Below are 137,455 nucleotides of genomic sequence, written 5' to 3'. Positions count from 1 at the left end.
AGCAATATTCTTATATTCCTTCCTAGTCGTGTGTCCAAGTTTCCACTTCTTGTTAAGTTTCCTTTTTGTGCTTTAACTCACTGAACAGTTCCCTGCTAAGTCAAGCTGGCTTTTTACCATATTTGATAATCTTCCTGAGCACAGGGTGGTTCATTTCTGTGCCCTCAGCAAGGTTTCTTTAAAATGCAAACACATTGCCCTATATTTTTGGGACTGCCCCCTCAAACTGGCCTCCCAGGGGATCCTACCCATCAATTCCCTTAGCAAGTTGAAGTCTGCTTTTCTGAAGTCCAGAACCCATACTTTGATGCTCTCCTTCCTTTCCTCGGGATCCTGAACTCAATCGTTTTGTGGTCACTGCTGCTCAAGTTGCCATCCACTTCTACATCCCCCACTATTCTTCCCTGTTTCTGAGCAGCAGGCAAGAAGAGCATGGCTCCTAGTTGGCCTCTCCAAGCCTTGCACCAGGAAGTTATCCCCAACACTTTCCAAAAACTTCCTGGATTGCCTGTGCACTGCCATATTGCCCTCCCAACAGATATCAGGGGGAATGAAGTCCCCCATGAGAACCAGGGCCCGCGATCGGAAAACTTTTGCTAGCTGTTTAAAGAAAGCCTCATCCATCGCATCCTCCTGGTCTGGTGGTCTATAGCAGACCACCACCATGACATCACCCTTGTTGTGCTCCCCTCTGATCCTAACCCAGAGACTTTCAGCAGGCCTATCTCCAGTTTCATACTGGAGCTATGAGCAATCATCCGACTGTTTTGCATAAAGTGCAACTCCTCCTCCTCTTCTCCCCTGCTCATTCTTCATGAACAGTTTGTACCCATCCACGACCATGCTCCACTCATGCAAGCTCCCACCATGTCTCTGTTATTCCAATCACGTCATCGCTCCATAACTATGCGAGGACTTCCGATTCTTCCTGCTTGTTTCCCAGGCTCTGTGCATTTGTGTACAGACACCTGAGGTAAGTAGCCAATTGCCCTACTTTCTCAGGAAGAATAAGAAGACCTCTTCTGTTTCCCCCTCCTGCTTTTGCTTCCTCTACATCACCTGCTTCCCACTTACCTCAGGGCTTTAGTCTTCATCCCCTGGTGAATCTAGTTTAAAGCCTCCTTACTAGATTAGCAAGCCTGTCTGCAAAGATGCTCTACCTTCTTTTCATCATTTGGATCCTGTTTCTTCCTAGCAATCCTTCTTGGAACAGCATCCTATGGTTGAAGAAGGCAAAGCCCTGCTGGTGAACACCATCTGTGCAGCCACGCATCTATCTTCAGGATGCATTCAATCCTGCATGGGCCCATCCCCATGACTGTAAGGATTGGGGCGTGCACCAGCTGAGCCCCTGTCCCCTTCACCCTTGCACCCAGAGCTTTATTGCAAATTCAAAGGGCAGTGGTTTTCTTTCAAATTCATAGTGATTCATGCACTGTCACATGCCAGAAACAAACTCAGTCTGACTCTGACAGAATGGATGATCTGAGTAGTTTTTACTTCAGCACCACCAAGTAAGGTTATTATATAATGGAAGCAGCCTGAACTCTGGCATCAGAAGGTTCGATTAAGTTGCCCTGGAAGTGAAGTGAGTTATGACATTGCATTTTGCCACTGCACGGATAAATTAACCATTTATTGACACAATCATCATCATTATTATTAAACATTCGTATTGCAGGAGCTCCTAAAGGCCATTACCCAATTGTGCTAGGCAGTATACACGTATGATAAATGATCGTCCTTGCTCCAAGGAGCTTATAGTCTAGAAGACAAAGCTTTCTTTGACAGCATGAAAAATGCACACACCAGATAGATTGAGCTGGCTTTTGCCTGTAATGATCTGGGCTGAACAGCTAAGAAAGGAGAGGCTATACAGCAGACACACAACACCAGGGCTGAACCACTTTTAAATAGAGCCAAAGTCAAAGGAAATTCTATATAATAAAGTCTAGAGAAGTGGTTCCCAAATGGTAAGCTGTAGATGGCCAGGATAAATAGTCCTTGGGTCACATAAATAGTGTGTTCAATTACAGGTTAGATGATAAGGGTCTTCAAGAAATTTTGAGGGTCGACAATGGTCTATTGGTCCAAAGCTCAGAAACCACTTGTTCCTGAAAGCTACTTGTTGCAACTTGCTATTTTTTTCTAATGCCATAAAGATGAGAATTTCATAGCTGCCCAGGGATGTTCACTACTACTCAGTTGTCATGCAAAATAAATTGGTCATACCACACGTCTGAGCTAATGGCTAAGGCATTGCTACATATAAATTTGTGCCAGCTTAACTAGGCCTAACCTAACTGAGAGAGCCACACTGATTTAACTTTGCCTGTCTAGCTAAAGCAGTACAGATTTCCTGGCAAAAACTCTGTGGTGCTGGTTAGCCCTGTGTTTGCTTTAAACTGACAAAGCACCCTGGTTGACGGCTTATCCTGCCAAAAGGAGTTGTTCTGCTTAGTCTCATTCCCAAATGATCCGCATTATATCTGCAAAGGGGCTCTTAATGATATAAGTTGTGCCTACACAGAGGGGTTTGCTAGCATAGCTATGCTGGTTAGTGGTATGGTTATGTGCCCAGCTACATACTCTTAATGAATATACACACTTAATTATCAGGTATGCAAAAACAGTATACAAAGGAAAGTAAGGCTGAAAGGGACCTCAGGAGGTCATTTAATCCAACCACCTGCTCAAGGCATGATCATCCCTGACTAAACTATTCCAGTCCAGTGTTTGTCTAACCTGATCCTAAAAACCTGATACATGGCCTCTCTTGGTAGCCTATTCCAGTGCTTAAACATGCTCACAGTGACAAAGGTCTTTAAAATATTCAGCTTAAAATTTCCCCTGCTGTAATTTAAGACTATTGTTGCTTCTCCTATCCTCTACAGCCATGGAGAACAGTCTATCACTGTCCTCTTTATAAATACCCTTTAGGTATTTGAAGAATGTTATGAAATCCCCACTTAGTCTTCTCTTTTCCAGACTACAAAATCTGAAACATAAAACAGGATTCAGCTAAACTCCAGCAATCCCCTAGGCAGACATTTTCCTTTTGGTTTAAGATTGATTTATTTCAATTTAGCTTAAACTAATTCCTAGTTACCTTAAAGGGCCTTGTCACACATTACATTTAGGCTGTGTTAAACCATGGTGCTGTTGTGTCATTCACATAATTGAAGTTCCTAGATCTGCCTATTGCTCCACTTTAAATATAGATGCCAACCGATGAGCAAAGCAATTGAAGACCTTCAAGATAATTGTACCCACAGTTCAAGGTCTTGGCTCAGATTTGGCTTTTTAAAGAAGAGGTGGATATTATTCATTCAACCACCAAGGATCCACATGATGAGCACAGTTAAAAGTCACCTTCCTGGTCAGTGGGGTTTGCAGGAGAGAGCGCAAACAGCAAGAGAGAACGAGGCAGATCTGCTTGCAGACAGTCTGGGAGCAGCAGCAGAGAGCCTGGGTGTAAACCCAGGGTCTATCCACACTGGTTCCCTGAGGTGTGACTGCAGGTCGTGTAAATGCACCTTTAACTATTCTGTTCGGGCACTGAAAGTAGTACAACCCCAGCAGCATGGACCTCAGTGTGGAGTAGCTGTCCAGGCCTCCCAGTGGGTTTTGCCACCTGTAAAAATCCTGTGCTGCAATGGCTGAGGTATCGCCTTTATGTATCCGTGACCTCCACCTAGGTCTTTGGATTCAGTGCATCTCACAGAAAACTTTTGCAGTAGAGAGTCTGGAGGTGGGGGGGGAAGAAACCTATTAGTCAAGAGGCACACATATGTAAGACACCGGGGAAGAGGGCAAGAGATGAGTAAGCAAGTGACTCAGGCAGTTAAAAGCTTAAATCCTACTGCTTTTCACTGGGAACCAGGCTCCTAAGGACCAGAATCCACACGAGGTATTTGCATGTACCCTCCCCACTGACCATTGCAATATTTTACCCCTGGATGCCTGGTTACGAAGTGGGATTTTCAGTCCCACAATAGATATGTGCCCGGACTTTCCATACAGTGCACGAGGGGTCTAGGGAAAGGATGTTTCTGAAGTTTATCAGCCACCTCTGGTAACAAAGAGAGCGGCTTTGGGCACTTCAGCTGATCGGGCTGAAGGCCCAGCCGTAGGTGTCTCAGCCTACTTGCACTACTTTCAGCTGAGGATCCCCTGAGTCAAGCCAACCTGCTAAGTAGGAACCAAACCTGTCCGTTACTGACTCCTGCTGCTCTCAGGCATATTCCACATCATTTCGTGCCATCTGCTCTCTTTTGTGTAGGTACTGTACTTTACTACCTTTCATCTATTGATCGCCTTCTCCAGTCTTCCTGTTGTGGGACATGGCATGAAGATATTCTTGGATTATACCCATAGGATCATGCCGCACAGGTGAGATAGCATTTCCCTACCTGCAGTGGTACCTTTGGGAGTTCACTCGGAGCTAGAGCTCCAAGCAGGCTCTTAGTTACGGGGCACATCTGTATTTAGACAGCTCAGCAAATGCCATCTAGTGGAAACTTAAGTGCCCATGGGGTTGTGCAGTAGCTGAGTGGTGGCTTTGAAAGTATCCAAACTATGCACATAAATGGTTGACTTAGTGTGAAGACCATTGTGACAGTTACACCAGTATAAAATGGTCTGATATAACTGGCTGCTCCTGTACTGGTATAAATGGAGTAAAACCATTGTCACTTTCTGTTTAATCATGTTTGATTCAGAGTTAAATACCCCTCCCCTTAGCCCTTAGCTCAACCCATCCTTCCAAATAGAGTTTAAAAACATGATGCCTTAAAAATGGAAAGAAAGCTGAGAAAGAAATGAAGGTAAAAGGAGCCCCTGGAACAGAGGCAATGGGTTACTTTCATATGAGAATCATGCAGAGCCCCTGGCCTGGGGGCAATAGTGGGTCCCGGGTTAGAAGTCGGAGAGAGGGTAACAGATTGCTTCATGGCGTGGAAGATAAGGTGAGGTACAGAGAGGCATCTAAGTATCCTGGGTGGCTCCAACACTGTAGTACCAAAGGCACTTGTATCCTGGAGGATTTGGGGCTAAGTGACCATGGTCTGATAAGTATCCCATGGCAGATCAGCAAACTAAACCAAGATTTCCTAAGTGCTGCACTGGTGTCTAACCTTTGAACTATGCCTATGCTCAGAGCCCTCGGCAGGATGCGTGGGCTGGAAGCTTGCAAGGACACCCTGAAAGAGAACAGAAGGGCAAGTTGGTGGGGAGAAGCTGCCTCTGGGTGTACCACGAGCTTGGCCTACAGAAGCAACAAGAAGTTGAGAGTAGCATGGAGAGCTGCACATCCATCCCTATGGCTTCTGCCCCTAAGCCAGAAATGCAGGCTGCCTTGGAGGCACCCTCTGCTGCCACTGTCAAGCTTTATGTCTCTGGGGTGCCTGAGACTGGCAGCTGGGGTGTCCCTAGGGTGACTTCACAGCCTGGTTTCCAGGCATGGCCTGGGTTTGGAGCAGAAGCAGATGGACAAGGCATGCTTTTTCCTCTCCAGTGGAAGTACTATCAGTGATCCAGACATATCTGAAACCTGTGATCTGCTGGATGTTTGTGTTCTTGGGGCACATCTACATGAGACGTTTACTGTGGAGCTGCTGCAATAAATGTCTCAGTGTCTACACGTACAGCCCCATTAGGCCTCAGTAAGCTAGTAAACTCTGCAGCAGGGTAGTACCCGTAAATACAAGTACTCTCCTGCTGCAGAGGTTTTTTTACTTTGCATCAACACACATGTACATGCTGACCTGGCTGACTGGGGCATTATTAAGGTGATTTAGTGCAGGGGCTGCCTGCTGGCTAGCCCTGCACTGGAGCATCCTTGTGCCCCAGCCAGTCCTTCTGCAGCATGTAGAGCTGGGTCAGAGCAGCCCCAGGCCGGCAGGCTGACTCCCAGGCCCTGCTGCCAGCTGGGGCTGCTCTGATCTGGCTCCACATGCTGCGGTCCCAGGCGTGCATTCAAACCGCACACCCGGGAGCAACAAACTCCGGCATGATATGTGCTGGAGTTTATTGCTGAGAATTAATCAGATGTGTAGACGCACACTCTCTTTCTTATTTCCTGCCTTGGTAGTGTTTGCTTTTTTTCTTTTTCTTTTGCATGTTAAAATGTTGGGTATTTTTCTTCTACTTTTCTCCTTTACTCCCCCCAACTCCCCTTGCTCTGTAATCTGGACGAATATCTTTCTACACAGACAAGGCAGCCAACTCCACATTGGCAATCTGCTTTGATGCACTCGCCACATTAGCTGCCCTTAGCAAAGGTGTATAATGATAATGAATCTGTGCTGGGTTGTGGGAAGCCACCTGAATTTCCCCTCAGAATTGAAGAATGAATTTCAAGCTCAGGCCGTGGCTGGGGAGGATGTTTGCTTGTTTGTGGCCTTCTTACCATTGCATAACTTAAGAAATGATACCGAAAAGAAAAAATAAGAAGCAATATGCCAGTCAAGCCCATGTGATTCCCATAAAGGCTCTGAAAAAGTGAACTAGAAAGTCCAGTCTGACCAGGTAGCTTAAATTCAGCATTATTTTCTGGGTTTGGGGATGGGGAGAGCACATGGGAACATAAATGAACAAGAGAGACAACAGTATCTACCCCATACTAGTGCTCCAAACACATGAGTAGCTCTTGCACTCACTTTTGTCGGGCCAGGATGTGGTGGCAGAGCAGCAAAGGCATCTGGGTATGGCTCCAAGAGCATGGGTGCAAGCCTCTCTCTTGTCCTACGTCAGAGGCAGCCCCCTGCCCCTTGCCCCAAGTGTAAATGAGTACCTTGTTATTCATGAACAAGTGACAAAGGTGGCCAGAAATGATGCTGGCCATTCTGTTCTCCTATGTGCATTTGGCTACAGAGACTGGTGGCCTTTAATTAACCCAGCCTGATGAGCAGTTAGGCTTGAGTCAAAGATTTGATTTTGACTTATTGAGTTACTTGCACCTGATTTAAGGCATGAGAATTTCTGAGCAAGCAGTGCACCTATAGCTGATTAGTGAGGCTTATTAATAGCTCATCGATATGGAGAATAGGAGCAGGATGTCTGATAGCCTAGGCCAATTTTATCAACAATACAAGTCTGCTTAAGGGAAGCTAGAGTAAAATGAATGTTGTGCATTATGCCTGTACAAGTCCCCATTTAATGGCACCAATGAACAGTAGATGGCGCTCATGCTAGAGAATTAAGAGCCCTCAATTCAATTCCATTAAATACTTGACTTGAAATGTGATAATTACAGCCTGATGGAAAGAAAGAGAAAAGAGAGAAGCAAGGGGGTGGAGAGTTTACCATTTGCCCCATGCATTCAATGTATGTACTGCCATCAAATCTGTTACAGCCGTTTCCCTCCTCCCTTCCCCACTTGGCCTTGTACCCAGAAAAGTCAGGGAAATTAATTAAAGGATAAAGTCAATGCATATTATTTAAAGCACATTAATTAAATACCCAACTATTTGCACTCAGGTGCAAAGTGACCTCAGACAGGTGCAGCTTAATCTTCTTCACTTTACTTCTGAATGAATCCACTCCCTCCTTAATTCTAAATTAAAAGATAATGTGCTTTAATTTTCACTGACTGCAGAGCTTTAGCTGATCTGCCTTAGATTTCCTGAGAGTCCCCAGGCAGAGGAGCCCTAAGGCATGAAGTTAGCTAATAATTACATTATGTGACTCTTTTTCTTTGTTTCCCAAGGGAAGCTGTCCCCAGACCACTTATTGCTACCACACCCAGGACCACCCAACTCATCTTCAAACCCCCATTGTAACTATGCAATCAATATACTCTGGAAAAAAGTATGAATGCCTACAGCAAGGACCAGCTTGCTGTGAGCATGTTTGTCCAGATATACTGTTTCTTTGGCTGTGAGAAAGGATTTTGCATGTGAGTGGGGGGAACACACTAACAGATGTGCCCACACCCCTCCAATGCTGTCCTTCTCCTCTGCAAGCAAGCAGGGTCCTTCTCCCCCCACCAGCAAACAGGGTTTGGCATAGTCTAGAGGGGCTGACATTTTTGTGGAGAGATTCAAATATTTGCTTTCTGTCACTCCAAAAGTAGGTGTTTTTTGTAATGAATGAGCTACTTTAAAGGAGCAACTTAAATGAGTCCCTCATGCATAAATTAATTTCTGCCACAGTCAATGCAGTAAGACCTTGGGTAACTGTTAAGACCCAGATTCAAGAAGATCTTAAGCACAAGCTTACCTTTACACCTGGGGCCTAATGGGACTCACCCCTTGCTTATCGCTTTCAGAATCAGACCTTAAGGCATTGACCCTTCGTAGCATAACTGCAGTAGGTTGCACTTGTAGGCTAAGTAGAGACAGGTGAGCCCAAAGCTGAATCATAGATTCATAGATGTAAGGGGCTGGAAGGAACCTCACAAGATCATCGGGTCCAGTCTCCCTGCACTTGGCTCACCAAGGTCACGTAGAGCAGGAGAATGACATCTTTAGTCTTGCTTGAGATGCATCGGTAGACACATGCTAGTGTGTTTTATTCACTCTGCCAGCTACTGCATCACATTGGTGGCTCATGTTCAATCTGTGGTCTATCATGACCCCCAGGTCTCTTTCAGTTGTAGTGCTGGCAAGTGTAGTGATTCAGTCTTCACAGATTAGTTTAAGCTGCATAGACTGAACCAAAAAGCAAGTGAACAAACATTCATTTTTTATTCCAGAAATGCAGCCACATGCCTGCAGTAGCTCAGGCCAGAAGCCGGGAGGTGCTAGAGCGTGACTCCCTGCTCTGCTGTGGTAGAGAGCTTGGGTCAAGGCTAGCCTACCCACCCTGTGAGGGAGGTTTGCTAGGGACATGCAAAGCATCCTAGGATGCTGGGAGACTATGAGTTAACTTGAATCTGGAGGGGTTCAGGGACAGAAGTTCAATAAACTGGTTTAACCTACGTCAGTTAAATCTGATCCTACATCCATCCAGGTTTATCTTGAACTGGGTTAGGCCATTTTGCAAGCAGTTTATGTGCACTGAACTGCTGTGTTACAGATTTTGATCACTTATACTGGTTTATGAGTCATTTCTGTCCCTAACCATAAGCACAAAAGATGGAGTAATGAGCAGGACAGGATGATAAAATGCACCTGGTGATGTCACCAAGTCACCTACCAGAAGTAAAGGTAAAAGGAAGAATTATCCATTAGCATACAGAAATGGCCTTGTACTCATTCACTGGCCACTTGTTACCTTTTGTTCTTGAGTAAGTGAGTAAGGAGCCCGAGGCTTGAATCCACATGTTCATGCTCATAAATGACCTCTACTTTAGTTGGCGCTGGAAAAAAACTGGCTCTCACTGCTTTCCTTCCCTCTACCCCTGCCCAGCCCAGCCCAGAGGTAAAAAACTTACAAGATGAAGACTTATGCTAACTCAAGTTTCTTGTTCTATCCATGGAGGGAGCCCAAGTCCAACGTAAAGAGGCAGTATCTCTACGCTGGCACACAAAACAGCACTACCCCCGACCCTAACCCACACACACACACACACACATTCACAAAAAAAAAAAGACTAAAATAGCAGGTGTGACATCTGAAGCACCTTTGTATTTGAAAGCACCACGCACTTTAATCCACAGGGAATAGGTGAATGTAGCTCTAGGCAAAGATTCAGGAGAATTATTCTGGGGTCCTTTGGAGTCTGAAACATTTTGCTTTCATCGCATATACATGTGCCTACAAGAAATCCGTTCAGTCCAAAACATTGGGCAGGACTTATTTACACAGAATACTGTTTGTATACCTTTCTCTATTACTTTCAGTTACGGGGAAATTGCCTTCTTGTAACCAGTGCAGATGTATGAATAGCTGTATTATTTATTATTCTGAGCCCTAGATGTGTGTTTTCCTTTAGATCATATCTGCACAAATCAGAGTAATAATAGTCTCTTGGCTGACGGTGAACTGGCAAGGCTTAACTTCTGTAAATCATGGAACTTTTGAAGCAAGGTCCCATTTATTGCTTTTCTTTTCAAATCGGTGACAAGAAACTGACAGTCATGGTTGAAAGGCCTTCACTTTATCCAGGCTGAGTTCTTCTAAGGGCGGTCTGTTATTCTATCCTCCCTTTCCCCACCTGACATCAGTGAAAGGGTCCCTCTTGTTACGGCTCAGTGCCAAGCTTTTTTAAGAGTCAAGAGCCCCCTTATATATATATGTGTGTGTGCGTGTGTGTATTTGTTCTCCTCTATGTTTTTCATAAAAGCTATTGCACTTGCTTACATTTTATTTTACTGGTTCAATCTCTTCCACCAGAGCCTTTTCAACCACAACTGCTGTGTATAATTTATGGAGCGACGTTTTCTGATACTAAGACACCAACAACAGGCATAGAAAAACTTAAGCTGTATAGATAAATAGATTAAGTGGATTAAGTGCAGAAATGGAAAACATGCTGCTTCCCCTGGAAGGACCTTTAGTATGGACATTTGCAATCTTTCCAGTGAAGCCTGGTGGCAAATGATAAAATCCGAAGTTGGGCTCATTAACGTTCATTTTTATCCCATTGCTATTTTTCAGATTCAAAAAACCTCTCCAGAATCCAGTGTGATAAAGGTGCTGGCAGCAATTGAAAGAAAGATGAAAGCTAACATGAATTTAAAGAGATTGTTTTGTCAAATAGGTCATGACTTGCACTTTCAGCATCCAATTTATTTCCAAGTCTTGTGATGTTTGCTGTATGATTGTAGTACTGATCCCTGCCCTCCCCAGCTTGGCCAGTAATCTCCCATGAGACACAGTCGGTATCACTGCTACAACCACGAGGTGGGTATGGAGTTCACTGAAGAGACACTACAGTGGGTTCATCTGAAAGATGAGTTTTCTGACCGGAAAGTAGTTACTAGCAGTGTTCTCTTGAGGATTGGTCTTGGGACCTGTCCTGTTCAATGTTTTTACCACTGACCTTAGTACTGGACGTACATGTGTCCCCATGAAATTTGTAGAGGACACTAAGCTGGGGATTATTACCAAAACCCAAAATCTTATGCAGAAAGACTTGCATAATCTGGTGGCATAGAAGATTAGGAATGGATGAACTGCAGAGTTACATAGAGACCAATAAAGAGACCAATAACAAGGACTTCATCTATTCAGTTAGGTAAATAGCCTGAGACAACAGAGGAAGTGAGGGAACTGGGTATATTGGTCAACTGTAGAGTGCCATGAGCTACCAGACAACCCTAGGTTATGTTAAGTAGAAACAAGAAGGTACTAGTGTCCTTGTAACAGTTATTTATTTATTAGATGTATATGCTACCTTCCCAAGTATTAGTAAAATCCCATTTAAATAGTGTGCGCAGTTCCAGTCACCAGTGCTAAAAAATGATTAATTTAAACTGGAACAGGTTCAAAGTAGGGCCACTAAGGCAGTTAAAAGAATTAAGGCATTTTTTTATGAAAGAAAATGACAGGAGCGTGGCTTGTTTTGTTTTATAAAATGAAGACTAAATGGGGATATGCTTACCCTTTAAAAATATATTTATGGAGTGAATATTAGGGAATGGGATAAGCTTTCTGGGCTCAGAAAAACCAATTCTGATGTAAGCTCAAATGGCTACAAATTGGCTACAGATACATTTAGATTGGAAATCCAAAGAAGATTTTAATGATCGGGGGAGTGACATTTTTGGCATAGTCATAGATTCATAGATGTTCGGGTCGGAAGGGACCTCAACAGATCATCGAGTCTGACTCCCTGCCTAGGCAGGAAAGAGCGCTGGGGTTAGATGACCCCTGACAGATGCCTATCCAGCCTTCTCTTGAATATCCCCAAGAGAGAGGAGAGCACCACCTCCCTTGGAAGCCCATTCCAAATTTTGGCCACCCTTACCGTGAAGAAGTTTTTCCTGATATCTAGCCTAAATCTTCTCTCTGTCAGTTTGTGACCATTGTTCCTTGTCCCAAGAGGTGCCCTGGTGAATAGAGCATCTCTGATCCCTTGCTGTGTCCCCCTAATGAATTTGTAGGTGGCCACAAGATCACCTCTCGGCCTTCTCTTACGGAGGCTGAAAAGGTCCAGGTCCCTCAGTGTCTCGTCATAGGGCTCGTCCTGTAAGCCCCTAACCATACAAGTGGCCTCCTCTAGACCCTTTTGTATCTATCAACATCCTTCTTGACGTACAGCACCCAGAACTGGATGCAGTACTCCAACTGCAGTCTGACCAATGCCGCATAGAGGGGAAGTATCCCCTCCTTGGATCTATTTGTCATGCATCTGCTGACGCATGATAAAGTGAGGTTAGCTTTGCTGATGATTTCATCACACTAACAACTCGTGTTCATCTTGTAGTCCACTATGACTCCGAGATCCCTTTCCACTTGTGTGCTGCTGAGAGGGTCACTTTCCAGCCAGGAGGTGTCCTGGGTATTTTTTCACCCTAGGTGCAGCAGTCTGCACTTGTCCTTGTTGTACTGCATCCTGTTGTGTACTGCCCACTTCTCTACCCTGTCTATGTCTGCCTGCAATCATTCCCTATCCTCTGGAGTGTGCACTTCACCTGGAGTGGGTGTCCTGGTGGGGTTCCCAGTGGTGTGGGAGCCCCCAGGAAAGACCAGGCCAGTTACCACCTCAGTGGAAGGTGGGTCAGGTTGTCTCAATAACCCCTAGCCCCCACATCACTGTGGGTAGAAGTTGGGGCCAGGCATGGCTATGGCCACCTGAGCCTCCACTGGGAAGGGAAGCCCCATAGCCCCAGTGAGGGGGTAGATGTGGAACCGCAGTAAAGGGGGGCAGCCAGAGGGCTGGGAGCCCAGTATGTGTGTGTGCATTTGTGTAGTTGCCCCAGGAGGAGCCAGGGCAAGCTAAATACAACCAATTATGAAACAACAAGGCGTGGCAGGAAAATGAGGCGGGTTGTTAGCCCAGGAACAGGTGGGCGGGCCAATGGCAGACTGGCCCCAAGAAACCCCCCTGTTACAGCGAGGGTGAAGAACTTCGATCACTGACAAAACTGTGTAAGTTGATGGAAGAGTATGTATGATAGGACAGAGGTCCTGGTTCAGTAATCACTCAGTATATGCATATATATGGAGTCATGTATTTGGAATCTCCATGTTGGGGTCTAGAGGTAACCCTCACATAGTATGGAAAGTACTTGGTAATCCCATGCTTCAGGGCCTTTGCTGGTCATGAGTAGCATCATGGAAGGGATTATTTCTCCCCTCATGAATCTTGCTGGCTTCCTCTGAAGCACTGAGACACTGGCAACCACTAAATTAGGGGTTTAGAGAATGCTGTGCTAATACTTCCACCAGTACTTTGAAAATCCAGAGGTGTCTAGGTAGGGGGTCTTGCTTTTCTGCTCTAGGTTGTACTGGTTGGCAAATTTGGGGTCACAAAGCAATTTTCCCCTTAAGTCAAACTCCCATGAATTATGAGGCCTTTTGCCTTAATAGCATCAGGCTGGGTCCTCCTCCTAGAACCCCCTGCGCCCAAAATAGCCAACTACTTACCTTCCATTGCACTGGTGGGGCATCAGCAGTGCCCTTGTCTCCCTAATTTTTACATGCATGTTACAGAGCATTTCAGATTATGTACCTTGTATTTGTGTGGGGGTTCAAAGTGGTGATTTGAGGGATTTCTTGGGTCAGTGATTGCCTGCAGGTGAAGGGGAGTAGACTTCATGGCCCAGGAGGTCCTTTCCAGTTTTTGATTCCTATACTTGAAGCCTTGCAGAAATGGCCAGCATGCAGAGATTATTGACAGCACAAGAATTTAATTTTAGTTATAACAAGCAACTCAAAATCTGAATCCAAAGAATACTACATTTGGAGCCTTGAACCCATCTAGGATTATAAACATTTAGGCAAAAGTAGTGGAAGGGCTAATGGGAAATCTTTTTACAGACTTATACCAAATAATCTTTGAGAAAGTTTAACAGTCTCTGGTAAGGCTGTGTGAGGTCCTATCAATTAATAAGACCATTAATATAGCAGCTAACTCATAGCCCATTCTTCTAGGCTGCTGCATGGGAAAAGCAGAACATAACTTAATCAGCTCTAATCACTCTGCCCGACCTTGTGCCTGACTTCAGACCTTCTCTCCTTATTCTGCCCTGGAATCTTGTCTAAATTATGGCAGTCTCCGTGGGCAGCTCATGGACTGCAAAGTAATCCAGAATCGACATCACACAGCCCATTCAGGTCTTGTCCTTGACAAGCCCCTCTCTACCCTATACTGCCCCAGTTTGTGACGAGTGTCCCCAAAGGGTAGCTCAGAAGCCGTGTTTCACAGAGCACACCCCAGGGAACTGCCCCCATAGCAGAACCAGAGTTTGTGTTGAATTTTCTGTGTCGTGTCAAAAAAGGACAAAACAGGCCTTGTTGCAGTGAGGATCTCATGCTGTCACCATAAACACCAGTTGTATCCTTGACCAAATATTTAGGGATTGCCTAGATTAGCCTCCACACACAGAGATAACTGTCAGGCTAAAGGCTCTAATGAAGACAAACTATGAATTTAGGTATCGTATGCAAATAAGCGACCCGTTTCTGTAGGTCTTTCCCATGCAGGTTGGCATTGGAAGGCCTGAGCTTGACATTCATCCACAGACAAATTTCTGCCTGCTTTTAGCCATGCCCTGTCAGAGACACGAGTGTTGACTAAATGCAAAACTGAACTGGTAACTGAAGCACAGCTGATTTAGGGAAGACACATACTACTTTCCTTTTCTATTAATTTTCAGCTATCCATATATGTGCTTCTGTAAGACTCCTCCCAAGTAAGGAGTATAGGATATGGGGTGGACCATTTTGGCCCATTAAGTCTAGTCCCATGAATTTACAAGCAACCCTTTTCTGAAAAGGATTCACACCTTTTCCACACCAGAGTCACTTTGTAATCCCCACAACCTGCCCCAAGAGATAAGGGCATAACCAATTCCTTTTTTCCCCAGTTATTCATCCAGATCCCTTCAATAACACCCCTTCAGAAGAGATTTTTGTCTCCAGCTTTAAAGACACAGGCCCACACAGGTAATGGCCAAGCTTGCTCTGCAGCTCGGAGTTAGCTTTTCAAGTGCTTCCTGAACTGCAGTTACTAACCCCACACCTGCTATATTAGGATCCTTGTTCGCTCTGAGAAACTTGATGCCACTTCTTTTTTAAGTGTTGCCAAAAGCTGTTATGCATCTCATGAAATGACAAGATGATTTGGTCTTGATCTGGAAAAGGAGCTGCTTTTGTTTGTCCTGTGAATTCTTTCGGTCAGGATGTTTAGACAGGTCCAAGCCACCAGATTTCGAAACGGCTGTTTGCTAGATAAATCTCAAATAAATGTTTCCATCCTGGAACAAACATGAGGGTAGTGTCCAGACTAGACCTTGCAAATGTGTTAACTACCTTGAGTTAACTGGCAACCAATTCAGAGGTAAAAACTCTTATGCAGACCTATCCTCTGAGGCCGCTGTTTATAATAAGGCTTTCAGTTACAGACTGACCTGTGAACATAATTAAAATATGCCACATTCTTGACTTTCAAACACACTTCTGGAAATTGGCCAATGCAAAGCACAAACTCAGATTTTGTTCACCAAGATTTGGAAAGACCGTCAGACAATGCACCACTTCTTTCATTAACAGTTGACTGTAAAAATGTCTATCCTGCATAAAATGTGCAAAGGTAGGAGGCATGCAGCTCAGCAAAGCTGTGCTAATAAGGACATGAAAGCATTTGAGGAAAATATATAAAAGGCTCCATGTGAATGATTTTACAAAATGACCATGTTTTGGTTTGTGCTGGGATTTCTAACAAATAATGTCCATAACTTCTATATTTCATGCTTAAACATTTTCCCTTTTTATACGGTTAAAACTTACGTTAGTCTCTCCAATAAATATTACATCTGACCCAAAAAACATTTTAGAAATGGGACCAAAGAGATGGTTCTGGGACATGTTAATAATAAAACCCATCAAGATCTGGGATTCATTTTAATTATTTTTAAGCAAATTCCAAGGGGGGCACAAGATGGCGCTATTATTCTCTCTTTGAGTATGTCCCAGGCCCTCTCAGCGCCTACAGACATTAATGTGCCACTGAATAAATTTCCAAGCCCAAGGCTTCAAAACCCAAATCAGAGCCTCCCAAATCATGAAATTGTCTTTAAAAAAATCCCACAATATATATTTTTTAAATAATACTTTTTGGCTTCGTTTTTCTTTTGCTTTCTGCATGAAATGAAGCAACCTTCATTTTTAAATACCTTTTGGCCACGTTTTCAAGCTTTTCTACATCACCACAGAAGTAGAAACTCGCTGTTTTGCAATGGAAGCTGAGATCCGCATTATTAGATGATGCCAGGAGTCAGATTTTATAACACTAAATAGAACAAGATGTACAATAAAACGGTCAGCCCAAAAACAATACAAAATTGGCTTCAAACCACATCATAGCCAATACCATGAAACCCATTGTATCTGCAGGATGCTAATCAGTTCGTTAGTTTTGTAATGATCCAGGTATTTGGCAGAGCTAGTTCTCCGTTCTGTGCCGTTGCTTATACCTTGCTTTTCTCATGTGGTAGCTGGGTAGAGAATGAGGCCCCCTGATTTGCACATTTGTGTCTCTGAGTAACAGATCTCTTACTAGACTGATGAACTTTGCTTGGCCTTAGCAAACATTTCTTAACAAGGAAACAAGCCTGAGGGTGCATGGAAAGCTGATGGGAGCCAGGAAAGGTAGATGATATATGATAGCGGGCAAGCAAATCTGATATATCATGTAGTATTGAGAACCAAATGATCCAGAATAGAGGTCACAAAGCCTACCCTGTAGGTCAGGATTGAGCATTTATTTCAGCTGGAGGGCCTCATAACAAGTTTTGGTGAGCTGAGGGCCACAAGGATAGCTCTGCCCCTTGACAGGCGCTCTGCCCCTTGGCAGGTCCCCCACCCTGATTGCCATTTTGGTATTGCAACTCCTGTCCCTAACCCCTGACCTTTGCCACCAGAAGCCCCTCCTCTTGCCCCTGGACGTACTCTATTTTGGGAGAGGTGGTTGCTGTCTTGGAACTGGAAAAAAACCAAATCATATACTAAAAATGAAACATCTACTATAACATATTTTAATTTAATTTTAAAAAACTTGTCCTGATTTATGTGTGTTTGCATAGTATATATAGAGGTGCTTGCATAATGGCTCCAAATAAAGTCTTACTTTTGTATGGTGTGTGTTGGGGTGTGTGGTTGGGGGCGTGGGTATGTGTGTGTGTGGGTGGGTGGGTATGAGGTTTGTGGGGGTGTTGGGTGTGTGTGTGGGTGTGTTTGGGTATGGTGGAGTGTGGGGTGTGCATGTGGTGGTACCTTCCACACCCCCCCCCCCCATGGCGCACTGCCTCCACCACTGGTGGTGGCAGCAACAGCAGCAGGTGGCGGGCCCTTTGGTCACTCATGGCCCGTGGCAGTCAGAGCCACCAGTGGCGTGTGGCTCCAGCTGACTCCTGGGAGCTGCATGTGGCAGCAGAGAGTGGGACCAGGCTGGCTCAGCTGCATCGCCTGGGGCTCCCCATGGCTCACATGCCGTTCCTGGGACTCAGCTGGAGCTGTGTGTCCCGAAGGAGAGCCCCCGAATGGACCTGGCAGCCTGGCCCCATTCTCTGCTGCCATGTGCAGTTTCTTGGACTTGCCTGAGGCACCAAGAAGTGGGGCCAAGCTGACCCAGCTCCATCATGTGGGGCTCCCTGACACTTCTGGAGCAGCATGTGGCAGCAGGAAGAGCTATCAGGCCACCAGCTCCATTGTATGAGGCTCCCAGGTGAGTTGTGGGAGCTGTACATGAGCTGTGGGGAGCCCCATGCAGTGAAGCGAGGCTAGCCCTATGCTCCCACCAGCCTGGGCCTCGCATTACTGCCAGTCCAGGCTTCATGCTCCCACCATACTGCCCCAGCCCCATGCTCCTAGCACAGGCTCTGCACTCCTGCCAGCTTCAAAGCCAGTCCTGTTCTCTCGCCCAGCTGCAGCTCCAGCCCAGACGTGCATGCTGTCTGGGCCCAGGGCTGGGGCCCTCCCATGGGCAAGAGTAGGTGTGCAGTGTACTGTCCCGTGGGAGTGGGTGGGTTCAGTCTCATGTGGAGCACAGCAGGGGCAGCTCTGGGCCTGGTTGGATACAGTTAACTGGTGAGCACACACCCGCAGACCGAATAAAATCACCCGATGGGTTAGATCCAGCCCACAGGATATATTTGGCCTGCCCCCGCTGTAGGCCTTGGACAGTTCATGTCCTGGAGTTCTAACAATAGGTTCAAGTTAATCAAGCCAGATCTGAACTTCCCAAAGTTTGGCAATATTCTGGTCATGAACTTTTGGTATACACTTATCTGATTTGTTTGGTGTGCTCCAGACCTGTTCCTTTTCTTACTGGTGCTAGTTCAGTTTGAAACCTGTGCAGATCCTAGCCAATAAACTTTACCCACCTTCTTTCTTACTTTGGTTATTGTTACAGAGTTGGTCGTGATTTATTAAAAAGACAGGGTCTGACTCCCCACTACCTCGCACCCTATGTAGTGATTTGCACCTTCATAAAAGGGCTGACCGAAACCCCATGGTGGTCTCTGATGAGATGCTCTGAACTAAGAGAAAAGTGGATGTAAAATGCTACATTGGTAGGAGAGGAGGATTCTGATTTGGTCGCATTTTGTACAGGAGTGAGTACACAAAGTACATATTTAAATACTCTTTGCAACAGAGTTTTCTTTATAATGTGGGGTGTTGGAAGCAGCAAGATGAGCCTTGAAGAGGAACATGACACTTCTCGAATTCAAAGAACAGGGACAAGTGAGTTTTTAATTGCCACATAAAGCATTTCTTCTCTTCCAGCCTGCCAGCTGTATGACTACTGAAGGTTATTCTTCTGAAGAACTTAAAACCCTTACACTTGCTACATCTCTCTGTAAAACAGAATTCTTCTCCCAGACCTGCATGGTGGTTATCATCTTTGATTTTTGGCTCTTTTCCAAAGGCGAAATCCCCACTATTGTCCAAGGAAGTCCAAGCCTAGCATGGGGATCTGGGAGCAGAATTTTCCCTGTGAGCTCATTGTCCGATGCAGGGAGTCGGTCAGCTTGGAAAGCAGGTATTTATTTAGATTAGAAGAGCCTGCAGTTGTGGAGGAATAGTAATGCCAGGGATGTTCATCTCCACACAAAGTAACTAAAGGTGCATTAAGAAAGTGCACAGACAATGCAGTTCATATATGACAATGTCATTATATAGCACATGCCTAGGACAGGGTTCCAGCCTCTGCTCCAGCGACTATGTATTGTTTTAAACTAAACTATCATTGCACAAAATATTTAAAGAGTCCTTAAAGCAGAGACTGGGCAGGCTTTGGATGGTGTCCTATCACTGGACGAATGATTCCTGTTCGCTCCTACTGTCTCTGATTTGGTGATTCCCAAATTACTCCTTGCAAAGTGAAACAGTTTCAACAGGGGAGACTGAGAAACTCCGGCCCCAGAATAACTTTCAGCATGATTTTTACAACATGCTCCCTTCAGGAGGTAGGTGATGAGGTGATTTGAATCCCCTGAATCTTCAAATCCTGGGTGAGCCTTCAGCCTCTAAGTTGTTGGAGGAAGAGGAGGACAACTGATTTTGTGGACAGCTGAAGCCATGCTGTGAAAGTGCCTACCAGGTGGGGCCCTGCAGGCCAGAGAGGCAAAGAAACACCGAGTTTGCTTGAATCTTGACAAGGCTTGGGCATGAGTTGGAGCCTGACCTCCGTGAAGGCACGGGTCCTTTAAGCAGCTTGTACAAATGTATCCATGTTGGTTGGACAGAACCAGCTATGAACAGTTGCTTGGGGGCAGGAAGTTGTCTCCCAGTTATGACTCTCCTTTAGTTGATGGATAAACTAATGAACCCATTCCTGGAAAGCTGACTATGACTCCTCTGCAAGTAGCACAACCTCCTCAGCACCCAGGCATTTTTCATAGATTTCACAGACATTTGGGCTGGAAGGGACCTCGGAAGATCATCGAGTCCACCCCCCTGCCCAAGAGGCAGGAAGTCAGTGGGGGTCATAGGATCCCAGCAAGATAAACATCCAAATTTCTCTTGAAGGCGTTCAAAGTGAGTGCTTGAACCGCCTCTGGCAGCAGTCTATTCCAGACCTTGGGGGCTCGGACAGTAAAGAAGTTCTTCCTTATGGCCAGCCTGAAATGGTCATGGAGGAGTTTGTGACCATTTGACCTGGTCATCCCTTGGGGCGCTCTGGTGAACAGACGTTCCCCTAGGTCCTGATGAGCACCCCTGATAAACTTTTGGCCAGTCCAAGAGCAGATCATTAAGCACCAAAGTACCTGAAGTGGTGAAAAGGGAGGCATGTAGGGATTTGGGCAACTTCCAGAGTTTGGAGACAACTGGGAGCACTGGCAATGTGTAGCAGATGCACGTGGGTGCATGTGCACCCCATGAGATCAGCTGTGAACTCCCTGGAAGTGCCAGCTGTGAAACTGGAAGCGCACTTCTGGTTTCGCCACTGGCTCAGTGATTGGCTGCTGGATGCCCCCCCACCCATTGGTGATCGGTTGCTGAGGGCCCCTCCTCCCCCCATCAGTGATTTGGTGCCCCCCCAGACTCGGGAAGCACCAGTTGCCCATGACTGGGAGAGGGTTATGAAGATTGCAATTTTCTACTTTGGTGCCCTGAGTGAAAGCTAGTTAGGATTAGTGCCTAAGTCCTTCAGTGGATCTAACTCTGAGCCCCTTTTCTTTCCTGAGGGATCTCAAAGTATCTTATGATTGAGAAACATTTACACACACACACACAAAAGGTTATATGGGAGTCACTTCAGGGGTGACTGAAATCAAATGCTGTCTGGGCTAAAGTGCAATGCTTAGTCACGCTGACTCAAAACTTCTCTGAATTTCAAAAGTAACGTTACTAAATGGGAAGCCTTCGCCAAGGTTGCTACAATAGCCCTGTGAGGTGGAGAGACACAAAATACTGCGTCTACCTGCTGGCCATTTTCGTATTACCGCAATGATCTTCAGAGGAAGTTATTCATTTAAAAAATGACAAACTACCTAACTGAAATGTAGTTATTATTTCAATACTGGGTATGTGGAACATCTAAGTTAAACAGTTGTCAATCTAGTCAGTAATTACTTTTACCAGAACCAAGGATTATCTTCGTAGGGCCTGATCCTGTGTTCTTGATGCACTCAGGGATCGATCCGACTCCCACTCGAGTCAATGAAAATGTTGCCCCTGACTTCAGTGGGATTAGAATTAGGAAACTCAGATACCCGGGGCCATGTTCTTGACCGATGCGATGCATTGAATAAAGTGACTTTTTATCAGTTAAAAACTTGACTTCCAGCAGGAATTTTGAATAGGGGAGAAATTAAGAATTAGGCCTTAAAATGGTAGTTGTTATAAATTATTGAAGGAATAAATGATGAATGAATAAATGAATGTAAAAGAAATGATTATAAATAATTTTCTTGCCCATTATTTATTAAAGCATGGAAGTTAGTTTTCAATGGTGACAATTTGTTCGGTTCACGCTTTACAGTGGATAATTGTAGCGCTCTGTTCCCTTAAGAAATAATCCAAAATTCTGACTTGTGTGCCATTGCTTGCATCAATTAACAGTACAATCAATTTGTTATGAAAATGTAAACATGAATAGCCTGAGGGGCCTTATAATGCAAAACTTTAATTTAAATACCTCTCACTTTCCCTTCAAGTACAAGGAAGGTCCCTTTTATTTTTCATTTGCTTTTACAATAACTGTTTCATCCTCACATTAAAAGGTTAATTGAATTTAACCTAGAGCATTTTAAGTGGGATAATTTTCAGTCAACATATTCCGAAATAACCTAATGCAAAATGATTCAGCCTGCCCTTAAACCAGTGAATTCATCTCATAAACCACATGTTTCCAAACAACAGACCTGAAGACGAATGCTTTGCATTCAAAAGCTTGCCCAACTTTATCCCAAATACACGGTCAGTCCAATAAAAGATATCAACCCCAAAAAAAGGAAATCCTTGCCTCTGACAAACAACAGGGACACATTTCACTTTAACAGTTGTTTTGTTGTTTTTGCTAAGATCCCAGTATGGATGAGAGAGACACTGGATGCTATTGACTGTTATTATAAACTTATTTGCAAATGTGTTGGAAGGGACTTGAAAGCACATCCCCGACAGGTAACCAAGAGTGGTCCCAGAACACATGATACCTCTCTGAATCAAAAATCCTTCCCGGTTTGTTACCCAGTTCCTGACAGTATGTGCCACACACGAGTTTCCCTGCATGTCGTGTAGGTGGCAGAGAGATGGTTCATGTTCTAGTGGAGGAATAAAGTGGAGGCATTTGAACTCAGATCAGAGGTCCAAGTACATCCTGTGCTGGGTCTCGGTGCACAAATAAGCACACTTTCTTCAGCAAGGGATATATGAGGGTTTTTTACCAAATCATGTTGATAAGTTAATATAGCTAAGATAATACTTTTTTCCAGATTTCTTTTGTCTGTCACCCACTAGAGGATAAAATCTTGTTCACCTTCCCAGGATTTCCTCTGAGACAGCCCATGTAAGAAAGGCAAGACAGGATTTGGTAAGGCCTGTATGCATGGTGGATTACCATCATCCACAGTTACCATGGGAGTTTTGCATCAAAGGAGTTGCAGGCTCATTTGGACTTTGTCTAAATGGGTCCATGAGGAATTCTTGTGAAGAAGGCACTATATTCCAGCCTTTCTCATATAGCCCCCTAGAGACAGAAGTTACACCCATATCGGTGTAAGCGATAAGAAACCAGTTCCAGTCTGTAACACAACAGCAGTTCAGTGCGTATGAAGTGTTTCCAAAATGGCTCAGACCAGTTTAAGATAAACTTGGATGGATGTTATATCAGATTGAACTGATTTAGTTTAAATTGGTTCATTGAACTTCTGTCCAGCTTTAAGTTAACTCACAGTCTCCCAGTATCCCAGGATGCTTTGCACCTCCTCCACAGGCACCCCCCCACACAAGGTGGGCAGGCTAGCATTGGCGAGCCCAAGCTGTCAGCTCCAGCCAAGCAAGGAGGCGTTCTCTAGCACCCCCTGGCGTCTGGCCTGAGGCACTGCAGGCAGGTGGCTTGGTTTCTGGAAGAGCATGTCTGTTCACTTGCTTATCGATTCAATCTACACATGGAGATTAACCGGCCAAGACTGAATCAATTCAGGCTCAGGAGTTTTTACTGTCTGTACTAGCTTCCTGTGACCCCTTCTCCGAATGTTCACACATTGCTGTGCTCAAGTGCTATGTACAGAGACGAATTCCAAAGCTAGAAACTTGAACCTGGAATGGTTCCCTACTGGAAACCCATTGCCCTCCTCCCCATCCCATCTAGAAGCAGCCTTGTTATTGCTGGGTTGCTCTTGGAGTTGCTTCTGGCAGCTAGAATAAGAAGTAATCCCTTTCGCCGCCTATTAGGATTCACTGAGATTACACAGGACACAACTCAGTACTTGGCCAAATCAGTGCTTTGCTCGTGTCAGGATTGAAGGATCAGGTCCAACCCTGGGAAAAAAATATGTGGTGGCCCTGCATCTTTAGGCACAGCGTCCCTTTCCACGAAGTATTAATTCCCAGCAGTGCCACATCCTGGTTTGCCCACAGAGTGGGTAAGATTGCAACCCTGCCAATCAGGATTCCAAGGAGGACTTTCCATTACTTCCTAGGCAATTTTTAATTCGATCAAAGGGAGATTAACACAATGTCATAATCCTGGATGAATAGTATGTGTGCAGCCTTCGGACCGGAGGACCGTTCTTGCCAAAATCCAACGGCTTCGGCTTTTTGAACTTCTTTAACACCACATTCCTCTTCTGGGAGGGCAAAGCAGCTCCGCTTTGATGGAGGGACACTAGTTCTGGGTTCCTGAATAGCTCAGGACTGCCTCGGGGCACCCCTTGCCCTGCAGGCTGGGGACCCGTGTGCCAGTGCCCTCAGGACCCGAGGCTTTGCTCCTGGGGCTGTCTGTGGTCTGGGGTGCTGGCAGATAGCATTTGCCTGGGTATCACGATTCAGTCCGGGCTGGGTCACAAGGCAGGGCAGAGTTTCCTCAAATTGGCCCGGCAGAAAAACCCAGCGGAGGGGTGCAGAGAAGGGCCCCTTGCCCCCCTCCTCCTCCTCCTCTCCCTTCCCGCGCCGGGTGAACGCTAGGGGCTCTCTCCTTCTGAGTTTTCAGAAACTTTTCCCGACTCTCTTTCTTTTTTTCTGTCCACTGGAAAGAAAAAAAAAAAATGTGGAGTTAATTATCCTGTGTCAGATGCAGGAAGGGGGCTGTACTTGGAGATCCCAGCAGAGCCAAAGTGACTTCGGAGTTGTGTGTGCGTGTTTTTTTTCTGGAAGGGGTGGAAAGCACCTCGGGAAATAAAAAGTGCGGGGCCGAGGCCGGGGCTCGCACAGCGGCGGTGGCAGCGGCAGGCGCAGCCCCCAGCCCGGGGAAGCCCGAGTGCCCCCTTCCTCCCTGCTCCCATCGCTGGCTTTGATTTTGATTATTATTATTATTATTATTATTATTGCTCGTTTGTTTTGCAAGGACTTGTCTCGTTTTTTGCGGGGAAAAAACCAAGCCAACTTTCTCTCTCCTCCCTTCCTCCCCCCACCTCCTCCTCCTCCCTGGGACGAGCCGCCTATGCGAGCCCCGAGCCCGCAGGCAGCGAGCGGCAGCGCTTGACCCGGGCGCTCCGAGCGGCTCCGCGCGCGCCGCGCCGCGCAGGCAGCACCCGCACCCGCACCGCAACCGGGACCGGGACCGGCTCGGCCCGGGCACGCCGCAGGATGCAGAACTACAAGTACGACAAAGCCATCGCTCCGGAGAGCAAGAACGGCGGCAGCCCGGCCCTCAACAACAACCCGGCCAAGGGCAGCAGCAAGAAAGTGCTGCTCATCTTCCTCGACCTCTTCTGCCTCTTCATGGGTGAGCACCTCCCCCGACTTCCAGCTCTTTTCTTCTCTTCCCCACACACAGCCCGCTCACCTTCCCCCCCCACCACCCCACGCTTTGCTAACTTTGCCTCCGTGCCTTTTGCTCCGCTGCCCAGGATCCCCCCCTCCGGGGCATGGCTGCGGATCAATTCTTTTGCAAGAGCTATTTTGGTTCTGTCTTGCTCTTAGGCAAGCCAGTGTGTGTTTGCAAAGTGCCTGCCCGGGTTGAAAAGTTTTGCAGAGGAGGAAAAAAAAAGAAAAAGAGTGCATTGTAAAGTTTTAGGGAGTTTTGTTTTTTTTTTTGTCTTGCTCGTAGGCAACCCAGCGTCTGTTTGCAAAGTGCCTGCCCGGGTTGAAAAGTTTTGCAGAGGAGGAAAAAAAAGAAAAGAAAAGAAAGAGTGCATTGCAAAGATTTTTAGTGGGGTTTTTTTGTTGCTGTTTTTTTTTTTTTTTGCTGGAGGAACAGCTTTGTCCTGCATGTGTGCAAATGGGATGGCTTTGCTGCAAAAGTAGGAGCCTGGTGGTGAAGTAGCTGCCCGAGGCCACTGGGGCACTGGAAGTGGCTTGATTTGCCTGTGACACAGTGAGCGCCACACAGAAATGTGGTGCAAGGCAAAGTTGTGCTGGTGCCCATCCAAGCAAAATGGATGTCCCCGCAGGCAGGAGAGCTCCTGAGTGTTAACACAGCATCTGTCCCCCTTGCTGGCTGTCCTGAAAAAGCCATATTTGGGGGCGGGGGTTGAGTTAAGATTTGCTTCTGCACACACCGTGGTCCGCTAGGTGCCATCCCCAGAACTGGTTGTGCTGGGAAAGTGTGGTGGGTTCTCTCTCCAAGGCCAGAACTGCAGGTGGAAAAAAAGCAAAATTGTTTGCATTTGGAAGATACTGTGTAATTTGTGCCAACAGGTTGTCCGTGCCTTAGGTTTTAGTGGTTTTGGAGGACAGCGTGAGTGCAAATCTGTCACCAAGGAAAAGGAGGGGGAAAGTCCTGGTGGACTCAGCGCTGGACAGAAGTGGATATTGTGGCAGGTCCATGTAGGAGGTTCAAAAGTGAGATATGTCACATTGCTAAAAAAAAATACCAAGGAAACAATCTTGCATCCTCAGTTAAGGCCCTCAGTTCTGAAAGCCTTTTGAAATAGGTCAGGTTAAGCAAGCTTAAGATGAAATTCCAGATTTTAGCTACCAAGCCTGTTTAGATAACAAAGTGGTGGGGGTTTTGGAGAGCACATACTTATGAACAAGCAAGTCCCTTCTCCTGCTGTATCAGAACAGATCTGTGGCATGAACAAACCTGGGGATAGATTTACAGGTGGTGTAAGCTGGCACTGACCGCAGCGGGGTTACGCCACTCTTCAGCCCAGGATCTCACCAAATGATCAAGATGATGATCAATACCTTTTATCAACCAGTCTCCAGTTCAGCAAGCTGATAGGCAGTAAAGCATGTTGGAAATCATTCACAGGAGGAAAAGCAGTTTCACAATATCTCAGGGTCTAATAGATGGACAGAAAGTCCCATGAAAACACATCCATCCCCTGCCCAGCGCACTCGGCTGAGGTTGGGAGATGCTGTGTCAAGCCCTTGCAGTTCAGAGACACGGTTTCATGTAGTGAAAGCTGTCTCTGGTACTTTATTATGTATCATATGATGATTAACACTTACTAAAAGGATTCAGAACAGGCTGCTTAATCTCCAGCAGGCTTTGCTGAATGCTCATTTTCCCTTGCTGTGTACTTGTAGAAACACAGAAGTGTGTGATAACCGCCTATTAGCAGTAACTTTCCCCTGACTCCTCAGACGAACCCAATAGCCCAGGCATGTGCATGTTGGTGGTTATGATGGTGAGTCTCTCCTCAAGACTGTTTGGGCCAGATCCTACATCCATTAGGACCAGGGTACATTCTGCTTCGGTGGGGCAGGCTCTTCTGTGGTCTGCTGTTTGTGGGGGAGGTCTCTTTTGCTGTCTTAGACATGTGTGTGATGCTGAAAAGTAACAGCAGTAGCTTTTCGGATAGACACATTGACAGAGGAGTGAAGGAGCAATGTATGTTTGATGTTTCTGACAGCGGTTCTCTAAAAAAGAGGTGTATAATAATGCATACATTTATATGTCCAGCCCAGCTGAAGGGCAACAAAACAGTCTTTTTTCTTTTTTTTTTTTTAGTAATTTATCTCAAAATGGTGTGTTGCAGGACATTATACTGACCAAAAATAAATTTAAAAAAAGCAAGAGGAGAAAGACAAGGGATATGTCTGTAAACAGTATCCAGGGGGCACTGTGGTCTAATGAATCAAACGTGAGTCTGGGGGTCAAAGACCTGAGTTCCAATCCAGGTTCCAGCACAGATTAGCTGTATATCCTCAGGGAAGTAATTTAACCCTTCTTTGCGTTGTGTCTGCACAGTATGCATCACCTATGCTCACCTCTGTTAGCTCCAAAGACATAGGTGCAAGCAAGTAGGTCCAGTTCATGAAACTTAAAAGTTTTTACCAACTAAGGAAACGATGGGCATTTTAAGTTACTTTTGGTGTTTGGGATGCATCTACACTAGAGCCTTCTATCACCTTTCTCCTCCCCTTACCAAGGTACAAGCATCGCACTGTAGTGATTTGTAGAATAAAAAATAGCATGGCAACGTTGGATATTTAATTGACAGATGCATTTAGAAAAAGTCAGCTGGCTTCCAACAAAGAATTGAATAACACCACAGCATGCAGTTTTAATATTCCTGACACCACTATCTTTAAGATGATTGTTCCTGCTTAGAGCACACTGTTTTAGGACTGTCAGTTTGATTTAATTTTTACGTAGTGTATCGATCATCTGGTCTGTATTACTAGGCACTAATACATTGGGAAGAGAGAGAGATAGTCTTCTCTTTATATTCTCACAGGAATACAAGCCAGTGCAGAAAGCTTTATCTTCTTGTATCTGGAAAAAATATAATACTTGATATGCACTATATAAAAGTGATATATGTAGAAACATATAAGTACCTTGACTTGCCTCACTTATTTAAGCGGAAGGTTAAATTCTCAGTGCAAGGCATCTGAAGGGTAGATCTGTCAAATCTTTATTCTGGCACTCCTGGTTTGAGTAAGTTTTACTCAAACGAGTCAAGGGCTGCGGGCTAATGTTCTGCATTGAAAGGAATTGACTGACGTAAATTATTGCACTTGAGATAGGGTGGGTAAATAATGCCTAACCTCTGATATAGATCAGAGTGGTGAATAACACGATACAGTATAACTGCTTATGCCACATTGTATTATAGGTAGATATCAGGAAGTGGTTTTTTGGGGGGTGGAGGGTTGGCATAGTTAAGAAGCATCTGTTAGTGAGGGCACAGATTAGGTAGCTGAAGGTAGTAGGAGTCTGATCCTGGCCTAATTATGTTCAGATACCTAGACATGGTGGGACATAATAAGGGAATCCTATAACCCACGAAGTGTGTGTGTGGAAGGTCTTTTCAAATAGGTGTGAACCAATCGTCATGTCAGACTTGCTGGGTTATTTTGTGGCACAGCTGCCAGGTGTGAATGCAGTAGGAAAAGTCAGAAGTGATTAAGTTCAAGGGAAGGAACTTTTCTGCCACCAGCTGGCAGAAGAAAAGTTGCTTCCCTTTTAATGTAAACTGTGCTGGGGGAAGGACCCTAGTGAAATGTTGCACTGTTAAAACAAAAGTAATTCCTGAGAACCACAGTCAACACAAGGCTCAGTTTGATAGTGGTACTTGGGGGTAGGCCAGATCTCGACTGGTACAAACTGTCATCTTCCAGTGAATTCACTGAGACTCTGCTGGGTTATTTCAGCTGAGAATCTAACCTATTGCCTTGGGAGGAAGACAAGTCTCTTTTGTGCTTTTTTTGATGTGGAGGTAATTCAGAGAACTAAACATTAACTTTCGTTTTCAGCTTCCTAGGAGGGTACGTGTATTTCTGCCACACCTGTTCCTTGAATCTGATGTGAAACAGTGTTTCCTAGCAGCTATAGAATAGAATTAAAACTATTCTTCACTATGTGATTAATTTTCCAGAAATTAGTCCATCTCCACAGATTTTCTTTGTTGAAATAGATACTGGCAATCAGATTTCCATAGGGAGCACACTACCAACATGTGCAAGATTATCTTAAATTGATGTTTGCCTAGAAATAAACCTTTTGTTTGGAGAAAGGCAACTTCACTGATTTCTGACTTTCTCACACCCTTAATTGTGTGTGAATAGTTAAGGAGACCCACCTTCTTACCTCTCATTAAGGGAAATATTTATCTTGATGGGGAAAGAATGGTAGATGCATAAGAGAATGAGTCACATCTTCATTACTTAAGCACCCCTAGGGCAATAAGGTCACTGAAAAGCAGGCAGAAATGGAGCCATTGACCAGCTGTCAGCTGCATGACAAGCTGAATAGGTTAGACTATTGGATGAAGATGTGCAGAGCAAGTCCTGGTCCTACATATCCCCTCCATTGTGGTCAGAGTGTCAACACCTTTAAAATGACAAATCCCAAATGAAATGTATTGGCTGCACGGGGCATCTCGTATCCGAGTAGATTAAGCCTTACACGGGCAACACTTACGTCCCTCCCAAAAATGACCCTGAGCTTTGTAACCGACACCGTGCCGCCTCCAGAAATGTCACGTCCATATGTCATTCAGAAATAGCATCTGGCACAGCTGGCATTTGAGCCAGATCACCTGAAAAAAATGCTCGCTCTCTGCTTCCCTCACTCTCTGGAGGGGGGATGAGACTTTTTCTCAATTGTCTAATTTAGAGAATAAGAGGATTTCTCTTAAATTGCTGGGACAGCGAGCCAGCCAGCCAGCCTTATAAGAGTCCGTGCTAACCCTGGCTGCTAGTTATATCCATCAGGAGCCCATATGCCTGGAAATCCAGTTTCGTGGTTCTGCCTGAGTGGGACAGAGTGTCCACAAGTGCTTCAGCTACACCGGTCAGTGGGAGCAAGCCAGACTTCAACAAGCAGGGCAGGAAAGGTTTGCAGAAAGCAAGTCAGACCTGCTGTTGTCGGGAGTGTCTAGCTCCACCTGCATATACTTTTAGGCTCTGCCCCATCACACTGTCCTTCGTCTTTGCTGCGAGTCTTCATACACCTCCCCCGTGCACGCAGCAGCCTTGGGCAGCAGAATCGCACAGCGAAAGGAGAGAGCTGGTGCTACCGCAGGCTCAGACCCTGAACGGGGAGACAGCTCTCAGCTTGCCACAAATGTGGTATATGAAAACTGTCCTTAGTTATGGCAGGAAGGATGATAAGAGTAATGCAGCATGGAGAGGGGTGCTGTGCAGGACAGGGTGCAGACCCAGTGAGCGTCCATACATGCATCCCTGGGGACCAGACTCAGGACCTTTGGGATTGACTCCGCTCTCTCTATGCCAGATTAAAACGCGCAGTGGCTTGCAGAGCGAAGGCAAGCAGACAGCTGGAACAGATCAGCTGGTAATATTTGACTGCTGTACAACTGACTCCTCCCATGGTAAAGTCCTTGGCTAAGTAGGCCGGTATCTAACCTGATATTCCACTTTGGACTAAGCTGGACCTGTTGCACATTGCACTGGAGAGGTGCAGTGTATGGAGAGCCAGGCCAGCAGTCCAGACAAGCCTCCTTTCCTGCCTCAGCCTGCCCAGGTCATCTCCTCTGGAGCAAAGTTACCTTTCCCAGACCCTGTAGTGGGCCTTCAAGGAAAATGCCTCACCGGTGAGGAGTCTGGGTTCAATGACTCCTCAAAGACCCTTGTTTTTCAGCTGTCAGGACCCCTGCATCAGGAGAGCAATAGCCAGTGACAGGTACTTCGCTGACATGTGCAAAAAAAAGGACCTGTTTTGGGGGGGGGGAAGGATGATAGGATGGGTTTGGCTCTTTAATAATATTTTTGCAGCTCATTCAAGTGCAGCAACTTCCCCAAAGTTCCCAAGATTGGATACATTTCATCTGACCTATCTGGCAGGGAGACTCATCGAAGTCAAAATTAGTGGACTCTTCAAATTGACAGATGGCTTTTAACACTGGACACTTAGCAATCGCTGTATTCTCTCATAGCCTTAATTGACAGGACTTTTTATTCTTTTTGTCTACACTTAATTTTCTCTCGAACTCCTGTCAGGGAAAGTGTACAAAGCAGCCAATTGCTACCGCATAAGGATCCTGAACAATGGAGGGGGAAACCCTTCTGAAGTTTAAAAGTCCCTTCGACTTCCTCCAAGGACCCAGCACTTTATGTTTTATCAGTTTAGTTCCGAACTTGATCCTAAACTGAACTTTAAAATAAATCTAAACATCCTACTAGGCAAACCCTGAAAAGTTGATGTGAGTGGAGGATGTAATCCAGTAATTTGGGATAATAGCTTAGTCTAGTTTAACTGTTCAGAAAAACTCTGTATGTACAAAATTGTGTTACTTCCCTGTTTTCAGAAGCAAAAAAATAATAATTCTTAAGCCCATCAGAGATGCTGCTGTGTTCACACCGAAATTAGTGGGAGCACAATTGGGATTTAGTTTTATGAGTGGAAGGAATTAGAGATTAGGACTGGATTTAGAAACATCAAGTTGTTGCAAGCTAGGGTATGGTGAGATAAGCAGCACTGAGGGTGATGCTTTGAAAAAAAGAAGATTCTGATTCTGCCTGGTCTGTCTTAGTTTCAGGTGTCACCATGAAACCCACCCTAAAAAGTGGCTGAAACAATAAAATAGCCTGTGTTCAGTGTTCTGCCAATCCACAAGGACACCTTTATCTGGGACTCTTTGCCCATTCTTCATTTGAAGAGTTGTTTAGTGCAAAAAGAACGGGTTTGGCTCTGAGGTCACTGAAGCAACATCTTGGTTTTGCTAGGAAGAGCTCTTACTGTGCTGGTTCTGAACCTGCCTTATAAAAAAAAATGTGCTGAAGCGATACTTTGGTGTTAGATTGCATTCATCTGGACACGGCCTACTGGAAAAAAGTAAATAAGGAATGAAAATATTTGGAAACCTTTAACATGTTTCTTTCTTGGTATTTCTACAGAGACTTGCAACATATATATTGGGAACAGGCAATTATATGCCTGCCATGGGGCAAACACTGAGCTGTTGTAAACCTACTTAGCTCTTAGATTCATAGATTCATAGATGTTAGGGTCCGAAGGGACCTCAATAGATCATCGAGTCCGACCCCCTGCATAGGCAGGAAAGAGTGCTGGGTCTAGATGACCACAGCTAGATGCATATCCAACCTCCTCTTGAAGACCCCCAGGGTAGGGGAGAGCACCACCTCCCTTGGGAGCCCGTTCCAGACCTTGGCCACTCGAACTGTGAAGAAGTTCTTCCTAATGTCCAATCTAAATCTGTTGTACTCGGAGATACGTGGACCTGAGAAGGCCAGATTCTGGCCCAAAGGAAATGATATTCTGTATAACTGCTCCATGAACAGTAAGCTCATCATGTTCCTGAATACCTGTTATTAAAAGCATGCCATGTACATGATTGTATGTAGAGTGCTGGAAGAGCTCTTTTCATTAACCGAGCGGATAGTGAGTGCTGAAATCAATACAAGGCCTTCATCACGAATGGATAGTGAGTGCTGAAATCAATACGAGGCCTTCATCACGAATCGAACCAATTGTGTTCACCTGTTTCATTCCTATGTTTACACCCATTTCATTTTATTATGCTGGGCTTTTCAGGTAATTCACGTTTGACTTTGGTTGCCCAGATATATGTGCAGTTATCGCTGTATACGCTGGGCTTATGATCTCTTTGTCCGCTTCGCCTTATCATTTCAGTTGTTTGAATTATATTTCATGAAAGTGGCCGCAGTCGCTTGTGGTGCGAAGGTTGCTGTGATACAGCCAAGTGCTGGTTGTCAGCTGGTTGCAGGTGGGTGGTGTGCAGAACTTCGTGGACATGCTATTTATACACTTGGCTTCTCGTTTTGTGCTTTCAGGTGTAGTTGGATGTCTCCTTGCCCTCATGCATGGCTGAAAGGAATTGTGGTTGATTCTTTGTGGGAGCAACAGGGGAGGTTGGATTAAGGGCCCTTGAAAAAGCCCACCCTGCAGCTTTGTATCTACCAAGCTCAAGGCTCTGGATTAAATTCATACAATAATCCTGTTTCATAGGACACCTATACACATGCTCTGGGAGTGTGGGGGGACGACTCCAAGAGCCACTCTAATTAAAGCGCCCGGAGAGTCTCGTGTATCCAGCATCCCTGCGCTGCAAAATGGTGGTGGCGGTGCTTTAGCTAAAGCTCATAGAGCAAGGTTTAGTTAAAGCGCCCCTGCCACCATTTTTCAGTGCGGGGATGCTGATACACATGACGCTGGAGTCTGCTGGAGGTCAGTAACTACCACAGTCCAGCAGACTCGCTTGCACATGTATAGGTGCCTATGGAGTGTGTCTCACTGTGCATAGGCACCTACAGAGCATGCCTTGCATGTGCATAGGTACCTATAGAGCATGCCTCCAGTGTGCCTTGCTGCATGTATATAGGTGCCTATAGAGTCCAAAGTTTTTCAGTCAAAGGGACAATTGGGGTCATCCGGTCTTATCTGCTGTATAACAAGAGAGTAACTACTGAAGTCAGTAGAGTCAAAGGCAGCAGCCTTACAGCTGGTTCTGTGTGGAAACCCATTTATAAGTGGAAATTGCATTTTCAGGGCAGTGGGCAGTGCATAGACATGCCTATCTGCCTACCTACCTACATGCTCAGTGTTGGGGGAGAAAGAATTCCTCCCACCACAAGTAAAGCATTTCTCCTCAGTGTTGCCAACCAGCATTTGATTACAAACCTCTTGATAGCTGTCATTGTTTTTTCTTAAAGGTGTAGCTCCTCAAGTCATACTGTATTTTGCAATATTTTCACCTTTCACACACACACATTTCTCCTCCTTGTGGCTATGCAGAATGACTTCTAAGTCTTTTTCTTGGAGCCTAACTCATCATTCTTGAATGCTTGGAGGTTGCTGATGCTGTAAGGCCCTTGAGCCAGCAGGCCCTATGCGTATCCTCTGTGTCTCACTCATTGCCAAGTGCATGCTATGGCAAGTAGAAGCCTACACATCCTGAAACCTGCCCGCTTGCATGCTTCGGGTCTGACTCTACCAGTGTCGCAGGGGTAGAAGTTCAGCTGAGGTGAGGTAGAGTCCTATTTGTGAGGAAACTTTGCAACTTGGACAATTGCCTTTTCAGTTCCAAATCAGGTGGACTTATCCATACCCCTTGCAAGCCCACCTTGTATATCTTGACTGGCATGCTGTTTCTGTCCTCCTGTTTTTTCTCCTGCAGCTTCCAGCCTGAAGAAGTGCAGGTCTGACAGGCAGAAACCTCTAATCAAGCTTCAAAATATCAGGTTTTGTTGTAACAGGTGTCAAGAAAACATTAGAAAGTTCTATCTGAGCCTCATTTTTCATTTTTAATGGTATGTGATGGCCTAGTTACAGCTCTGTGTTTTATAATCAATAGAAGCAGATTTCGAACTCCTGTGAAATGTTCATCTTTCTGAATAGGCAGGCAGCTGTTGAAAAGAAAAGCTGAAGAGACTTTAAATAGCCTTTGATGAAAGGGTCAGACTTGCAATAAGAGTAAGAACCTTACTGAGAAAGTATATTAAAAATGTAGGGAAATTGGGTTGCTCCCAGAAGACTTCGATACCTTAGTTGTTTCCAGGCAAGGTTCTTTGGGTGAATCTGATATCTTTTATTAGACCAACTTCAGTACTTGGAAACAAATTTTCTTAGCAAGGTTTTGGGTTTAAAAACCCTTCATCAGGCTGAGGAAGCCTCCATAAACTCCAGCACCACTCAATTTTGTTCCTCACTTTACCTCCAACAATGTCTTGCTCCTTCTGTTTAATGTACTGAATTCCAAATCTGGTGATGTTTTTGGGTCTCAGGATGTTTTTGTCATTTGTATTTGCATTACTCTGTTAATATTGATCTAAACAACCAGGGTGTGGGGAAGGTGTTACATACTTGGAAGTAGAGGTGGACCAATATATCGGTCCATATAGTAACGGCACTGATAAAAGGAAAATGGACATTATCGGCAATGGATTTTTTTGGCCAATGTGGCCAATAATGTCACCAATAAATGCCCTGTGCATGTACACAGCGGCAGCATGCACACAGCCAGGGGTGCAGCCTGGCAGAAGCCTGGAGGGCAGGGGCTACCCAGCTGGGGCAGGGTGGAGTGCAGGACGGAGCCATGGACTACTTGTCTGGAGAGTGCGGGGTGGGGGGGGGCAGTAGCTCCCGTTGCTGCGCTTACCCCAGGGAAAAATGGGGGGCACATGCCCCCCCAGATTTGTGCGTGGGGTGAGTGCAGGCTGCCCGCTGTGGGCTTGGGGCCAGGGGCTGTGCTGGCCATTTCCCTGTGGGGGGCCTGGACCAGGACTGCATTCAGGGTGGATGGGGGCGGGACAGGGAAGCTGCAACTCTGGGGCTATGGTGAATCTTGGGGTGGCTGTAGCCCACTCTGTAACCCCTACCCCCACCCCACCCCCATCAGTGCCACCACCTCCCGCCCCACCCCTGCCTGCCCCAAGCACAGTCCCAGCCCAGACCCCCACTGGGAAGAGGCTGGTGCAGCCCCGAGCCTGCAGCGGGCAGCCCGCCCTCACCCCACCACAAACTGGGGGGGCATATACCCCCAATGCCTCCCCTGGGGTGTGCACAGGACCAAGAACCACCCCCCACACCTCCCAAATGAGCTGCCCATGGCTCTGTCCCGTGCTTTGCCCTTCCTCAGCTGGGTAGCTCCTGCCCCATCCCCAGTCCCACTCCCTCCCTCACTGTGGGGGTGTCAATCTGCCCCCCCCACACACACACACCTTTCCTTCCCCATGCTCCTTGCCTTCTGCAGACTTACCAGTCAGACACTGCTCTCCAAGCTGCCAGGCTGCATATCGGCAATGGGATCGGGATCGGCTGATATGGCTGATTAATAATTGGCCATTGATATCCGCCAAAAATATCTTTATCAGTGCACCCATACTTGGAAGGGAACTTCCCAATGATAGAAAAACAGACACAAAGTTTTTAATCTTGGCTAAAACTAACAGCTCAAATAACCCAAGATCCAGTTGTAAGGCCTCACTCAGACTAAACTCTCATTATTTTCAGCCAATTTGTCTATGCCTTTTCCTTCCTTAGTCATCGTTTTAAATCCTGCTTCTGTCCATACATGAAACTCTTTCACTTGTGTGGGGTAGTGCTATCATACCTGACCTCGGGGCAATAGGCTGAACATTCAGTGAAGCTTTTGCTTAGCCTGGTAACCCACCTATTTTGTTGTTATGCTGAATCAACGGGTGGCCAGCTTGTGGCATGTGGCACAGTCATCCTCCATGTGGCACAGCAGTGGGAGGTAGGGCTGAAAGCAGAAAGCAGAGCAGCAGAGCAGGCAGGGGAAGGGGATCAGAGTGGCACTCGAGGATGATGAAGGGCTAGTTTGTGGCACACCTGCCAAAAAGAATGGTCCTCACTGGGCTAAATCACTCAAGTGTGGGTAGGCAGTCCTCCACTGTCTTCCCACAGTTCCCTGCATGTCTAGAAGGATCCAATGGCTTAATTTACTATAACACAAACAACCTGGGGATAGGCCTTCAGGATTGGGCTGGGCTAATTCTAGCTAATCAGAGTTAGATCTGGATATGGATCATCCAAGCTAACTCTGCAGTGTAGATATAACTTGAGCAGGATACTGCCTCTGCAGACACTTATTCCTGTACTTAACATTGAGCATGTGAGTAGGTCCCTTGAAATGAATGAGTCAGGCCTACAGTTAAAACAAAACACGTTTGTGCAGGATCAGGGCCTCAGTAAAGACTGTCTTATCAAGAACAGCAGATGAAATGCATCAGGTCTTCCCTTCGTTAGATTAAACCGGAAAAGTGAGATTCACTGGTTCGTAGTTGTGGGTGTAACTCCCACACACAGTAAATTATGGGTCCTTCGACAGCTTTCTCCTCCAGATGCTGTTGTGATTGAAGCTGGCTACCATGAAAAGTAAGTGACAGAAGTGCCTCGCACCTAGACGTAACTAACCCCAACATGGTTTTATTGTAAACTCGTCCAAATTATAGTTGTTTTGGAAACTTTTTATAGCTTTGCCCTAAGGTCTGATCGTGCCTGCGCGGAGTGTATATTAATTCCATACTTTCATAATGTACTTATTCACGGTTTCGATGTAATTGCATGATTTAAAATGCATGTGCCTGACCATTAAATTTAAAAAAGCTCAAGAAAAGCCCTTGCACACGATGGAGATATTTTCCGCTTCCCTAGTCTTTTTGGTATAGTTGACGTTATTGCAGCCCTGCATTTTGGGTTGGTTTGATGCCATTTTCTTTAAACTCGGTTGTGGAGGTCAGTTCACGCTGTACAGAACTAGCGAACATGGTAGCCAGCGCCAGTTATCTTTCCCACCGGTGTTTACAGAAAAGTCCTCGCTGTAGTACAAATGCAGTGGCCATAGCAACTGGCCAGGAACCCCAAACACTTGTCGCTGAAGAGATCTGAATTTGAAGGCTTTTTTTTCTAGGGCCGTAGGGAAAACAGATCACCCTGATCCTTCTTTTCAAAGTGATATTTTCATGCAGGAAGCATGTTTGTTAAAAATATCTCATTACGACAAAGCCCTAATTGATCATCTGCTGAATTCTTTTCAGGGGGTACCCTGGTGAGCTTATCTAAATAGTATCCTGCAGCTTGTCAGATCATTTGGGCCCAATTCATAGCTGGTATAATCTGGATTTACTCCTTTGCAGTACCTATGCATTGAGCTATACTAGCTGAGGATCTGCTGCATTGTAGTGAGAGACCAAGTTGATCATATAATTATCCAAATTGTAGGGATTGTTTCTCGCCTGCCTGCATTACTTATGAATGTTACCAAGTGTTCCCAGATGTGATCGGACCCTCATTACTCTGGATACTGCACAGGCATAAGAGTTAAACAGACCACTCCTACCCCCAAAAATTTACAATCCAAACAGATCAGGGTGGGAATAAAGGTGTATTGTTCCCATTTTGTCCCTGGGGCACCAAGGCACAGAGAGATCAAAGGTCAAATCTTTAAAGGTGACTCGTGGGATTTTCAGAAATGCTGAAGCACCCGGTATTCCTATTGATTTCAGTAGCTGGTAGGCATTTAGTTGCTTTTGAAAATCCCGCTGGGCATCTCACTGTACCTTGAGGCCCCTGAACAACTTTAAAACTTTGGTCCAAGGAGACTTGTTCAAGGTCACATAGGAAGTCTGGGGCAGATTAGCAAGGCCTGTTCCCGAAACCTTGGCCTTAAACGAGGAAAAACCTTTCTAATTCCTCCCGAGATGAATGGCACTGCTATGCACATATCAGCAATAGACGGAACATTAATGTTTGACCAACTGACCCTTTTAAAGCTTGCTAGTCTAAATGGCCCTTGTTTCACATTGACTTCTCAGATAGCAAGGAATAGGCATCATGCCCATCAGGTCACCTTTTCCATTTGGAACTAGCTTATCCAAATCACTAACAGAAGATCTGAGGTTTTCCTTGCTAAAGATCTACCCAGACATCAGTTAAGTGGTGACACAAAATACAAATGATTAATCCTCAAGAGAAATTATTTACTAAAGTTTTACCTTCCTTGTAACTGAGAAGCTACAGGAAATCTCCGTGGTTTGGTTAACTGCAAAGGCACTCATGTTTTAGGGACCATACCTTTACTGCCAGGAGCGTTTGTAGGATCAGGGACTGTATTTCACTCAAATAAATGTGCGTTTCACCGATCGTCCCAGAAGTGGATTTCTCTGAACCTAGAAATCCTGATTTCCAAATTTTTGTAATGCTTGGTTTTACCCAGCAGCTGTCATGCTGCTCACAGCTTCCACAAGGCAGTTAAAAACCAAGGTAACAACAGCATTTTGAGTGAAGTGGCATGAAATGTGGACCGGGTTCAGCATATTTCTGTGCCATTGTTGGAGCTCTATTCAGTGTGAAGCTGAATAGTGGAGTGATTAGCATGTGGGTGCGTTTCTAAAGCACTTGCCTGTAAGTTTTTTCTCAAAAGACAAGTTGGGCAGCATTTATTTTTCTGACTGAGTTGGCATGAATCTGACCCATAGAAAAGTCAAACAGTGTTTAGAGATGGTTTGTTTCGATAAAATCTGCACTTTTAAGGGTAAAAAGAAGTTATCCAAAATCAGGCTCCTAGAGCTATTGTAAATATATTCTGGATAGAAGCATCTGCTATTCCAGAAGTTAGCGGATAGCCACAAGTATCAATCGTGGGACCTGATGAGTGTATAATTATAATTATGGATTCTCATCCTCCAAAATCATTTGCAGAACTTCTGTTTTAAAAAATGCAGGAGTGGATCCTTAACTCCAAGAATCCACCTTTATTCACTTAATATTTATCACGAGAGACCAAAGGAGAAGAATAATGCGGCCCATACCAATTCAACTGCAGTTGAGAGCAAACTGTCTTCTTCCATAGGGACTGATTAAAGTGACCTGATCGTGATTTCAAAGAGGAGGTATAACTGCCTTTTCATTTGGGGGGAATTACTCTTGTGTGACAGGGCTTTAAAAACTTTAGATCAAGTTTGGATGCTTCTTGAGAAGATACACCTTTGTTAAACCTGAATTATGGGGCTCAGTGCGGGTGTTGCTGGAGGAAGTGCCGTGGCCTGTATTACAGCGGGGGATCACACGAGGATCTGTACCTAGGAGTGAAAGCAGAGTCAGATTGTTGATCTTGATGGAGCTGTGCCAGCGTCCATCAGCGGAGAACGTAGCCAGTCCCTTGTTTTAAGAATCGACTTATATCATAGTAGTTCCTATCTTTTGATCCCATTCCTTCCCTCCTATCACTTTCTCTTTGAGGAAATGAGTTGCTGGGGACTTGACCTATAACTAGGGCTGTTCTTCCCTGCAATATAGATTGTAAAACAGTCAGTCTACATTTTCAGATAGACTACGGCAAACTAAAGCCAAGCGTGAGCCAACCCCATAAAGGTCAGGCATTAAGGGACTGTCCTGTTCCCATAGCAGCCAAGGGCAAAAATCCCTAATTGGAGACGGGATGTCATGTGACCCATTCTGGCACGGACGGGCCTTTTGCACCTGGATAGTTGCAAAACACTTGCTGGAAAGTCTGGTTCCACCTGTCTCGCAGAGCGGTTGGAGGCTGTGAGCACATTCACAGTCGGGAAGTCAAATTGTTTGTGCAGTCATTCTGCATTGGGGTAAATGATTACCCAGGCCACAAACCAGGGGGAGAATAAGGGCCCGTATCTTACCTCACTTCATTCTGCTCCAGTAGGGCTTGAACCATTGACCTGTGGGGGCTTTCTGTCTGTCCGGTGTTAAGGAAGTGTGATGCATATTCTGCAGGGAACAGTGCAAGATTGAGGCACTCTGCTCTGAGAATCACAGGCAGGGGCTCAGCCTTCGTGCTCTGTTGTTCAGGTTAAATTCAGAGATTTCATAGACGTTAAGGCTGGAAGGGACCTCGGAAGATCATCGAGTCCAGCCGCCCGCCCCAGGGGCAGGAAGTCAGCTGGGGTCACAGGATCCCAGCAAGATAAACGTCCAGTTGACTCTTAAAGGAGTTCAGAGTAGGTGTTTTATAGGAATTTAAACTTAACAGCAAAGTGGGAGTACTAGACTCCATTGCTGGTGCTAGTAGGAAGAGGCTGGACTCAGGCATCAGAACAGGAGAAAGAAAAAAAATAATTGTGGCTTGTTTTTGGTGAAGTGTTTTGAACTGGGAAATCTTGGGTGCAAAGCTTTTAGCTCAGTGTCACACTAACCTCAAAGCCACACATGCAAATGAAGCGACAGTGCAGCTGTTCGTATTACAGCACTATTTAGGGGCTCTTACTGACGCTAGATTGATGCTCCGTCTACGCTGCAGAGCTGCCACTGTTTCAGCTGCTCAATGGGATGGGTCCCTTGGCGTGGGCAAGGCTCTGCTGCCAGAAAGAGTTTTGTTGGCCAACAGCTCCTTACCAACAAAAGCGCCGTCATCGGAGGCCACCTTTTACTGGCAGAACTGCATTGCCACCAGGGATGTTGCCAGCAGAAATGCACATCTGCAGAGCGCTGTCACGGAGGTCCAGCATGCCGGCAAGCCTGTGCTTACCGTGGTGCTGAACAGAAATGTCTGCCCCGTTACACACTGTTGTTAGCACTGCTGTTACGACATGTAACAGAGACTAGAAACCTCTTCTTCTTGTGCTTGACAGATACATAGCAAGCGACAAGTCCCTGCCCCAGAGAGCTTACAAAGTAAGGCAAGGGTGTCAAATGTAAGGCCAGATATGGCCTGTGGAGCCGCTCTATCCAGCCCACCAGGCGACTGGAATTTGGGGGGCATGGCCTGCCACAGAAGTTGGGGCCCATTGGCTCCACTGGCCATGCTGCGCTCACACCCATTGCTGCAGCTGGACCTCTCCCACTGCTGCCCCGAGACCCCTCGCTACCTCCAGCCCCGGTGCTGCTGCACCTTTGGCAGAGCCCCCCGCTGCTGCTGCCACCAGACCCCTTGCTGCCCTGCTGCTGTAGCCACGGCCCCCCATCTATGCTAGAGGAGCCCCCCAGTCTGGATCCAGGGGTCTCGACACCCCTGAGATAAGGGAACAACACATACAAGCAGGGAGAGATGGCAACCTGAGGCTAGGAGACGGGGTGACTTACTTCAGGTCATTCAGGAAGCCCGTGCCTAAGAACTGAACTCCGCACCTCCTGCATTAACCACAGGTCCTGTCGTGCAAAAGTTGGGGGGGTCTGTGATTGCATTTCCTCATGGGGAAGTGGCACTTTTCCCATTTACCTTTAAAGTCTTCCAATTTTGGAGGAAAACCTGCATTTTAAGCTTGCGGGTCTATCTTAACCTCTATCATTTAAGGCTGATTAAGGCTATCATTTAATCAGGAGAGGGGGGCGGGGTGTAATTTAGCTCTTCTGGTAGCAATTAATGATTAAAGGGTTGTTTGAAGTAATTTTGCAATACTTTCTTTTATTTTCCCCCTTCCCTCTCTCTCTTTTTAACTTGAAACGAGTTCCTTAGCAATGTACGTGCCCCGGCACTGAGGTTTTGAAAGCTATTAAAGGACCACAGACCTGCTGGCAGATCTTTCTGCTGCCAAGGCATCTAAGCTTTAAAAAGCATTGGGGGTTCAATCTCAGGATACGCTGATTTGGAAAGAAAGTCCAAACAAAGAGGCTTTTGAGCAGCGAGGCTGAGGCTTGGCTTCACCCGAGAGCAGTTTAGAGTTGGTGAAGCATCCGGGGGACTCAGAGAGGAGCAGAAATCCATGCGATGGATGCAGCGAAGTATAATGTTTCCTAACACAACAAGGTTTTGTTTTACAGGCAAGGGAATTGGCCGTAGGTGCTTATCTGTCTTCTTTACCCATGTTGAACCAAAAGGGATATTTGGGGGCTTTGCATTTTTTGGAATAATTAAAAATTTTTTTTTTCCCATTCCCCTGCTCCCCTCACACAGACGGGGCTCTGTAGGAGCCTGGCCTGTATTTCTGTCTGATCGCCCATCAGTCTTGTCATGATCCTGTAACAAAGCAGTCCAGAAAATCATTCCCATCACCACCACTACTTGACTAAGAGTATGTCTACACCGCTTCCCCAAAGGCACCTGCTCCCAAGCCCTACCTACCCACCTGCTCCCTCTTCTAGATGCCAACCCTGCAAATGCTGAGCTTCTTTGGGGACCACCCTGGAGATCAAGGTCCTGAGAGTGACTGAGGGCGATGCCACTGGAGCAGCTTCCCTGCCACATTTCTGAGCTTCATGTCTTTGAGCAGGAGTGGGGGAGCAGGATGGGTTCAGGAGAGGGTAGACAGTGGAGGAAGCTCCCTGGGCATCGGTACCGGGCACGTTATGACCAAGCAGCTGGAGGGACAATGGTAGAAAAGGAGAAGGAATAAGAGGGAAGGGGTATCCTTGTCCTCTTTCTAGGATTACAGCAAAGAGAGACGAAGGTTCATCTGCATTCATCGGGAAGTAGAGAAATATATGCTCATCCAGGTGAGGACCGGATTATGCCATTATGGACGTACAGCTCCCAGCACAATGGGGCCTCTCAAAGTCACCACAATGCAAATAAATAACAATAATAGAAGAGGAGGGAGAGTGGGTGTGAGCTGTTTGAAAAGCTCCAGTTCAACCACCCAGTTATTTTTTATGGGTCCCAGCTGGTTTGAATAAATGAGAACTGAACTGGTTATGACCCTTCCCAGACATTGTTTGTTGCTTTGTAATTGTGGCCAGGGCAAAAACCCTGTCCTCCAAACCTGCAAGCAAATGTGAGAACTTGATATGTGGATGCACTTTTTCTGTCCTTGTTGCGGCATAGCCATTTCCCCCCGCCTCCTTCCCCCGCCTCCTAGGCATAGCGTTCCTATAAATTATCCAGGGAAGGATGGTTGGCCAAAGACTTGAGGCTTTAAAAAAAAAATCTCAGTTAAATGGATTAGCAAGAGTACAAATTGGAGAAAACCGAAGTATCTAGAAGTCAAGCACAGGGAAGCAATAAAATATCAGGCCTGTGTTTTTTCCTTCCAGTTTATTAAAACATTCTAATGATAAGTAAAAAGCTTTCACAACTGGACACGACCCGTGTCCGGTCAAACACACTGAAAGGTTTATTAGGAGAAAAAAAAATGCAAGGGTTGAAGTATGTTGTCAGCCTGCTGATGTCAGCAAGCCTTGCAATTTTGCAAGGGGGAGGGAGCAGAGGAGAGTTCAAAAAGTACAATCCACAGACTGATTCCTGTCTAAAGATTAGAAAATGCAGAGGTTTGAAAATGGATGAGCAAAAAAACCCCTGTATTTTTGAAAGCCATCAGAAACAGAACTAGAAGCAAACAGTTGCATTTTGAGAGAGATGTATTTGAAAGTTAGAAGAAAAGGTACAAAATCCTTCATTAAGGTGGCTTTGTATTTTTAAATATACCTGACATGCCCAACAGGTTTTGGGGACCAAATTGTTTCAGGGAGTTGGCTGGGAGCAAAGACCCACTGATGCCGATGAGCTTTTTGAAAATCCCGCCCCTTGTATTTCTTCATTTTGATTTCTGGCTGAACACTTTAAGCACTTGTGACTTAAGACGTCCAATAAAGCTAAGGAACAGCAGCAGTTCTGCGCAAAAATGACCAGTATCTATTACTTCTTTTGCTTCGTCTCCAGTAAGATCTTTTTTTGTCAGAGATGACTTGCCCCATGCCTCAAGAGTTCATGTTTGGTCTGCTTGGTACGGGGAAATATATTCTGTGTTAAAGATCTCAAGTTCTACTATTTCATATGTATTACCATCGGGTCAAGTACAGCGTTCATTGAAGTCAATGGAAATCTCTTGCTGACTTCATTGGGGAAAGGCCCAATATCAGGGGAGTCTCTATTTAGTTTTGAGATATGCTTTCGACATAATGCTGGAAGGCAATGTGGTCTTTGGAATGATTGTATTCTGTTGTGTATTTAGAAGTACATTTAGAAGTACATTTCAGTTGCTGCTCTCAGTTATACTTTAGTAACTAGATGTCAATGGGGTTATTTGGCTTTTTTAAAAAGCTGAGCTTTCGGAAAGTTACAGGAATATTTTTGAAAGTTAGTTCTATGGAAACCATTTGAAACCTTGATGTGCTTCATTCCAGATGTAAAACTAATGAAATGTAATTAAGAACCAATATTGTTAAATATCAAAATAACAACACTGTGCCGTAGCCGTGTGACTCCCATGCACAAAAGTCTGTGTGGGTTCTTGCAAATTCTCTTATCACAATTTTAATTTTCAAACCAGCTCCGATACAAGCCAGTTTATAGGACCCCCAAATTGGAGGGGGTTTCATATGATGGAGATGCCAGTGGCCAAAGGACTTCATAACCCCAAAGATGGTTTATGCTAAGATTTTCAAAACAGGCTGGTGAATTAGTGTGACCAAGCAGAGGGGCATGATCTTAAGACTGAATCAGGCACCAATCTTGTGAAAATCCTTTAAAATAGCTCAGATTAGACTCTCCAGCTCATTACTTGCTTGTGAAAAGTGTGGCCTTAAACTTTATTCTCTGGCATGGCAGCAGGGACATCTGGATATGACTAGGTAACCTATATCATGCTGGTAACCACTGGGGTTTGACTATCCTTGGGCTTACTTTACACACTTTTCTGTACAATGAGCATGGAAGTCTGTTTAAAGGCTTTTACTGCCTGGCATCTTGTAGCACTGAGCTTGCTTAAGAGCTTTTCAAAGTAAAGCATAAAGCAGGTTATAGACAAGAATTATTACAGATAATAAGACAAACCATGACATTTCCAGGAAGCAGGGGCTATCAGGTATGGTAGAATACGGAAACTGGGGGCTGCAGCAATTTCATAATATAGTTTATCTTTTATCTCACCACTGATGCTAAAATAATACAAATATTTAGATACATTTATGTTCCCATTGGCTAAATGTTGTCTTGGCCCCTGCGACTACCTAGAATATGTTCAACTTAAATAAGTGTAATGACAGCCTTGATATAAAACTTAAATAAGTGTAATGACACCGTTGATATAAAACAAATACTTTTCTCTTTGTTCCCAATTTGTTTAAAGCGGGGTGCTCAGCAGCAATGCTGTTGACTTCAGTGGATCCCAGTTTTCACCCTCTATTCACAGTCAGCCTTACTAATTCCCCTGGGTAGGCAGCTGGGTGGTAAAACTTACTCTGTGTGAGTACGCCCAAATGCACAATTTCTTCAGTGCACTACAGTATACTAGGATGTTGGCTGTTTTCTCCTGTCGTTCATAGGACTCTTTGAAGCCAGAACAGGGGAGAAAAATATTATTAAAGTAGAGAAAATGTGATTGCAAAATCGCAGCAGTTGGCAGGGGGCCGGGCTGTGTAAACCAAAATTATCATCAAGTTGTTTTCCCATTTTGTTTTGGAAATGGCCCAGATTTTAAGCTTTACATTCCAGTGAATTGCAGTGGTCGGGCATGCTATTGTATTGCCTTCCTGCTGCATTGTATTACTGTGGAACATTTGACAGCCTGCTTGACTTGTGTGTTTAGTATACGGCTTAACATGCTAACAAACCTACCTCCGAGCTTTGCTTGATCTGTTGGTGTCCTGGAACATCAAGCCCACTGGGAGTCCGAGGTCATGTCCGTAGTAACGCTAATCAGCTGTTAAATACACGTTATCATTTTTCCATTCTCTGGCTTCAAGTCATCCAATGAATTCCCACTCTGTGCTTCCAGAATAGGCTGCCTCTTAGCTCTGAGACTGAGGCCAAATCCAAGATAGACATTAAAGCTGCTAAACTTTTCACAGGCTATGCTTAGAGAAACAGCCTGGAAGGACAATGACAGCACAACCTGTCAGTGCCGTGTTCTCATGACTTAGAGCTCACAAGCAAGATAACAGATTTCTGTGCTGTAGTTCTCACGCGTCATTGGTGTCATGGTGCACCAGAAGTTGTTGGCTAGATAGAGACTGGCTATCAGAAGAATGCATTCGATCCAGCAGCTATTAGAGCACTAAACGAATTGTAGAAGAGTGTCAAATGGGATAAGAAAGAAAAAGCTTTGAATCTTAAGCAATGGAAAATCAAAATCCCTGCGATAAACAGGGATGCTTGGAAATCTTGATTACCATAGCCTCTCCAGATAGCTGCAGTTGAGAGAATGACAAATTCTTACATCATAGCATATTTCCAAATAATTGCAACTAGTTCTCAGTTTGTGTTCTCAAGGATAGTTGTTAGGGCTGTGTGAAGCTTCGGTCCCTGATTCGATTCGGTGGAGATTCGGCCTGATTCGGTGGCCGAATCCCGGAATCTGAATTGAATCAGGAGACCCTTGAATCTCTCCAAATCGAATCAGAATCCTCCAAATCGATTTAGAGAGATTCAGCGATCCGGACATAGACACAGCTTTAAATGTTTTTTCTACATACTTCAAGGTATCAGGTGACTTGTGATCACTGCGATGGTGGGGTGCATGGAGTGTCCCACAGGAGCATGGGGGGCTCCCCTGCGTACTCAGCAGCAGACCCAGAAGTGGACCAGAAGCACTTCCAGTCCACTTCTGGGTCTGCCAGGGAGCGCACAGGGGGCTTCCCCTGCGCCCCCCTGCTTCCCCCTCCACGGCTTGGCAACTGGTGCCTCTTGGGTCTGGGGGGCATCCAGGGTCCCTTGTGGCCAATCGCTGAGCCGGAGGGGTGGGGGGGCCCAGTGCACTCCCCGGCGGACCCAGAAGTGGACTGGAAGTATTCCCATTCCTGGTTTGCCACTGAGCACATGGGAACCCCCCCACACTCCTGTGGGACGCTCCATCCGCTGCAGCATCACAGCGTTCACAAGCTTTGCTGGTACCTCGAGGTATGTAGAAAAAACACTTAAAGCTATGTCTGTGGCTGAATCACTGATTCTCCAAATCAGCATCAAATCATCAGATTCGGATTCGGCCGAATTGAATGAGGGACAGTGATCCAAATCAACGAATCAAATCACTGTCCCCGATTTGAACTGAATCCGAATCGAACAGCCCGCTTCATGCACCCCTAATAGTTAATGCCATAATGCCCAGATCTGACGGGTCTGGAGTCCCACAAAGGAAGAGGATGATTTCATCAAAAGAAGCCTATACCTGTAAAATAGATTCACTCGCTGAACCCACTTAAGTTTGTTGCCCACTGCATGAGTATAGAAGCAAATACACATAGTTTCATGAGTAATAGATTGCTTAACTCCAGCCATCAAAACCATCACATTCAAATCAATATGCATTTTGCTTACTTAAATTACACTGAATCATAATGCCTTGCAGTGCTGGAAAGTCATAATTGGTTCATGATCATCAGTTAATACCCTCTTAGTTGCAGAACAATATGCAAAACGCTTCGCTGAATGTTAGGCGGAGAATGCTTTGTTTGCTTGTAATAGGGCATCCCGATAGGGGAGGAGGCTGTTTAATACTAGGGAATGCAGTTTGGTGGGCTTGGATGGGGAGAAAAGATTAGTTTGAACTGTGTAATAGTGAGTGAAAGGGACGCTGTGCTGAGAAATAGCTGGTGAGGACTTCAGTCGGATTTCTGGATGATTTTTTGGCTTTGGAGGGGGGAACGAAAGAGCGTATTGTTATATACTGGAGTCATTTGTTTCCAAAGATCTGCATTAAAATTCTAATCAAGTCATAAAGAAAATGCATTTCATTGAGCCAATCTAGTTCCCAAGGAGACGTTTGTCTAGAGAAATAAAACCCCCATTCAAAATAATGGCATGGCCATACTTGTGAAATAGCCACAGTGAGATGACTGAGCTTGTGACAGAGTTAGGACCTGATTCTTCAGCTCTCATTCAGGCAGGACTCCCACTGACTCTAGCAAAACCACAGACGTGTTGCCTGGGCAGATATTTCAGGATCAGGCCCATTGATTTGTAGCCCATGAGCAGAAAGCACAGGGACGCTCAATCACGGTTCTTCTCTATGTATCCCAGGAGCATCTTTTTGCCATGCCACCAATGGTTCACTACCTTTACAAAAAAATAAAACAAACCTGTGATGTTTGGTCTGTCCCTTGCATAAGTCTTGACATTTAGCTACCTGTGAATCTTCCAGCAGCATGTTAATTAGCTGCCCTTAATAGATTAGGATCTGGCATCAGGTCTGCATGTCATTACAAGCCACACACAGAAAGACATAGGCAGCTAATGAACTCCTGCCAAGTCCAGGCTCAGTTTGGGAAGCTTTTGAAGTGTGCAGGTCTTTCAGCATTTTGTATGGGAAGCATTGAAAAGCATCAAATTGTTCCTTTTGACAGGATTTTAAAAGGGCGAGTTTGTTGAATAATCAAGTCTCTTTAAGCCCCAAAGGAGAACGAGAACATCTATATGCTCATCGCTAAATAAGGCAGCTCAGACTGGAAGCGGAGGACACGGCTTAAGAATCATCAATGTTCTTGTCCCTTTAGCGGGAGCTAGAAACTCTCGTTTCTGTGATGCCCTGCAAGACAAGCCACTATGTTCTTTTATTTCAAAGCAATTCAAACAAACTGATCCCTGGTATGGCAAACATGCTTTTGTGCGACGGCTTAAAATAGACATTGTTTTAAGTTACAGTGCGTTCTGCGCATCAGTGTTATTAAGGTAGGCGGTAAGGGGTTTCAGATTGTTACTGTCTGGGAAGGGAGTATACATTTTAATGAACTCTGGGAGCTGTATTGTGCAGAGCTGAATTCAGATGTCCTTTGTGCTTTCTCGTACTTGCTGTGGCATTTGCTCAGTTCTTTGTCCCCATGATTAGATTTCAGCCTGAGCGCTTCTCCTCCTCTTTTCATGTCTAATTTGACAAAGGGAGTTGTTGAGAAAAAAACAATTTCTATGAAAACCTACGAGTTTCAGGCAAACATACCAGGCTGATTTCATGGCAGTACCATGGTGAAGGGGAATAATGTTACTTGGCACTAAGCCCTTCAGAAAAAGTGGAGGGAACAGTGAAGTCTTTGTCAAAATTTACCGCAGTAAAGAAAAAGGGACTGCCATTCCCTTGGGCTTCTTTAACCTTTTTTCCCCAATTTATTCACACATTGCTTGACAGCAGGGCACTGCATTGTTACAAGAGGTCTGAAAAGGGAAGTTGGGAGTTATCCATTTTCATTTTTAAAAGAACACTATCCACATTGTGTCCCTCGAGTACAAATGAATTGCAGCCTAGCTGTTGCCTACTCCATTAGGATTCAATGCAAACTAGGGCCTGATTCAGATGTTGGTAGGAGGTGTGTATGAAACGGCACGTTACCTCTCGGGATGGCAAATGCAACTGGGAAAAGTATCAACCCCCTGTAGTGTGAACTTTTTTAGCAAGTAGGTATTTGCCACTGCAGTGTAGATCTCAGCTGCATTGTAATAGGGTTAGCTTGATAATGATAGGAAAACGGTGCCAAAATGTAAATAGAGGTAGCGTCAAAGGTTCATCCTACCTAGAGGGTTAGCTTGATAATGATAGGAAAATGGTGCCAAAATGTAAATGGAGGTAGCGTCAAAGGTTCGTCCTACCTAGAGGTCCATCCTGCTAGCATGGGTAAAGCACACCAATTTCTGTACCCAGTGGCACACAAGGGAATAGCAATGTGCAGCATCACATATGGCTGCCTTTGACTCTCCATTCCGAATAACCAGGTGCGTATTTCCACCTAGGTCAGGTGGGGGCAGCCCTTGGCATACATCTAGAACAAGGCTCATCCACATGCCTCTGGGGCTCTTCTCAGAGGCTTAAATAATTTGCCACCATTCCCCTTAGGGTCTGCCAAGGGTCTAATGTTGCCCTGTGCATATTTTGAAGCCATAGCTGCAGTGTCAGAAGCGGCTAGTATATTTTAGGTGATCACTTGAGATACCTGCAAAAGGCCTGGAATTACAAGCATTTAGGAAGTTGATGGTTTTTGAAAAACCAAGCTCATTTAAGGTGCTTTCAGTTTGGGTAGCCCAAAATGAAGCCATCCAAGATCAGTAGTCGCTTTGGAAAATCTTGAACCATAGACTTTTGGTAATATAAATCATTCATAGACTTTTGGTAATATAAATCATTCATCAATAAATTTCCTAAGGATGCAGACAATTTGCAGAGGGACAGGTAAGTCAGGTAGGGATGTATCCACCACTAGCAATGATATGTGAGGGATTTTTCTAGTTCTCCACACTGCCTTTCTGTTATGGTATAGATGTTCCAGCCAGTTCACATGGGAGTAAATGAAAATATGCACATCATATCTATTCACTACAATGTCACTGTGTTTTGCAGATTGAACCTGTGTGCCACATGGCAATCCAGAAGAGTTAGCACTTCAGTATTCCCTTTAGCAGAGGGTTAGAGCTCATTCCTGGTTCAGATAGCGTGGCGAGGGCATGTGATTTTCTAATACTTCCCTATTGCCCATTTCACAGTAGTCCATGCCCTGAAAGCACTGTGGTTTCTGTGGAGACCTGGTTTACTTGCAAGTATACAGGCAGGCCCCCCAAGACAGAAGTGCACCGGGGTTGGTATGAGAGCAGACTGGGCGAAGTCTGGTGGGGTCAGGAAGTTGTGAATGGTCTCCATAATCTCCGTGAGCAAAGTCCATTTGGTCTGCAATCAATAAAGTGCTCACTGACTTCCGTAAGACCCTCACACTAATGCAAATATGGGTTTTTCATATATTTGTTTACTTGGGACTGGTCTGTATTCAGCATAAAGCTATTTTAGTTAAGGGTGTCTTCTTTAAGTACTCTAGCCATACCAGTACAATCCCAGTTATACTGATATAAAGGTGCCTTATAACAGTATAGTTTACCCCTCATCCTGCATGGCAGTAATCTATACAAATATAACCAGCTGCGTGGCAGTGCCGCTGCATTCAACAGATTGTGCCATTTTAACAATTCTGCTTTCGTTAAACAGTACATCTCCGTGTGGACACAGCCTGTTAGACTGTCAACCAAAGTCCGTAGGGGTCAAACACTTACTGACTTCAGTGAGCTTTATATCAGCTCCTTCTATGCCTGTGGTTTTTCCATCACTGGTACGACTTGTTGTTTCTTGGACTGATCGGTGGAAAACATATTAAGCCTTGATTATGTGGGAAGGGGCAGAAGTTTTATTTCCTGTTAATCATGGGGGTCAGGTAATACCATTTTCTTCTGGGGAGCTTCCAAAAAGTAGTATATCTTCTTTTTTCTTTAAGAAAAGCATATCACATAAGACAAACCTATAAAGAGGAAATACATTATGAATTAAAAGGGATTAGTGAACTTTTAAGTACAAGGTCAAAAGGGATTTTTTGGGCTACAAACTTTTTTAGCTTTCAGTACTAGTATTCAGTTACGGAGTTATATCCCTCCATTATTTGTGCAGGTGGCTACTGCTTCAGATCTGATGGTTTCTGCATTTACAATAGGTACATTGACAGAACTGGGTCAGGAAGCTGTTTGCTGTAAGATCTAGCACTACAGACATGGGGTTTGTCTTCTGCGGAGTGGGCTGGAAAGGGGCAGTTGCTCTAAAAACATGCTTAATTACCGATGAAATGCTTGGCTAGGAAGCTCAAGGTGGGAAAGGACGCTTTGGAGAAAAAACAGATGAAACAGAAAATGTATTTTGAAAAAGGGCTGGAGCTGTCAAGGTGAGCCGGCTCTTTCCAGAGCTTATGCATTGGCCATGTTGTTGTTGTAAATTTAACTTTCTGAACTTCAGCATTTAGACTGGTTGATTTTGATTTAATTTCCACTCCTTCTCTTTTAAATCTTTGGTGGGGAGGTCCTAATGAGTCTAATGGGACAAGGAGCCAGAGCTTGTAGCTTGTGCTACTTGACAGAGATATGCTGAGCTAAAAGAGGCTCCTAGATAGGGTTTTTTTTGTATCTATGAAGGGTCAGATTCATTAGTCCTTCCATCAGGAGTCCTATTAAAGTTAGTCCATCAGTAAGGGCTGATGGACTGAGATTAATTTTGCCACCATTCATTCCATGTCTATACCTCCAGTGGCTTTTGATAGCAGGACCAGGCCCACAATTACAGTAGCAAATTTTTCTAGTCGCAGAGGTGGGGCATGATTCCCATTCGTGTCCATAGAAGTAATGTATATCGAGGGAAGAACAGAGGAGGTTGTCTATAAAGAAAAGCTCCAAAACTTCCTTCAAAGATTCAACCCAGGCCTTTCAGAAGCCCTTTTCTTTTGTGGAATTTCTTCGCCCCTCCCGGCTCGCCACATCATGAACTTCATCGGGGGATTCCAGTCCAGGGCTCTTATTGTGGTTTCGGTCCCTTCCATTAGAAAGGAAAGTCATAGTAGAGCAATTTATACACAAACACGAAGAAGTCATGATGAAGCAAAGCTCCTTCCAAAATTCCACTGACCGACATAGTGAACTGCGCTTGCCGCTGTTTTAATTGAAAACAGAAGGGTCTCCTCGTTGTATCTTTTATGCAGTATATTTTCCATGACTGCTGGACTCTTTGCAAAACCATTTGAAAAAACACAAGTATTCCCCATCCTAGTGAGGTCAGTTGTGTCATATTGGCTTTTACCTTCCAAATATCTAGATTTATAGAAGCACTTGGTAAGATACTTGGGGGTTTTACTGCATGTTACAGTTTAGTGCTTGCTTTCGATCCTCTAAAATGCTGTCTTGGTTCCCATCCACTTTATCATTTGTAATGTCTGTTATACTCACCCTCTAGAAAATATGCTTGCCTTTCAGCGTGGCTTTAGCTTGTTTTGTCCTGAGAACCCAGAGTTTTGTATTTATCTAGGCAGCGTGGGTCGGGGTGCGGGCGCTCACAAGGGCAGGGTTGCTACCACTGGGTCTATACACTGCTCTGGTCTCCTCCCCTCCAAAACAAATCACCCATAGAGTTCAGGAAGCCAGGTGAGTCTCCTTCTGGGGCTCCAGATGGGAGAAGGTTGCAAGGACCACACTGGACAAGACTAAGTGGACTGGGGGCTGAGGAATGCCAGATGTCCTGCTGTTCTTCTGAACCAATTACACAAGTCAGACCTGCAAATTGGCAACCGGAGAAGAATCCAAAACAGTCTGCTTTGTAAGATACTTTGCAGGGCACCTACTGCAACACCGGCGAGTTTTCACACCATCCTTCTCAAGCCTGTGGACTATGGAGATGCCATGATCCTAAAAGGTTCTGAAATGCTTCTGGGATAAATGCCATCTGCACAACGAGGCCCCGGCAGCCCTGCCGAACCACCGTAAGATGCAGGAGGTGGTAAAGGCGATAGATATTTTGCCACCCGTGGAGTTACTGTCCCGCGACAGCAGCCAGGTTGTGTGGGAGTGAATCTTCCACAAAGACCTGCAGAAGGAGCAGGGGTTTGGACTGGCAGGTAGCACACTGGGAACTTCTCATGCAGGCCTGGAAAAACAGCGAGGGGCAGAGGCCCATCAGACTGCCCTAGGCAAACCTGCCGGTGGAAGACTGAAACAATCGACCACCTCCCGTGTTACCGTGCCTTCACAGTGTGCAGGAAAGTAATTGTACTCCTCCGGATGATGACAGGGGTCAAGAACCTGACCAGAGAGGCAGTGCTGTTCGGTCACTTGACCAAGCAGCAAGGAACTCCAATAACCCCCTTTGACCAGGTTGTCTTCAGGAGTGTTATGTGAAGAACTAGGAACCTGTTCATAGACAGACCAACGAACCTCTCATTCGAGGACTGCATCAAAATGGGACTGAGTTAGATGCAGGGTTATTACAGAAAGACAGTTGAAGACGACAGGGAGGAGATGGTGGAGACCATGCGGAAGAGAAAGGACTGGCAGACTATTCAGGGGCAGGACCACCACCGGAGAGGGCGATGGCAGTGATGACGGTGGAGACGATGACACTAACAATGCTGATTACGATGATGATGCAAGGACTGGGTAAACCAGTGGGGGATTGGGAGGGTATTGTGGGAAGGAAGAGGAGCCCTGAGTCAGTCCTTTGTGTGATTATGATGGGTAAAGATATTGATGGACATGCAGAAGCAGTGTGCACGACGCTGTTATTGTAACAGGAATGAGAATGTTGTCATGAGACAGATTGATAGACATATAGATAGATATTTATATAGAAATATATTTTAGCAAAAAAAAAAAGAACCTTTTGCTCATATTAATGCATTTTAGGCTGTTAAAAATTAAAACAGTTTTAACGCAAGGCTGTCTTAATACTAGAAATTGAGAAACCCCTAGGAGAAATAGCTTACTTCACTGCTTGAAATTCCTTCCTGGATCATCTTTGACTGTGTAGTAGACCTTGGTAAATGGGCAACAAGTGATTTTAAAGACTGCCTTAGTTAATGGCAAAGCTCCTGTTGATTTAATTGAGAACAGGAAAGTGAATGGCCCACAGGAGAGTGTAGCATTGTCTGTTGAAGCTTTGAAACAGTTTGCATTGTAGTGTTTCAGATTCCAGTGAACGGCGATGATTTGCCTTTTGGTTTAAATGTCTTCCAACCAGTGTCTTTTTTGAGTTACCAGCCAGGAACGGCTGCACTCATAACTGCTTTTCAGGATTTAACCATGTTATATTGAAAGGCCACTTGTTATCACTTTCTGAATAAATGCACCTGACCAATAAATAGAGACATCATTTACCTTGAGCTCCAATCCTTCGGTGGTGTTCCCTACACCATGTTGGAGACGCTGTCACTTCAGAAAGACCCACGTACACATGGATTGTTGGTAACACGTTGTGTGGTGAGACGAGAGTCACAAATATTAGACTTGTATGCAGAGGAGACCCGAGCAGGGAAAGCGCGGGGCCCAGGGCCGTCGCCCCGATTCACCCCACCCTAGAGACGGCTCTGCTCATATATCTAGCTTCTGAATGCTCTTTCCTTCCAGGCGGTATGTCAACCCACTGGCAATATCCTGCAGGAAAACAGTGAGAGACAAACATTGCTCAGGACCCTTGCTCTTAAATAAAAAGGTAGCAAGTGTCACATCTGGATCAAAATGTCCCTTCTTCTTTCCCATCGGGGAACCTCCAGGGCTCTATAGCAGATGGCAGTCTCATGAGTGAATAGCCTGTCTATGCTGTTAAGTTGAACCTAAATTATGATGTCACTACCTATTGGCTCACGTTCATTTTATTAAAAAAAGGTGAAATGAAATGTCACCCTTTTGATAGGCAGGAAGGATACCAGACAGACAGACGCAAACAGGAGCAAAGGTTAGTTTGAGTCGTGTAGGAGAATCTATTTCATAGAAAACAAACTACCAATGCCCGTACATTTCAGTTCGAAGCGACGTAATATGTCTCAGGGCTTAAATCTGGCTTAAATTTAGTGAACACTTTCTATAGGATCTTAAGTGTTCCGAAGTAGGTTTTAAAAAGAAGTCATCTCTATTCATTTCCATTGGACTTGTCCACAAGGACAAAGACAGGTCTATTGGGCTGCTGGCAGCTGAAGGAATAACAGAGTGAGCAGCAATTAAAAAGGGAACCAAAGTTAGTTTTTGTTTTTAACTATTAGTAAATAAAGTAGTAAATTACTATAGGTACTTAGGTAAGGGATTCCATAGGAACCTCAGGGAAGTAGGTCCCCCAGGTTTCATTGAAATTCAATGTAGTTGGGCACCTGTAAGAATTCCAGCTTTGTAGCCTATTTTAATACCCACTGTCGTGAAAAGGATCCTTCCTATAAAGTTCACTAGGCCTTGGATCAGGTATTGGATCAGATTTTGCTGTTGCTGTTGATCAAAATGGCCTGGTTTTTGTTGTATTTAAAAGTTTAATAGTCCCCTTGTGAGTACTGGTATGGCAGGAATCATGGTTGAGGCTTGACTTGAAGGAGGGACCTTTATACTGAATTCTTGTAAAGACATTTCACATTACCAGCAGTCGTTGCTACTGCTTTCCTCGCATGGCAGTTCTTCCAGAAGGGTTAGGTAAAGCCTCAGTAAGAATCTTCCTCCCATCTCCCCCTTAATCTCACCTAGATTTTATCCAGCCTTAAAAAACAAAGAAATCTTGTGAGGCTTGGCTAAGGAATCTGATACTCCACTCAGCCCTAACGAAATGATTTAATGATCTCTTTCACCAATTAGGCAAGATCCCTAAGGCAGCGAAACCTTAAAAACCTGCCTGGGGTCAGGACTACATATATTATAAAGCAACTTCAATGAAGAATATCTGCAGCAAAAGCTCAGGAGCAATTATGTACATTTTGCTGAGGTGTCCATAATGGGAAATATAATTTTTTGCTGACCTGTGGTGTCTAGCGAGAGCAACAAGAGTAAGGATTCTTCTAAGGATTTGGAGAAAAAAAAGCACTTCAAAAAAGAGGCTGTGTTTAATTTAGTGCAAAGGTGAAGCTTTGGCTGGGAAGATCAGCACTCCACGCTGGGTCATCACAGTGACACCTCCCCTATGACTCCATCAATGGGTGGCCAATGAAAGCTTATCTTGTTTTTTTTCTTTCTTTCTTTCTTTTTTTTTAAATCTGCACAAGTGTTAGCTTTTCAAAGAGTTTCAAAGCAGTGAACCCAACACAGAGGCCTTTCTTCAGCCTTTTCTTCACATTTGAAGCTGGTCAGCGAGAGCCTATTTTTGTCCCCTGCTGTGTCATATAGGTTGTGTAGCAGTGTCGGGAGTCATGGAAAAGCAATTGATTGTTGATTAAAAGGTATTAAAACAAGGAAAGAAAGATTGTGAAATCTGGCAGGCCTCTCTGATGGGCTTTATTCAATGTAAAGATGAATACATTAAAATCCTTTACTGAAATATCTTAACATGGGACACGGACAGCTAGGGGTTAGGAAGTCACTTTGACTTCCTCCCAACAAAAGCAACATCATTTTTCAGTCTTCAGCCGCCCCCCAGTCCTTTAGTACCTAACAGGATTCATTAATATCCACACCTGCTTCACACTGCCCTTCTCCCAAAGTCTCATCCAACTATAGATGAAATCAATAGAGAAACTCCTACTGATTTCAGAAGTGCAGATTCTGGCTTCAAAGAGGTTTCTTTTCTGCTTGTGGTCTGGAGCAAAAGATCACAGGGCTGTCCATTTGGCTCTGCAGGCCAGCTCCAGATCACAGGGCTTATCCGCTGCTGATTTGAGTTCCCAGTGGTGACCGAAGACCCCAAATTCAGCATTGGGCAAAGGTCTGCAGGGGTGAGGAGTGGCTTTCACTCCCTGGTTTCTGGAGGCCCACCGACGTAGCAGCTCCAACAGCTTCACTGACAAGCCCTGCAGGCTGCAACAACCCCTTGTGAGCCACCCGCTGGACTGCCCCGTGTCACTGCGTATCTAAATCAAGGGTATAGCACTGAGAATTCAGCGTTGCCTTGTCACTTTAGCAACCCTTTTTGTACATCTGGGGATAAAAACACCCTTCACAGGTTAGGATGCTCTTGCAGTTAACGTTTTGAACTAAGAATCTTGAGAACTGGCTGAATTTCCCAGCTCGTCCAGAAATCTGTTGTACAAACTCTCTGTGGTTCAGATTTGACGTTCTGTGCGGGATAGCGGCATTCCCTGTCATATAAGGGCATTGTACGGACCAATTGAGGAACAAAGTGCTCATCCACTAGTGAAGTCACGTTGCCTCGAGGCCTTTAAATATGGTCTATGTACCATGAACTAGGCATCCAGGAAGAAGCTGTTAGCATCAATGAGACCATGATCCCTTTCTGCTGCAGGAGTAATAGAGGAAAGATGCATGGACTCAGGATGTCCAGTGGAACTAAAAGCATAGTAAACTCAATTAATGGATGGAAGCACTTGTCAGAGTTGGCCTTTGGGTAGAGTGACCCACTCCCTGGCTATAATTTTCTGCTTTCTGGGTTGTTCTGCCTGCTGCATAGAATAACCAGTCACTTTAATGCAGGGGTGGGCAAAATGTGGCCCGCGGGCTGGATGCGGGCTGCCAGGCCATTCTATCCTGCCTGTGGGGGGCCCTAAAAAATTTCTGAAATCAATACGTATCTGCCCCTGGCTGCCTGTCATGCAGCCCTCAATGGCTTGCCAAAACTCAGTAAGTGGCCCTCTGCCCAAAATAATTGCCCGCCGCTGCTTTAATGTGTATTCTTTTCTCATAACTGTTTTCTACTAGCTGCGCCCTTTGCTTTTGTTACTCTGAGGACTGCTGGACTTATCATATAGGAATGTGAAGCAGGGGTGGTGAGTGATTTGATAATGTAGTTGCCTTAGGAGGATGGCCAGATCTCAGATTCAGTTCTCAGATTCATTGTTGTGCAGGTGAAAGCATCTGTGCAAACCTCCCAAGTTCAAGATTTGGGCTTGCCTTTCGTTTTCTTTATATTGGCATCAGGATGGAGAAATGGAGCCTGCGCTCAGGACCTCTCTAAGCCATCTTGGTTGCTGGGTTTGGGCATGAGCAGAGCTGGGACTGAGTGGGCAGGACCTGGCAGTGGTTCTGGGCTTGGCAGGGAGACGGAAGGGATCTGGGGTTCAACTTTCTGCCAAAATAAGATGATACCCTATAACGTCTTCCTAAGGGATCCTAAAGGGGCCTTTCCCTTCTCTTCATTTTCTGTGTTCTTCTAGATTTTCATTTCTTCGGCAAAACCCATTCTTGGGTGGCTGCTGGCACCAGTACAAGCTGCCCTGGGTTGTAACCTCAGTACTTAACCGTCATCAGAAAGTGAGTCGGTTCCAGAAAGCGTCGGTGATGACACTGAGCACAGATTGTCTAAGTGACTGAGAGATAACCTCTTGGAAGAAGAGCTATCTTTAGCCTGGTATCTGGCAGCCACTCTCTTCAGTACAAGAAGAGTGTCTTCTGTCACTTGGATAATTACAGTTGAAAGAGCAGCCTCTAACCCCAGGGTATGTTATGTCTTCTAAGCAGTATCCGTTCAACTATTGAGGATATGTTTATGTTTCTAATCTCAAAAAAAAAAGAGGCGAGGGGGGGATCTGAGGTTACTGTTCGACTGGAAAAATGTCAAGACTCGATTGGCAATATCCCGCTAAACCACAAGTTTGTAGGAGAGAAAACAAAACCATTAGCTTTTCTAAACTATGCCTATGTGCATTTTAAGAAAACATACACAGTATAGGCCAGTCATGCTCTTATTATAGCTGTGGCAATCATACATATAATTGAAACGCGGAAATACTACCCCATGCTGTTCAATGAATGAAGGAAAAACAAATCTTTATTATTCCAGGGTTCACATAATGCACAGGAACACCATTGTCCTTTTTCTTTTTTTTTTTTTTAAGTCAGTTTTAAGCTTTCAGATCTATTTTATTGTCTGTGGGAACATGTGTTTTACAGACCTGTCATGTGAAAGCTATTAAAAAGAGGAACTGGAAAAATAACAATAAGCCACGTAACTATGGTATGTCTACTCCCCAAGTGTTCAACTGTTGTTACGGGCGCTTCAAGTGGGTATGAAACTGGATCGCACCGAGCAGCATTAGCTTTGCTGTTGCAATTTTTCATTGGGAAACTAAGGATTTTTCAAGTAGCCTATTAATATCATATTGCTGGCTTAAGAGAGATGTTTCAGGGCCAAGTTGGCTGGGTTTCAAAACGTTTAGGTAGTGGAATGAAGATGAGCTGGAGCAAAACAGATTGTCCATTTTACAGAGCCTGAATCTGTGTGTTTACTCTCACCAGCTTCCAGTATTTTTAGAGAAAATTGTGCTTGATATTTTGAAACAGTATGTTAATTTATGGTCTCCGTTATAGCCTTGCGACTGAGAAGACAGTTCAGCCTTATTTCTGTATGTGTGCGTACAGAACAGAGTTACATGTTTCACGTGACAGGTTGCTTCTCTTTGAGGCTATCAGAAAAAAAAGTCATACCTATAGATTAGGCAAATCTGTTAAAACGAGATGAAGGGACTTCAAAACGGTTTACAAAAAATAAATACGTTATTTACACGCAAATGGAAAACATTTTTAGAACGACACTTTAATTTTGTCTGTCTGGGCTAATTAACAGCATAGTTGTTTATGACAACTGTAAAAATTTGCTCTGGGCAAATCAAGTCAAAACCAATGAGCGACGTTTCTTAATTTCAAAGAAACAAATCCGATCTTTTAAAAGTGGCAAGTGTAAACACAAACCACAGACTCTTAACCCTTTTAGTGGTTAATAAATATCCTGTGACCCTTGTTGCAACAGTATAGGTGTTATTCATGGTGTTGTGACCAAATGCCGCCTGGGGTAATGACATTTTCTTAACTAAATGAGTTCCCCCTGTAGTTTCAGGCAGAAGTAGTTGAGGGGTTTCTACTAGCCCGTTGTGTAGTGTGGCTGTACACTGTTAAGACTGTTTTGGTTTTGTCTCAACTGGGCTGCAGTTCACAGATGGGCAACGTTTTCCCTGTAAATGTAGATTGTGAATGTCTTTGGGCATAGGCATATCAGATGTTGGAAAGCAGGTGGGGCATGAGTCTGCTGTTACCGTTTCATCTATCCATTGAATACAGCTAAACGGCAGTATTTCACTACCACTTTCATTCAGGGGTAATTCACTGTAGTTTGGTTTCACTTAGTGCAGGAGAGGTGCGCTGGAACAGGTATGATGAATTTGCTCACCTGCATGCGTGCCCAGTAAAATCCTGCCCCAGCGCTGAACACAACGTCGTTGTTCATCTGTCCAGACCAGTTGTAAGAATTAGAGAGTCTGAGGAGCCTTTTGCATCAGATGTGCCATTATTTAAGTCAGTGGCAAAACACATGGAGAAACTGAGGCACATAGAGCCTTAACCGCCTTGCCCACGATCATATAGTGGACTTGGATATCCAGTCCCCTACTCTTAACTTTGAGAGACTGCTACATTTTTCTCAAATAGTATTATAATATCGTGGCAACGGTTGCCTTATACACGTGGAACAACTGCAGTGACCTTTCTTTTGTTGGCTTGTGTCACAACCAGTTTCTCTTTGGTTGTGATGGGATGTACAGGCAACCCCCACTTAGCGCTCTTAATTGGTTCCTGAAAACCCGAGCGCTAAGCAAAATGAGCGTTAAGCGAAACCGAAAGTTTTTGACGACCCAACATGGCGACCGCGAGCGTTATAACGAAACTCACTGAGCGCTAAGTGGAGCCAGGTATCAATTACAAATGAGGCTTACAGTGAAATAGCGCTAAGGGAAACAGCGTTAAGTGGGGGTTGCCTGTACTATGCACCCGGGGTGAAGATGTGGAAATGGATGTCTTTTATCCCCTAGGTTACAAACAGTGCTCAAAAACAGATTTCACGTGGTCCACACTTGTTAAGAGCTAGATTGAAACGGATGTGGTTTCACCGGCCATTGTGGCTGGTCCAGTTAGCGTTCAGAATAAGGAAAGATAGCTCTGTGGATGTCTATATATGTACCTTCTCCTACCAGCCAGCAAGCTTGTATTGGAAACCTGCTTAGATACAAATAAATACAGACCATGTTAAAACAGCTTGGTTTTTTTTTTTTAATATAGTATCAAAGGTAGTATAGATTGAGCTTACCATATCCTGATATTTCCCTGCTTGCTTATACAGTAACTCCTCCTGCAGCATGTCACGAGAGAAAGACATTTTGGTGTAGTATTTATAGCATCAAGCCCTCTGTAGAGAATAGCATCACATTCCTTTCCATTGCTTCTGGCAGGGTGTGGGAGATGCTGTTGGCATTCATTCCTGTAAGTTAATATTTGCAATGTGCAAGACTTAACTGGGACTAGGCAGCATGTGCATCTAATATCCATAGGTTATCCCGGGAGAAACTTAGTAAAAATAATTCCTAACATTGGAAACGGATCAGAAAAGCAACATCAGTGCTGTGCTGCGTTGTTTTCCTCGGGTTCTTTTTGCTCAGCTCATTCATATTTCTCCATGTTACTGATGCTGGGTTTTTTTCTTTTCTCTTTTATTTTCTTCTCCCCCGATTAGCTGGCTTGCCCTTCCTGATCATTGAAACCAGCACGATTCCACCGTATAAGCGGGGGTTCTACTGTAACGACGAGAGCATCAAGTACCCCTTGAAAACAGGCGAGACGATTAACGACGCTGTGCTCTGCGCTGCAGGCATTCTCATTACCATCCTTGCTGTAAGTAAAATGAATCCGTACAACTGTTTTGATGCTGTAGCATCCTCGTCTTGTCCTACAAGCCGACTTAATCCTTAATTGAATACTGTTAGCACTTGGTTGCAAATAGCTCAGGCAGCCCACACAAAAGAGCTGCGCCAGAAAATCTCTCCTTCGGAAGTCCTTGGTGAGGATGCAGAATTAGGACTTTGCTTTGAACAAGTGAAAAATCCTGCGCCCCCAATAACATGAAAGGATGGCTTAAGGGATTGGTAATAGGAGAGGGAGCCTTTCACCTCGAGGTCAGCTGTTCGGATGTAAAATCCATTGTTATTGAAGACACACTGGTGGATTGATTGATCGATTGATTTTTGTGAAATTCATCGGTAGTTAATAATCAGCGGGGTAATTAGTAGCGGATTAGCCGAATTTGTACAAAATGTCTCGGGCTTGCAAAAACAGTCTGCAGATAAGCACAGCCATGCATACGGACCATCGAAGCAAAGACTCGAGCAGCCGTGACGTCTGGTGCAGCTCTTATTGAAGTCAGTGGGGATGCTCCTGTTGACTTGAACAGGAAATGGACTGGAACCGTAGAGACCCGGGCTGTGGTCCCGGTGCAGGCCATCTTCTCCACGCCGGATCGGCAATGTGGGGGAGCTTAGTTGTAGGGATGCGTATTGCACTCGCCATGAGGTGTAAATGTCCTGTGCCGTTCATCGCGAGCGAGACTCGGCAAACGTGCAAACGAAAACTGACAGTGGAAAGACTTAAGATGACTTCTGAAGCTTATAAACGAGTAACAAAGACTGCTTGGGCAAGACTTAGAAACTCCCCAGCTTAAGATCTAGCTCACCTTCCAGTAAGTATGCACTATAGAAGCAAACGATTCAGTGTCAATACAGAGTTGGCATGTCTCATCCAAATTCGAGTAATTCCTGTGGTATTTACCTATTCCATATTTCACGCAGTTGTTTTTTTTTTAGAAAAAGCAGGCTGTGCTTTTGCAGGCAACCACTGCATGGAAAAGTTTCAGAGGTAGCATTAGGTTTTAACACCTAGTAAACTGTACATATATTAAAGGGCAATTTAAACCTACGGGGGGTTGGGAAAGGTTTACCCAGGTTTTTAACCAAAAGAAACAGCTATTTCTATGGCTGCGATCTTGTCTCACCTTTTCAATCCCTTTTGATTTCTTTTTTCATATCAAATTTCCCACTGTTGTGCTGAGGGATTACACTTTGTGTGAGCACATTTTGGTTCAGCTGATGGGCCAAGCACAGCCCTGGCAGAGTCAGCCGCGTGGCGCCGTCTTGCATCCATACTTTGTTTAATGAAAACATAGTGGCCCAAGCAGATCCCAGGGGGGTCTGACAACCTGATATCACCCCGATGAAATATTACTGAATTTCAACAGGCTTCTCTACCGCCACCGGGAAGTGAAGTTCCACTTTTCACTGAAATAAAAGAACTCCTCTGAATGTGGCAGATCCCTGACCCCTTCTCCTGCCCTTTGGCTCCATTATCATGATACCAATGGGGATAACTTGGATGTGGGGCACAAGCTGGCATGGACCTAGGTTTATGCCATCCTCTTAATCTTTCCCACTCTCATCGCAGAGGGATGTGGGCAGGGGCAGAAGTCTTTGCACCCCCAGCTGCAACAAGGACTCCCAAGGATTCATTGCTGCCGGCATTAATTAAAGCAGTGCTGAGGCTGCTTTGATTTACCTGGGTGCCAGGCTCAAGCTCCCTCAGGTCTAGGGGTGGGGTCAGAGTTTGCTTTGAACTGCCTTCTTCCCACAACCTCCCCTTGGTCTGGCACAGAGCACAGAATGGAAAATCTGGTCCTTCATTTGATTTAGGCATTTTTATCTGGATTGGAAATCCACCAGCATTTATGAAAAGTCACAAAGTTTCCCTTACACTTGCTGCAGGCAGTCCTCAGGTGTTTCCCTGAGGGTATTGTTGTTCTCCTGGTTCTGCCAGCTAAAGCAGGTGGGGAAGTTAAAAGGACAGAAATGAAGTTAGGCTCCCTTGCTTCTCCTTTGTCTTAGAAGCAACAAAGCGGCTGTTGCTCTTAGGATGGAATGATGCCTATAGGTTCACACCATCGCCTCGCACCCACCCTGGTTGTGCAAGCAGTTGTTCACATGAATTGGCCGTTCCTTGTACTCCGAGGTCATTTCCATAGGGGAATTGGGACCCTGGCAGTCACAGCCCCTCTGCCATTGTCACATTAATGAATCTGGTGAATCCTCCCCAGGACTTTGCAAGCCGTAAGGGAAGGACCTGGCAGAGCATCCCAGCTTAGTCTCTTGCACTGACCCTTGCAGGAAGAAGTTTGCCTTGTAAGATTTTTCTTTTGGGAGAAACCTTTGAAAGTCCATCTGAGCCTTTCAGCAGTGCTGTGCTGTCATCTGCTTTGTAAATTATAGCTCAGGCCCTCTCAGTGGCATTCCCTCTCATGCCAAGGGGTACTCACAGGGACATGGGTCAAGGATATCTGTTTTGTTTGGTCCGCCAAACAGGTGGCTGATTCCTTTTCCAACTCATCCTTTGGCTTTCTTCTCTTCATTTCCTAGAACACTATCAGGTTTCCTGCAGCTAGAGAGTACACGAAGCCAGATTTCAACCATTATTTGCCTATCCAGTGGATTCATTCGGCCACGTGCAAAAAAGCCTTCAGCAACTACTTGCTGTTTGTTTGCTCAGGGAAAAAAAAAGTGAAAAATCAGTAAACATGAAGGAATTTTACCCTGCAGGTGAATTACCCCCGAGTTTGGAAAAGCCATAAAATAAAATGAGAAACCCTCTCATTTTCACATTACTGCCTGACATACCATCATGTCGGCTCCACACAGAATCTGCTTCTGATCAGCAGTAAGCCAGTGGCAAAGACGGGAGCTGGAACCAAAACTGGAAATATAATCAACTGACTATTTAATCCATAAGTTTTCTAACATGAAATGACAGGTCAGTTAGGGGGAAAAAAAACCCCAGAAGTAGCCCGGACAGAAATAGATGTTTTCTGTATAGGTTTCCCGGCACCCACAACAAAAGTAACTTGGTAAGGAAAATAGAAACGTGCAGCTGTTTGCTGTTGAGCGGTATAAATGGCTAACAAGTGATGGAAGAAACAGATTCCTCGCTATGGCAGAATATATGGAAAATTCAAGTCATTCCGACCTCCTTTTCAGATGTAACCCAGATACCAGAATTACTGTAGCATAATATGAATTCCTTCCAAATCCACAAAGCACTGATTTCTCTCCTTTCGGTTGAAATGTTTGCCTTTCAAAGCCATGACTAGAGTCGAGGGGGTCTGAGAAGGAGGAATTTGGAAGAGTAAGCAAACCCACCTCCCCGCTCCCGCCCCCACTGACCTTTTTTCTTCAAAGGGTGTCACTGGTACAGTCTTTAGTCCAGAGCGAAAGGTCCAGGTTATGTTTTGAGTGGTCTGAAGATGCCCCGAGTTCTTGTTAAGTAAACTTCAAAGGCTAAGACCTTTGGCTCTTGCAGGACATAGGGGGATCCGCATTTGTTTTCAGTGCCTACATATTTACTGACTGGGTGCCAAATTCTGACCTTGAAGTTATCCCTGATACAGCCTCTGAGATACTAGTTTGCCCCTAGGGTTTCTGCTCCTAGACCTCCACTGAGTGCTTTTCCTTTTGGAGAAAATGCTTTCTTTGAACCTCTTGGAAACTCAGGGATTTTCCTTTATCCCTATAGTAGCCATGGCAAACACAGTGATAATGCAAGCATGTCCCCACATACCAACCTGTGAGCCTCCAGCCAGTTATTGAGGGACTCCCAGGATAAGTGAGAAACTCATTCATTCCTGTTCAGGTCTTGACCTTTCTGTCCTGGCTGCTCACGAGACTGGGGCAGTTGTTCACCAGGAATAAAATTCATCCCGTGTGGAGGATATCACAAAGACTATGCAGTATAGGGCCATCAAAACCATGCCTTGAGTGGTGGGCAAGCTTTGTGGTAGCCCTCTCAACAAGGATGCATTATACCTCCTGAGATCGAGTGACCACAAGCATTTTTCTCCTAGGCTACTCAAACTGTCCTTGAATGGTAACAACTATCAGTTATTTCCAGCTAAGCTCACCTATGAACCACTGACCTAGAGGTGAAGGGCACTTTATTCCGGTTCCCGAGTCCCCTGATCGATCACTGTGTTGTTCAGGCCCAATCCCAGGTCCTTGACAGATCTTGACAGCTTTTGGAAACAACCCAACCGGACTGATTTTCCTAGCTCAGTTATATTATAAAAAATATACATGGAGATAACCAGATGCTTTATATTAAAATGTGAAATACCCCCATTAGGTTAGACATGGAAAACAGTGTGTTGGAGACAGAACTGAATAGAAGGATCCCAAAAGAGTAATTACCAGGGTAACTGGATAATGGATGATAACGGCATACAAAACTTGCACAGCGCAGCTCAAAAAGTGTGCGTAAGCGTTCCTTGAAGTTATATATTTGTTTGCGACTACTGCCTTACTTTCTTGCCTGCTTCCAAAAATTCACACTGAGAAACTCGCTGTACCCCGCATGCAAATGACTTGGTGGAGACACCAGTCCGAAGAGCAGCTCAATATCTTTAAGACTTGTTTTTCCAGGATGAAGTTTCAGTTTGCGCACATCTGTGCTGAATTAGTTTCCTAAGTCCCTCTTTATCAGGGACAGCACTGCCAAAAAACAAGTTTGCCCTATTTTAGCTTCTCATTAAGGTTCAGCCATGATTTTAACTAAGTGAGGAGGGGTCATGACTGCCCAGCAGTGTGTTAGTGGGGGACCGAAGTCTCCAATTTACAATCTGCTACATCTGTGCAATTACCAAGACCACCAACAGTGAGAGAAAATATTAATCCCTGGACTTTGTTGGTCCCCGTTTAAAACAGTCACATGTCTTTCTCAGGGCAGGAGCCTAAGGTTTAAGGGGATCCATTTGTGAACTCTGAGAGTAAAGGGACATCCGCTGGTGTCGTATGTCATCCTTAATTCAATTTGCTTTCTCTCACCCGTGGCTACTAGTTGTGAGCCTGGCAGCTTTTCCCTGCATAGTGATACATGCCCGGCACTCAGAGAAAGTGGCAGCCAGCCGCTGGGGCCACACGTCCTTCTGCAATGCGGTTGCAGCGTGCACACCTTCACTTTGACAGTGGCACAGCCCACAGGCTGTTTCTTTGCCTGTTTGGGGGAAAACCAGATTCCTGAGTGCCCACAAAGCCTGCAGGGAATCCTCCAACCACTCGTTTTCAGACAAATGAGCAAACACGGAGAGATTTTGAAGTAGAGAGAGGAGCTGACTCCAAAAGGCAATGAGAAATCATCTATGTCCTTGGGAGACACAAATGAATTGTGTTCTGCTCGTTTCTCGGGCATTTCTTCAGGCCTCCTGCAAGCGCCCTTCCTGGCTCACAGCCTGCATTTGAAGACAGTCCAAAATGTAGACAAACCACCTTGTAGACAGCCATTCTCCAGGGATTACAAGTGATGCTGGAACAGGTTAGCTGAAAGCCCCTAGACATCCATCGGTCAAGGCCATAGGGAACTTCACGTTCATTTTGTGTGCATAGTGGGCCTGTGCCTTTTAAACTCTTGATAGCAGTTCAATGGCCCTGATGTATTTCTCTAAGAAACACGGCGCTATAAGCTCTCGTTATGCTTATTATTTAGCTTCCTTTTGATTAAGCCCGCTTAGCTATCATTTCAACTGCTTTAGGTCAACCGTTGTTTTTGCAAGCCGCAGTACCAGAGAGTTCAAACAATGATACAATTTCATCCCCTCTTAGTCTAATTGCAATACTTTTCCAGTTTATTAGTTTCCAAATGTTGTGCCAAGCTTTTTAAAAAGGTAAGAAGGGGAGAGTGCTCTCCTCCGTGCATTTGGCAGGCTGCCACGCTGTGAAAAATATTGCTGGCTGTTTCAGAAAGGGATTAACATGAAGGCATTCTTCCTGACAGTTAAATTTACATATCACAATGCTGCTGACTAGAAAGGAAGGGGGAGGAAGGGAGGAAAAGAAAAACCTCACTTTATTACTCAGGTATAAAAACATTTAAAGTAATGAATAAAATCCTAAAGTTGTAAATCTGGGGCTCAAAAACTAGGTGCGTAACGTGACGGAGAACAATTTAAGCCTTTGCCTCTTTTGGAGAGGTGAGACATTTGGACTTCATTTCACAGCCTGATTTTCATTAAACTGCCTTTTAGGAGTTAGGATTACAAGAAGCCAGGCCCTCTGGTTCATAACTGTGATTTATGGCAACATTGTCAAATCTGCAACACTCCCCCTTCAAGTGGCACAAGAAATACGTAATTTGCTGCTTAATAACTACAAGGACCGCTGACATTTCCAGAAATAGCATGTGTTTATAAGAAGCATAGTTTGATTTAAATTGGGTCTGGTCACTGCAAATTTTAGGCAAGATTCTGAAAACGTTGCAAATCTGGCCCTTTACTTTTTTTTTTTTTTTTTTTTTAAGATATGAAAATATATTAAAAAAAAATCTGCAGTGCTTCACATTTTCTTTTATGAGCCACTCCAATTCAGTAATAGCATTCCAGGAATTATTGGCCTCGAATTGTGGAAGGGATAGAGAGAAATGGGAAATTTAGGTAAAAGATTAGAGGACGATCAGGCTGTACAACAGCCTCCTACTTGGCCATGTCTACCTACATGTGCGCCATCTAGCATCTAGTCATCTAGCATGTGCTTTAGCTAAAGCAAGTGCTAAATGGCTGCGCAGTAAATGCCGGTGCTGCGCAGTCCCGGCGCTGCACAGGTTGTTTCCGACCCGACCGCTCAGGAGCTCATTGCTACTGCGCAATAGCGGCGATGTCACAGAGCGTGCCGCCCCCCGATTCTACATCTTGTGTAGGGGCGTCCCTTAATATGGTGGGAATCCTATTGCTCAAGAGAACCAAAATCAGTAAAGCAAAATACTATAAATGTAGGGAAAAACCTGTAGTAGGTTACAGAAGGTCAGAACAGTGTCCCGGGGGTCTCTACCATCTGTGATCCTGTGGACATCATACGAAGTCTCCAGTGGAGCGCGGGGGAGCTGGTTTGACCGAGCTGCATATCATTCATGTGTAAAGGAAACCAAGCAGCTGGAAATGTCTTAAAAGAGCTGTACTGCTACACTGCTGTGTTATTTCCCTTGCTGTTATGCGTAGCAGCTTCCTTTCCACTGCAACCACATAGGAGCAAGGCATGTCATTACGGATGCATACACACGCACACGCAAGGTGAACGGGGCGCTTGGATATTTTTGACTCCACCGTGGTTTGGTGTTAGTAAGAGCAGTGTTGTTCATAGGTCTCGCTCCGGCTCAGCTTGCGGACTTGACCCCTTCTCAGGCAACGTTCTCCATCTGGAATTACTTGCTATTTGTTTGCGTCGCAGCCGTAGCGCTTATACTACTACGTTGTCCAATCACTGGCATAGTGGTGCCAAATGTTTTCAGGTCTGTTATGACTGCTTCACCTCACACATTTAAATAGGGTAGGTAGAGTCTAGGAAAGAGGTTAGACCAGTTTCTTTGTATCCTGGCCATGTCCCTGTTTACCTGCAGGCTGTTGGAGGAGAAAAAAGAAAGAGGTTATAATAACACGTCATTTTGCAACGCTCTTGGTTGTAAACAAATGCACCAACGCATCTTTTTACGCAGCCTGAGATAGAATCACATCTCTGAGATATCATGGCGTCTAATAGCTTTCAGATGGGCAAATTATTCTTGGACTCCTGTCAATATTTATATTACTTGAGCCTGCTTTGAAGGAGGGATTTATGGATAAATATGTATCCTTCAGTAACATGCCCGCCTTGCGTATGAAACCAAATTTTCTCACTTCAAGTGTTAATATGCATTTGGCTTCGAGCCTACAGTAATTAATGGAGCTCTGAAAAAATGAGTTCAGGATCTTCCAGTTTCTTTCTTGAGAAATGCTCATCTGTCCTACCATCTGATCGTCTTGTGCGGTTGCACAATTGCATCACAAGGCCTGTTCATGGAAATTACTTTTATGGCCCTCTAAACCTTTTTTTAAATTTTTTGTTTGTTTGTTTTCTCCCTCAGATCATAACAGGAGAGTTTTACCGGATCCGCTACTTGAAGGAGAAGTCAAGATCCTTCATCACGAACCCGTATGTGGCAGCTCTGTACAAACAAGTGGGATGTTTTGCCTTTGGCTGTGCCATCAGCCAGTCCTTCACAGACATTGCCAAAGTGTCCGTCGGACGGTTGCGACCTCATTTCCTGGAAGTTTGCGATCCAGAGTATTCAGAAACTGACTGCAATAAAGGTTACTACATTCAAAACTACACCTGCAGAGGAAGCGACAGCAAAGTCCAGGAAGCCAGGTGAGGGCTGTTCTCTTGCCAAATAAAGCGGGGCGGAAATGTCTGTCTGCCAAAATGGTGTTCCTCAATGTATTTCTCGTGGATTCGCTGCCAGCAATGGGTCATTCGAAAACCCCCGTGTTTGGGAAGACCATAACTTGACTGGTCCTGGACAGGCAGCTCCCTATTTAGCAGAACTCTGCTGAATGATACTTCTTCTTTCTATTTACTCCTACTCTGCTATTTCATGACCTGTTGCTCAATGTGGGAATTTACCATAAAGGCCAAATTAAATTGTAAGTGGTTTGCTTTGTGCACCAGGCAAATTAGTACTTTTGTGTGTGTGGAGAACATTTCATGGCCCTGGAAAGTAAATAGGGATAAGATGTCTTTTTCAAAGTCTTCAGTGAGTTCACTGGATATTTTAGTTAGATTTTTGCTGGCGCGTATTACACAACTTGCACTTAATGCGAGTGGATAAGTGTTTACCTTTGTTTCTTTAAAGACTCCTGGGCATGTGGGACCAGATGGTATATTATCAGTCTAAGTTGCATATAACATAGTTCATAATTGAGTTGCCTCGGGAAAGGGCTTGGAAAGGGATTGCAGTTCACACAACCTGCCCAGCTACTCACTTATTCTATTAAGTGGTTATTTGGGCAGGGTTACGATGCAGCTAAAAATATATGCCCCGACTGAATGGGAGGGAAGCTGCAACCCCACAAATGCATCTCCATCAGCCATAGCCTGGGTAGTCTGTGCAGGAAAATGAGGGTGTTCCCGGCATCGGTTCCTTTCCACGGGGTCGGAAGAGGCAGGTCACCATCCTGCCCCTTCATCAGTAGTATACAAGTGCAAGCTAATATTTCAATGGCTGGATTACTCATCCACATTCTTTGCCTTACAGGAAATCCTTTTTCTCTGGCCATGCCTCCTTCTCACTCTATACCATGCTTTATTTGGTGGTAAGTATCTCTCAGTTTTCTGTTCGAACTGCACATGGGGGGAAAACTCACCTGTACTTGCAGCGATCTGCCTGCTCTCTCTCTCTGTATATATATGACTCTTATTGCTGTGAAGGATTTCAGGGGCTGAATACATAAAACCTGTTAGAGTCAAAGGAAGGAGGAAAGAATCCAAATTACTCTCACTTTTTAACACTGGTTTAGTTACTCCTGAACTTTCTTTCTGGCTTCACAGATTTTGGCCATGCAGATTGCTGGGGCATTGCTTCCTGTCTCACCATAAACTCCCACCAAAGTCCGTGGGCATTTGGGCTCAGTGAACAATGCACCTACATAGCTTATGGGCAGGAGACAAAGGTCACATTAGGAAGCCTGATCTCTGCACTTGATGAATAGGTATAAATGGTTGCTTCAGTAAGCAAAAGTCAGCTTTGTGTATCACATTTGGGCCCAAATCTGTAAGCAGAGCAGGTGAACTAGCCTGCACACTCAGTCTGATCCAAAACTGCGGGCTGGTCTTGTTTTCCTTTGTCCATGAAAAATGGCTCTACCCTTCCTGTGTTCAGCCGTTGAATAGAGCAGTGTGCCAAGGTGCTTCCTGCCTTTAACTGCTGGAGGCATGCTTGATAGAGCTCATGAAAGGACCTAGCACAGGTCAATTATGGGTGGAACTACAGTAAGCTTTTTTGGAAGGGGGATTTGGTTAGTGATTTGTGTAAAAAATAATTAGGAAAATGGTTTTGGATACTTTCAAAGATTTGTGGTCCCCATATCTCCTGTAACATTAGATTGGAAGCCAGAAAACTGGCCCTGCACTTACAAAAACATTAAACACAAACTTTTTAAAATCTGTGACTAGTACTTCCACCCCACTCCTTTAACTTGCCCTCTGAAAAGATAAATTACCGCTGCTCCCTCCTGGTTTTTAATCCCTGGAATTTTTTTGCATTCCCCCCTGGGCTGGAAGCAGTTTCTGTAATTTAATTACTGTGCCTTTCAGACTGTTTGGGGGGCTGCATTAAATTATTTCCTCTTTTTTTTTTTTTTTCCTTTTTTCTTTGCTCAAAACATTTCGAATTTATTCCGAAAACATTTACGCCATTTCCTCTCAGCAGCGTTAAAATAGTGCAGTCTGAATAGCAGGGATATGTGAAGTAAAAGAAATGGGGCATTTCCCCGCCTCTCAAAAAAGATTATGTTTAATGCATTAATAGAAGAGAGAGTGTGTGTGTGTGTGTGTGTGTGTGTGTGTGTGAGAGAGAGAGAGAAATACAGGATTATATCAACAGTCCCATACCATGTGTTTCTGAATGAATGTTTTGTTTTATGCACCAACCAAAAATCACTACTTCTATGAAAAGGTAATTCCCCCCCAACCCTAGTAGACCTCCTCCTCCCCCCAAACAGTGATCTATATTTATATACCCTGAAGTGCGGCAGCTTTAATTAAGGGAACAAAGTTAAAGACTCTTATGTAGTGGCGGGGGGCTGTGCGATGGGCAGGAGGGGAGTTATTCCCAGTGCCAAAACCAATGCAGTGATGTTTCACAGAAATCTAAGCCCTTAATGGTGGATTTGCAAAACTTTCCAAATTGCTCTTGGAAGCCATTGCTTGCAGTGGGTTTTAAAAAAAAACCCCCGAAGGGTCTGCAGTCAGTCACTTAAGTCATCTCTGCCTTCGGAGTGGCTTGCATGCTTCGTTTCAGGAAACTGTGGACACTGGCGGCCCCAATTAAACAGGCGGCTGTTTCTGCCAGAGCATTCAGCAAGATCGGTGTCCTTCTGCGTTCTGTCTCGTCACTCCAAGTGTTGTTTCCACCCGCCTCGTAATAGGCCTCTTCCAGTCCTGATACTACAGAAGAGTAACAGGCACCCTTAAATAGGTCAAAACCTGTTCTGCTGCTTTCCCTTGACTAAGACACATGGGGACAAATTCTGAAATGCTTAAGAGAAAACCGTCCTGTGGACAGATTCCTGGGATGAACTAGATGACATCAAGCTCAGTGGGAGAAGAGAGGGCTCAACACTTCTCGGGACCTTTGCTTCACTAACTTCAGTGGCAGTTGACTAAAGGCTTCGGGCTCTTTTGCAGAACGTACTGTGCAGATTGCATTCCTTCTAGCAAACCTTGCCAGCGTAGATGACTGGTAGGGGAGGCACATGCCTCCCCCCACCCCCGAGATTGGCCCCCAACTTGGTACTGCTCAGGACGCGAGGCAGGTTTTTTGCTGCATGGGCTAGGGGTATGTTGGGGGGGGGGGGGGGGACAGGCACTAAGCCATGGCACAGAAGTATAGGAGCACATATGTGGCTTTTGGCCCACCCCCAGGCCCACCCCCAAATTGTGCCGCCCCCCCTGACTCACGAGGTACCCCAGTCACTTCTGCTTGCCACATTTTTTTTCTGCAAAGCCAGCAGTTACACAGCAAGCTAGAAATAAGGTGGCATGCTGCAGTTCAGTGGAAACTTGGGCCCGTGGTATGGGCTGACAGACCTTGCAGAGGCAGGTCTGGAAACAGCATCTTGCATGTAACACTCCCACGGGACACTGGAGAAAGTGATAAATTTCCTGCTATTTTTCACGAATAGGCACCACTGTCTGGCGTATATTTTTTCTTCTAGCTGCATGGTTTTTGGCCACTACTCATAACTGAGTGGCTTGCTGTGAGGTTAGAAAATGGATTTGTATAGGTTGGTTTGGATAAGCGTTATCTGGGTTGGACTAGATGACCTCTCAAGGTCTCTTCCAGTCCTACTTCGGTGTGATTCTGTGAGTGTCACAAACAACTGGATAGCCCTAGCCATTGGCTCGATTGACCCTTGTGAAGTTGTGGTTTGGCTTGATTGACCCTTGTGGAGCCCTAGCCATTGGTTCGATTGACCCTTGTGGAGCCCTAGCCATTGGTTCAATTGACCCTTGTGTAGCCCTACCCATTGGTTTGATTGACCCTTGTGGAGCCCTAGCCATTGGCTGAATTGACCCTTGTGGAGCCCTAGCCATTGGCTCGATTGACCCGTGTGGAGTTGTGGATTGGCTCGACTGACCCTTGTGGAGCCCTAGCCATTGGCTCGATTGACCCTCCTTCTAGACCCTTGTGGAGGATGCAATGAGCTCATGTGGCTCTGCTGGCAAGTGTAGTGGGATGGAGGACTCCTGACCGTAGGTTGTTACCTGACAGTAGGGATGTATCAGAGACCGGGTGAGATTGTGGCCTTGGCACATCACTACAGACAAGTTCTGGTCTCTCTTCACCAGCCATGCCTGTCCTCATATGGAAGCACTTCAGCTATCAGCACTCTGCAACGTCTGTCTCTCTCCCCCAGCCCACAAGAGACTGAAAACAAAACATTTTGGCAGCTGGCTATTGGCTCTTGGCCAGTACAGAATATATCCTCCAACACTGTGCTCTGAAAGGCAACAACAGCCTCTCCTTGGTTGGAGCAGAACAAGCCAATGTGCGACAACAGGCTGGTTCCATTTATCCCTTTGAATGGAAGATGATTGTCCCAGAATTCCCGGAGGTTTTTAAGGCTGAGAAAAGTTGCGGTCTGACCATCTGTTCAATAGATATGCCCTTAGGAGCTGGGGCAAAATGACGCTAATGGAACTGATGTAAATTGAAGAAGAAAAAAAGGAAACTTGAGATGAGGCAGTAGTAGGCGGTATGTATCTGACATGAAGAAGCCAGTGCTTCTCTTGTCAAGCCAGGCCTTCCTCTCACCCTTCCCATCTTCCTGCCCCTAAGTTCAGGGATCTTCTCCTCTGCGGTTTTTGCCATCTGTGGCTTAATGCAGATCTATCAACCCAGCAGATGAAAAATCTGCTGTAATCAAAAAGCTGATAACAGTGGAAAAACATATTACATATATTGTTTTAATCTACAAGGAAAAAAAAAACTCTCTCACCCAGTTGATTGGGTGACTGGAGCTACAAAGTATTTTCCCAACTTTATCCTGATTGCCTCTTTTAATTTGTCCTGGGTTTAATTAGTTCATTGGGCCTCATCAAGGAATCATCTTCGCATACACACAGTATTTGCTCTTTGATTCTTAAAAAGCTGTGTAGCAAATGTTTGGTTTGCTAAACTCAGCACACTGCTGAGTGCTGCTAATAAGATGAAGGACTTCATAGAAAATTGGAATCAGACAAAATGAGGGTTGGAAGGGCCCTCAGGAGGTCACATCTAGTCCAACCCCCTGCTCAGAGCAGGACCAGCCCCAACTACATCATCCCAACCAAGGCTTTGTCTAGCCAGGTCTTAAAAACCTCCAAGGATGGAGACTCCACAACTTCTCTGGCTAGCCTGTTCCAGTGTTTTACTACCCTCCTAGTGAGAAAGTTTTTCCTAATATCTAACCTAAACTTCCCTGGCTGCAACTTGAGACCATTGCTCCTTATTCTGTCATCTGCCATCATTGAGAACAGTCCAGCTCCATCCTTTTCGTTACCACCCTTCAGGGGTTGACAGGAGCCAGGGGAACAAGGAATTTGCTGCATTTTAAGGGAAGTTTAGGTTAGCTAATGGGAAGACTTTTCTCACTTGGAGGGTAGCAAAGCACTGGAGCAGGTTATCCAGAGAGATGGTGGACTCTCCATCCTTGGAGGTTTTTAAGACCTGGGTAGACAAAGCCTTGGCTGGGATGATGTAGTTGGGGCAGGTCCTGCTTTGAGCAGGAGGTTGGACTAGATGACATCCAGAGGCCCCTTCCAACCCTCATTTTCTATGATTCTGTGATCTCCTGCAGGTTGGAGGTGGTCAGTAGTCACAGGGCCCTTTTTTTAAAACCTGCCCTGGGACCAGCTTATAGGGGCAGAGTGGACAACACAAAATTTTGTCTACTGGTGATTAGCAAACACGGTATGTGTTCAAATCTTACATTAAGCAAGTTTCTCATTTAAGATCATTCTCAGGCTTGCTCTTTAATTCTGTTTTCATTTTTAAACTCACATATTGGCAACATCCTCAAAAATACATAATCTGTACATTTCCCTTTTAGTAAGTCTGGGCCATTTGTTGGCTTTGTATCTGGCCAAGAGAACCTAAATGGAGGCTTCAGGCATGTATTTGGTAGCCGTGTTGGATTTTAAACTTCATTGCAGAGCAACAGGAAAGATTTGTTACCTCCCTGCCTGCCATCTGACACCTCCGGGGAAGAAATCCTACCTGATCTACACATCAAATTGCTACTCAGGACAGCTCACAAAGACACTCTCATGAACCCAAAGGGACAGCCTTCCATCTTCAGCTCCTTCTGTGCAAAAATGAAGTTTATTTCCTACCTGTAGGGACTTTTTACCATCTTATACCATCTATACTTTCCCCAGAGCCTGACAAAGGGACTTTGATCCCAAAAGCTTGCAGAAAAGGAGAGTTTTCTTACAATTTCCCAGTTGGTCTACTAAAAGGTATCATTATGAAACCAAGAGTTCTAGTTTTTTGTAGGTCTTAAATGGAGGCTTCAAACTCATGAAAAAACACGTGCCCTGTAGAGAAATCATACAAAAGAGAGTCTTATCAGTTCTGGAAGATATTCACATTTTGTTACACCTAAAATGGAAAATCTTGGATGAATCAGTGCTCTCAAAAGATGCTTGATTGACAGCCCTGGTTGTCACTAATCCTCAGAAAAATCCATTGTAGTGCTGGCAATGTGAGGTTTCCATCAGTGTGCTTCAACTCGATGTGTTAGGTGCTCATTTGGGTGCGAGAAAAAAAGCTACGGTCCTTGGCTTCCCTGGTCATGTTGTCAACTAATGTTTTATGCTGAAGATGTTTATCCAACTGGGATGATAACGTATCAGAGTTGCCCAGTGTTATCAGTATTTGTCCCATTAACAAAATGTGAATACATATCAAGTACTAGAGGGTTGGGTATTTTTGTTACATTCCTCATGCTGGGAAGCATGTACTTTTAAGCAGAAAGACACACTTCAGTGAAAGGTCTTGGATTAATTCTGAAACACAGTTTCATAGCTAACATTTTGGGAGTTGTCTTCCCACCATAAATAAGCAGTTAACATCACTGCTTTGTGTAACAGTTTACAAAGGGAAATTGCTCTCCAGCAATCTGCTTCTCCTTGGCTAAGTGGCATTATAATGCTTATTTATACTAAGAGGAAGTATGCAGAAGTTTTGTGCATGCGGCTCTGTGGCTTTCCCCCTGCTCCCCCCTTCCCCCCACAACTTTTTGGTTTGGAAACGGTCAAGATTTGTTGCCCCGCTGAAGACTTAAAGCGTAAGGGCAAAACCTTGAAGAACAGATAGGGTTGATATTAGGGTTGAACTATAAGAATAAAGGCTTTTTCAGCTCAAGTGGAATATACAACCAAGAACACTGATGACCCAGACTGCAGGAGCAATAAAGTGGGATTAGGTGAGGATCCAAGGAATGGCCATGAAATGCAGAGTTATGTGAGTCAAAGTATTCGTGCCCTTAGTGATAGGCAAAACACTTCATTTCAGCGGGTGCTGCTTTAACCTGGAATAGTATCTTTGGAGTGACTGCGCAGATGTCCTAATGGCCCTGTCTCCGGGCCGAAAGGAAAATATTAACTCCTGTGTTCGGTGATGGGGAACATCTTGAACACTACTATAGGCATTAGCTGGAAGTAAAGGCTTTGGAGAGGATGCGTTGATGCCCTAACTCTCTGTCTTGGGGCTGAAAGGAGAATTATATTCTTCAAGCCCTTTCCAAAACTCAGTTTTCCCTTGTTCCTTGAGAGTAAAGAAGGCAGAGACCGTTTTCTATCACTGAGCATAATTAAGGAGAAACAACAGTGATTACTAACCTTAAATTCAACAACGCGGGGTGACAGGATCTTCCTTCCTCACTACTAACGAAGTTCTTTTGTGTTTCCCTGACCTGCATTCCCTCATGTGAACTGGGCAGTCATTACTGAGTTTGGCTGTTATTCTAATCAGCTCTGATTAGTTTTATCCCACAGTTGGACTGATTGCAATCTCTTTAGCATTGTTCTTTACTTGTGGCTGCCGGGGGAGAGCTAGGTCATGGAATATTGTCTCTATTCCAGGAGTGGCGTGAGCTGAGCCATGTGTTAGTATTGGCAACCCCAGGGTAGCATGCACAGTCATTTAAGCAGAAAAGCACTGGGTTCAAGTTCAAGTTAGCTAATAACATTGGGATTCAGTGGGATCATGTCCGGTATGTTAGCCCCTAGCTAACTGGTATTAGTGATGAGGCTTCAATTAAAAGGAAAGAAAAGGCAAGCATTTTCTGTTTGCTTCGCTGCTCAGAGATCTTTCTTCCTCTCCTATGCCTACCCACAGCCTAACTGCACAGACCGGACAGAAGTTCGTAAATGGATTTAACCTAAATCAGTTAATTCTGATACTACATCCATCCAGGTTTGTCTTAACTGGTTTTGGCCATTATGAAAGCAGTGTACGTGCACTAAACTTCTGGTGTGTTACAGATTTGAACCAGTTTCCAATCATTTACATTTGTAATTTCTGTCCCTAGCCTTAGCTTAGAGTCTTACTAAGTTCATCCAGGCAGGCCTCTAGCCACACACCAGGAATTTGGCTTAGCTTTGTTCAGAGAAGTGCACCTAAATTTGTCCCATTTTTCAAAAGGGTTTGATGGAAGGTAGATTTAGGTCAGGTCAAAACTATTCCCATCATGGAAATAAGATACGGCCCTTTCATTTCTCAGAGAAAACAAGTTTCCCAGGTTTGGCTGGATGCAGCCGTGTGGGACAGATGGCTTGGCATTGGGAGCGCCTTCTGACCACCACCCTGAACAGAAACCTCCCCACCCGCGGCAGAAAAGAAACCACTCATTGCCTTCTCCTGACCTGTAGACTGACAAGTGAACATGCTGTCCTCCTGTGCTGTTCGAGTAGGGTCACATGCTGACCACAGTCTGCTCCCACAGACATTAGTGGAAGTTCCCTGGCCGGAGAAAAACAATGTATTGCCCTTAAAGCATCCAGTTTGTGGCAACTGCTCTGCTGCCAGCACTTCTGAAAGTGGAGAGGATCTTAAAATAGCTATACCGACATAGTATCCTTTCCCCCGGTGCCCCCTTGCCCACCCCACGCTTGTCCTTCCCATTCCTTTTAGCCATGAGATATCATTTTCTTTTGCTGCTAACACTGGTCTGCCCTGGGAGTAATGCATTTTTACATTACTGTTATCCCCACCCAGTCTCCTCCTCTGAGCTCCCACCGCCTCGTGACACCTCTGCTTTTAGCAGACGTCACTACCTACTGCTGCCTTAATTTTCAGAGAAACGGTGGGGGGTTTCCTGCTTCCCAGTTCCAGTATTGCATTTGCACTGTCAGGAAATTCTGATCCTAATCCTTTCAGTTTTCATTCTGCTTTCTGATCTGCTTTTACTGCCTAGTGTTAGCATCAATGCCCAGGCAACAAGAGCCAAGATAGCTAAATGCCCCCTAACTACATGAATGGAATAGCTGATCCACAGTACTTCTAGGGTCCACACTACTATAGTATCTGACTGCCTCAGGGTCTGGCTCAGAGTATGCCAGGGAAAACAGAGAAGTGCTGGTACCCGGTTTTTATGAATGAAGAATGGAGAAGCTAAGTGACCCACCCAGGAAACTTGAGGTGAAAAGGGAACTGAACCACCCTTCCCTTGGCCTACATAAGTGCCCTGACTCCTGGATAGGCAAGGCTCTTTGGGTATATCTGATATCTTGTATTAGACCAACTCAGATAGCTGGAAAAATTCTTCTTTGCAAGCTTTCGGTTACAAATACCCTTCGTCTGGCTGAGGAAGCATCTGCAGTTGGTGTGTGTGCTCTTCCTAGAGGGAATGAATAGTAAAGAAGCCAGAGACTTCACTACACTGCACTACAAACTACACACTAACTCCTGGATCATCTTTTTGTCTGTTCTTGGCTAATATTTTTTCCTGCTTATCCTGAAATGCACGTGTGTCTGTGCAAACCAGGACATGTACTAACTAACCTAGGCAGTGCCATTGCCCAAATCTTGTATCTGGGAGCTTCTTTGCAAAGTAGATTTGTATGAAATGCTGCATGTGTGCGCGCAGTTGGGAAATACACTTCTGAAAACATGGGCCCTAGCATACACACAGACTGCCGTACTGGCTTTTTATCAGTTTTTATCTTTTATTTATGTACTTGCTTTCTTGCCTTTGATTAACCTACTCAGTCATGGTCTTGGGGCTGCTTTGGGGCTGCAAGAGAACACAGAAGTCATTCAAAACTGTACCCAGAAGGGAATAAGTGCATGATTGTTGAATATCAGACATTTGAAACCTTTCTCTTAAGGGTTTAAAATGAACATGCAAGAGGTTGCGAACATGAAACTAGCTTATCAATCCACCTAGTGGATCTAAGAATGAATGTGCATCGAGTGCAAAACTACTTTAGGACCCTGCGTGTCCTTCAAACAAGCAGGGTGACAGTGCCAGTGTATTTTACATCTCTCAGCTAATAATAAAACATTATTCATTGCACTGCTCCAGCTTCCCAAATATAGATATTTAAAGGGACATGGCAAGTGCGTGACAACGTTGAGAATATGCATTCAGGCCTCCTTGAATCTTGTTCAGTAGGCACTTAATGCAATAAGTTTTTATTGATGGATTACTTAGGTAAAATACTGGGGGTATCTGATTTCTAGAATTTCTTAGTGGATGTTTGGTGAAAAAAAACCTTGAGGCCAGTTCACTGTCAGCGGCTGCATCTACATGAGTGGCGGACTGCGCAATTATTACTGCGCAGTCATTTAGTACTCGCATAACCAAGTACTAAATGACTGCACCGTAATCAGCATTACTGCTCAGTAATGTCTCCGCATGGTTTTTTTCTGATGCTACTGCACAGTAGCAACAAGCTCATTGCTATTGCGGAGTAGTGTCTTGTGTAGACAAGGCCAGTGAAATGCATAAAAGATTAAAATAAGAGTCCTTATTAATAAACAATTTTACATGGCTATGTAGCATTGTTCTGTATTATTGAAAGCTATGTATTTCTATTCCGAGGTAGCTGCATTTTCACAGTAGGTGAAGTTCAGATAGTTTGAAAATTGCTTTTAAATACTTCTCCTTGAAAGGTACATTAAATATATAAAACACTGTCAGTTTTTTTTCTTAGCATAGACATTATAATTCAAAACCGCAGTACAAATGTATAGGGAGAGCATTCACCAGCATGTGTGTAAGTGTATTTTACAGAACCTGTAATGTGATTTAGATAATTTTAAGCATCTGCTAGATTACTTGTCCATATTCTTTCCAAAAAGAATAAATAACATGTTTTTATAACATAACAGAGAGCACATTAAGCTAAGCAATACAGTGATCTCCTTTATAAACTCTCCAGTTCTCCTTCCTAGATAGATGATGTAACTGTCTTATTTGTGATATAATGGAAATACGCCCGGGCTTGATTCTCATTTACCGTATGTGTACTTTAGTTACGGACGATCTTGCTTTGAGCAGGGGGCTAGATGAGATGACCTTATGAGGCCCTTTCCAGCCCTACTTTTCCTATGATCCTACCTTATACCACTGCAGCCATATAAAGCAGCCTGAGTGTGCAAGGCAATTTGATTCCTTTTATGCAGCATAGGAAAGCGCAGAAAATACATCATAAATCAATATAACTCAAAAGAATGAAGTAATGCGCACCAGCTGAGAAGCTGGCAAGAAACATTACCCAGATACCTCAAACAATTGAAAAGATTTTCCACGTGCTCAGAATTTTCTATTGCATTGTTAAGGGAGTAAAAGCCATGTAGGCTGTTACACTGGGTTACTAATTTAGATTCATTAAGGTATGTTGTAAGTATTAAGAGAGCGGCCAGGCCTCTCCCCTCCCCGTGCATGCGTATGCATGCACACACACATCCACACACACACACACACACACACCCAGACGGGACTATGACTTCATGACCTACAGCCCTTCCTCATCTGCACCCCCACCCCTGCCCATCCCTGTCCCCGCTTCCTCCCCCGTGCACAGGAAGGTAGCACTTTGTGGAGGGGCACTCCTACTCGTGCTCCGCCGTGGCTCTGCCTAAGGCTCGGTCAGCCTCAGGCAGCTTTGATTTGTGGGCAGAAGGTCCCAGTTTTCCTGTTGTCTCTTCCCTTTTGGTTTCCCTTGTTCCCACAGGAACCTGGGAAGTAGGTCGTGCCCACAGTTTGAAACGGAAACAGGCTCAAGATAGCTGTAGGGGGGACAATATCCATTTGACGTCACTTCTGCTTCATGTCAGGTCAAGCCTTTCGGTCTTCCCTTGTTAAATAGAAGTGATCCCTTCCCCCTCCAATGCACAGCTCCAGCCCTTGTGTGAGACACAGATGAGATTCAGAATTTCAATTACTGGATGACTAGGGTGGGCAGACCCTGACTTTCCTCACCTGAGTAATCATGGGCTAGCCTGTTGGTCTGTTCATGTGACTACCAGGACAATGCACCTCACTGCCAGTCATTTTTCTTTGTCGGTCCATTAACAAGCATCCTGCTTGTCTATATAGAAAGAGCTATGTGTATATAGCCGTTAGGCTTTTCTTGTCCTGTACTTGGATCAGTGGTTTTCTTCCATGTCAGAGTTATGGGCCTATTCAAACTCGCACTGCAGTCAATACTGAGACATGCCTTGATTTCAATGGGAGTTGGCTCGGACTCTGAGTTCACGTCGTTCCATAAGAACGGGGAGGGGACCATAAGCATAACTGTACCAATTATGTAAGAGTTAAGGGATCGTGATTTCCCCTATGGTTAAACAGGAGAGGCAGCCTTTATAGGAATTCTTACAACTGTTCCTGGAAATATTAGGGAACTGCGTGTTTAAACTTTACCATTAGCAACCTTGACATTTGCCAAGAAAATGCAACTGGGAATATTCTTTGTTTTCTACTTTCTCTTGGGTTCAGTTCTCTGGATGTGTTGTCATATAACAAAGATGCCCAAGGAGTTAGACCTGTGTCTTCAGAGGTTGTCCCTCATGTTGATAGTAAACCCGGCAAGCTACATGCAGGCCCACACATAAGGAAATGCTGCCCTGCCCAAGTTGCAGACTGTACATGAAGGGCCAAATCCTATTCCACTGTGTTAAGAAATGATAAACATAGGTTCAGACCTCCTCTGGAGGAAGTGGGCACTAGGACTTGGATCTCCTACTCCCTGTGTAGGTGCCCTAATCACCAGGCTATTGGGCTGAAAGGTGGGAGTACCTGTTTAACAATCACTAGTCGAGCTTTTTTTTTTTTTTTGACCACAGTTTCAGGGACTTATACACAATAATGCACCTGTCCCAGCAGAATTGGATCGCCAGAGAGCATACACAGTCACAGAAGAGCCTTCTGAGCATGCCAAGAGAGGCAAATGTAGTTGTGCAGGTGGAAATAGGATCTAAAATCTGCATAAGAGCCAGAAATGCCATCTCCACAGCTACATTTGGACTCCTGAGAAGTACTTAGATGTGTAAGCGTGAAATAGGTTTGGGGTTGGAGGAAGGTCTATAGCGACATTATACGGCAGCTGTTTATAAAGCAGTCCTCTGCAACACCAGTTTGCTGGGAGGGCCAGGAGAGAGATAGGGCCAGTGGGTGCCCTGGCACCACCCCTTGCCTTTCATGCTACCACTCAGGTACAAAAGGAGTAGCTTTCCTCCAGTTCTGCTGCCAGGAGGCTCATTTTGAACCCCCCTCTCCCTCATGTTTGTTTTTTGTTAATGCAAAATGCCTGTTCACTCATGCACTATGGCCCTATACTGCTCAGGCCTGTGGACACCATCCCCAAGCACTTAAGGGCAGAATAACATCCCAGTGCCATGTTTGAATAGCTCTAGTTTTGTGCGTTAGTTGGCATGCTGCAAGGAAGTTGTACCATTAACACTCGCTTTTGTTTTTCCTCTCTCTGGTCAGTTATACCTGCAGGCCAGGTTCACGTGGAGAGGAGCCCGCCTGCTACGTCCCCTTCTGCAGTTCACCCTCATCATGATGGCCTTTTACACAGGACTGTCCCGTGTGTCCGACCACAAGCATCACCCTACGGATGTGCTGGCAGGGTTTGCACAAGGAGCCCTGGTGGCTTACTGCATAGTAAGTGTCATCTTGTACCATGGTGTTTGCAACGGGGTGACTCTGTGCAGTAAGGGAGGAGGGGGGCAGTAACAGCGATAATGTTGCTGGGCGCAGCCTGTGCTGGTGACTGCATTTCCTGCATTAGGAGTTGTTAACCGAGAGTTCGCATTGACATGGTGGATGGCTCCTTTAAATGGGCTGCAGTGCAGAAGATGTTAAGCACGGATTCAAGTCCTTTGCAGTCACTCCATCTCACATGACATCCTGGATGCTGCCCAGAGCAGGTGGAGAGTGTGATAAGGTACAAGGTAAAAGGGAGCTGAACAGGAATGGCAGAGCGGTATTATTCAAACTTCTACCAAAGAGGCCTGCAAAGCCACCAAATTCCTCCTGCATCACAGCTGGACAAGTTGAAAAACCAGAGCACTGCATTAGCATGCTGAGGCTTGCTGGTACATCACTGTGTCCTCAGCTCTGCACATTCTGCTTGCCAAAAGGGGGCAGATAGGAAGGATTGAAGGGCCCGCAGGGCCAAAAGTCTCAAACCATAGTTATGCAAAAGCAATACCATCTTAAATGAAACAGCTGCTTCTTACTCTTCCTCATCGTCCTGAAGTTCAACCAGTTCATGGCTTGGAAAGGGTCCCTGACTGAATCCCTGTCCATCTGGACACACAACCAGTGCAGGGAGTCAATCTGGACACATTTCTCAGGGAGTCGAACATGCAAACAGTAGTACGAGCTTTTCTTCCAAGTCAAAGCACTTTCATAGAGAAGGCAACCGTTTCCTTTTGTTGATGCCGTTGCTGCTGTGATCTGCCCTGCTAGTCAGCTGGCCGGGTGATCTTTAGGGCCCTGTCTGTGGTCCGGTATGGATCTAAGATCCAACTGACCGGGTTGGGAGGCTGGGAATATGTATATTAAGTTAAAGGAGTTAAAGTTCTTTGTCTGGGACCGTGGAGCTTGGGGTGGTTGTTTTGATTGGGGTTGGGATGTTAACGTGGTAAAAAAAGGTTTGTGAGAAAATGGTTAACAAAAGCCACGATTGCTTGTCTGCTGCTGCCTGGCTTGTTCTCATGCAATTTACTTTAAAAGAGGGCCTGATTGCACAGTCCTTTAACTCAAAGTGACACATGTAAATGTTTAATGCAGGCAGAACAGGAGGGGCTGGCTCTGCCTAATGACGTGATTGTTTTCAGCACTGCTATCTTGTATAGGAACAAAGGGGCTGGGGGCTAACGTAATTTATGTGCCTCCAGAAACTCCTAAAACCAAGTTTTTAAAAGGTTACAGACTTTTTTTTGTGTGATTGATCTGAACAGTTAAGTAAACCTAGAGGCAAGGAATAAAGTTCACTTGAGGTTTGTTTGTAGGACTAGAAAATAGGTTAGTTGAGTGGTTTCCACTTTTTGATAAAATGCTAAAGCTGAGCCAAATATATGCTGTAATCGAGATGTTTTAATAAAATATTATTAAGCTCTCGGGCAGTGGGAGCTGGATTTTGACATTGCCAAGTGCCAGTGCCACATCATAGCTTAGTGTTCACAAATCCAAAATAGCCGTGCAAGAGGGCTAATTGATGGAAACCTTCTAAAGAGCCCATTGTATCCATGTGTGTCTTTCTGTCTTAAATTGCTCTTTACTGCATGGTAGTAGCAAAACCCTTGTGGTTCATGTATCTTTTGTACAAATGTCACAGGGTAGTTCTCAAAGGCTCGAGAACCATTTACTATCCCAGCAGCCAATTAAAGAAACAACACATCACTGTTGAGAGCTGTGGGAGCTGAAGGGCCCTGGTAAACCTTGGGAACAATGAAGTAGTTTTTCTCAGTTCAGGTGCCCCTCGTCTTGTCATGTGGTTTTGTCGGGACACTAATCGGGTATGCAGACAGCCTTCCTTTTTTTTTTCAGGTGTGCATTTTAGTAACCTGCATATTCTTCTGCTTGTCACTTGAAAAACTTTGCTCCAAGGTTCAGGAGGGAAGAGGAATATGCACAATGTGCTGAAAGGAAGACTAATGCTATCGATCTCAGTGGATCGAAGCGGCAGCTCCTGAAAGACAATAGGGCTCCAGATGCTAGAGACGGACATTTGTACGTTTCCTGTCGAGTGACAAGTTGCAAATCTGGTGAACTTCTCCGTGGCCCTTTAACAGATGGCAAATTGTATGGGGGCAGCAGGAGGGTGAGAACGCTGCTGCTATAGGTTGACTTTCCTGTGACGCGGCGAACCCCCATAGGAAGCAGCTGTCTGATCAGACAGGCCTGGTCTTTCCCTTTTAGCAAAGGGCACACCCGCTCGACTGCCTGCTCTTTTGTATGCCTTGGTTCCTGGTCAGGATGCAGAGAGGGCACTGGTCATTTGTAGCCTTGTTCTCACATGGATTCACTTGTTATAGCTTGGAAGTGATACAAGCAGAAATACAAGCAGGTGAAAGATGGCAATTCCTCCCAGGATTCGAACCCCCACCTTGCTCTGCTTGTGTCTGATGGCAAAAGACAAGCTGAAATGTTCATTAAAGAAAGGAGAGGTGGAGTTACTAACGGCCCACTGCAGGTGTATATTTTTCCCCTTGGGAGGCTGCCTCCCCAGTAAAGGGCATGGGCATCGAGCAACAGTGGGCTGCTGACACTGTCAGGCCACTCCAGGGCTTCCTGCTCTTGCAACAGAGGAGGAGGTGGTGTAGACCTGAGCAATTTTCCCAATCCTGCCAAAGTTAAATTGATGGTGTAGACCTGAGCAATTTTCCCAGTCCTGCCAAAGTTAAATCGATGGTGTAGACCTGAGCTATTTTCCCAATCCTGCCTGTAGAGCTGAGCAATTTTCCCAATCCTCCCAAAGTTAAATGGATGGTGTAGACCTGAGCAATTTTCCCAATCCTGCCAAAGTTAAATGGATGGTGTAGACCTGAGCAATTTTCCCAGTCCTGCCAAAGTTAAATCAGCAGGGGAAGTCCTCTTGTGACCAACAGGTCCAGAATCAGGCTCTCAGGCCCACTGTGAGCAACTTCTGTATGCTGGAGGCTTTTGTTCCCATATTAGGGTCCCTCCACTTCTATGCTGTTTGCTGAGACACCTTGGGGACAGCCAGAAATCTTGGAAGTTCAGATGCTCCTGGAGCACGTGCTAAGGTCACAGCCCTCCCATTACTCTGCAACACTGCCGCTTCTCCGTCAGCTCTCATCAAATGAGTCCATGGCTCCCGCTGCCCTGAGCCACCGCTTCACCTTCTCTTCCTCCCTCTCCTGCCCAACCTCAACTGTTAAAAATATATTCACTCTGTCCGCTCCAAGGACCTTTCACTGGAGCAGCCTCTCCCAGGTCTCCTAGAATAGAGGTGGGTCTTGCTCCTTATTTCATTCTTGTCCTTGTCAAGGCAGGACTGGTGTGACACAGGTGGGCAGGTATCATGTGCCGTCAAGCTCAGACGGCAGGAGGCTGTTAGCAGCTCTGTTGCACAACGATGGAGCAGAGAAATCTTCTTCCATCGGGTCTGCAACAGGTGCAGAGCCTCTCGGGACACAATCAAAGGCTGTTGAAGCGTTCGGTGGTGGTGCCGCCCTTTTATGAACCAGTGAGGAGCATCACAGATCCTGGCTTTCAACCACTTCTGATAGCTTCCCACCTCAGGATCCTGCTCTTCCTTTGTAAAGCAGATGCATAGCAATTATGCTACTTGGAAACTCATTGTAGCTGGATATGCCAGCTACATAGCTCCGTTATCTCCCCCATCCCACTTTCCTTTCTGAGCTAATCAGTCCTGCATATAACACAATAAAGTCCTTGTCATGGAAACGTTTTTGAATATGGAGTATATGGAGTAATTTCCATTTCACTCAGCTGAGGCTAAATGTTACATTGTTAGCTGGTGAATGTAGTAATAGAGGCCTGACCTTTAAATCACAGGGTCTAAGGCCTTCTTGCTTAGCCAGTCACAGTTTTATCATCGTGCCAGAGGCGGATGATTCAAGACCAGGTTTGCACCACTCAGCATGAGGAACTGCCTTCCCCCGTGACTCAAGGACTCAGTGTCTCAGCCCTGATGATATTAAAATAGCATGAAATTGGGTAGTAATCGTGCTGTAATTTTCAGTAGAAGCCAGATGTGTGTTTCATCTCCAAGGGTTACCAAAGCTAAATCCAAGTTGTTTTGTAGCAGACACATTTGTCCTTTCCTGCCTGAAATAACAAATGAAAGACACTTGTGCCAAGCACTTCCAGCTGATGAAACATTCGGATTTGGTTCTGACGTGAAATACAACGAGAAGTTCTGAAACCAAAGGAGCTTGCACATGCCATGGAAGTAGATGGACGTGGATCAAGTCGTTTCTCATGGAGAAGAGACGGCGGAAACATCGAATCTTTTTGGTGTCCCTCTCGCCACTCAGATTAGTCGGTGTAACATGTTGTATGTCATTAAGGAGTTCTTTAATATAACGAAAAGAAATGGGATTATTAAGTGGAAATATAAGATACCGGCTTAGTTTGTACAGTACATTCCCAGTCCTCTGCTGTCAAGTTTTCTTTATGGGTGGAGAGCACCTTCTACAGGAAATGGAAGAAATCCAAGTAAAAAACTTTGTACATTTATTAGCCCTTTCTTGTTTTAAACAGTTGAAGCATTAGGAGGATTTAACACACTGTTTCAACCCTAAAAGATCATGTTTCATGATTCCTATATGTGTTTATAAAACCTCAAGCCATGCTAAAAAGAAATACAGTTTAAAGGGGAACTAAAACTACCACCAAGACTTAGATTTAAACCCTCAAAAGCAGCGAACTCCAGAGTAAAGGGTAAAGAAACCAGGATGGCACTCCATCTATAACGTAGCAGAGTTGCAAAATAAGGGCCAGAGTCAATATAATCCCCATATGCTTCTTGAGCCGAGCAACTGGCACCTCCCTCCTCCCCCAGATTGATTTGTCATGGGTATCTTGGTGCAGAAATTAGACATCTCTCTGATTGAATCCAGCCCTGGGAGGTGGGTGAGTGAGAGAAATGGCATCAGAATTACTCAAAGCCAGCTGAATGTGAGGTTTGGTTTTTTTTAACACCTGCTTAATAACCCCAACAAAGAAAATAAAAAACATTTTTAGAGCAATTAAATATGCTGTTAAACTGAGAAATGTCTAGGGTTCACTTTTTCTAAAGGGGCCTCATCCAAGCCACTGTTTTTGTGAGCCTTTTACTCTCTCCTTTAACTGTAGGAGCAGACTACCACTTAGGGACGTGTCCCAAGGCGTGCGCATGTGCAGGGGCACACATTTCCCATAGAACAAATAGCACTGGCTCATATTTGTGCTGCTGCTTTTTCTTCTAGGGCATGCCCCTGCGCACATGCTCTGGTGCGCGGCAAAATGACCCAGGTGGGGTAGGGGAGGCTGGGGCCAGCACCTGCGCTAGCCTCAGCAGCCTTACCTGGGGTCCTGGAGGCCTCCCAGGACAGCAGCACCACCAAGCCAAAAAAGGCCCATGGTTCTGCAAACCAGCACAGTGAACAGGTGCACACATGCCACGTGCCGTTTGCAGCACCACAAACAGCTCTGAGGCACCACAAATCGCACCTGTGCGCTCATCTGGATGCACCCTAGGGCTGCATGCAGACGTGCCTGTGGCACTACATGCTGCACATTCAGCTGTTCTCTATGCTGCAAGGTTGCAGCGTTGGGGGGGGGTTGACCTTGGGGGATCTTGGGATCAATAAAACTTGCACACAAAAAAGGACTGGCACATGCGGCACCAGCTCACACTGCCCAAAACCGGAGCCTGGCTGGCTGGATCTATGCTCCGGCTGCCGGCCAGGCTCTGAGCGGCAGGAGCACCACTGCTGCAGCCCCAGGAGGCTCCCAGGGTCCCAGGTAAGGCTGCTGGGCCCAGCCTCCCCTACCCTATCCGGGGTAACCTGCCATGTGCCAGAGGGCACGTGGCACAGGTGTCCCCAGGAACAAGTAGCAGCGACACAAAGTGTGCTGCTGCTTCTTGTCCCCGGGGAAACAAATGTCCATGCTCATGTGGACGTGACCTAGGTGTCTAAACGATGTCTGAGCCTTTGAATGCCAGTACTTGCACCCAAGAAGAGTTGTCAATTTTTGCATGGCATGTCCTTTGTATGTTCCTAAACCAGACTATTTATGGCTAAGTAATAAACCCCAAAAACGAAGGATTCGAAACCTCAAATTTTAGCTGTAGAAATAAAAAGACATTTCATAGCAGCCCCATGGTCCATGTAGCTGGTTTCCTGTCTCCAACAGGAGTGTACAAAAGATGATTTGGAGGAAGAAGGATACTGCTGAACCAGGAGTCTGGAGAGTTTTGCCCTATGGAGCAGAGTAGGGAGGAAAATGTCTTTCTATAGTTTGTCACTCGTCAACCCTTCAACCGGTGAAGTCTTTACTGTCTTATTTAGTTGCATAAGTATCTATTCCATTCCCAGTTAACATATAACTTAAATGGTGCTTCCAACTGTGGCAGGAGAGGGAGATACAAAATACATTTATAATTTGTAAAAGTGTCACTCATTAAGGCTTGACTCAGATTTAGCAACACAGCAATCATTGCACAAGATCAGATCAGCAGGCCTTGCAATCAGGCAGCTGCACTGAATTCATCAAAACCCACATCATGGACAATTAAAGGGAAACCTTCCATTAAGAGAAGCTTATAATCCCAGACGCTTGGTGTTGAGTTGTACTCTGAAACACGTGAGACTTTCTACATCTCGAAAATACCAGGCGTTTTTCTCCCCATCACTTTGGCTAAAGCAAAGCTTGACGTGTCATGTAGGATCAGCCGTCAGTTGTCATGTCAAAATAAGTTTTGGCCCGATGAAAAATCCTGACATTTATAGGTCTGTGAAGTAAGTTAGTGTTTATTCTGCTGTACACAGCATACAGTAAGTGTAGTATATTTGTGTTTCTCCCAACCATCCCTTTTTTGATAACGGAGATGAGTCCTCTGTCCTTCCGACTGTCTGCAGGGAGTTATGCTGTCTGAGTCTTTTCCCTTCTGGCTTCAGGGTTAAGTTTGGCAACAGAGAAAGTGCAACAATCATGCTGGACTGATAAGGGTTGGCCATGGCTGCCAAGGGAGGATGTGAAGGCTTCCTCCCAGCACTTTGTTTCTTATTGTGTTACTGCCCCTCTAAATTGTCAAGCACTGGCCTTTTCACATCCGGAAGAGTGGTTACGTCATTTGGTGTTCAGGAAAATGTAGTCAGAAATATCTCCTCCTTCCATCCAGGCAGCTCTGACAGCTAGTCAGACAGTCACCCTGACCAAACCTTCGTCTTGTAACCAATGTGTCAGGGCAAAAAGGGAAAAGTGGAGCTTGCCAAGCACCCCTGACTCATTACAGATAATTCACTTTTTATAGCAGTTTTAATTTTAGGACTGCGTAGTTGCGCATCAGAAGTCTGTCTGGTTGAGCTGCTCTGACGTGTTTTAAATCAATGGGATGAGTTGTGTGAAGATGTAGCTTTGTGTATGTGGGGTTTTTTTTTTTAATGGATTTAGGTTTTACTTTCATTTTTTTTATCATTTCCTTTCTGGGCTTCCAGGCTTGTAATGTAGTTGTGCATTATCATGTTATTCGTAGTGTGTACGTATAGTCATCATTTAACGTCACAACACCCCAATGGTAAAGAAGCATTGTAGATATCCAAGCATACATTTGTCAAGGGCCTAAGCCCACAAAGTACTAAGTCCCCTCAATTCCCACTGCCCCAGTGGGAACCGTGGTACTCACAGTCCTTCTCTCTAGCCTCACAGTGAAGTGGTGGCAAAGCTCTGGTTAGCATCCTGGGACTCCCACGCTTTTGGGCTATATTCAGCTATTGGGTAACACTGAGAATTTGTTTTGAGTACAAACACGGCACCGTCATCAACAGCCTCCAAATAGTATTTGAATACGTAGCATCAGATGCAGTGGCATTGATCTCTCAAATTGTACTTGCAGGTGTTTTACGTCTCGGACCTCTTCAAGCCCAAGATGAAGACTTCTCTGCCTCCTCCTCCTCCAACGCGGAAGGAGATTCTTTCATCTGTGGACATCATTGAACGGAACAATCACCACAATATGGTGTAGGCCATTGAAAAACCTGGTCTTTTTTATATTTTAATTTTATTTTTAATTTTTTTTTTGTTGTTGCAAAAATGACTGCTGACAGCAACTACCTGCTGCTCTCAAATCTCATCAGACAGTAGAATGTAGGGAGAGACTTTCTTGCCCAACCAGTAAGGTCTAACTCTGTGGCCTTTTCACTTGCAACATTTGCATGAAATAGGTGTTGTTCAAAAAAAAACAAAAAACAAACCAGTGAAAAAGGAAAGAAATAGTGGTGCCGGAGTTCTGGATGTGCAATTGGTTGAGTGTTCATGTTATAATGAACACCAAATTGTTCATAGCGTAATGAACACTAAATGATTATGTGAAGCCGGCCAGCGTTTTTACTATGAATATTTCCAATGCCTGTAAGAAAACAAGAAACTCACAACTAAAATGATATAGCACTATGTACAAGAAACAGCACTGATTCAAGATTTGGGATTGGTCTATACGAGTTGCTACTTTTGTTCTTCGCATTAATATTGGTTTGCTCAACTCTATTCCATACTGTGACTTAGTTTAGAAGTTTGCCCTCGCAAAGGTGTCTGAAGGGTGTCTGCTCACACTATACAAGTTTAAAAGAGTTAACACTATAAGAGATTTCCAGAACAGATCGAACGTGAATGAATCCATCATCCAGTTAGAACCCAAATCTCTTCATTTCCATCGTATCCCCCGTGACAGGAGAACTGTATGAGGCATCAAGCACACACAAAAGCAACAAATGGTCTAATAAAACAAAAAAAAAAACTTCCTTCGTTTCCCTTCACCCCTACAAGTTGCAGCAGAATTGTCTTTGCTATTATTGCTGCCACCCTTGGGAGTTCATGTCATGTAAAATGTTAGTGGTTGGACTTATTGAAGGTATGTTAGCACTATGTACTTGGGATTGAGTCCCAGGGAACATTGGTTCTGCAGTTTTGGGACGGGCTGCTGGGCGGAACGTCCCAGCCTGGATTTCAGTCAGTTTGTGCATTCCCCTTAACGCCTGTGGGTAGTGCCATGGTATAAGCCATTCAATAGGCCAAATTCTGTCTTCCGCTACACCAGTGGTAAATCAATAAGGTGTACATGAGAGTGGGATTTTACCCCGCAACCCTAGTTCTTTGGCTTTCTGATAGGAATTAAAGCTAAACGTTTAAGATCAAGGTTAAAAACTTTTCAAGACCTACACTGAAAAGGGATCACGCATACTACGCAGAATGGCCATTTGCACATCCTCTCTTACAGAATCCGTCCTATCATTTCAACTATAGCAAGCTATGATTTTTATATATAAATATTATATAAATAATGTATAAAACATTAAAAATTAACTATGTAAAATATTATTTCTGAAACAATTTTTAGATATATCCACTATGATTATAAACTGTGTCCTGACCTGTGTTATTTACATTTTGCTGCTTAAAAAAGCATTGAATTAATTTTTTTATAGTCGACTAAAATATTGTAGTTCTGTGGTAGTAATATTTTAATGAAAATAACTACAATTAGAGACATTTGTATAAAAAATCATATTAAATTGTCTGTATTTTTGTAATGTTTCATTTTGTAAAGAGAAGAATATTCAAAGACTTTTGTAGAATACAAAATTAAAGTTTGTATCTGCAAAATTATTGCTGTATAAATGTGCTTTTTAAATAAAAGCCCATAACACAACTAAATACCCGGTTTTAGATTGTCTTCTATCTTCATGTTGTTTTTGGACGAGTCCAAAGGAGAGGCACTGGGGTGAGATGGTCAGGTCTTCCAGGGTTGAATTACACTTTGATTCTTGGGGGGTCTGCATAAAAAATGGAGCTGCCCATCATGATGTCCTAATAAAATTGGGGGACCCCTCCAGGTTATGATTTTCAAATATTACAGGGGGGCTCTTGTCTCTTATGGTGGGGCTCAGCCCCCCTGAGCTCCCCTGTAATTCGAACCCCTTGGTGAACACATAGTGTGTATATCCATTCCAGGTAAAAAAGAACAATGAGCATGACATACAAGGGGAACCTGAGGAAAGTAATGATGCTTCAGGGATTTTATGTGCATTTTACTTATATTAAAGTAGTACCTGGAGACCTATGTCCTAGGTTCTGTACAAAACCGTATTAAGAGATAATCCCTATCCTGAAGAATTTAGTCTAAACCAGGGAAAGCGAAGTTCAAGTGACTCAATCTAGGTCCCACAGAAGGTCAGAAATAGGGCCAGAGCTTGGTTTTCTCAATTGCAAGTCCACTAGACTTACTGTGAAGAGCTCTCTTTTACTTAACTTGGCACATGCACAAATCTGCTTCCCTTTGTACTGGGATGGACACAACATCTTCACTCGCTCCTGTATACAACAGTATTTGTAGGAACTAATTTTCACATTCTCTTTATTCTACTTATTCATCACCTGCAAATAATTGATGAATAGTTCAATATAAGGGTTACAAAGACCTTTATGGAGTGTAAGGCGTGAGAGAAAACCACACGTTCACAGGCTGCTATTAAAAGTCAAGGTTTACCACATGGCTGATTTGGAGAGTAGTTAAGGGCAAGCCTGACATTAATAGCAACACATTTGTTTGTAGCTACCTTTGGAGCAAAGTATGGTGGCCAATTAATGTGGTGTAACACTCTGTGCATGGATGTTCATGGCAGGAAAAGAATACCACATCGAACTTAAATAAATATCAGGTGGAACTCAAGTAAAGTTTGGAGTGTATTAATAAATTATTGCTCAAATTGAAACTTAGAACAGCTGGTAATTGTGCACCTTACAGTGTACACTCAAGGGGATTTTTACATTCAAATACTTGTGGTCAGGAGTTGTAAGTACAGGAGTTGTGCAATGTATAATTTCTTCAGTATTTCCTTAAAAGGAAGAACCTGGACCTGATGGTCTCACGAGGTCCCTCCCAGCCCTAAACTTCTGTGAATTCCACCTGCTGAGTTGCTTGTGGCCACCTGAATTTTATTTCTTGAAGGCTCTTTTCAACTGATTGCCATCACTCTGGCCTGACTACTCTGAGAATATAGCTTGAGTCACCATGGTTGACACTAGGGAATGGACCTAATAAAATTCTCATTTCATATTTTCTCTCGGGCTCTTGGAGAAATGAATCTCTTGCATCATGAAGAGATGGATAAGCGAAAGGTGGAGATAGATAGAAAAGAGATGAAGACAATCTCTGGGAACATCAGCTAAAGAGCAGATGGCAGGCTGAAAAAATTGGGTTAATGGATGTGTGCCACGGAAAGGTCAGACAGTCAGACCTACTGTAGCAACACAGTCAGGTGTGCTGAAAAGAAGGCGGCCTGGATGATGTGAGTACAGGTAGGATATTTTGGAAGTGTGGGCAGAGAAGTGGAATAGGCTTCACTGACAGGTCCACGTTCCAAAAGGGCATCGGATCCTGCAAGCAATAAAGGATTCGTGTAGGTAAAGGAAGAGCACACACCAACTGCTGAAACTTCCTTAGCCTGACGAAGGGTTTTTGAACCCGAAAGTTTGCTTAATAACTATTCTCCAACCATTTGGGTTGGTCTAATAAAAGATATCTAATTCACCCAAGGAACCTTGTCTGCCTCGTGCAGGTAAAGGCAGTTATGTCTTGCTTATGTAACAAGCAGCAAGAGGGAAGTGAAAGAGAAGTCAGTGAAATGGAAAAAACAAAACCACATCAGCAGACAGGAAACCAAGGGTGCCTCTGCACATGCTGGCAGGGGGAGGGGTGTTTTAATGAGAGCTTTCCCAAAGAACGCCACAGTGTCATGTGAATTAAGCCCCCGTGCATTTAAAAATGACTGTAGGGTGGTTTAACTAAAGCTCATTCAACAAGCTTTGGTTAAAGTGCCCTAACAGCCATTTTTAAACCTGCAGGGCGTTATACACGTGACGCTGCAGCAATGCTAGAGCCTTCTAAGTAGATTAATCGAGTCTGCCGCAATGCATAAACTGTGTTGGAGCATGTGTATAGGCACCCCAAGGTAGCAGCCTCTAATGAAGTTAAACCAAAGCCCTATAAACAGCAGGCAAAATAAGAATCTCTATGGAGGAGCTGATCTTTAATATACAACTGTCTAAGAGATGTGCATGAGGTAGTCTAATACAGCCTGTTTTCATCTGTCAGATAGGTCCTGTCCACATGGCTGCCCTCTCTTTGGAAATCCCGGTGCAGGAAATCTTGTCTAGTCCTGTCAAGGACGCTGCAAATAACTTAATCTATAACTAGCTCCAGACTAGTTGTGAACATGGCCTTTATTACTGTAAATTATGAACTCTGTTTCGATACATGATCATCTCAGTCTATGAACCACAAACAATTATTTTCAGCTTTGATCTTTTGATTTTCCTGTGTCAAAGTTTCAGAGCAATGAGGATCACCCACCAAACCTTTGCATACATCGCCTATATGTATCTTTGCATGTCAGCGTTCACCCATAGGCTTACTGAACGCACCTGTATTTTGTCGGAGTTGCTCCTTTGCTCTAGGGCAAGAATGCTGTGTGCATTAAATAGATTTGAGAGTTTTTCTGGGCTGTACATTTCTTTCCCTAGGAAGTGTCATTTGCAATCTTCACACATTAAAGCTCTTTGAGCACTGATGAATCATTTTAAAGTGCGCAGTTTTCCATACCAGATGGAGAGCTTGAGCTTGTTTATTCCACAAGCACAAGCAATTTAAAACCCCCTCATTTTTACTCTGCATTTTAATTCTCCAATGCCTGCCTCTTTTAAGATCCAGGATTTTTGTTCAGCTCTTCCTAAAGACAAAATCAGTGGCAATATCAAAACATTGCGAAAGTTCAGATCAGGGGGTTTCATTCAGAGTTGAGCTAGGCTCCACCAAAATGTTGAGACTGAATTTGTCTAATAAAGTTGCCGACTTCTCTGAATGAAACACTGGGGAAAGCAGAGTAGTAAGATGGTGCTCAGCTAAGCATCGCCGCATAAAACATAGTTCTAGTGACTTCTGTTCCTTTTAGAGCAGATGCATTGTACATGTATCTCTTTATGTATTTGTGCGGCAGTAATCGAACTGTCAGCAGTGGGTAATTGCCCAACCCCTTGTTTTTATCCTATCTGTAATGAGAGGGGAAATAGTCCTTAATTTGTTGTACAACCTACACCAGGGGTGGGCAAAATGAAGCCATTCTATCCAGCCCATGGGGCCCCTAAAAAATTTAGAAAATAAATATTAATCTGCCCTGGGCTCCCTGTCATGTGGCCCTCAATGGCTTGCTGAAACTCAGTAAGCGGCCCTCTGCCCAAAATAATTGCCCACCCCTGCCCTACACGCTCAGCAAAGCCACATATGAAGTAGATTTCATTATCCACTCACATTATTTGTGTTCCTTAGAAAAGTCTCTACATAGTTTATTCTCCCTTGTAGAAAGTATTTGTGTAAGTGAGTTAGTAACTACTTGGGTACATTTTTAATAAGCTACTGATGTCGCCTCAATTCCTATTTTATTTTTTTAACACAAAAAATACATTTGTTTGTTTTGTCCAAGCAGACCACTTTAAATGTCACATTTTGGGACGTAGGTTGTAGCCGTGTTGGTCTAAAGACGTATTTTGGGACACCTTTTAGAGAATTCATTGCTAGTAGCAAAACATCCGCATGTGCAGCTTTTAATGGCATGAAGTTTACAGTTTTTGGTCTTGCTTTATATTAAAACCTCATAACCAGAGGGAATAATAGGCTCTTATTTTAAAGAAACACCTTTTAGTGTTTCCACATTTCAATAGAAATTTGTAAAAAATACATATATTCTTCTTGCAAATCTATCACTATGAGCTCTTTGTACAGAAGTGAATTCCAAATTCTTCTGATGGGAATCTTTGAAGTAAGTAAAATTAGGCAGAGGCCCAGAAAATGCCAACAATTAAATGGTATAAGTACTCTCTCCACCCCAAACTAACAAAAATTCACTTAGTTACTGCAGGAACTAATATAAATAGCTTGGCTTTGCTGCCCAAGATTTGATACACATATTTCCAATTCTGTGGCTGTGAGAGTGTGTTGGGTGAGGTCATGTTGAGGTATAAATTAAACGAGGTAGTACTTGCATTAAGCTATGCTGACTTTTTCTCTAAAGAGACAGCAAAATGGAATAGAAACAACTGTGCTGTTTTAATAAATGATTCTGAAAAAGAAGAGTTCTCATCCAAGGGAAGGACTGAGTTGGTCCTCAGCTGGTATAAGTTTGGAAAGCCCCCATGACTATGGAAGAATATAGTTCCCCAGAAGTCCTGCATCATAATTAACAAATATTATTTTTGCTTAGTCTGGAGAATGACTATTTTACCATTTATAATTCAGAGTAATTTTTGTGCCAGTGAAAAAGTGCAGAAATAGCAACCCTGGAAAGCCTCAGATCTTGTCTATGCAAAGAAGTTGTAGCAGTTAAATTAATGTGTAATTTTAAACTAATCTAATGAAACCAGTACACAAGGCCATGTGGGGACTCATAACCTCAATTTTAGCCATGCTTATTTCTATTTAGCTTATAGAATTATAAAAAAGTAGGTCTGGAAGGGACCACAGGAGGTCATCTAGTCTAACCCCATGCTCAAGGCAGGATCATCCCTGTCTAAACCATACTAAGTCAAAACAGCTTTAACTTAAAGCAAGATAAACCAAAACTTTGCTTAAGCTAAAATAAGAGTGCCAAGATATTCCATTGAAAATGTTTTTTGATAAAAACACTGGGTTTCGGTGAAGTGACATTTTTCACAGAAGGTGTCTTTTTTCGAAGAGAAATTGTCATTTTCTGTGGAGAGCAAATGCACCCAAGCCAAAAGACTTAAGCCAAGCCCCAGCAGGAGGTTGCATGGGAGGTATAATGCTGTTTCTGCATGTCCACAGGCTTCCTTGGTTGGTGAGTCTACACTCTTCCCATTGTGATCTATTGCCATGGACTCCCATGAGGCACTTGCTTCCCCTCACTATGATGGGAGACCACCATGATTGGTTGGAAATTTAGACCAAACAGAAAACTCAGCCTATAAAAGGAGAAGGAGAACTTGAGGCATCCCAGTGACAACTATGATGAAACAAAAGCTCATTTTATAATAATTTTTTGTTTTGATGCAGTGGTTTGCCCTGGTTTACCTAAATAGTTTTAGATACTTTTTGAATTCATAGATTCATAGACTCATAGATTCATAGACACTAAGGCTAGAAGGGACCTCGGAAGATCATCGAGTCCAGCCCCCCGAATTAAAACGAGGCAACTTTCTTTTAGTGGAAACGATCGAAGCTTACCTTACCATGGAGCAGGTGTGAGCTGCACATTGGTCAAACAAATTTTTGTGAGTTAGATAAGAGCTGTCTAATCTAAGGAAGAGGTTGCCTTTCCTAAAGGGACATAGTTGATATCCTTGGCAATCCTTCAATTCGAGGATGATCTCTACCATGGCTCATTGGTGGGTCTTGAGGTGACTTAAGAGTCCAATCCTTCAACCATAGGCCCATCCACAGACTTTGCAGATCTTTCCTCAAGGGAGCGTAGGCTGTGGGCTAGCATTGTCTTCCTCCATTCTCTCTTCTCTTTACCTCAAACCATGCTGCCACTCGGTGGAGGTTGTGGTGCCATTGCAGTCCGTCAGCAGCCAGCTCTTGACACCGACATCTGTTTTCTTGAGGTCTTCTTTCAGTGCATCCTTGTAGCATTTCCTCTGGCCACCATGAGAGCTCAAGCCATTTCTAAGCTGGGAGCAGAGCACTTTTTTTGTGACTCAAGAGCCAGGCATCCTAAAGTGACCCCAGAAAACTGAATCAAAACAAACATCAATAAATTGCCGGTAAATCTATTTTAAAGCCAAAAGAGAACATTTTTAATCACATAATCTTTAATCACATACTCTGACCTCCTGGCCAGATTACACTCAGCATTTTTTTACCTTTAGCCTAACAACTGATTCACTAAAGTAAATGTGTTGAGAAAGGCATCCAATCTTGATTTAAAGATTCTGATTTCACCAAATGCCTTGACAATGTTTCATCGTTTAATTACTATCTCTGTTAAAGATGCCCCGTTAATTTTTTTATTCCTTCTTTTTCATTTCCAACTGTCTCCATGCTTCCCTGCTCCATCTCCCATTAAAAGCTAATGTGCTAGAAATTTTTAAGAAAAATTTGTTTTTATTAGGATATTGTCCCAAATTTTCTGAATCAAGCTTGCAGAAAAGCATCCATGGTTCTGGTTATGCAAAGATCACCCTTCTTTATAGTTATTTATCAGTGAATCTAAGATGAAGAGGGTTGCTCTGTTCTTGCGCCCTGACAGTCTTTTGCCCTCTGAATCAGAAGAGATTGTAATTAATACCAAATGAGGTGTTGATATGGCTATTTTGGTACCATATTCATTTGCCCTGCAGCTCATTTCATATGAACCACCAAATAAGTGGTGAGACAGGAGTAGGTTTTGGTCATGGGCCAAATTTCACATAGGTATTCTTCTGAACAGTGGAAGGTTTAAGGGATTCACATGATGTAAAGATATTTTCTCTGTTTTATAAGCTCCACCCACTATGGATACTGTATTCAAACTGGACACCCCAGCGGTACTGGAGTGCAGAGTACAGCTCCAAGGGGACAAATCTGTCAGTAGCTGGAGAACCAGTTTCCACCAAAAATTCATCTGAGCAAATCTTAACTACATTTGTTTCATTCCACAAGACTCATTTCTTCATCCAAGCTTCATGAATGTGCAGCATTCCTCAGACTTTCCCAAGGACCTGATTCTCCCCTAACTGAACTGGTACCATGGAACATAACTGGACTGTGGGACACCTCATGGGAAATAAAGAGATGAAGTTGAAGAATTAATATGTCATCAGATGTCCCACCGCAAAGTCACACAGGGTGGTCATCCATGCACGTGCTCTCTTCTCATCATGAGTGACTGGTGCTTCCCGAGTCTTGGGGGGGTACCAGGTTGCCGACTGAGCTGTAGGGGTCGAACACCAAGAAAGCAGCAAAACTGGAAGTGCGCTTCCACTGACCCTTCCTGTTTCGTGGCTGGCACTTCCAGGGGGTTCACAGCCGATCTCAAGGGATGCATGTGCACCCCCTGGGCGTATGTACAAATGTAGCATCTTTCTTAATATGCTGGAGAGTCTAATGTTCAAAAGCTTGAGCAGCGTTGCACAGCATATTGAGTATTATATGTCGTTAAGATTTTGACATACTCTGTATAACCATTTCTAGTATAGAAACCTAGTGTACTAGGACTACGTTTGCCCACGGTGCTTTTTCACTGCTTGGTTATATCTATTAGAAACCATTTTTGTTTAGACAGACAGATTTCCTCAGTTCACCTCAATATTCTTCTGTATTCATCTTCCACATCCCCCTCATCTGAACGCAGGAAATTTGTAAGAAACCCACTGGAGTAGATTGGCTTCTATTCTTTATCTCTACTAGGGAGGGTGGAAATCACATTTATGCAGGCAAGAGGCAGACAGGCAAGAAGTTTATTAAACACAAGCTTAAATACACATCCCAAACAAAGCCAATCAGCATAATGATGCTTTATGGTGTCAGGGATTAAAAAGGTTAGTATTGCTACCAAGCTTGCTTCCTTGCATCTCCTCAGCTAATGGAAAGCGATTCTCACTATATTTTCAGGGTACTGGGGAACTCGGGGTAGCCTGGAAGAACGGCGTTCTGAACAGATGTCTATGTGGCATTTGTTTCTATTTATGCTGTCAGTCAAGGTACTTGTAGAGTAGTGTAATCTAGCTATAAGAAGGCAGAAGACCGGCTGGATGCATGCCTTTCAATAGGCCAAATAGGCTTAGGGCTTCTTCTAACACTTCTTAATTATTAGGGCTTCTCAAAATGAGAACTTCTTTCCCAGAAGAGATTTGGATATTTGTTTTTCTTCTGAGCCGAGACAAAAATTCAAACCAGGCCCTTTTTTTTTTGTTCACAGAATGGAAAAATTCTGAAAAGTTTCCATTTGAAATGTCAAAACACACGTAGACTTTTCTGATCCAAATGAAATGTTTTGACATGCCTTAATTAAAAGGTGATGTTTCGGATCAGGTTGACACTGAACTGCATCTGTCTGAGCTGCTGAAGTGTGTCTTGGGAGCTGAAATTAGGGTGCCTCGTGCTCTCAATATAGGAAGTCTCCTATAGGGAGACTATAGTCTCCTATAGGGAGACACAGCCTTGTCCATGATGCACTGTGGTCATCGTGTGGGACTTCCCACAATGCAGCAGGTGGTTCAATCAGAATGAAAATGGCACTGAACTTCCCCAATGAAAAACTTGAACGGGGGAAAAAAACCATCTTGAAGATTTTTTTTTTTTTCTATCAGAAAGTGCTGGAAGAGAACTCTTGACCAGTTCTGACAATTATTATTATTTATTACTGATATTAAAGCAGCCCCTAAAAGCAACGGCTACTGCCCAGGACTCAAGAGTACCTGGTTCAGCCCACGTAATTAAAAGGCTGTCCCTGATCCATAGTGCTTGCAGTCTGGTGGCTGTTTTACATTGGACAGCATTTTAGCTAGTACCTCAAAATGCTGCGTGAACCCAAAAGACTGGCCTGGATATCCTTACCAGGTGCAGGACCAAGGGTCACTGCCGATCAGAAATTCAGCTGGCACAAGGGCACACAGCTCCTTGGAAGTCCCCAGCTGAGCAAGTGGCCCAGATGACTTCCTCAGACATAGATGCTTTTACAGTCACACTTTGAGAACTAGAACTGACTGGCACTTTACTACAAAGTCAGTAAAAAGAAACCCCTGTGCCACGCCACGCAGGGTTCGCTACACACAGAATTGTATCCTTAGTGCTTTCCTTTTTCCTTTTGCTTTCACTCCCACAAATTTTGCAGCTAGCCTCATACAAACAGTTATTGATGTTCAGTGGAATTAGCCCTGGTCTCTCAGTCAGAGCCAAAATTCTTCGGTAAGAGGATACACATATTTGTTCCTGCAATAACCCTCTTGCAAATAATGTGTAAAGTTCAGATCCCCCTGCAAATAATGTACATGCCCGTTTCCCACTAAAAATCAGTAAAAGTTAGGTGCTTCCCTAACACTTTGCAGACTGGGCCTAATTCCCAAGAGTAAACTGTGCACATTGCACCCACCCACACATTGAATAGTATGCCGAGTATGCTATCAAGAATACACTTGATAATACTTAAGCTGCATAAGAAAATTATAATGAGATAACAGGCAAATGAAACATCCTTTGTTCCATTATATCAATAATCAAATCGGAGTCAAAATAAATGCGAGCAGAGAGAGTGCAGGCATACCAAGGTCTTACTTAAATGAGATTTCCAGGAATGTTGCTTTCCTTTCTGCAAATCTCTGTTGTCTAGTGGTGTTCAGTTTTTGAACAAACACAGGCTAAGACAAAGTGAGAACTAACTGCCTAGGCTTCATGGCATATGTTTCACATTAAGAAACTGTTTGAGGGGCCTGTATGACTTAGTGGATAAATCATCAGGTCTGTCCCCTTGCAACTTGCAAGTCAAGAATAGCCTGTGGTCCTAAAGGAAAAGAAACCCAGTCTGAGCTCAGTTCTCACTGGAACAATAGTTTACATCATAGAGCTTATGCTTCAGCAGGAGAAGGCTGGTGGACCGGAAAGGGCTATGAACTAAATTAATGTGAAACCCGAATCCTACATAAATGACTTATATCAGGCTTCATAACCAGAATTCAGGATGGAACTTTTCACGCTCCGCCTTTGTGTGCCTGCTCTATAGGTTTCCCTCTTTATCTGCAACCTTGAGAGTGAACTTTTTGCTTAAATACGACTCAAAGGAATGGAAGTAATGATAAAAAGGCCAAGGCTATAGAACACAAATAGCAAAGGAAATCAAGCTAAATACTAAGATGTTCTTTAAATATCTGAGAAGGAAACCAGTTAGGAGTCAGTCAGGCTGCAAGGAGACATGAGCTGGAAGTTAATAATAGACAATATCAATATTTCTAAGAGGCCAAGTGGATTATTTACTGCCATATTCATGAAAGAAGTGGCATGTCACATCCGAGAGATTGAGGACATTTTCCTGGGAGGGGAAGAAATGCTATAAAGCTTTTAATAGCTTCTGTCCAAGCAACCGCGGTAACAAACATGGCCACACAGAGGTCTGAAGGAAATATGTCCTGATTAATTACATGTCATGAAATAAACAAGGGCACCACGAGTATCTAATGCAACAGTGTGTTAAGTATAGAGGAAATGTCAAGGGATAAGGGGACAGCTATGCATCGTGGTTCCCAGTCCTCTATTTAGGAACAGATATAGCTAAGGGAGGATCCTGGAAATTATAGATATCTACAAATAACCACAGCCAGGTTGTCTCAGTTGTGGGAAGATACATTGATAACGGCTTGAATTAAGCAGGACTGGGTGAAAAAGGAGATAGGAAACATCAGAGGATCCTCTTAATTTAGTCCGTGTCCTTTTCTGATACCGCGCAGTGTTATAGTCTGCAAGAGAAGACCCCAGAAGTAGGAAATTATTCCTAATCCCCCACTGGTTAGGATTTAGTTTATGCTGTGGGAGCACAACGTTTTACTAGCCCTTTCAATGTATTCTTTTTTCTAGACGGATTAGTATTTGAAAGCCATGAAGCATCTTCTTGGTCCAAACTGAATCTTGCCTTAACACAACCAAAGCCTCATATAGTTTCCAAAGATACACGTCCCAGGATTCTTACTCAGCTGCGCTACAACATTAACTTGATGGCACTGTTTTGCTGAAGAAGAGATCTTTGTCTCATTGTTGTAGCTAAATCCAGCTTGGCAGTTATGTCTGGCCTGTAATTTCAATAGACGATGGAATTCTGCTCTCCACTCCAGTGCTTCGATATATCACTATTTGGCTTCTGTTGCTCCATCACCAAATGGCTGCCTATTCTTGCTGGATTATGTGAATTTAGCACATACAAGCAGAATGTCTTTTGGAATGAAAGGCCTTATGTCAAGGGTGGGCAACTCACAGTACACGTGCTGCTAGTGGTACAAGAAACGTGCTGCAAGTGGTATGTGGCACGCAAGCCCGGGGTGCTCCATCAAAGTAGGTACCAGAAGGAAGGCAAGAAGTTGGGATTGGATGCTGCTGTGAGACGAGGTGACAGGTGTCACCGCCAAGAAACAGGTCAACCCTTGCCTGGTATGGAAGCTATCACCAAATTTAGGGGTTTGGATCCTTGCACACCACATAAAACTACAATGGTTGCTGGGCCAAGGAAGGGTTAAACTGGCTCTTAGCAGTGATACCTCCTCTTATAGCAGCATCTTTGCCCCTGCTCTGTTGCAGGAGGTTGCAGCCAGAACCAGAGCTGGAGGCTCAAGCCCCCCACCTTCCATTCCAGCATCCCATGGCACAAACTCTATCAGATACACCTCTGGGAGGGACAGGAATGGGGGGTGGCAGGGATCAGAGCTGTGCTCATGTGAGGTGGGGACCTTAACATATGGCACACCTACCAGAAAGGTTGCCATTGTCCAATGTAAATGAAAAATTAGTTGGCTCTAATTGCTGTGGTCTGTACAGACTTGGTTACACCAAAATGTAAATTGAAAGCCAAACTGGAACATACTACAGATTACTGAGCATGTCTACATGAGATGCTAAAAGCGCAGTAGACTACTTCTACTGCTCATTAGTGTCATGTAAAAGACGTGTGCCAGTGTTACTGTGCAGTAGTGCTGATTACAGCACATTAATTTAGTACCTGTTATTACAGTGCACTGATGCACATGTAGACATGCATACAGACTTGAAAACTGACCAGTAACTTCCAAATCAAAACATCAGTACAATGTCTCTACTTCAGAATATTAACACCAGGGCAGGTTATTACATAATGGGCATGTCTACATGTGCATTTAAGCGTGGCTAAATTGAATGCACATTAAGTTAATGCATATTAAGCGATTTCTGGCAGGTGTCTACACATAAAAGGATTTGGGATTAAAGTTAGTCCCAAGTCCCTGCAGCCCTGCTATGTGCCCCTGTGGCCACCAGGCTAAACTCCAGCACTTGGCATCCATGTTGAGGCCAGAGCCAGCTGCCAGCACCTGGCAGCCATCTGGGAAACTCTGATCCCTGGCCAGCCTCTTTGCTGCCCAGGAGCCATGTGCCTAGTGCAGGGGCAGCACACAAAAGCTCCCTCCTTGTCTACCCTGCCTCTCCATGCCAGGGCTGCTCCAGCCCCTGCCCTTGCCCCTACCAGCGATGCCCAGCACCCCACTGCTCCAGCCCAGCCCCTGCCAGCGATGACCAGTACCCCATGCTGGCCCCAGCTGGCACCACCTGCCTAGGCCCCAGGGCAACTGCGCACCTTCCAGTGGGGTCTAGGGAACTGGCTGTGGGAGGGCCTGGCCAATCCCCTCCTCCTGCACTCCCTGCTCCAGCCCAAGTGCTTCACCGCCCACATACCCACTACCTCCTGCCCACCTCCAGCACCACTCTTAGGACACACACATGGATGAAACAAAAAAACTTTATTACCCTCACAAAACCCACCTCCATCTCTCCCCCTCTACCCTCAACCAACAGAGCCCTTCCACCACACTCCCCACCCACCAATAATAAAAAAAAACCTGCTTACAAATGAGAAATGATATACAAGAAGAAAACTATTTACAATGTTTTGGGTCTTGAAGCCCAGAGTGGGGGGTTGTGGTGGGGGAATTAGGGGGCAGGGCCTTGGGGCAGTTGCCCAGTGCCTCAACTTCTGGATGTTCCCTGGGTCTGGGCTCAGGTTGGACCCCTAGTGGCAGGGCAGACGCGGCACTAAAGTTAGTGCCAAGTCGTGTCTACACATGTGTTACTGCTCATTCACTAATCATGCCTAAATTTGATACAAGTATTTACAGGTATCAAATTTAGGTGTGATTAGCTTAAGTTACTGTGCATTAAGGGCATGTGCATGTAGATGTGCACCCTTAATATGCATTAACTTAGGCTATTGCACATTAATGCATCTCATGTAGATACGCCCATCGTTGAAGCCCAATTTAACCACACAGAGTGTTTATGGTCTCCCAAAAACAGGTTGTGTAAACTGAGAATTTTATGACAGTCAAAATATGTTGCCTCAGCTCTATAAGGATCTAAGCAGTTCTAAACCTAGCTTTTGAGGTGACTAGCTTTTGAGGTGACAGGTTTGTCACCGTTTGTATGTAAAACCAAGGTAGTTAATAACAGTTAACAAAAAAAATTAACAATGCATTTATGATTAAGGTGGTTTGTATTTACATAGAATTTGTGGCCCCTAGAGGACATAAAGCAAGAACCATTATTTTCCTGCTGGATGGGAAAAATGAGGTTCAGAGAAGTGAAACAACTTGTTTATCCAAGGTCAGTATCAAGGCAAGGCCAGAACCCTCCATTTCCTCCCTCAAACTCTGTATAGGAGGCCACCAGAGCCCACTGCCACTTCCCAGCTATCACATGTGAGTTAAACTGGTTAAGAAAAATGATTTGTTTAGGGTCAGAAAATACTGATTTTTTATACAGAATCATTAAGGGAACAAACCATCTTAGGGGAACTTCCTGGAAGGGTTCTCAAGACCATGATGGACTTTGGAGTCAGAGAGAGAAAGCATGTGAGACAGCGCATATCTGTGTGCATCTAGTCAATGCTTAGGAAACACCTAGTCAGTGCCTGAATCAGACCAAGATCTTCAACCTGATTCTTCCATGTCTCCGGCAAGCACTGTTTTCATATGGTCTGCCTCTCTTGTTAAAGCTATTCTACTTTGTATTCATAATTAGTCTGTGGGCCAAAGAGTTCAAGAGACTGGTTCAATAGCATAGGCATCAGGGCACTCACCTAGGACACAGGAGCCCCATATTCTGGTTCAATGAATATTTAAATTATGCAAAAAAACATAGTTCTACTCAAGAAATTGAGAAAAACCCATTCTAGCACAAGCCCAGAGTAGTGAATAGTGCACTCAGCTGGCCTGAAGGAAGCAGCCATTCAAGTCTCTGGCCTCAAGCAGGGAAGACCTGGCTGTGAATCTCCCACATCCCATAAGAAACCTCAAACCATTGGGCTCATGGCTGCCCTGTTCAGATGGGAAGGTTGGGGTTGTATTCTCCTTCCCCTAAAACAGAAATGGGTCTTGGTTTCACCCCAGCAGGATGCAAGAACTTTTTAAATCTTGAAAAGTTTTGTCCAACATTTTTTCCTGCTGATCTCTACCTGGGAATTGTCTTGTCATATTTTAAACCCATGTCGGCCTCTTTGTAGTGCTTTTCATTTCTAAATGAGGAGAGAGGGGGGAAGGGGACAAAAATAAATGGGAAGGCAAAATTTGTTTTTGGATAGCAACCAGGGGACTATAAACAATAGAGAGTAAAAAATAATAATAGTAATAAAGAACAATAATAGTAATAAAAATAGTAAAAATGTACTTGGCTGCATCCTAAGGGAGAAGTAACCATTACATTATCCAACTAGACACGTTCATTTGAAACCACTTCATATTTAATCAGGGTTCAATCGCATTCCAACAGCTAGCTCCAGGAAAAACATCAGCTAGGTTTTTTGACAAAAAACACTGCAGCTTGGAAAAAAAATAACTCTCTGCAGTTAAAAGAAAAAGGTTTTCTGAACCGTTCTCCTAATATTTGACCATGGATGGTTTATAATGTGTGAAGTCATTTGTACTTCAAGATTTTGCAGTGTGCTGGGTGCTTGCCTGTAGATGCATAACGTTTCATGCAGAAATGAACCAGCTCGAGTTTTGCTATTCACATTTCAAGTCAGAGGGGATTAGAGATCTAAAGGATGGAAAGTAATTATTTCCCACAAATTTGTCAGGTTGCATATACTTAAAAGTCACATAAATTAACACTAGACTTTTTCATGCAGGGATGATTCAATGCTTTTATTCCCACCTTCTTCACCTACCACAGGTATATCTCCCAGAAATGACTAGGCTGATAATAAAGTACAAGCACACAGGCAATCCAAAGTGTTTGCGGGTAAAACAATATACATTTTGCCAGCTTGATGATTAAATCAGTTTCAATTAATTCAATTTTCTGTTCTAAGAGATTCGGGTTCATTTGATCCCGGTAGAATAAGAGCAAAATGAATATTCTGCTTTCCTCTGTGCTTAACGAGGTTTCATAAGAAATCAGGGAGGCATGGCTTGTCCAGCACAAAGACCTATTGTGAGATAAACCGTAGCAAATAATTTTGCAACATCAAATGGAAACCATGAAACTCAGATTCAAGAAAACCCACTTTAATGGATAAAAAGTAAAGCGTTTTACTCAGGGGGTAACTCAAAAGGCAGAGGTCATTTCTTTTTGGTCCAGAGATATCAATTGTGTACATTTTTTGGGGAAGTTTTTGCGCCCAACACTGCTTATCATGAAACATGCCCGGTTGTATTTCTCATTTTGATCCTGAACGTTTTGCATGGTTTTATTTTATACGGCATGGGTGGACCAAAACAGATGTTAAATCAGAGCTCACGTTACGCTTGTTGCCCGCAGCGTAGCCAGGTCATTAACATGGATGCTAAAGATAAATGCATCAGTGCTGGGAGAATATTGTTACACGCCTGCTGATGCAAATGATTTAAGACGAAATGCCAGCACGTCATGACAACCAATGTTTAATTATAAACAAACCTAACGAACAAGACAGTTTTTAGTGCCACTTCATTTCCCAAATTAATCCAGCAGGATTGCTAAAGATCCAGAGTGCCCAGGTGAGTCTGAGCAGTGCAAGGAATGTGTAGGGCCATGTAAAGAACATCAGATAAGACGACTAGATACTTCAGAGTCTGATAGAGGGACATAAAATGGAAAAAAAACCCCTAGATTTCCTAAAGGGGTGGGATTGAGGGAGTCAGCTAGGACAGACACAACTCCTAAACAGGAGGGCACGGGCAGACTCTCGGCTCTCCACAACAGCCAGCCACATTCCAAGCTGGAGAGAAGGTTAGCATCAACCGTCTGAGCTGCAACGTGAAGGTGAGCCGCTCAACCGATAATGATAAAAGCCTGCAGATAAAGTCAGGGCAGTTGAGTGGCATTGTAAACACGCCTGAAATTCCAAGGAGATAAAGGGACTCTGAAAACCCATCTGATGTAAAGCCTTTTACACACTGATTGCATGTCATGAGTTAAATACATTTCATTTCTCTTCAGTCATCTACTCATTTGCCTTGAGGGCTACATTGGCAAAGATGCCAATACCAGGCCACACAATTGTGTGTGCAATATTTTTAAAAACAGACCTTAAATACTCATGTGAAGTTCTACAGTGTCTTTAGAGAGCCTCTGTATGTGACTGAGGACATGGCAGGGAGCTTTTCCAAAATGCTGCGTTCAAACCCAGATCAGCCCTAGTTTGGCACTGAACTCAGGCACACAGGGTGCATCTGCACGTGCGCTTTAATATGCAGTAGTTTATTTTACTGCACATTAAAGTGTTGCATTAAAAATTGTGCAAATACACGAATGCACAGTAAAATAGGCTACTGCGCATTAAGTGTCACTTTAAAAAGCAGGAGTGTAGGTTGTAGCCATGTTGGTCTAAGGACATAGGCAGACAAGGTTCCTTGGGTGAATCTGATACCTTTTATTAGGCCAACCCAAATAGTTGGAAAATAATTGTTAAGCAAGCTTTCGGGTTCAAAAACCCTTCGTCAGGCTAAGGAAGTTTCATCAGTTTAAAAAGCATGTGCTTTCAATAGTATGGGTTAGGACAGCCTAACATGCATCTATTTAGTAGCTTACATTAAATCTACAATTTAATGCGGATTAGATGTGCCCATAAAATTTTATGGCTAAAACCAGGTTTTCTGTAGTGCACACTCATAATAATAAACTTTCTTTCAGTGCTGTAGATGAGCTGATAAACATATCATTTCTATGGAAACTTATTCCAAGAAAAATTAGTAAGCTGATGCTACGAATAATTTAGGGGAGCATTAGCACCTTTTAGATTGCTCTACCATCAGGAAGTACAAAAATGACCAGTGCCAGAGCAACTGTGAGACGGATATTGCTTTGATCATTGCAAGTAAGAAGTGCATGCACAAAATTGCATGCAGCATCGTAACAGTAGAGAAGGGAAGAGCCTCACAAGGGGCTGGGCTGGTCTCACAGGGGAAAACAAATGAGATTGTAACCTGACACTGGAAACAAGGGGACTCTTTCATATGTAGTGAATGAATAATATTTAAGAGTGTGTGAGAGCAGCATGGACAAGGATTCTTCCCTTAAATGAGGTAATGTCTGTATACAAGACCTCCTCTTGCAGCGGCCTGAATGATATAATATGGATCAAAATAAACGCTGCCCAAACCTGGACTGTTTGCAAGATTTCCCCCTCCACCTCTCTCTGGCTGGAAATTCATTTCAGGAATGTTTTAAAGCTCTTGCTGCACTATTAAGTTCTTTTTCCCTCTAACAAGGCCAGAGCATTGCATGGACTAAATTCCCCACCTGCGGCCCCCTTTTAAAAAACATGCCATTTTGTAAAATGTACTGTCACCGGGGCTCTGCAAAGAATTCTGCGTGTAACGTAAAACACGTGTCTCGGACTTGGGATCTTACCCCTTCGAGTCCCTGGGAGTCCTCAACAAAGATCATGAGAACTGCCCGAGAAAGTTACACGGAGGACGTGACAACTTGGGTGTTTGTGTTTGTTTCCGAAGGGAAAGATCTTATATAAAGTCCCGAGCAACCTCTTTGTCTGTTTTGGAAGGGGAGGATTGGAAAACAACGTTCGACCATTTAGCCAACGCTGCTGGACCACAAAAGGAATGAAAAAAAAAAAGGAGCATGATAAGCTTCAGATCAAAAGATTGCAAACACAGAGGCATGGGAAAGGATTTTCCAGTTCGTGCTGTCTAGCAACAACACATTTCCTAGCATTTGAACTAGGGTGAAGAGTGGAAGGGGAGACACAGAAATGTTAATTTTTGAGGGTTCAACTAAGAAAAAGGGAATACTTTAATTGAAATCAAAGCCTGGTTACAGGAAAGTTTCTTCAGCTGACTAGGTAGTGACCCTGGGCCCAGGACTCCATGTGTTTCAGCAGTGTGAAGTAGGCACTGCTTGCAAACTCTCCATGTACAAGGGAAGATCCAGGGGTTCAGAGCCAATGCTGTTGCTCTGCATCAGTGGTGCTCAACCTTCTGGTCCCATGGCCAGGATCCCATGTGCAGGTCTGGTCTGCAAGTGTGATCTGGTAATAAGCCTGTCCCTGTGCATCCTTGCATGACAGCCCAGCCCTGCGTGCCAAATAGGGCAGTATGCCAGCGCAGTCCTGGCTGTGGAGTGACTCCATGTGCTGGCATGTGCATGTAGGGCTATATCATCTGACTCAAGGGGATCCCTACAGGTTCAGTAAATTGGCAGCAGGTTACTGGCAATTAAGGCTGCTCCCCCAAATTTCTGGCCCCATGAGGAGACTTATGGGTTGGATGACAGGGCCTTGCAAGCTAGGGGTTGAGCACCACTGCTCTATACCATCCTTCCTCCTGGCTTTTGGGATGTTCCCGGGATACAGTGCCTACCCAGAGGATCCCTATGTCTCAATAACCTCAAACAGACAGCTTGGGAAAATAAACATGTAGTTCAGAGAAGCCCTGAAGGGATGACGAGGTTGAACGGTTATAAACTACTGCAAGACCGTTTCAGGCTGGACATAAGGAAGAATTTCTTCACTGTCCAAGCCCCCAAGGTCTGGAACAGCCTGCCATTGGAAGTGGTTCAAGCACCTACATTGAATGCCTTCAAGAAAAAATTAGATGCTTATCTTGCTGGGATCCTATGACCCCAGCTGACTTCCTGTCTTTGGGTGGGGGGCTGGACTCGATGATCTTCCGAGGTCCCTTCCAGCCCTAATGTCTATGAAATCTATGAAGTTCCTTTAACTTAGGTCAGCCCAACTCCTGGTCAACCCCAAGCCCATAGAGGAGCGTAAGGACATAAAGGGTGCCTGTACACAAGCATGGAGGTTGCTTTGACATGCTGTGCTTATAACTAGGCCTGTGTGAAGTGCCTAGTATTCACTTTGGATTGGCCAATTCGGGGAACAGTGATTGATTTGGTGATTTGAATCACTGTCCTGATTCGATTTGGCTGAATCTCCAAATCAGCCAGGCCCATCCCCCAGCCCGGCAATGGCTGCCCTGCCCGCCCCAGCTCCCGGTTCTTTGGAAAAAAAGCCCCAGCAAACCGAATGCTGCCGGGTGTGGGGGGCAATCCCTGCTGCCCCCCCACTGCCCCACGCTGCATAGGAGGCTCCGCCATCAAAGCTTCGCACAGCCCTACTTATAACGCATTGGAGCAGACTCGATTTAATTGAGTTGAGCTGGAGCTTGTCGAATGAGCTTTAGATACAGTGCCCCCGCCACCATTTTGAAGTGTGGGGATGCTGATACACAAGACACTCCAGGTGCTTTAATTAGAGCAGCTTTTGACACCCGTCGTGTTGTACAGCTGTTTTTGTTCCCTTACTCCTGCTGAGCATGTTATCCACAGCAAGGGCTCTTGTCCACTACATCTTTATGCAAAAAGCAAAATGTGAGCAATAATAAAAATTTACAGAGTTATAGGACCAGAAAGAAGTGGAAGGTGTGACTGCAAGCTAGAAGGAAGTAGAGTAATTCAAAGTGAGAGCTATGGGCTCGATTATATAGACTAAAAGCTGATTGTGTATTTGGCCTGAGCTAGACAGGATACAGCTACTGTTAAATAGACAAGCTTGCTGAACTTTTGTGAAGCACCAGTTTTATAATAGCCAGGAACAAACTGTATACCTGAGCGCATTGCTCCCAAATCAGTTCACCTGGAAAGATCGCTTCTTTTCAGATATACAGCTCTCTACTTGAAATGGACACAGTATGCAGCTTGCAGTGATTTTTCTTGCATGTGAATTTGCCTTTTAATGCTGTAGGTAAAGGGGAAAAAAAGAGGAAAACAGATGCATTGTGATAAATTACATAAGATTAGACCATTTCAGGGAGTTCCCCTAACCTCAAGCAGAGAAAAAAATAACTCAAAAGGCATTAAATACTTAGAAGGTGAGAAGGAGGACATCACACCTGTAGCAGTCAGAAGCTAAATGGCCTCATTAAGGAAACAATGAACTGGTTTCCTCAGAGTTAAAGGCTCAAATGCAAGGACAGCATTCTGGAAAATTTTCCTGTAAGAGGGTAAAACCAAGAGAGGGGAATTCAGTAGCAGGTAGAAAGCAGCAGCTTTTCAGTAAGAGAAGAGTAGCACTTTCCACTGCTCTGAAGCCTCAGTTTCTGGATGTTCAACTAGAGCAGTGGCACTCAACCCTCTGCCTTGGCAGGCCAGATGGGCAATGCCGGTGGGTGGTCCTGATCCAGCCCCTGGGCAGGCACAGCAGGGCCCCATCCAGCTGCATGGCCTGGCCCCAACCCAGCCCCATGCAGGAGGGAGATAAAGCTCAGCTTTAACCCAACCACGTGGAAGCAAAGGGATATGTCCCAGCACTGAACCACTGTGGGACTTGGGGGGTTTGGGAATTCAGCAGCATGGGAGGGTGACTGTATTAATTGCCACCACTTCCCTGCAGCCAGATCTCCTGACCCATGGGGAGCTCCATGGACTGGATACCATGGCTCTGCAGGCTGCATTGCACCCACGTACTGGAGGTTGAGCACCCCGAACTAGAGAAATCTGAAAAGTGGCATTCAGAAAAAGCCATGCACCTCTGCACAGATCAATCCCATCGCTCTTTTCTCAACCCTTTCCAACTCGTCAGTGTAGTCATGTTCTTGCCAATGCCAAGTACAGTGATAATAACACCTCCCTACTTTTAATGTAGGCCTATGTCTTTCTTTTGTTTGGCTATGTGATTATGTCGATATAATAAATATGCAGATAAATTCTGGGCATTGCTTGCTTCCTTTGTTTGAGGCCCTCCGCCACATTTTCCCAGCAGTATAGTATCTTATGATTATGTACATGCTATATAAGTAATTCTTGATGTCAGTGTTACTTTTATCCTGGAGCCCTTTCTTCGGGCTTGCCTTTTGCATTTCCCATTCCACATTCACACGCTTGCATTACATATCTAGCCTATATTTTACTCCCTTGGTTCTAGCTTGAGCTGCTCTTGGTAAGGGACGTCTTGATTATATGTTACAGCCCATAGACTTAAATCATAGAAAAATGAACACAGAGGAGCATTCCCTTGAGGTCAACATGAAGTCAGCGCTCTCTGATCTGGAGTCAAGCTGCTGCCAAGAGAGCTGGCAGCCGCAGTGCTGATGTGCACCTTCTGTGTGCTTCAACTAACCCTATACACGAATGTAAGGGCTAATGCAGTCACACCACTTCCTTAAGGGAAATTGTAAACATTCCCAGTCGGTCCAAGGTAAACTGGGTGTGGGTCCATTTTTTAAAAAAGGGCTCCAAACTTCAGGGCTGGGAAGATTCCTGCTTGTTTCCAGCACCGGGAAAATGCACGGGCAAGGAAGTAATATTTATATAAGTGAAGGAAAATGCTGTTTCCTTCTTCAGCAGGAAATAGCAGTTATTCTCAAAGTTTTAGCAATAGGAGGAGAAATTAAATAAAACACTGGCAGCCGAAACTTGTTTTATTCCTACGGCTTTCCAATCTCAGAGTCAAAACAAACATATTTTTAACCTCCGGAGAATTATTAGGGTAAAAAGGAAGGGGAAAACCCCCTTTTTGCAGGCTTGGATGCAATGATTTGATGAATCATTTAGAGTGAAACGAAAGATTCAGTGCAAAAAAAAAAAAAAGGACTTTTATGCAATCGTCTGGTTTAGTTTTTAAAAGCCTTGGGGCTATGGTCTGGCAATCTCTGCTCAGGCAAACATCCAGTGAGCTATCAGTAGGAGCTCTGTGTGAACAAGGACTGTGAGCATCAGTCATGTGATGTGATGCAAGCCCATTTACCTGAATATAACTCCACTGATTTTAATGAAGTAGCCCCTAATTACTACTGACATGTGTTCGGACCCACGGTTACCAAAGCAACAACCGAGCTTTTGCGCGCAGGGTGAGCATTTTGGATTTTGTATATGGTGTTAATTTATTGTGCCTTGGGATATACAATAGAGATTTAATGGGAACCATAAATTTGATTCTTCATACCTTTATGCCTTTAACATCTTAACCTTTACAATGCATTAACGAGGAACAGATTTTTGCATTTAATTTCCATTTCATTTCCTTAGGATGAGAGGGAGGATTTTCTTAAAATGAAATGGAAAACAATAGAAAACTTGGATCACACACGCAGGCATGTGCATGGGACTGATTTCCAGAACTACACAATCCCAGGTCCCGTTCACACAGCCCCGACACTTGGAAAAAATGGAAGTTTGGGTTTCAGTGCTTGCATTTGAAAGGTCTCGCATTGCTATGGTAATTTTGGGACTTCTGGCCAAACTAATGATTCACTTTTTTAGTTATTAAATCACCTCTAATCCTAAACATGTCTGTGAAGACGCATGCACCGCATAAGCAGTTGCAGAGACTGAAGGGTAAATACAGCAGGGCTCAAACCAAATTGGGGACAGCTTTGTATGAGCTGCACACCGGACAATAGCAGCCTCAAAAGAAAGAAGCAGACAAAATCACTTCCATGGCAAAAAGCTTCCATGACTCCTCCCACACACAGATCTCCCATTGACTTGGATGGGAGCAGACCCAAGCCAGGCCTTTACTCTAATCAACTGTAAACTTTCTCTTGAATAAATACTGCCAGCAAAAAAAAAAAAAAAAAGCTGGCTAAAACATTTGTGGTGTGAACGTAGGAAAAAAGCAGAGGGTTTCTCTGCTCTTACATGGGATGTTCTGAATAAGTAATGCTGACCTATTTATACTTCCTCACTTTGTCTTCTGACAGCAGCTATTGTGTGTGATCAGTGAGCTGAACAAGTACAACTTGGTATTGTGCCCTAAGACTAGGGCTGTGGCTCTGCTTGCCCAGCGGAGACAGTCTCACCTCAATGATAAGCCTACCTTAAAATGTAAAAAAACCCTCCACCGAGGGTTGCTTATGACTCTTTACAAGTGGAACGCCTTTCCTTTCCTTCTCATTCATAAAAGGCCGAAATCTTGTTTAGTGGAAATCAATGGTGGTTGTTTTTTTTTTTGTCATTTGTTGTATTATTTGTATTAGAGCAACCCCCAGAGGACCGAAGCAGAGTCAGAGCTCCATCTTGCTCTACAGTTTGCAAGCATGTAAGTAAGAACCAGACCCTGGCCTTGAAATGCTTCAATACATTTGACAAATGGTTATCCCATTCAGTAGGTTTACTTCAGTGAGCAAGCCCTTTACTTAAGTGAATGAAATTAAACTCTGTGTCTACTGGTAGGGTCAGTCTATGATAAGACCTAATGCAGCAAATGTCATTCTGGCCAACACCAGGTACTGAATCAGCACCCTCTAGAGATAAGAGCCTGAGGTGCAGCTATTTGACCTGGAAAGCCAGGCAAGAGGTAAAACGGTCTCATTTTCACTGTGTACCACAAGGAACACAAAACCCACTCTGAATATTGCACACAACAGAAGAAAGGTAAGTTAGCAAATCATGATTCTCAACTAGTTGAATATTTGCATGCTTGTTTTGCGCTGGAGCAAAATTAAATGAAACGAACATCAGTAACCCTTGCTATTTTGTGCTTAGTTATGATCAGATAGCAGGTTCCTCTAGGCAAGTTACTCTCAGGATGCCATTAGAAAGAGGACATAGACGTGCCTTAGGGACCAGTCCAGACAGGAGATTCCTCACTGAAGGGGTCGTATAGAAGAAAGTCCGAAAGTATTTGTACAAGAACTGGCCAAAGGCATGGTGCTGGCTGGCCTCAGTGATGCAGCAGGGGCTGCAATAGGCAACAGAAGCAGAGAAGCTCAGAGGGGCCATGCATGTGAAACCAAGAAGACTTAACTCCCATAAGGGGAGCAGAGCCAGTAGCTGGACTCGAGGAGAGTTCATAGGAGAGTGCACCTCCAGCGGCAGCCGTGAGCCCCTGGTGGTGGGGCCGCAGCTCCCTAGTGTGGCTCCTCTCTCTCCCACCTGCCACGTCTTAGTGTTAAAATTGCACCGCTGTTTCAGAGAGCTGCCTGTTGGTAACCAAAGCCTTGGCCGTAGGTGGTTTGCTTCCCCTTACTCTTCCCCTGGTCATAAGGCTGGCCGGACAGTGCAGGAATTCACCCTTTTCTCTTTCTCTTGCCTCCCCTCCATCTGTGGGTGGGGGGTTCAGCCCTCTTTGGGCCCTGGTCCCCTTTACTTTCATCAGGGCCCTGCCTAAAAGGCTCTGACCTTCTCATAGTCCTCCTGCCTAAAAAGCAGCTTTTGTCCGTCTCCTGCTCTGAAACCAACAAAAGAAATGGAGAAGAGGCAACAAAGAAGCAAAACATGGGAAAAATTGCAGGGTGTTGGATCCTTCGCTCTGTGGTCTCCGTGCCTCCCTTCACAGCCGCACCATCCCACCGGCTGTAACTACCAAAAAATAAGCAAATAATAAAAAAAAAAAGTAGATCTGTATTGGGCTCTCATAACCAGTCCTTGGTCCCCAGGGTATCTCCTACTCCCCCAGGGTCCTTTCTGGGCCAACACAAACAGTCCTCAGTCTTTTTGGGTGTATTCAGCATCTCAGCGCTCCTTCAGGGATACCCTGAACAGTTCCCAGCTCTCTCTCACCAGGGTTTTTCCAATGCCAAAAAATGGAGTCCGTAGCACTTCCTGTGCTCTCGCCCCATCTCTCTCTGCCAACAGAGGCTCAGTGCCTGGCATCTCCAGCAGCAGCTCTCCTGGCCAGACGTGTGCTCACTCTTGCCTCCCTAAAGGGCTCTGTCTCCCTTCCCTGATGGGGCCAGCCCCCCTCCTTTGCCCTGGGGAGCATTTATATCCCAGCCAGCCACTTCCCCCCATCAACTGACCGGGTTTCCTATTCCCCCAGCCTAGAGGTGGCTAATCTGTTTCTCCCCTCTTTGCTGCTGGCTGACTGCAGGCTGAGCCTTGCGAGGGCAAGTCCACAGCCCAGGGCCTGGCATCTCCCCTCTGGGGGTCCCCGCTCCCACCCATGGCAAGCCACTTGCTTCCTCCTGTCCAGCTGGGTGCCTCTCTGGGACCCCGAGATCTCTTCCACTCTGCTAGCAGGGTCTTTCTTTGCAGCAAGTAATCCTCCCCTCCTCTGGCCTACAAAGGTTCTGGCCTTCAAGGGGCTCTGCTGACTTTCCCTTGCTGGCCCCCTTTTCCCTGTAGCAGTGTTTGGGTCCCCTCTTACAGGGTTGAGGTGACACAGTCAGAAAAACAGGTGCAGAAGGGGAGTTAAGTAGTAGCTTTTTCCTTTCAGTGGACTGAAGGGACAAGGGTGGATGTCTGGAAGGCAAAAGGAGATGTTTCTGAATTGTATAGCACATACCAAAGCACACTGGATCAGAGGAACATGCTGTCCCATTCAAAACGCTCCCCCTTTCCCACCCCCAATTAGGGTAGTGTTTAAAGGGTAGAGATTAAATTCTCAAACGAGGGTCTAATTTTCATAAATAAGGCTCATATTTCCCTTCTGGAAATACATATGGAAAATCAGGTATGTATGATGTCTAAGAAATGCAGAACAAGAAAACCATTGAAGCTTAATTATCTTTGCTTTCTGATGATTTTTTAATACCTCTACCGGCATTGACTTGGAATTTACTCCTATTTCCAGCACAAACTTTTCACAAGGTTGAAGGAGTCTTTGTTCTCTTTCTCTCCACCTCTTTGAGTTGTTTGTTGTGCAGTCCCTTGCATGTGCTTTTACTCTTCCAGGGAGCCAAAGGGAAGGAGGAAGAGGTGGAGGATATCAACTCCCAATGTACAGTACCAAGACAGAGGGTGATCCATGAATTGTTAAACTAAATACTTCCCAGGAAAACAGAGCGCTCTTCAATAGGTGAAGGGAGCTGAAGGGAGATATAATGCTGATGAAGTAATAGCTGCACTAGAGACTCACATTGTTAAATGGTTATGGGCCCCGTGCTAGGAGGCTGATATCTGTAATGCTCTCCTGTAGCTATAACTACGCCTATACTGCAGTGTATCATTTTCCTAATATCTGTGGGGCAATTATTTATAATATTTCCTGCTTTGTATTCATTAGCTCCCAGTGCTCTGCCTGGGCATAGAATAGATCGAATGTGGTTATGTACTAGCATTAATAGCCCACTGGGAAACAATATTTGAGGATCATATGTAGGGGCATAGGGCTAGAATGATTTTCTTGATTATCACATTCAGTCCCCTGATATTACAGGGAACCAGGTAACCTTCCAAAAAGTGGTCAAGCTCCATCTTCAAAGCAGGGTGTTTAGCCCTTCTGGTTCCTGTTCTATCCTCACTCACTCCAGGAAGGAGCAGATTAGCTTTGATATACACATTTTTGGTCTAGGGGTTTGAAAGCAGGAGAAAAAGAGTGGGTTCTGTTCCAGGTCTTTCCCATGATTTGCTGTCAGAACATGAGCAAGTCACTTAACCTCTTGGCACCTCACATTAACAATGGGTGAAACAATATGGAAGGTCACAAACGATGATTACTTCAGCTCATACATGCAAGAGGCAGCCAGGATGCCAAGTATATCATGCAAGTAGGGGCTTGCTACCAGAGCTATTGGCATTTTCCAGCTCAGACAGGACATAAAGGGAGTTCCCTGAACATAGCACAAAACACCCAGAATACAATGGCAGTATATGGGATGTGAAATCCTAGCTTCAGGGTGCAGGGCATGACCAGAAAGGCTCCGCACTTGGTGGTTTTGCCAGCACTGGAAGAAATATGTTATATATTTAGAAGGCTAGCACGTCTCATTTCTGACTGTTCTGAACTTCAGATGCCATTGCTTAACTATTCAACCTATACATGGACACCCTAACAAGCCTCTGCTTGCTGACGTGAGAAGTACCATATTGTTCCAATGCTAAGCTGACCCAACATTTTCAGGTTCAATTTTAAATAAAAATTGATTCTACCTTAAGAAAAAAAATGTATAGTGATCAGTGCTGACCCGAGGGGTCTGCGGGGCCTGGGACATAGTAGCTTGCACAGGGCCCGTGCAGGGTGAGGGGTGGCGAGCAGCCAGAGCACGGGGTAGCTGTGGGGGTGGCGAGCAGCCAGAGCGCAAAGCCGGCAGTGTGTGGTGGGGCCTGTATGGCACTGCCGGTGGGGTCCCCAAAGTGCAGGACCTGGGCCGGTCACCCCAATTTGCCCCCCACCAAGGGACGTCTCTGCTAGTGATGAATACAGGAAAGTCCTCGACCTGCCATTGCCCTTATAAAATTAAACAGAAGAATCAAAATAACCAAGAAAAGGACCCAAAAAGGTTAATAACATTTACAACTACTGAAGTAAATCTTCAGTGATTTGGTATTTTTATTGCATGCGCAAAAATACTCCAGCCAGAAAAGTCAAGATTGTCAGGGCCCGATTCTAGGTTGGCATTGGCTCAGAAATCCAGTCTGATTTTTTATGGTCATTTTGGAGGGGGGAAAGCAGACTTATAATCAGGACAACACACTAAGTTCATATGGCTTCGATTTCCCATATAAATTGGTCTAAATTCACTGAATTACGACAATCTAGAATTGATGTTGCCTACCTTACTCGGGAGGACTTGCTCTGTGGAATTTGTCACATTGAAGCTGAGACTGTAAGTGCTTTAGGGAAAGGATTGTCTTTTTGGTTTGTGTTTATACATCACCTAACATATTGACATCCTTGTTCATAACTGGGGCTTCTAAATGCTACCAAAGTACAAATCAACGTTGCAATCAATTTGGATTACATCGCGGTTAAAACCAGGTAATTAAGTAACTCCACATGCACAAAATGAATTGAAAAATAGAGTATAACAACTTTAGCACTAGCAGCTGCAAATATCTTTCAGGGATAAGCCTTAGAGTTGACAAAACTCCTAATGTTTTTACAATGCACAGACATGTAAAACACAATATAATACAATATGTTCTACTGATGTCTAAGAATTGCTTAATGGAGAAACAAGCTGTTCAAATACAGACTGCTTTATAGGGAGCTTTTCTCAATACTTCATTAGATAGTTGCACAACTAGCTTAGCATCAGACTTAACTGTGTTCAGCTAGTCCACCATACCCCTTCTAGTCACCTTCAGGCACGCTGCCCACTAAGGCACGATTAAAGCGGAATGGTTTACTCTTGTCACACAATGTGTCTCCAAAATTGTTGGAAACCTACACGTCAAATTGAGGGAGTACCTTTATATCATTCAACAATTGTCCTTCTTCCTAGAGTGCAGAAAGCACTAAAATTGGGAAAACGAAAAAATTGCTCCTTCTGCCTTTGAAAAGAAGCAATATTCTTGTCTTCCAAAATATCTGATCAGCATGCTCCTAATAAACCTGAACCTGCAAGTCAGAGCTCCTTTGCATTTCATTTGCACTCTGATCACTGGCATAGTTTTCCACGGAAAAGATCTTCCCTGGTATCCTGGTTGTTTTATAATTTATGAAGGTACATCCTAGTAGACCTTGATATGTTCCTCAGTGTTACTCTCTGTTTTCAGGGTATTTCTGATGGTATCATAGAAGGAGAAAGTGCTATCTGCCCTGGGAGGCCATGTTGGAGGGGAAAGAAGGAGGTTATGTTGGAGCCAATAAGCCAAATTAAGAACTGGCGTGAATTCTGTGCTATTGAACACAAACATCAGCTTTGGGACTTGACTCAACAGAGAACAAAAAATGTTGAAGGCCAAAAGCAAGTGAAAAGCCAGTCCTTGGTGCTGCATAGGAGTTGGGGTTGTGTTGGCCCAGGAGATACGTCAGAAATGGCTAAGTGTGAGAGGGGAAGTGTTCAGAAAGCTGAACTTGAGGAAACCAATGTGCCCTGTTTAGTTAGTCCTCAGCTTGAAGAACCTTCTCTAGGTATTGTCCAGATCCTGAAAGTTTTGTAACTCACACTGGAGACCATTATAGTCCCGAGCTGGCCTGAAACCCAGGAGGTGATACCCACTGCTGTGAGATATAGTGTCACCCATCTGGCTGTAAATGAACTCCTCTAGCATCAGGAGCAGTCTAGCTATAACAGGAATGTCAAGGCTGAAATGATCCTGGCATCTAAGCTAGCCTGTTTAACCAAGCATTTATTATGACGTACACTTTGCTATTTTATGGCCAAATTTTGAAAGGTATTTAGGCACGTCTAATCCCCACTGCAGTCATCTTCTGTCACTCCTGCTCTCTGAGGCTCACCAGTCCAGATGCCAGAGATATAGGCTGCCCCATTGGCCAAAAAAAGAAGAAAACAGTCACAGGCATGATGTTGGGATCCTACTCTGAACACTCCCTTCTATACCTGTAATGGCCATTGGCTCTTACCCCTGGTATGGTTTGAATTTTCCATGGGATCACTTGCCTCATCTGTGGTCTCTCTTTTTTCCTCAGGCTGGTTCCTCATTATGAGCCTGCAAGGTACATTCAAGGAGCTGAGGGGGAGACAGGCAGGTCATCAGCTGTAAGGGTCTTGTCTGCCAGAGATCTCTACTCTGCCAGTCTGAAGCAGTTCCACAAGGAAAAGGGTTGGGTTTTTTTTTCAGGGCATGCTCTTCCTGGGAGTTATGCAAGTGTGTCACAAGGAGGAGACTGGTCCTCAACGTGCATTACACTGGAATGTAGTTACAGGACAGGAAGGAGTCTCCTGGGCCCTGGAGTCGGGTCCCCTGCATTCACAGTCAACCAATTTTCCAAAAAGTCCTAAAACCATCAGCTCCAACCCCTCTCTAAAAGGGAAAAACTTTCTTCCTGACCCCAAACCAGTCTGACTCTTGGTGGCGGAAGAGCAAGACCTTTTCGCTCCAGGTACCCAAGAGGTGTCTGCATGGTTTTAGGATCACCAGCACGGCCTAGCAAATGTGATGCACCACAATAACCTGGATTAAAAATTTTAAGGCAAGGAAAATGAACGAGGACCAAACGCCTTGGCGTGTACAAATGCTCTTACTCAAAATGCCCACCTTTAACCAATGCCCAGTGCTTCAGAGAAAGTTTAGAAAACCTCAGACGCATTTATAAAGAGAAAAAAGCTTCCTTCCTGGGTTCTATAGTTGAGCAGCAGAAACCCATACATTGCTTATACAAGTACCACCGAACTTTGAAAGAACACTTCCAAAACTTAAAGGATTCTCAACTCAGTATTATCTAAAAGCTGTTAGACATTAAGGCTAAGTACAGACAGCTAAAAAGCCCAAGGATGAATTGATTCAGTCTTTGCAGGTTAATCTAAACTGCAAAGATTAAAGATAGAAGTGAACATTCACTTGTTATTCAGGAAATGCAGCCACAGGCCTACAGTTGCTCAAGCCAGACATCAGGAGGCACTAGACCATGGTTCTCTGGCATGTAGCCAGCATGGGCTGTGTGTTCGCTTCCTCTTCCTGCTGTCCCGAGGTCTCTGGGATTTGCAGTCCACGGTCACAGCCAGCAGTAAGTTTGAGTGGGGGAAGGGGTGTTTAGCCAGTCTCCTCCCCTCTCCCTGTAGATTGGGCTGCATCCCCAGCTGGGCTTGCTCCCTACAACCCCCTTGTCAGCCAGCTCTCACTACTCCAGTTAGGCTCTCTCTGGAGCAGAAAACACAGCCTAGCCCAGGGCTGCAAAGCATCTTGGGATGCTGGGGGACTGTGATTTAACTTGAACCAGGAAGGGGTCTGGGACAGAAGCTTCATAAACCGGTTTGACCCAAATCAGTTAAGTCTAATACCTCATTCAACCAGGCTTATCTTAAACCATTTTCACCATTTTCAAACTGGTTTATGTGCCCTGAACATCTGTTCTATTACAGGTTTAAACCAGTTTCTGATCTCTTAAATCGGTTTATATGTAATTTCTGTCCCTGGCCTAAAAGGCGGCAAAATCCATCTTCTCAGCATTTATCTCTAACACCTTTAGCTCTTCCTCCCCTTGCTCCTTTAATTAAAACTTGTAGTAGAAAAGGCTGCTGCTAATTGCTGATTGGCAGCATCCAGTAAAAAAAAAAAATCCTGATTATGTAGACTTTCCCAGCAGTCACTATGCTGTATACGAAAGCGGCTCATACCTGCAGTCAGGTTAAAACTTTGATCCTCTTTCTCCAAAAGCACTATCCTTTGAGCTAAAGGAAAATCTTTGTAAATTGTTAGTGCTATGAGGTCTGTGAGAGGCTCGCACAGTTCTGATTTCACTCCATACAAGTATAAGTAGGCAGTTTGTTACAATACACAAAGCAGACTTTCTATCACAGATGACACAGGCCCCCCGCAAATCTTAAAACCAAATTATAGCCTGGAACATGCAGTTATGACTCAGACCAAGACAGAATTTTTACAAGTGATTTTAGTATCTAGCAATAAAACTAAGGGTTTCCAAATAGTCCCACTTCAAATCTCACGTTCAAATATTTTGCAATCACACTGGTTCAAGTATTCAAGCATTGATCTTCATCTGTGGTCAAATGGATGTTTCACTTCCCCTCACTAAAGATTTGAAGTCAGCTGTAAGAAAAGGAAATATATTACACTGGTTAGGAAAAGAAATGGGGAAACAAGCAAAATGAGCAGAAATCTGGTACAGGGTGGCCACTTCCTTCATTTGTATATGCATACAGGAAGAACATTACAAAGTATTCAATCACTGTCATTGCACTCCAGCTAGATTACGAAAGATTTATAGCACAACCCCTCTACCAGCATGCTACCGAAATGTGGTGCTATCAGACCCTTTCTGCACTTCAGGTGGAGTTTCCCAGGCCTTTGGGAAGCTTTCTTAATACCTAAAATACCTTAATAATGAGAGCCCAATTGTCTCGGGACCCATTAATATTCTTGCTACTCAAGAAGGTGGAGAAAATGTACACTGAACACAGTGGACAGTCAGTATCATGTCTTCTAGCTGCATCTTCAAGCCTGTTTTAATTTTGTGAAACATCTCAGCCAACTCTTTGGTGCAGGGACTGTCTTGTTATTATGTTGGGCCTGTACCTAGGCCAATGGGTTCTGATTACATAGCTGGGCCCCTGAAAATACGCATGATTTATCCTGAAATACAATACAGCAAAGCAAACAAAGAGCATTTAGAGAAGCCTGATTGCCCAAAAAGGCTAATTCTTTTCAGAAAATATGCAGGCCAATTGTGGATGGGAAAATTAAACAAGAAGGAGAAAAAACTAAAATTCCCATTTTCTTTCTTTGGATCAACCCTCAAAGTTCATATTCAGGAAATGTGTCTGGATTAAGAAAACACAGTACCATGTCCTCCCTTGTTTTTTCTTAATAGTTCTTCAGGTTATTTGATTTCATTTTGAATTAAAATTGAGGGAAGACCTAGGATTCTGCTACTGAACAACTATAATGACAATCATCATATGATGAGGGATTATTAATAGTACCGTAATGTATTACTATTATTGCTGTCACGCTTTTGTTTGTGCTACTCCTTACAGCGTTGGTAGACTTAGTGTATCTTGGTGCTAGAGGTGAGACAAAAAATGACCATTACTTTGAATCCAACCATTGCTGGACCTTGTGAATTCTGAAGCCCAAATCAGTTCTGTGAACCAAATTTAGTGCTGGTTCTTCATAATGTTTGATGCAGAAGTATTCTCTAGGCTTTGACTGTCATACAGGTCTGAAAAGAAATCATGAGGGAAAGAAAGGATCAGAGAATTAATAGAAAAATGCAGAGAAAAGATAAAAATTAGCAGCTTGTTCAGATCAACTCATTGTGTCGAAAACAGACACTGTCAAAAGATCTGGACTCCCTTATACTTTACACCAACAGTTCATATGCTTTCTAACATCTCTCTTCGTTACTGCAGACACATAAAGGGTCTTGGCTGAAACGTGAATCTGGTCCTCGGACTCCTACTGCTGCATTTACTGGCAGCACACAAATGAAAGATGTGCATTCTTAAGGGGGACAGTGTAGTCATGTAGCCATTTTTTCCCAGTGCTAATTTAGTGATGGCCCTCAATTCAGAGCTAGCCAAATGCCCCCATGAAGATTTTCCTTCCAGGGTTTCTTATTCAGCTAAGGACATTTTCCTGTTCCTGAACTTAATGGGAATTTAATTGGAAAAGAGTGATGCAATGACTGGTCACCAGCTGAGTTCTTTACGGCCACAATGAGTCAGGGGCCAAACCTAAGTCCAGCTCTGCCAGAAGCTTCTCATTCTGGGAATACTATGATCTAGCCAGATTTTTAGGTGTGGAAGCCATTACTAACCGCCTTGAATGGATTGCTGGGAAGCTGTGCCAACTGATTACTGGAACAAGGGAATTAAAGCTATTCACCTGCTGCTGAGCTCTCTTTCTCAGCTATACTGTTTGTTGACTCGGGTTCCTGTTAGGATTGCTCTACAAAATTGTTAAGAAGGTGGATGTGGCAGATGTTGCATTTTAAAGAAGAAATAAATGATCAGTAAAAGTCAGGGGGGGATAAAAATAACATGCCACCATCTGTTACCCTCCACCAGGAAGCAGGAGAATAATTAACAGCAGTGCATATTTTCTTTATTTATAACTGATGCATCATCATTTATTGAAAAGTAAGTGAGAGGCAACACCAAGAAATATTTCTCATTAGGGAGGGGTAGTTCAGGAGCTATAAGAGACATTTTCAACTTGTAGGCTAAAAGTGGAAGCAAAACCTGAACCTGTGTTTAAGCCCTAAAAATGTTAGCTCTATCATTCTACATTATTTTCACAATGAGCACATAGTATTAAGTGAAGGTCTGGATTTTGCTTCCATCTTCCCAGAAATGTGGGGTGGTTCAGATCCAGGGTTTTGCTTTGACAGCATTATGACTGTTTTCTGTATCCTGACATGTTTGGACATTCAATGGTCTCAAACAGAGAAAGAACTCTGTTTCCTGTCATTTTTTTTTTTCTGGAAACCATTACTTTTCCTTACACTAGTCAATTCTGCTGATGTTACTTAGTGCCCGTGTCTGAAATAATCCCTTTATTATGTTGCTGGCTCAAATCTATCTGTCCATGTACTGCTGCTGTCTGTTTTGGAGGGTCTGTTACTAAACTGCAACACAGAAGGTCTGTGGGATAACAACAGCAAGCTGATATGTGCATATGAAAATGTCAGTCTAGGCTGAAGGTCCTCCCAAGCCTAGTAGCCCACAGGGCTAGTGTTAAGGGCAGACACTTCATGTAGTCAGTGGCAACCAATGAAGTGATGTGACTAGCATCACATCTGGCTGCCTTTGACTGAATGAGCAGGTACCCATTCACAGCTGGGTCAACTGTGGGCAGCTATTGGCATGAATCCAAAGCCAGGCTTGAATCAACCTCTGGAGGTGTAACAAGATGCTTGTGCTTTGTCACTATGCTCTTTAAACACCAAATCACTCCAGGGAAAATGAAATTAAGATGGGTTTATGGCCCTTCCTGGATTCCAATGATCTGAATATCTGTAATTTTCTGGGAAATGTCATCTTCCCTCTTTGCAACTGCTGCTTCCTTTCCGTTGGCCAAAGCTAGTACCTACGGCTCCAAGGATGTGATGGCCCTTTACTGTCCTGTTTCCACTTTTTATTTTTTGTGGCTAAATTCTCTTTGCCACCTAACACAGGAAGGACTAAAGACTTAGTAAGGAATTTGGGATCCAGTCCATTATATTTTGCCACTTACTTATCTAAATAATAGAAGAAACGCTCCTACATTTCAACTCAACCTATCCACGAGGAGTGTAAGTGGAAGTCTTGGTGGCATTAGATGCTGTTTTTCGAAACATTCCCCATCAGTAAAAGCAGGCAGTCTCTTAATGCTGCATGGTCCCATAGAGATCTTTAAACTGCATTTCTAGGATTTCTCTAAAACAGGGGCCTCAAACTTTTAAACACAAAGAAACTTGGGAATAGTTTCTTTTTCAAGATATTTGAGTAGATCAGTGCTTTTGGTCTCACTTTTTTTTAAAGGACATCTGCTGGGGTTTGTATTTTTTAAAGGGGGAAGGAGAGAAAGCGGTTGGGGGTGGGGACAGACACAACCCATATTCTGGAAAAAATCCCGGATGCTATAAATGGGAGCCCCTAACAGCTCAGATCATCTGAAGCAAAATCAAAATATCACGCATCCAAGAAACATATGTGCACATGGCGTATAGCCCAGCTGCCTCACTAGGGCTCTGCATAAAATAAAATGCACTGGGTCATGTTGTGACAGATATATGAGATTACTAGGTGCAGTGTGCACTCTTCGGTGAAACTGCAGGTTTCGAACCAATTGGAAATGCAGATCCCATTTATGCATAGACCAAAAAGGCTTCAGTCAAGCAAAATAGTGTTTGTTGGTGGTGGGGCTTCTGAGGCTTTTTTTAAGTTTTTTAATAACTTTGCTACAGAGCCCCTGTCAGAAATAGATCAGTCCCAATGCTAAAATGGAAAGCCGTGTCTCAGAGAGCTATTGACTATGACATATATATTTTAAAGATGATATGAATCAATCCAGAACTTTGGCAAAAACTCACAGCTGGGGCTTGCGCTTTAAGCCAATGTCAATTATGTCATTACCAAGCCTGCAGAAGCTATTACTAATGTTACTTTTACAGTTCACTGCCGACTAGAGAAAAGAGTTTTTCACACTGTTGTCGTTTTGTTGGAGCAAGACTATACGAATCACAGATGGCTTCCTTGCCAGATGTAGCCTCACAGGACTGCAGTTTTGAGTTTACAAGAGATTTAATGAAAACTTGGAACTTTCCCAACTTTTGGCCAATGCTCTTGGGCTGTCTGCTCATGCAAACAAGTCAAAACCCCCCCAAACTACTAATGACTTGTAGTTGCTGCACAGGGAGGTGAATAGTTTTACCTAAATCTAAACAAGTAAACTGATGGCTTACTTCTTCAGGCCTAACTCAATGACCTCAAAGTCAAAGGGAAGGATCTGACTGGACATTAGATAAATTCCCAAGTCCTTGTCATTGCTGTTGACTGACCTCATAGGTTTCAGAGAGCAAGGTTCATGACTCTGTGGCTGAAGATGAAACATTTAGATACGGCAAAAACCAATCCTGGCTTCTGAAGTCTGTTGCTCTTTTTAAGTTGTAATTTCTCCTGCTCCTTCCCAGATTAAAAGTTCATTTGCGATAATTCATGTTGTTGGGGTTTTTTTTTTCCCTCAGTGGTAGGAATAGTTAAATAAGACTGTGTTAACAGGAGTTGTCAAGCGTACGCCACAAGAATGATGACATCTCTTTCGCACGCTCAAATTTTTCAGTAATTTTAAATCATCTCAATTTCTCCAGAAACAAAGCAATTTTTCATTTTATTTTAATGCTAAGATTAACATTCCGTTCTCCTTGTTATCTTCTGTAATATTTATAATTATCATTGCTTAATAGGACATACTGATTTTCTCACGAATAATGGTTATTGGCTTGTTATTCGCCAGAGCAATGTGATTTCATTCGGACTGAAACAGCAGGATGAACTTTAACCACAAATGGACTAATTCCACAGTTCAAGAACAAGACCTCGTTACATGTGCTTTGGACTACAATTAGCTGCTAACCTCTGGTGCTATGATTCATGATTGCCTATGCAGGGGTAGCCTCAAATTCCAAGTTTGCACATGCATTGGTGTGGCTGGGAAATAGACCTTAAACTGCTGGAAGAGATCTTTCCAAGAAGTCGTATCAGCATTTCTATGTAAATTAGGAAGATGTTGTAGAAAGTAATTAAAAAAACCTGCTGTTCTTCACAGTACATAGAACAATAAAGCTGTCCTCTTGTTTGCTGCTCTTCAGCAATCCTACATACCTACCCTTCCTTGTGTTAGCTGGATGGAGTTTGCACGCATGTAAATGACTTCTACTTAACTCTTATATGTTCATTTTTGTGTCACCCTCTTCCTCTAGGGTCTTAAAATAGAGAGCTTGATTCTTCACTAGCTGACAGACTGTGTTGCCATTTATGCCTGGACAGATTTATATCGACATGACTACGATTCCAACGGTGATGCCATAGAAGTGAAAGATTAATTTTGTTTCCGCAGACATAGGGTTAGATAATCTGGCAGTAGAGACCAATGCTAATTTTAATGGAGTTACTTTGATTTACACCCTCTGAAGGGCTGGCCCTGAATTCTTACACACTCTTACTCTGGCATGTTTCAGCAGCTGAGATGTTCAGATACTTTCCGAAGAGTTAAATTCACTTAAAAATACAGCTAGAGTCAATGTAATTAGGATCCCGATCCATAGTACTCTGAAGTCAACAGAAGACTTTCACTTGATTTTCACTTGAGCAGGACATGGAGTACAATGGTGCCTGTTTTGTCATGTCAAATGAAAAACCCCAAAGGGACAGACCTCTCCAAGCTGGGTTTTCTATAGCTTGAAATAATGTAGCAATGGATCTGGGGAACAATATTGAAAAAGAAATGAATAATTGCCTGACGATCTCGTTTTAAACCCAATGTATCTAGCACATTTTACTTATACATGAGTTTCTTGGGGTTATCCTGCTGATTGCTAATTAAGCATTCAGAGCTGCAGTTTATTCCTTGTTTTATGCAGGAGGGGAGCCCTCTCTTGATACTCAAAATATAGCAACAGCAACAACAATACTACTAATCTAAATTTTCGGTTAGAAAAGAGCATCCTGGCCATGAAATATTTTTCACTCTTCTCCTAAACAGCCTCCACCCTTGTTGCCAAGTCACTTGTGCATTTTATATTAGAGACACAATAAAAAGCAGAAATAACCCTGGCAACTAGCACAGCCCAGACTCCCTTCTCCCAAAAAAGTGCCTTAACACTCAGCTGTAGTCGCATTCTTCTTGCTTGTTCTCCTTCTGGCCCCTGGAAGCCTGTACTCTTGGCTGCTTAGTGGCACAATATCAACAGGGGTCAACCTAGGCCAAGGCCCGTTTGTTAGGACCTTCTCCAGGGAAGTGTGAGATGTGGATTTGAATCCCCACAGGGTGCACAGAGCTTAGAGTTTCTGATTTCCCAGACAAGTGGTCTTTAAATGTGGTTATTAGGCAAAAGGGCATCACCAGATGAGTTTGAGGGGTGGTATAGTTTATATTGAAATCAATGCCGTAGTGAGCAGGGCATCCACAGGCTCACAGATTCAAAACGGTTTAGGGCTGGAAGGGACCTCATGAGATCATGAGGTCCAGCCCCTTTGCTCTGGTCAGGAAAGATTGCTGGGGTCAAATAACCCCTGCAAGGTGTGCGTCCCATCTCCTTTGGAAGATCTCCAGGGTAGAAGCCTGCACCACCCCTGCAAGGAGTCTACTCCAGAGTCTGGTCACATGAACCATGAAAAAGTTTTGCCTTATATCCAGTCTGAAACCTTCTTCTAGGAGTTTATGACTGTTGCTCCTGGGGCACTTTGATGAATCATTGCTCATCTAGCCCCTGATGCTCACCCCTGATATATTTGTAAGCTGCCACCAAATCCCACCAAGGTCTTCTCTTTTCCAGGCCGAACAGTCCCATATCTGTCAGCCTTTCCTCGTACGGCTTGCTCTTCAGGCCTCTAATCATATGAGTGGCTCATCTCTGGACTCTCTCAAGCCTCTTCATATCCTTCTTGAAGTGTAGCACCCAAAACTGGATGCAGTCCCCCAGCTGTGGCCTCACCAATGCCAAGTAGAGCAGAAGAATAACTCCCTTAGTTTTGCTTGTGATACATCAGTTGATGCATGCCAGCGTATTGTTTGCTCTGCTAACTGTAGCATCACACTGGTGACTCATATTCATTTTTATGGTCAATTATGACCCTCCAAGTCCCTTTTGGATGTGGTACTAGCTAGCATAGCACCACCGAGCTACGTCTGTTGTGGATTTTTCCTCCCCAGATGGAGCACTTGACACTTCCCAGTGTTGAACAGCATCTGGTCCACCCATCTAACTAACCAGTCCAGGTCCACCTGGATCATCAGCCTAGCCTGATGCGTGGCCGCAGTTCCCCACAGCTTAGTGTCATCGGTGAACTTTGCCAGTGCATTTTTCACCCCCACATCCAGTTCATTGATGAAGATGTTGAAAAGCACTGGTCCAAGTACTGAACCCTGGGAGACCCCACTGGCTACCTTCTGCCAGGTCAACACAGATCTGTCTATTAGTATTTTCTGGGTCCAGCCCTGCAGACAGTTTCCCACTCATCTGACCACTGAATTGTTGAGCCCATCCTGGTTCAGGTAGGTGCCTCTTCTCTGAGCAACCTCTATCCTGGTGAGAGGGAAGCACCTCCCTTCTAGCCCAGAGTCTGAAGCTTAAACTCTGAGGTGGAGCATCAGTTCAGACACAGCCCTTTTCTACTGACTAATTCTAGGCACATCCTTATGAATGTTTTAGCTGTCTGGATCACTCCTTGGAAGGACTGGGATTCAATGTATAGGCATCTAACCCAGTCGCTTTGGATCGCCAAGCTAAGGCAAGGCTCCTAAATGGCAGGTGCCATGAAACTCATGTGAGTGTTACAAGGTCAGTTTGAATCTGGCCCTTAGGGTTTCTCTGTGGCTCTCATCTGCATCTGTGAATTAATGATGAGTATTTTCTACCTTTTCCTGAAGGTAAATGCATTAAGGAGAGGGAACAGCTTAAACCCTACAGCAGAGGTCAAGTAATCTGGCCCGCAGGCTGCATGAGTGGTGCAGAGCTGATCCGTGGCCAGCTCATGGGCCAGATCAGGCCCATAGACTCATCCCCACCCCTGCCCTGCATGCTGGATCGAACACATATGGCCCAAAGAGGCTGGGGGTGGGTGCCATGTGCAGTGTGAGTCCCAGGCTGGCCAGAGCAGGTGCTGTGTGGGGCTTGCATCCTGGGCCCTTGTGTGAGGTGTGTGGGTCAACTTTGGACCCAGAGGCAGCACTGGGGGTAGTGCTGGATGATGGGGCTCTGCAGGCTGGATCTGGCCTTTGGGCCCTATCTTTGACACACCTGCCCTACAGTAATGGGAGCCCTAGAAGCAACTAAATTATACAGTTGGGACTGGCTGATGATGTACTACACTAGCCTAGTAAAACCACATTATTATGCACTTAATACTTCTGATTTTTATGCCTCTTGAATGGTAAGAAGCAAGATGGGAAATCTAGCTCAGTGATCCATCATGTTGGGCTCTGAAATGAAGCCAACTTTGGTGAAATTTGAGTCTCGCATTTAAAATGCATGGAGGGTTAAAGCAACAAGAACATTTTGCTAAGCTGTGATATCATCTCCTATTCATTTAAATGAAGAAAACTGTTTACCAGAGGTAGGAGTGAGAGGGGCAGGGGCAAGAGGGGGAAGCACGCATATATTTAAATATTGAAAACTGCCAAAGGAAATGACATAAATACTGAAGTAATTTCCTAGATGGGTTTAAAAATGTATTTGTCATCAATTTTGACTCAAAAGCAAGCAAGAAATAAAGAGAGGATGTGAAATGTCTGTTTAAGAGGCCAGCAGAGTGCTTGTCATTCATGCTTTGAATGGGAACTTGTTTCGCTATGATATATGGCAGTGACTTGGAAACCGGCTGAGGCAATACATGAATAGTGAGGTGCATGCAGTGTGAATGGGAGGTGATTACTGTGGGATATGAATGGAGACTAGGCAGAGTACTGTGCCTGGGAAATGGAAGCTGATATGAAGTGAATGAACCCTGCTAGGATGCTCCTTTGATTTAGTTTGGTTTGGCTGTGAACATCCAAATGGCAAAAAAAAAAAAAAAAAAATGCAGAGAGAAGCTAGAACACTTGGCAAATATACAGTGCCAAATGTTACCATTTAATGTTTCCTTTTTCAGTGATTGTTTGCTATAACCTCACACCAACCAGCCTGAGAAAATTCATTTTTACATTCGCTCTAGCTAGGCTGTGTCTTTTGGGAACAAGGCATTGAAATACTATCTGGTAAAGGTTAAAGTAGCCTGGTAAAGGCAGAATAGAGAGGGGTGTCCCATCAGATAGTCTGAGGCATGTCTGATGCAGTCATGATTGGCTTCATTACATCTTAATTCCCATTCATCGCTGGCATTAGGTGCAAACATACTGGGGCAAAGGCAGGAATGATTGTGTCTTAAGGAGAAAAGCTCAGTGATAGCAGAGTGAAGGTGTTGCAGTAATCAGGAGATAAGTAAGCAGTCTACAAAATGGCAATTTGGGAGCAAGTATTCCCTGGTTATCTGTATGCAGAGGGCACTTCTCTACCTGCCAAGTTCTTCATGCCCATGTGCTATTCCCTAAATCAGAGAAGATCTCTCCATCCATAAAAAATGAGTGAATTAATGAAGACCCATATGTAAGAAGAGGGATGGGCTAGGATGCTGGTGCATTATGCTCATCTCTTTCTGTTTCCTCTAGGGACTAGCTGATTATTTGCGGAGTCCTTCATTCGGTAGAGCTCCTGTTTGGGCTCTTGACAGAGCCATGGGAACCTCAGGGCATGGTTGCTGGAAATGTCCTCCATGCTTCTCTGGAAGAAGCTCAGGTCTGGAGGACGACTAGAAGAAATAAATTAAGATAAGATATTTGGAGGGGGAGGATGAGATCAGAGGCACAGAGTCATACCTACTGAGCTCTTTTTGCATCTCAGAGACCCCCTAAGTTAGAGGAAGGGAAATATTTCAGATGGAGGGCCACTTACTGAGTTTTGGCAAGCCATCAAGGGCCACATGACAGGCCAACAGGGGCAGATAAATATTAATTTTCTAAATTTTTAGAGGCCCTGCGGGCTGGATAGAATGGCCTGGCGGACCGCATGTGGCCCATGGACCACATTTTGCCCACCCCTGCCCTAAGTACTCTGAGCTCCCATTACTACAATCAGGTGAAAACTTCATGAAGAAAACTACATGGGGGAGCAAACTCATCTGAGCAGCAAACTCTGCTTGGCAAACAGCAGGCCTGCCATGAGAACCTGGATACATGGCTGAAAAGCAATACCGTTGGATATTGTACGCAAGAGTTGCATCTAAAGAGCAGGGGAGCCGTGTCCAACCTGCAGAGACATCGCTGTGGTTTCAGCTGGGAGGTGGGTAGATAGTGGCAGGAGAAATCTACGGAGAATATTTCTACCAGTGGTTTTCATATTTGGTAGGGGAGGGTTAGGCCCCACTTTTTAAGTTTATTGTACTACTGTATATGTGACAATTCTGTATTATGGGTAAGAGAAATGTAACACCATAGCATCATGGTTACCACGTGGTAACCTCTCTGATGATCTAAGACAGTGATTGTCAGTTAGGACGCCCCGAGGATGCTTTCATGGGTGTTGTGGGTGCCGCACAATGTGAGCACTGATTCACGTGATAAACCCAGAGGTTTCAAACAGGACTCTGTAGTGTTAAAATCATACCGGCCTGCTGCGGTCTTTCTGAGCTCTCTGCAGGAAAAAAGTTAGTGAACACTAAGAGCTGGCATTTTCCAAGGGATGAATCACGTCTGTCAAAGGGTGCCTCGACTCTAAAAACATTGAGGACCACTGATCTAAGAGACACTGCAGGGCTGTTATTCATTTTTTTAATCTTCATTTACCTC

The 137,455-nt window shown here is 44.4% G+C and overlaps 1 protein-coding gene across 1 annotated transcript; it reads left to right on the top strand.

Moving 5' to 3' along the window:
- The first annotated feature begins 24,310 nt into the window (after nucleotides 1-24,310).
- Nucleotides 24,311-94,623, top strand: PLPP3 (phospholipid phosphatase 3). Its single transcript, XM_006275323.4, has 6 exons — nucleotides 24,311-24,943; nucleotides 62,338-62,495; nucleotides 70,578-70,861; nucleotides 71,748-71,805; nucleotides 84,694-84,870; nucleotides 92,807-94,623. Exons 1-6 carry the CDS (start codon nucleotides 24,805-24,807, stop codon nucleotides 92,933-92,935), a joined length of 945 nt encoding a protein of 314 aa, XP_006275385.1. The 5' UTR covers nucleotides 24,311-24,804; the 3' UTR covers nucleotides 92,936-94,623.
- The last annotated feature ends 42,832 nt before the right edge of the window (nucleotides 94,624-137,455 follow it).

This window comes from Alligator mississippiensis, chromosome 5 (genome assembly GCF_030867095.1).
Source record: "Alligator mississippiensis isolate rAllMis1 chromosome 5, rAllMis1, whole genome shotgun sequence".
In the NCBI taxonomy this organism is placed as follows: domain Eukaryota; kingdom Metazoa; phylum Chordata; order Crocodylia; family Alligatoridae; genus Alligator; species Alligator mississippiensis.
Note: the sequence above shows the minus strand (reverse complement) of the source record. Positions and strands in the feature narration are given on the sequence as shown.

What these genes read in the sequence shown, in the direction of transcription:
- PLPP3 (XM_006275323.4), top strand. Translation starts at nt 24,805, where the DNA reads ATGCAGAACTACAAGTACGACAAAGCCATCGCTCCGGAGAGCAAGAAC. An exon ending in CCTCTTCTGCCTCTTCATGG is followed by an intron (nt 24,944 to 62,337) that starts GTGAGCACCTCC and finishes TCCCCCGATTAG; the next exon opens with CTGGCTTGCCCTTCCTGATC. An exon ending in CCCTGGTGGCTTACTGCATA is followed by an intron (nt 84,871 to 92,806) that starts GTAAGTGTCATC and finishes TTGTACTTGCAG; the next exon opens with GTGTTTTACGTCTCGGACCT.